The following is a 115,459-nucleotide window of genomic DNA, read 5'->3' as shown; positions in this document are numbered from 1 at the left end:
GAATTTTTCTCTATGATGAGAATTGATAATATTAAGAAGCGTAACTTAGAATGTTTGTATAAGTGAAATGTTTTATCACTTTTCTTTCATTTCCATGAAGGAAAGTATTCCCATCAGGCATGAAGTGTCTTTAACAACTATTAGTATCTTTCCCATTCAAAGTAAATACATTTTTAAAAGTTATGGCACAAGTTTTTTCTCTGAAATATCTATGCATGCCTACTTGTATTATGCAGTTTATATATTTTTTCCTAGTGTTGCTTGGCCACTTTAAATAAACTTACTCCACTTGATTGTACACCATATTTCCTTCTGTTATTAGTTGTCATGATAAGTTGTTATTCATTAATTGTTTTTTGCCAAACTTATCAAATCAAAAAAAGTTTGCATGACTACAGGAATATTAAAGTATATACCAGTATCCACTTATTAAATCCTTTTTAATTCAGCCAACTTGTGCCTTTTCCCTCCAGCTTATAATATTCTTTTTTGCCAAATGGCACATTTGAAGATCTTCTGGGACATAAAGACTGAGTTCTGTTGTTGTCAATCAGCATCTGTAGCTGTGACATCAACACTTTTTTTAATATAGGAATTCTTTTTGAAGTTTGATATATTTGAAATTAAATGCATAAGCCAGTACACCCATCTGTGTGCTCAGCTATGGCACACTTGTTCTGTCATGTTTGCTTTTTGGTCTTTATTCAGTGTTAGGTCAGTATTTCTTCTGCTTAAGTGACTTGGGCTGCAGAGTGTCCACAATCTCAACAGGACCTTAATATCCACAAAGTCAAATAATGTTGAGGGGGAAAATGTGTGGCTACACTTCCTGAAGCATTCTTTTATTCCTTGCCTCTCCTGAGCACTTCTGAAGGTGAACTCTCTGTTCAGAACTCAAACTCAGGCTCTCACTGTTTCTCAGAGTCCTGGCTTGATGTGCCATTGTCAGCCCTCCTTTGCAGACAGATTTTCCTCCCAACACTGCTGGGGTGGAAGTCCAGTCTCTAGGGTTTTATTCAGAAGAACTGTAACAGGTCTGGGTTTTAACAAAGCTTTTAAATGCATCCTCAACTTCAGTAACTGTTACTTTTATAAGATTTGTTTCCTGTATCTTCTCTGAGGTCCTCATGAATAATTTCACCCAGGAGGGCACCTGATTTCCCTGGAAGGCAGAATCTCATCACTCTTTAAGAGACAAAAGGAACGGCCAGAAATGCAGCTGCATCTGATAATAAAAAAAAACCACAAAAAAAATTATAAGTTTCAAAACACCTGAAACTGTCCTGCAGCCACACAGAGGCTCAGAGGTGTGAGAGGCATTACTGGAGAGCAGTGAATTCTGAAAGCCCAGGGTAAGTGCAGTGGTGCTCATCAGAGCCACCCTTGTTTGCACAGCCCCCATGAGCTGCAAATCTGTGGAACAGCTGGGATTATACAGTGTGATCCTGGATTTACACTCTGAAACTGCATTGATGAGCTTTTCCTGTTGGGCTTTCCCTATTGATCTGCCTCCTGGAGTATATTGAATCTTCATCATGATGGTTTGGTGGGAAAAGGCTGTTGTTTCTTCTATATTTCTTTATCATTTAAGAAACGTTCTGTAGTCAAAGGAAGTGCTGTAAATATTTTGAAACATGGATTAAGTTTATTTCCTATGTGAACCTGTGCTAATTCCACAGGATGAGACAATGATTATGATTTTTCTCCAGTTTTATTCAGCTCAATAGAAAAGAAACTTTGATTTCTATGTCACTGTAAAGAATACGTCGAATATTGTTTTTAAATGAAAATAGGCTTACTTTAAAATTACTGAAGTTTGTAATTTTTAACAAGAATCCAATCTAGACTACACTTGTGCATGGTGTTTAAAACACTTCTACATGTGAACAGCTTAACAGATATGAATATATCTCCCCTGAGTTTCTTTTTGGAATGAACAAAATTATTCGCAGAACCTCTGATTTTTATTCTTAAATCTCAAAGGTCAGAACTTTCTTTAACTGCTTGGGCTGGAGGGTAAGGAATCTTACCCTAATTGTGGCTAGGTGAACAAAAATAGCATTAAAATTCTCCTTTTCCTCCCAAGTCTGAATTGAGATGATTCAGCAACTATGGGGTTTGGTCTCTTTTAGAGAAGAAACATGAAACAGTACAAAGACATGTTAAAGTTGCTATTTATTCAGAAAACCTTAAGGTCAGTTATATTTAGGGTGCTATTCCTTTAACTGTCACGGATAAAATAAATGGTCAAATATGTTATTTCCTCTAATCTTCAGCCATTTTATCTTTATGAAATTAAGCAAACATTTACAAATATTCCTCGAGAAATCGGGGACTCGATGAAACGTGTGAATTCTCCAACAGGAGTGCATATACAAAATATACAAAATAAAGTCCAGGGCAAGCCTGGTGCAGAACTGTGTGGTGGTGATGGTCTGGTTTTCCTGGGACAACCAGCAGCCACATCTCTTTTCCCATACATAAATGGCAGTTAGCAATAGCTAGAAACAAAAGGCCCCTCTCTCACTCCCTGAATACAGTGACATTCATTCTCAGAGAAGCAGGGGCAGCTTTTTGAAAGCAGACTTCTTCAGTCCAACAATAACACACAATGAGTTATTGACTTGTTTATATATGGAGCTCTTTTCAGTAACTAACTCTGACTCCCCACAGTCTGGACAAATGATTGATTTCGTTGTTAGAAAAAGAGAAAGCTCTTGCACTAAACTCTGTAGTGCAAACTACTTTTTCCCCATTTGTTCCCCCACTGAATAGGACCTTATTAAAATGCACTTTCCAAAAAATACCTGCAGCTGGCCTTTATAAGCATGTTTTGTATATATAAATAAGTAATTTGTCCCACTCTTTTGTATGGTAACAAACCATTGGAGAATCTTGTCAACATATATATGAAGGTTGAGTGTCATAGGATTTTGATTAAACAATATTATTTATATTGATATGCATAAAAAGCGTAATTGTAAAGGTATTTACAGTAGGTGTTTGCTATTTGGTTTCAAATAATAACTTTTTAAAGTTAATAGGCTTGATGGGTTTTTATTGAAAGATCTCCTTTGGGCACCAGTTGTTAAAATAATATGCATAAACATGTTATTCTGATACTTTTATATCTATGGTCAACTAAAAAATATTTGAATAACTATTAATTGATCTTTTAACTTTTGCAAATTTTTGTAGTATATGATTTATTTTGTTTTATTTTTTATATGCTCCTTATGTTCATTCTTCATATACATATATACACAGCACTTTATTTTAAAGAAAACGAGTCTTCTTATATCCTCTTTTATTACCGTGTGTTTTCTTTAATAAATAAATAAGTACTTGCTTTCTTTTTGACAAATTTAAATGCTGAGACATATCACTTAAAAAGATGCTGCAAGTGTCCCACAGCTGCGTTGCAGGAACGATTTTTCTGTAGGAAAGAAAGGATGCAGAGTTCTCCCGAGCCCTGCAATTTGTTAATTCCACAACACTGCCGGCAGTTAAGGGCTCATTAGGATGGTGCTGAAGGTGTTTCCTACTAACACACATAGAAATGTAGTGAATTAAAGGAGCTGATGCCACCTTACTGCTCTTTCTCCAGGTTCTTACACCTGTGAGGTTGTGGAAGCCGTGGCCCACAGGATGTAAAATGTGAGCATTTTGCTGCAATTAAACATAAATACTGCAGAAAGCTACTCAAGTGAGAAGGAAATAAGGGAACATAGCCCTTGTGAATATTCTTTGTGTTTCTTACAAGGCAGGAGGGACTTTTGATTTTACTAATTTGTATTCTTTTCAACTTTTGTGTATGATTTTCTTCTATCTTCTTGCTTTTCATTCTTAATCTTTAACCTGTTTTCCAAACAAAAATATTTTTGCTTATCATGCTTAACTTCCTTTTTCTTTCTTTATTTTTCCTAAGATAATTTAGCTCCATTTTGGAGTCCTAGCACAGACAGCTCACCGATTTCCCCCTCTCGTTAGAATTGCCCAGGCAGATCTGTTTAACTAAATAAATAATATTAACATAATATATGATATTCTGATGTTCACTGATGCTTACTAGCACCTAGTTAGAATTGCCAAAGATTTAATTAAAAAAAAAAAACAAACACCACAAAACCGAGTGGGTAAGTTGTGAGGGGAAAAAATTAACTACATTTCTCTGCTCTTCTCAATTTTCATAGGAACACCAGGGACTGGCACACTTTTGAAAGAGCACATATGAGCAAAGCCAAGAGTGCTTGGAAGGAGCTTTATTTTCTGTAGGAGTTCATGTGCAGAGCAGAAACTTGCTGCAGAAATTAATGCCTGTCTTGTTATCCTTAACTTCTGTGCATCTGGCTTGGGGGTGTAGATCAGGAGCTCCCAGTATCATCATTCTTAACGGGCTGTGGAGCCTTGGGGGAGGAAAAGGAAGAGCTATTCTTCTGTGGAGCTTCTGTAGCCTTTTGTGAGGACCCAGAGATCCATCGGATTTTCCTGTGATCTCAACGTATCCCTGCTCACAATTGACTTGTCCCTCCCCCTGTGTGTCTGAATGTCCCGGGACAGACCCTCAGCTGCACTCAAGTGGTGTCAGCTGAAGTTGGTGGCTTTTTAACTCGTTTAATTGAGTGATGTGCAAACCTGGACTCACGCCTTCTCTGCCAAAGCCTTTCAGAAACTCTGTGACCAGTAGCTTTGTGGAGCTTTGGGGCTTTTTTTCTCTCCTGCAGCTTCAGGTGTTACACAAAGAACCACATAAGGACGGTCAGAAACAGATCCTGCTCTTTGAAAGATTATGCTGTGGAAGTGTTTTTGTTTTATTGCCCAAGTTACACTCATCTGACCAGAGAAACATACCTTTTCTGAAATGTAACCAATGGTTTAAATGTTTTCCACTCAGTACAGTCCCATTCAACAGTGGTAAGCGTGATGCAAGAATAAAATTGTGTATGCAGAAAAAAACAGGACACTGGATGTGTGGCTTTCATTTTCATTAAAGAGAAGTGCAGATTCAGAATGCAAATTTGCAAAGAGCTGTGACCGAAAACAACTCTTTTGGCTTAAGCTTTTTTTTGAATTTTCTTTAAAGATGTTTTACTTTATTTTTACTTATGCATGAAATTACAGATGTATGTGCTCTGAGATCCTTAATAGTGCCCTGAGTATTTCTCAAAATAAAACTCTTGGATCCTTTGCGAGCATCCAGGCATATTCTCATCTTTAGCATCAGAATTTTAACAATATTTTCTGTCAAATGAAAGGCATGTGCTGTACAGCTAACTTTGTCAGCCCTTAGCTCGTGGCAGGAAGAAAGCCTCTCTGTGCTCATTTTTAACTTTTATATTTACTTAAAAGCTTACCCATCTGCTCCCAGTTCTTGTTTCCTTTTGAGCTGTAATTGCTGAAGGCCGGTGGGTGTACTGGTGTCAATCAAATCTCCTGGTGACAGCAAGCATATACAGAGCCTTTTTTCCTTTCTGGAGATTTCATTTACCACACTCAGATGAATAGTTTCAATTGTTTCCAACTTTGGGACAGTAGATGAAACCCTGGTTTCATTGAAGTTAATGTCTGATCTCAGCTGACAGGTGTCTCAGGGAAGGCAAAGGCATCTCAGAATTCCCACTTTTCAGGGTGGGATATGTAGACATGAGGCCAATCCCTACCACAGGTAGGGTACAAGCAGAGTTTAAATAGGACCCCCTCAATGAGCTGGAAAGTGAAACTTTTAAACAGCCATAAAAAAAGCCATTGACTACTGTTAAAACCAGGATGGTCTGAGTTTCTTTTTAACCTCATCTTTACTGCACATGACTTAGGCAAATTTAAAATAGAGAAAAATGTATTTAGGATATATGAAGCTCTTAGGCTATTCATTCTGAAAAGTGTCTTTTGTTATAACTATATTACAAGCCAAGGAACTCTAATAACATTTAAAACATATGCCTTTTCAATTCGATGCAGAATAAAAAAAACAAATTCACAGAAAAATGCTTATATGAAAATGCATAAGAAAATACCATATATGTTTATATTAAAGTGTTCCATAAGGGTTTTTAATCCATGTGTCTGTACCATTTTATAATTCAGTCTTTGGCTGGAGTTTGCTTTTAGTATTCAGAAGAGAAAAATCATTAGATATTTTTTCAGTGGTAACAGAGGAATTATACTTAAAGCCAGAGGAAGTAAGTGAATTACATCAAGCAATTTCTGTTGAAAAATAAGAGAAAAAGAAGACCAAGAAGACTATATTTTGAAGGCTAGAAAAGTTAATTTTTGTAACTGACTTTGAAGCTTCACATAAAAATAGGACATTTTTTTACCACTCTGCCTCTTAGTGACCTAGTAAAGCAATGGCAAAGAGTAGTTTTGGGATACAGTTTTCTGAATCTTTAGATTTACAGCTTTTTAAGTGGAGTACTGTGATCCACAGATGCAATTTTCCTAACAGAGGTATCAAGAGCTGTGCGAGGCAAGAGCTGAGAACTTGATATTTATCTGTGCCTTGCTTAGGAACACACACAAAAAAGAACTCCAGGATGTCTGTATGTATATATATATATATATATGTGTGTGTGTGTGTATGTGTGTGATTATTTTGAATTTAAACTCTAATTGGCTTATGATCCTGTTCTATTAATCAATTTAACCCTGCTTATCAGAAACAACTAAATACCTTGTGAGGTCAGCATCAATACTGACAGGCAGAGAAAACCTCAGTCCTTATTGAAGTAAATGAACCTTATGATGGATGAGGGCTATTATGAATATTTTTTTTGTAAAACAATTATTCATATTCTGGAATATCTCTGAGATAACCCTTTTAAGTGTGAAGTCAACTATTGCATTCCCCCTTCCCCTCCCCCAATTTTGTTATCTTTATCTTCCTAATTCCATATTTAGTGGTCTGACATGAACTCTTTAACTTTCTTCTCTTTTCTAGCCCTTTCTGTGTAAAACTACACTTCAGATTAACTTCTAACTCAAGGACAAATCAAAAATTGAGAAGTGTCATTAGGATCCATCCATAACAATCAAATATTGTTTTTTACTGACATCTGACATTGATCAAAAAGAATTAAGAGCAGCTCGTTCCTGGTTTCACGTCAGGAGCAGCGCAGAGCTGCTTATTCTGCCCCCAAAACAGAATTTTGGTAAGTGCTATTTCCTTCTTCTTCCATCATTGTGCCAGAATAGAAATAAATTTCGTTGACCCTCTTGCTGGCACAGATTTGTCCCTCATGGACCTCTTCACTAACTCTGTTTCCTCTATTGCCATGATGAAAATGTGTAGCCATGATTCAGTCCTCCCTCCTTGCTGCTGCCAGCCTACTTTCTTCCAAAGTGTTTTGGAACAAAGGAAAAACACCCCATGGCTGGATGGGAAGGATGGGTAAGAAGCTTGAAATGAGGTAAAAATTCAATATATTCCAAAACATTCTGTGTAGTTGCTCTCAGCGTGTTTAATGTCATCCATGACCCCAGCACTGAGTTGGATCCCATGTAGAGGATGGATTCATCCTGCCTTTAGCAAGAACCTCCCTGCCTGCAGGGGTTATATCTCATACAGCCAATATAAGTTAGGTAGAGATCACATTTTTATCACTTCTGCAACTTCCTAAACAAACTAGGGATGGTTTTTTCAGATTTTGTTTCCCACGTTTTTAAATACAGGATTCCTTTCGCCTGCAAAGCTATTTTTAAAAGAGAGATTTCAACATAGCAAAGTGTTTTGTATTCAGTTAAGAATTCAAGTAACTCCTTTGCTTTTGTTAGAACTGTGGTGCTGCTCTAATTATAAACATTAAACTCTGTTCTGCTCTTTTAGGGGAAAAATGTAGTTTACAATGTCAAGACTCAGTAAGCTAATCACAGGATTATGCAGGGAATATTATAATGAAAAGCTATTAAATCAAGCATTTTCCTTACAATATTTCATGCAGTGAAGTTGACAGCATATTCTATAAATGAAACATTAATACAGAATTCATGGCAGTTAAAAGTCAAGAATTATTTCAGCATAAGTTTCTGGATGGCAAAAAAGTATTAGTCCTTCAGACTTAATTATTATTAAGTATTAGTATTATTAAGTATTAGTATTATTAAGTATTAGTATTATTAAGACTTAATTGTTATTAATACATGCATTTTATTGGAAAGATACTAGTAAATATGTATTAACATTTCATTTCCTGAAGTAATTAAAAATATTTTTAGAATTATATCAATGATACTTCATTTCCCTACCAATAACTTGTATTTGCCAATAACTTGTCTCAGTAACATTACTTTTCCTTGTCATCTACTAATTTCTAACACATATTTTTCTTCAATAAAACTGACTCACTAAACAACAGATCCATGTAGACCTCAGTCTTGATCTCCTTGCTTTGGCAGAAATCCTAAACTATCTGCCTGAAGTTGGCATGAATAGCTTTTCCAGTTTCATGTACTTAGTGATTTTATCTCTGCCTGCTAAAAGCAAGTACCAAAAAAAAAGAAAAAAAGCTCTTAATGACCCATCACTTACTAACAGAAATATGGAGGTAGAAGACAAATGCTATTTATTATTAACATAACAAAAATATGCCCAGAACCTCCCCACAAATGCTTAGAAGGCCATGAAAATAAAAAGGAACAATGAAATTTAGGTAGAGAAAGAACCATGTATCGTGGGCAAAATATTAAATATGTTTATGGTTCTAGATGCTTCAGATTTTCCAGTAAATGTCATTCAGTTAGTTCAGGGACACTACATTTTCTACATGGAGCTTGAAAATTAACAACCCAGCTGTACAAATCCACTTGATTTATTTTAATATTGTGAATCAAATGCAAGAACCATTCAGGGTGTTTTACCTCTCCTCCTAAAGACTTCTGGCACGCTAAAAAGTCTGGGAGTGGTGACAGGTACTGCACCACCCAGTGCTCAAACACCTCGTCTGGGAACAGGCACGCTTCTCTTGGAATTCTCTCAGGAAGAATTTCTTCCCAGAAATGGTGATTGGATCTTGGAAGGGGCTGCCCAGGGAGGTGGTGGAGTCACAGTCCCTGGAGGTGTTTAAGGAAAGGCTGGATGTGGCACTGGGTGCCATGGTCTAGTTGGCACAGTGATGTTTGGTTGGACTTGATGATCTCAGAAGTCTTTTCCAGCCTAATTGATTCTGGGATTTGTGAGTCTGAACATTTGCACCTTTGCACCTGGGAGCAGCTTTAACCTGTGGACAACCAGGAGGAAGTGAGGAGCTGAACTGAGCAGCACAGCCTGCAAAGTGAGTGCTGCCTGCAAGGTGGTCACAGTTCTTTGGTTCTCTTTGGAATCGTGACATCCATCCCCAGAGAATGTCAGCCCCTTTATCTTTGAATATTCCTTATGTTTGAAATTAATTCAGTAGTACTTCCATGTCAAGTGGCCAGCTTTATCTTTGAATATTCCTTATGTTTGAAATTAATTCAGTAGTACTTCCATGTCAAGTGGCCAGCTTTGTCTCTGAATATTCCTTATTTTTGAAATTGGTCTAACTAAACAATGTCTTATAAGTGTAATTTGAATAGAAGGTATTCAGTAAATGACTGGGCATATTAATTATCATATGTGTTATGAAAAACAATAAAATGTAGATATATTTAGTCAGCCCAAGGTTAGATTATTATTCACTAACAACTTAATTATGCATTCAAACAATTGGTTTAACACAATTGGTATCATTGGGATACATGATATGTTTCGTATTATTTAAAAGGTGCTAAATCTGAGTATTTGCACCCATAATAAAAAAAACTAATTATGGCACCATCACAGCCTTACTTTTGATGGTTTTCTGGTTTCTCATTACCTTTTGAATAGTCTTGTTTCTATTTTACAATTAGAGCAATAAAGGGCCATGAAATTCCATTTCTTTCCTTCCTTAGCATTCTTCCTATGAGATTCTCAAAGGTCAGTGCTGTTGATGCTGTATTTTGAAAGTATTTGGGCATATGCAGGTGCAGAGAAGTGCACAATGTGATTTTCAAGATTTGGGCAGTATTTCCTCTCTACTGAGGAGGAAAATGCTGGAATCTTTGGTGGGGAAGTCATCATTACTTCAGTCATTACTTACTAAGAAAAGTCTTCATGATTCCTGATGCTGTTTGTTTTGCCTTGTTTAGAAAACAATTGCAGATGCTGGGCTGAGATCCTGCTCTAAATCAATACTGCAGCTGTTGTAGCTTGGCTGATCTACACCAGCTGAGGATTTGTTTCACCAAATGTAAACTCTTATTGCTGTTGTCACAATTGTGTGTGTCCTACCCCCTGTTCAAGTTTCAATTGACAGGTTCAGTGCAAAGTGGCTCAGGGCACTCTCTGATAACATGAGTGGGCTCAGAGTAACAGAGCATTTAAGCTGCCAGCTGACTTTCCAGAGCCAAACTAAACGGGAGAGGCATGAACAGATACTGATAATAGATGGACTTTATGTATAGACATGATATAAATACCTGGTACTCTTATTTGCTGCAGGTTTGCAGTGGCATCAATAGGCTTTAAGTTCTAAAATACCTTACAGAGCTGCCTCGAAACCAATGGACTCTATAATCATTCATTAGAATCTATGACATTATAAACATTGCATGATAAATATTTATTAGTCCAGGTGCAGCTGACACAGCCCTCACCTTGGTGAACGTAGATTATGGAGGAAGGAAACAGCTTTAATACAGCAAGAAAAACGTGCTGCTCTCATCAGGTAGAGCTTTGCAAGGCTGTAACACACAGTCCTCTCCCATCCATGCCCTCACCCTGTCACATGCCAGCCAAGGAGATGACCCTCCTATATTTGTAATGGGAAAAGAAGCTTATTCTTCACATGTGCTTTTTTTTTTGGTTTTTTTTTTTGTTTGTTTGTTTGGTTTTTTGGTTTTTTTCCACGTTGTGTTCTTTTGCCATTCCCTCACCCAACTCCTGTACAAGTGTCACTTCCATGATGAGTTTTCCTGGAGAATGAGGAGTAAAATGTGTAGGCTCTCTGCAGCACAATGAGAGCACGCATTTTTTTTCAACTTATGCGTACGTAAGCCTTCTTTTGTGAATCAGACTCATAGGGTCAGATAATGTTTAAAGGGAAAGGCTTTATGTCTCTCAGGCCTGCATGTTTCCACATGGATGCTTCTACACACACACAGATTGAATTATGAACAGACCTATTAATGCTGGGATCACAAAAGGTCAAGTTTTGTCTTCTTTTACCTCTATTCAGAATTGCTTTTGAAAGGGGGGAAAAAAGGGATTTGCAGGAAAAAAAAAAAAGATTCATGATGAAGAATTTTACAGGTCTTTTTTTTTTTTTTTTTTTCTGTCCTTTAGCAACATCTGGGAGTTGGGGAAAAAAAATCTTATTATGTAAAATAGTCCAGGGGTATTGTATTACCAGATTTTAATATATCTCCTTTGGGTCACTTGGAGGGTTACCTAATGGAATGACCTGTTCCATAAGCAACTAAAACACCAAAAAGGAACTCCAGGAAAATTTTTCTGCTACTATAATGGGCATGTTTAATTGAAGAAAAATTGTAGAAATACTCCAAGAAATAACTTTCTTTTCTTTTTCTTTTTTTTTTTTTTCAATAATAATAGAGGTCCAGTTCCTAAAATATTTTCTCAGGGAAAGTTTAATGCTGAAGTTGAACTATTCCTTCAGACTGTTCATTTGAAAAGTTACATTAAACTTAAACATCCACATCCACATAAAACTGGATGTTGCAAAGTGCTCTGCCAGATCTCATCATAAGTAACATTTATATTATTTTCTCAAATACCTTTGCTAGAGGAAAATCAAATAATCTTACTGAAGAGTTCCTACTGCTGTATTTTCATGTTCAATATCCAGTGATGCAGAGTCATGAAATCAACCTAATGCCTAAATATATTTTCTCCTATATTTTCTGCAGAAGACATTGTTGAGAGAAGTGAGACAATAGTAGATGCTTTTAAGATGTCAAAAAGTTAACTAAAGCTCTACATTACTTTTGGCATCATTTTGTGGATGTATATTTGTATGTGGGCATGAGTGCAAACACTTGCATATATGGATTTATAAGTACAGCACTACTCACTTTTCTTAATGCTAAAAATGTATTGCTGTGTATTTATGCTTTGCTTATATTTGCAAAAAAATAAAAAGGTACAGAATATCCTGAAGTAGAAAAAATGCACAAGTAGAATGTAGAATTTCTGACTGTACTTAAGGCTGGACACTGATCATAGAAGTTCAGAGAAACCTAAGAAAACTAAGGAAATGGAAATGATGATTAAGAAAATGAAATGCATTAGTAGCAAATGTGATTTACATTGAAAGAATAATTGTCATTATTTTTATGTTTTAAGAGTTGTTGATTTAAAAATGGATTGTTGTTGCTCAGTAACAATAATCTAGGAATCCCTCTGAGCTGGAGTGAATGAGAGTAATGGAAGGAAGTCAACTCTGGCACTGCATAAAATTAGGACAAAAAATGATAGCAAAATACTGTAATGCTGTTATACAAATGCCATAATTTGAAATTTTGTATTTTTTTTCCACAGGCATAGGAAATAAAGGAATAGTAAAAATACAGCTGGCTTAAAGCTTTGTCTTCAAAAAGAGTAGGAGTATTTTATTTAAAGTAAAAATGAAAAGACTGTGACTCAACTAGGATGGAAATAAAAGATTGTAAACAACATTATAAAAATAACATTATAAAAAGCCCCATGCATAAAATAGATATACAAGATGAACTTCAACAAAAACAAAGCTTGTTACATTTTTTCTTCTGAGTAAATAATGAAATTCCAGAACTCACTTTTACAAGTTATCACTGTATCTTTGTTGTTTGAAAATAACCATAAATAAGCAGATTATTCTTGTTATCTACTACTTCAGGAGATCTAACTTTGTATAATGTGGGGTACAAATGTGTACTAAGTCATTAATTCAGCAGGGCCAATACTTATCTACAGGATGTTTTGCAGCAAGGAGTCACTGCCAGAGACTCAGCTGGGCTGGGCTGGGTTGAGCACCATGTGGCAACATCCATATTCTTTCTTTAATATGCAGCAAAAAGGTTTTGTGTTTTCAAAACTGATATCTTTTACTCATAATGGAATAGAATAAGAGATGTAATGTAGCAACAAAGAAGAAGAGTCTGTTCCAGCTGTTGGAAAACATTTCACTTCAATATGTGTTACAGTGTCCTTCAAACAGAAGACAGGATAAATAAAACTGAGGAGTCTCGTGCAATTCAGGACTTCACAGCTGCCTTGATGGTGTGAGTATATTTTTCTCTTGTACATAAATACTCTGCAGTAAAATCATGTGATTGCCCACACAATACAAAGCTGTGACTCTTGAGTTGCCATGCACAGTCTGCCCCAGTCATTTCTTCAAAGCCATGAAAACCAGTGGTATATGTAATCTCATTTTCTTTCAGTTAGAGGCACAATTACTTATGAAAAATGAATTTAGGAACAGAAATGGAGACAGCTGGAGGCATCAGTTCAAACAGTGTATTTTGTGTTTGTACATGTAAAGCTTACATTTCCAACTGAGAGACAAAGTTTGATGCTTCCACACTGAAAAGTAACTCCTTAATTGTGTTCCTGTGTTTGAATTATATAACTGGTGTATGACTGGTAAGACTTTGCAATTCTGACACCTGAAATTTCTGCAACTGAGAAGTTTGAGAGCATTTGGGCTGGCTCTTTGTGAGTGTCCCTGTTTTGAGCATCCTGCTGGTGTCAGCCCTTTCTGAAGGCTGATTTCGTCAGCATTTCTGAACCATTTACAAAATTTAACATTATGACAGTGATGGTTACACAGTTAACACAATCAGCTGTATTTAACAGCTCCAAAAAGGTAAATCCTAAACTGTAACTATGTGGTTACTGTGTCTGTCAAATATAAACACTGACCACTGGAAAGGCTACCTTTATTTTTTTCAAAGGACATTGTAAGGGTGATGTTGATATTTGAATGCATGGCAAAGGTGATTTTTATTTGTTTAGATGTCTTCTATACTTCCTTGATTTGAGACATTCTCTCTTCCCAAATGCATAAAGGATATGTATCTGGCTCTTATTGTAATGAAAACATGGCTTGAAAGATGTGTAAAAATATTGAAAATATTCTAATGAAAGCTGTGAGAATATGTGCTAAATATAGTTAAACAAACATACAGTTTATACATTTAACTTTGTTAGGAGTTAAAGAACTATGTTTTTCTCCTTTATTTTAATGTATGCCATTTGTCTGTGGATACAGAGACTGTAAATTGCAAATTCTGGAAATAATGAATGTGTTTTTTCCAGTTATTAAAGATCATTTTAAGTGTATAATTACTGATGATTTATGTGATATAAAGGGGGAGGAAAACTGTATTTGTTCCCTGCATTTGCCACTCTTAACTGTGGTTTTGCCTATGGTTATGCCTCTTGTTCCTCTAGAGGCATTAAAACATAACCATACATCTGTATTAGAAATTCCTTGATATGCAGAAGTTACACATTCTGTGCCCTCCCAAACTGGAACCAGTAAACCTGCCATATTTTCTGCAGGTGTGTGAGGCAGGATCTGATAGGGGTGACATGAACATTAGCTCCTCCCAGTGACCGTTGTAATTTAATTGCTCAGGTGAGGAAGCTGATTGATGAAATGCAAGCAGCTGCCCAGAAGCTCTAGAGGTTGTGTGGTTCCCTCTTCTACTGTCACAAGCTAAGCAGGAACTGGGGGTCTTTTGTAGCTCTGTGTATAAACCAGAGCTTCCTACAAACCCAGGTCTGCTACAGGATTTGTGTCCAAGGTATGTTTCATATTCAACTAATATGGTCTGATATCTTAATTAAAAATATCTTCTGTTTGGTAATGTTGTATATACCTTTAGGAATTCTGAAGTGTAGTTGTTCAGAATTAGGCTTTGTTTCTCATTATCTGGGAGGGTTTCTATTAGCTTTTAAATTGTAGTTGTTAAAATACATATTGTAAATTAATTTCACTAATTAGTTTTAAAACTCAGTGAGCAGGCCATATATATATAGTTAAACTCCTTTTATGAAAGTTAGATTCTATGGAATTAAACAGCACTGCCTTGAAGACTTTGTTGGAACATTTAAAGAACTGTTTGAACATTTATAGTATTCATAAGAGAGGATATTAATACATCTGGGAAAATACTGCCTAAGTTGTAATCAATCTTACCTTGACAGACAAATATTCTAAGAAACTCTTTGATTAGTTGCATATCCACTTTACCTGTGGGTATGTGTATCCACTTTGACTGGTGGACAGCCTATGTGAGAGCTAAAATAATTCAGGATGACTTTTACACAAAAAGATTTGCTCTTAATTGCTTAAATCAGTGTTCCCTGGATTCCTGCTATGGAGTCCAGCAGGCTGAAGTGAAGAGAACAGAAGCACTTTGCTGGGTTTGGGTCAACTTTACAAACAGCTTGGAAGCACTTTGGGAATTTGCTGTCTTAACTTTCTTCCAACTTAGCCTTTAGTGGTTTCATTGCTATAATGATAACTCTTAATCTTGTTTCTGTAACTGTGGTACATAACAGCAAACTTGTGTCTTCTTCCACTTTCTTCACTCTTCCACAGAAAGAAAGTGGATTAATATCCAAGTTTTAGATATTAATTGTTTCCAATGGCACGTTAATGCACTGAGTACTGGGCATCTGTTATATACATACAGGAATCCTTTACACTCAGGAAATCAACTTGCCATATGATCTGTCTCTTCTAGGAAAGTCTTGTTCTAAAAGCAGAATGTTTCCTTTTTGTATTACGGCATTTTGCCGTATGACAAACTCTGGTGATTTCTGGCTTTGTTTTGGAAAAGAAACCCTCATATTTTTCATTTCTTGGCTGGAGAAGACAACAAGTAGTTTCATGCAGGTCAAACTGTGCTGGTGTCATTTGGCAGCTGTTTCTGGTGAAGTCCCTGGGAAGCACTTACAGCTTAGTTGTGTGTGAGTGGGGAGATATTACAAAGCTGAATGTTTGATATTGAACCCTCAGAAAATGAAGAGAACCTCCTTAGTGCTGATCACAGTGCTCTATCTAAGCCCTGATAGGGAGTGAAATAACCCTGAGGAACACCTCATGTTATAAAATCAGTCACGGTTGTTCAGTTTGGGAATTTTTTTCATGTTGTGGAATTAAGAAACTCTTCAGTGAGAATAAAGAAAACTGTAATGGTGCCTGTCAGAATGAGCCTGGGAATAATTTGCTTTCAGGAATAGAGCTTGCAGATGTTGCAGGTTGAAAATCTTGTTATTTAGTTTGCCTTATTTCTTTGTGTTTGTGAAGTGATTGAATGTGGTACCTAGAGAGAAATACAGCCTGGAAACTAGACCTGTACTTTCGTACTTGGTTATTTCTTGCAACCAAAACCAATCCATAATCAGAGTTTAATTGGCATTCAGAATGAACTGTTGTCTGAAGCTAAAACACATTCCTATCAATACACACTTATGTTAACTCTTATGTTTTCCTGAATGATATGGTTTGAAGCTGGCTCCCTGCCAAGTCTCCAAACCTTACCACCAGAGTTCCCCCCCCCCCTCAAACCTCAGGGAGAAGAGGGAGAAAAAAACGAAAGAAAACCCGAAACGAGAGAGAGACAACCAAAGTGAGATATATAAATATATTTACACTTATATATATAATTAAAAAAAAAGGAAAGGGAAGGGGGAAGGGAAAAGGAACAAAACCAAAATATTATATATATATATATATATATAAATATCCCAATTAGCAGCCCAATATCTATCCACTAAAAGAGTTAACAAAGAAATAGCTCACTACTCTCCTGGGACAACCGAGGGTCGCTCCAGAACGATCGCCGGCAACCTCTGTCTCCCAAGGTCAACAAGGCCTAACCAGGCCTCGCTCCCCAACACGGCAGACTCAACAGCAGGGAACCTGCACCTCCAAGCCGCCGGAAGGAAAGAGAACGAAAGCCTCTCCTCCTTTCTTCTTATAGCCCAGCTTACGTAAAAATCATAGGGAATACTGGGTAAATCTGGACCCTTCCTTGGTTACATACTGGTCACCAAGGAAGGCCTAGCCCAAACCACCACACTGAATTAATCAGTAAGAAAACATGTTTTGACCTTGCATCATGGAGGGTCCTGCTGTGTAAACTGCAGCTGTTCCTGATGGCTGGTGATCTCTCGGGGCCATCATCAGGGCACCTGCTGCCTCAGGAACTGCACTTGGGAATGCTTTGTGGAACTGGGGCTCCAGGTGCTGCTGGAAACGGAAGGAAAAGTCTGAGCTTGTGTTTTGTTGGGGCTTTTTTATTGGAAATTCTGGAAGTTTTGGGCCAGCTTTAGTTATTTTGAATATTCCATCTGCTTTTAAAGCAGCGTAATTTCTTAGGTAAGCTGTAGTATGGCTGTGAATGCAAGCCCACTCCACCTCCTGGTGTGGTGGGACTCTATTCCACCTCTTCCAGGCAGGCATCTAATCATATAATTTAGGTGTATATTTCTGTAATTGTCAGGCACATCAGATTATTTTTTTGGCTTTCTCAGGCTTTGGTATTGCTTCCCAGCATTTGAAAGAAAACTTTTTTAGCACTGATTAGGTATTTTTCTTATAAGCTTTTGAGAGTTACAGAAATGTTTTTTTGAAGTACATCAATAATTCATTGAAAAAACCTTTTTTCATTTTTATTAAGAGCAATACTTACTTGTGAGCATGTGTTGGAATGTTCTCTATCACAAAGACAATTTTCATCTTTTATAAGTCTTTTTTTTAAAAAAAAAAAAGCCTTCAGTTATTTTTTAAATTTGGGATGACTCTGTTACACCTGATCTGAGTGTGGAGTCAATATTCTTCTAAAAATGTTAACACTTTTTGTCAAAAACTTTTCTTTTTTGTCAGGAGAAGACTTCTAATCTCAAAGTTACAAGAGGAGATTACCTGCCAGCAGGCAGTAAACTTTTTTTTTCCACTTTTTTGTTTCTGTGAACATTTTAGTCTTCAGAAGACTTGAAATGATTGATAAGAAAAAAATGCCATTAAGTAGCATTTCTGATTTTTTTTTTTAATTTATATTAGGGTTGGAGTCTCTTGAGGTATTTATGATGGGCATGTTGTAATATGCTGAAAAAAACTTCACACTGTGAATAAGAAGCGCAGATTGAATAAAACATATTTTACATAAACATCAGCACTACATTTGTGGACTTATTTAGAGATTACGATAGAACCTTTAGTATGAGCAGGAATAAGTTTTGATGATGAGCTTGAATAACTTTTGATTGAAACATCATGTATATGCTCATGTTCCTTCACAGCTATGCTTCAATTACATTCCATCAGACTTGTATTTTGCAACAACCAAACGTGTTTTTTTCAAAACTTGTTTCTCATGAGAATTTTTTCCATCTCCTCCATAGAAATTCAGACAAGTCCCATATAAGGATTGTTCAAGTGGTAACACCTCACAGGGTCAACTGTTTTAATTTAAAAAAGAAAACAAGGGGAGGGTGAGGAAATGTGGTTGCACACAGAGCTGAGTTGCTGAGTGAGATGCTTCTTTATTGGATTTCGGTGCAATTTTGACCTCTGATTTATGGCTGCTTTTCATGTCGCTGTTCTCTGGTTCGTGGTCATTTCTTAGTATGTTAGAAAATAGATGCAAGGCAAAAAGTTTCTTTCACTGTGCACTCCCCCCCTCCCCTCCAGTCCCCAGTGAATACCTGTCTAACCACTCCCCAGCACAGACACAGCTGGCTCTTCGTCGGGAATCGTCCCTGAATCGAGCATTGTCTGTGTGCAGACTGACTCTTAATGAAATCATATATGACCAAGCCATACTGTAGGTAGGGAAGCTTACTCTGTGGTTAAAAAAGACTGAGATAAATGAAGACTACAAGGCACAAAGCATTCCTGACATAAATGCTGTGCAGCACGCTCTGCTTTAATCCTCCTGTGCCTGCACCCGCAGGTTGGGGTGTCCTGAAGTGCCAGTGCTTACTTCTGTGGAATGCCAAGATGTGAGGTCATGTCTACAGGGAATATAGATCCTGGTCTGTAGAGTAAGGTTGTTTGGCTCTGATTTGTGCACAGAGTATTTTCTTTTGTATGACATTAAAGGGTAATTATAGTTACACACAGAGAAATGCTAAAAATTGCACCTTTCAGCAGAATCTGCTGGTTTAGGTGAATTCCAAACACCCAGGAGTCACAGAGTGTAGCACCAAGCTTTTTAGTTCTTTGTGTAGTGAGGTTTCCACTGCTTACCTGTGATTTTTTCATCAAGAAATGGCATTATTTAGTTGATGAAATCATTGCACTGACTGGTGTTTCTCACCAATGGCCTAATTCTCCTCAATAATTACAACTGAAAAGTTCAACTTAGAGCATATAGCTGAAAAAAACCAGACCTTCAGTTAAAAATAGTTCACTTTTTCTAAATTATTTTTTAGTTCAGAGATATATATACACACATATAAATGTGTGTGCAGATTTATGTGTGATGTGCACTTACTTAAAACAACAAACAAGTGACGGTCTATATCCCATTTTCCCTTTTTCCAGTTCTGAAATAAGTTGAAAGATTGTAAACTGCTCTTTAGCCTTGAATTTTCACTTTATCTCTATAGTGATGTCTAAAGAATAAGCTTTATGTGTGGTCTGTGTATCTGTTTTGACTTGTGCCTTTCATCAAATGTGAAAAATTTGTGATGCACCAGTTCTAGGTGACTTCTGCTTGTAGCACTGAGAATAGAATAAAGATGGGAACTGGAAGCTTTTGGTGGTAGGTTCCATTTTGTTCAACAACAACTTGGTGAACTGGTTAATTTGAGCTGATTGAAGTTAATATTTCTTAAAAAAACCCCAAATATAAAAGACAATTTCTAAGACTTTGGTCTTGAACTAGTTGTGTTTAATGTACAAACTTTTGTCAGAAAACTGTCTCCATCTGACCCTTGAACAAGTTTTATTTTAAATGAATTAGTTTTGTAAGAATGGGTTTAAACATACAGTTATGCTCTGGATTAGTGATATTTTAGAGACTGCATGAAATATTTAAATTTTCTTCAAGAAATACATTGAATGTATCAAAAAAGACACTGAAAACAGAGACATTTTTGGGTTTTTTGTGCCATGTGGTCCTTACTATATATAGCAAACAGTCTGGATCTTTTCTGAATAGATTAAGATCTGTCTGGCAGTAGATGGGTTCATTTTAGCTGATTTTTCTTCTACCTGGATGCTGTAATACGAAGGAAAAGTAGACATGTAGAAAGAAAAGTTAAATTGGTGAGAATGAATGTTTGTTTTCCCTCTCTTAAAAGAATCCTCACATTAACTTAAATGATAAAGGTTCTGGAGCTCTTGATATGTTGATTGTTGCAGCAATTTTAGAGTCATATCTGACTCAAGTGCTTTGCTTGAAGCACTGCTACAGTCCTCTGCATATAGTTTTTAACAGCTATAATATTTTCCCTCTGGAGATTTCCCTTGGATCATTTGGTCTTGGCTGCAGAAGATCCTGGATAAGTGTAGTCTTAAGGCTGAACACACGTTTTTCAGCCAGAGCCCTTTCCAGTTCTGAGATGTGCTGTTTTGAGGCATGGCTGTGGTTGTCTTTTGTGAGGTGATGTGCAATAAAATCACCCTTGTCCTCACAGGGAACTGAAATGTTTTATTTCCCATTTGGGTACCTTCTAAAAGTAAAAAAAACAAACAAAAAACAAACAAAAAGGGGTGCAAAGAGTGAGCATCACAGTTATGAAAGTCAGTGCTGTGCACAGGGGTAATCCTTACCTGTTGAACATCTAAAGATGTCAGCACTTATAGGCTGATATTTAGAGCTCAGTGCTAACACACAGAGAAAACTCTGAATTCTGTGTTGCCTTGCATTGCTTTGGTCGTTATGCTGAAAACCCCATTATGAAGTTTTTTTCTCATATGGGAAAAAAATGTAGTTGCTCTGAGCCTAAACTGTGAAGTACAGAAGTTAAAATTTGCAAAATATCTGATGGATTAAGGGAATGTTAGGCTCATATAACTAAGATAATTTGGAAAATTTTTATAAACAAGAAACCTCCTTATATTTGGTATTTTTTCCATAGTGTACTGTAGTATTTTGTAAGTGAACCAAATATTAAGAATATTTTCATGTCACCTTTTACTTTCAATAGCAATGTTTGCAGAGTTTTCAAATCCCTCCTTGCTTTCTTGCAAGCCAAAAAGTGCTGGAGAAATGGTGGGAATTTCCCAGACAGTCTGGCAAAGATTGGCCCAGAGACTCAAGAGGGCAAAGGAGTTAATGCTGATGGCCCACTCAGTGCAGCCTGGTGGGTTGTGTTTGGCTGGATCATGTGTGATCTGTAGACTGAATGTCTTGCTTGTGGTTGGGCAACATCAGATGTGTTGCTGCCACACAACTTTATGGGGAAGGAATCCAGTTCTGAGACTGGTGGGTGAAATGGAGCATGGAAAGTGGGGATGGGTAGGAGACCTGCCTCTAAGGGGCTTCTCTAGATCTAAATTAAAATGCTAATGTAGATGCATTGTAAATGAGTACTGAGAGTTAATTGTTTTGTTTTGCATCTTTAACTTGCATATTTTTTTTCAGGTATATGGAGATGACAAAGGCACATGGAAAGTGCTTCTCTGTCAATGAGAAAGAATCGGGAAATTATTCTGGGAGTCAATCCAGAGCTGTTATAAAAAGAGTAAGTAAATTACAACTTTTAGTTCAAGTACTAGATTGTTCAGAATTAAGCAATTTTTTTTAGGTTTTTCACTCAGAAAAATCAGGCTTTTACAGCTTTGATGGGTGCCCACCAGGATTACCATGGGGATCAATGTGATATCCCTGGTGCAGTTGGACACTTGCCAGGTAGGGATGTGCTCAGACATCTGAGGTACAGTTGTGACACTGATGTGCAGGAACAACCCTCAGAGGAGCAGTGATGACAGAAGTCAGCCCTGGTGCCAGCTTAGCCTGGCATTTCTGCTCCATAGGTTAAGGAACATCTCTGTGACTCTGAGTGAGAGAGCAGCTGATTTATCTCCTGCCATGTAATCTTAGCTCATTCCTCACATAGCCAGCATATTTTGTGGTGTACAAAAAAAAAATCTCTTTATTCTATCCCTTGTCTAACCAGATGGTCATATAATATCATGTTGTTAATTGATTTGAATTTTGTATCCAGAGACCAATGTGTTTGTTTTTGAAAAGGATTGTGTTTTCTTTTGTGCCTGTTTTGGTGACTGCTTTTACAAAAGTGACAAATTTTTATGCATTTGTGATAACCATAATACTTTCTTCTTTTATACAGTAGTTCTGATAGCACTTCCTAATCTGTAGCCCTTTCATGCTGAGAGGTCTTTGAACTGCAGATTCATTGTCAATGAATTCACAAAGTTGGTCAGAAAATGTCCATATTTTCTATAAGTAGGTGTCTTTCCTTAACCCGGGTTTCATTTTTAAATCAGTAAAATAATCTGGCTCCAGAGAAGCCTGGTAGAATCTATTAGCAATCTCATCTATGCTCAAGTATGAATACTGAAAAAATAGACTTAATGGATCCATTAAAGTATGAATATTTGGTTTAAATTGCTCTGGTATCATTGAAACACCCTAATTCATAACAGCCAGCTAGTGATTTCTAGTTATATATTAAAAATTCAACTGCTTTGAAAAGTCTTCTTAAAAACTGTCTCCGTTCCTGGAGCTCTTTATTGAAAATCTCTTTGGTGACAAATTTCACTTTTCTTTCTGAAATTGTTTTTCAGTGGTGATCACTTCTGGCAAACTGCAAAAAATTGTCCAAAATTTATTTTTAAATTGCATTCAGGGCTGTATCTAAGCTTCTAGTATAAACTAGTATAAACTAGTTATGAATGTCATTTTTTTCATCAGTAGTTCTGTTTCATGCTTCTTCAGAATCAGGTGTCTATAGGAATATTTCTTCAGGTCAAAATATTAAGTTGTTACTCTAGCTGACACAAAGCCAGGTTGGATGGGGCTTTGAGCAACTTGGTCTAGTGAAACCCAAGCATTTCTGTGAGTCTGTGAAGTAAGAACCACCTGTCTGAGGTTAAATTTTCAAATAATGACTTTTTACCTGTGAATATGCTTTCCAGGGATTATTCTGTGAAAATGCATATCTGTCAGATTCAATTAGTTTAGTCCCAAATTGTTCCTTTTTGTCAATGTTTCACCATTGTTTGGTCTCTGTCACTGTTCTTCATTTTTGCAGCTCAGTTTCCCCTATGGTGCTTTACTATGAATTTCACTAGAGAAATTTTTAAGCCTTGCCACTGTTAATATCAATTCTGCCCCATCAATACCAGGAACAGTGGAAGTCTATTTTTGCAAGCCATTAGTGTCAGGCTTCTTTTAAATAAATCTGCTCAAAATCATGTTGCATGACACACGTGCTGAATTGTTACCTCTATTGATTGCCAACAGCATGTGGGTCTTCTGGGGCTGGGGATGATGATGTTGGGGTCTGCACACTTAGACAAACCTGTTTCACACTGAACATAAACCTACCTAGAGCTCTCAAATGCTTCTCACACCTCAGTTACAGGGCAGTGACTTGGAGACAGTCAAGTCACTGTCTTGGAGACTATTAAATCTTAAACTGCTCTATATTTTTGGATAGAGAACAGGACAACTACATAGTATGCCCATGATGTGAAATTGTTAAGGTATGTTTATAACTAAAGATACCTTTCATAGGAACACATTTAGATGCTTTAAGGTACTCTTCATCATTCTGAGATGCTCAGTGCAGGGACCAGAAAACCAAGAATGGTGGCTGTGCTCAGAATTTTGCCCACTGGTTCCTATATAAACCAAAATGTCTACTTGATACACAAGCCTTCCCTAGGAAAGCTACCAGTCACTCTGCAGCTTTTGTGTATTAAAGAATCCATTATATTCGTACCTACCCACTTAAGAAAAAACAAACTTGCTGTTTTGCTTTTCAAATTATGCCTGATTTGTTCCACTTCTGTCTGCTAGATTAAACATTCCTTTATATAGGGAGTCAATGCTCCACTCAGTGTCCAGGAAGCCCATGTTATTGTAGATGAATGATCCCACATTTTACTGGAGGAGTCTCTGGGGACAGACCCCTTGTTCCTCTTGTTGAAACAACAGGGATTGCTACCTAGGAGCCCTTTTGTTCCTGGAATCTGTGAGTTTATTAAAGTTCAAAAGAAAGATTATTTATTTATTTTCTCCACACAGATAAAAGCCACATAAAACAAGTTGTAAAAATAAACAAAGACCCCTATGATCTTATTTACACTTTGATCTTTTCTTGATGGTTTCTTGAAGTTCATGTCAGCTTCTTTACTATTCCCTAGGTAGCATCCACTGTCTTTCCCTGTATGTTTCCTTGCTGCTGTATTTGCTTTTATCAACACACCCTTGATTTTCCCTCATGGTTTGCTCAAACTCTTCTTCCTTTTGTTAACATTTTAACACCTAGCATTTTCAGTTCTGCATTCAGGGTGGTAAACAAGTAAGTTTTGTCTAGCAGGGAGACAAGGAGGCATTTGGCAATCCCATACCTCCTCCCACCGGAGAGTTTTCTCCTCCCCTTTTATTGTCCCTTCTCTTCACCTGTTTTCCATCATCTTGTTCAGAATAAAATAATGAATTGGATCTGCCTCTGGAGGTTTATGTTGCCTGCTCAGCATTCTGGTCCTCTTCAGCTCAGGTCTCAGTGCCCATCTTGGTGAACTACTTGCTGGAGTTCAGAGAACAGGTTTTTGTTCCCAGTTCAAGGTATGTGAGGGTTGCAACCCTCTGCCCATAAATGCTGCCTGATACATCTTCAGTGTCCTCCTCAGCGGTTCCAAAAATCCAGAGAGGTTCCCTTAGAGTTCTGTCTCTGTTACTGCTGAAATGCAATGTTCAGGATTTCTACAGTCCCAGTCTTTGGGCCACTGTTGGAGATGTGATTGCCATTCCAAATGTTAGTGAGAGAATTTCTAATTGAAATCTTGTTGATTAGGATGGTAGGTCTTTCTTCTACATGTGGGTTGTTTTGCTATTTATCACAGGGATTTCCTGTGCTAGGCCTAGATACCTCTCTTGTTTCTTCCTGACTTTATTTTAGCACAAATGAAACTACTTCTTTTTCACCTAAGCCTTGCACCTCTAAGGATTAATCTGTCAATCTGGACAGGAAAGGGATATTTTAATGCTTTTGCTGTTGTCTCTTAAATAGTTTGTTGCTGAGACTTCTGTAGACATGACTATCTCCATGTCAGGGTGCATTGGAGCCTGTTATGAGATTCCTGAGGAGGGGATATAAAGGGTGTCTGATAAGCTCAATTGATGGAGAGATGAGGAAGGATGAGGTAGAGATGTGCCTCAAAGGAAAAATCTACTTAATCTTTGATAATGAATTGTATTGGCAGTGATAATTGTGTATTTTTTTAAATGTGCTTTATATCTCATTATTCCAATGGTTTCATTATAATAAGAACATAATAAGTGTTTTTGCATTTAAATTACTTTTGCATTGAATTTTGTGCTACAATCCTCCTTGTTTAAGAGGCTAGTTGGGTTTTAGTCTCTGTTAACAGCAATTAAGTTCCTCATATAAACTAGCTGTCTAATCTGTTTATTCTCAATAGAGAGACAATGACCCAAATGCCTTGTTTATCCTAAAACCAGTGTGAATTGCCTCAGGTAGGTGTCTATCTCAACCTACAAATTACAGAAATATCCTAAACAACTGCCTTAGACTAGATGACTTAACTTTTAAAATCTCATTTCTTCTGTACGAAGCAGGAATTCATCTTAAATTAGTGGCTGAAGTAGCTGCTGTGGTTACTGAAATGTAAATTGTCATGCCTCCATTCTGTAACTGGGTGGAGGAAAATGCACTATCTATAAGTTTTTTCCTTTATCTTCTCCTGTATGTATCTCTGATATGTAAATTAGTGACTCCATTAAACTTAGAAACATGTTTATAGAAAACCTCAGATTTCAAATTTAAAAAAAATCCATTTTTTTCATATTGCTACAGGCTGAAAAAGCATGTAAGATTAAGTGATCAATAAATGGAGCTTCAACTGCTAGGGTACTATCTTTTTCTTTCCATGAGTAATCATTAGATACTTCAAACATTGATTTGAACTGATTAATATCGACGAATTCATAGGTATTGGAATACCAAGACAATGGGCATAACAATATGGAAAACATTGTTTGGTGCCTAGCTGATCTCCAATATTTAGTTTTGCATCATCACTTAAGTACATTATTTAGAAATACAGAAGATTATGTATGTGTGTGAAAATATACCCTCCATTCTTGAGCTCAAATGAGAACTCTTATGTAAGTAATACATCGATTTTAATCTATTGTTCTACCTCACAGTCCTTCCCCTTCCTTAGCATTTGTTCCCAATGTGACTCTACTGGGTGTGGTTGGGAGGCAATTTAATGAGGTGGTAAGATGGGGTGTAAGTAGATATTATACATATATATTACATATATATAATCTGTTATATACATGTATTTTTTTCAGTGACAAATATGTTTAAGTAATCCCTGTTCTTGTCACCTCATTCCTATGTTATTGCCCCATTCTCTGTTATTTTAAGAAATAAACCCCAAAGGATCAGTTTTCTGGCCTGATTAATCACATATCTAAGAGTTATGAAGGTGAAGGTGTGAAGAACATTTTAGAACAACTATGTGAGTACATGGAGCAGAAGGGGAGATGAGACCTTGCACCAGAGCTGTGACCAAAGAAACACAGTATATAAGTAGCCGTGCTTCAAGTTAGTAGTATTTGCAGAGGAACTGCTTTTTAGTCAGAAGAGATTGGGAAAAGGAAAAGGTTTTAAGATCCATAGGATCATAACAGAATCATAACATGTTTTGGGTTAGGAGGGACCTTTAAAGATCATCTCGTTCCAATGTCCTTGCCAGGGTCAGGGACACCTTCCACCAGACCAGGTTGCTCAGAGCTCCATCCAACCTGGCCTTGAACACTTCCAGGGATGGGGCACACACAGCTTCTCTGGGCAGCCTGTGCCTGTGCCTCACCACCCTCACAGCAAAGAATTTCTTCCCAGTATCTAACCTAAACCTACTCTCAGTTTAAAGCCATGACTCCCTCCCCAGCTCTTTTGTAGCCCCTCTAAGAACAGGAAGGAGCTATAAGGTCTCCCTGGAGCCTTCTCCTCTCCAGGCTGAACAAGCCCAGCCTGTTCCCACAGCAGAGGTGCTCCAGCCCTCGGAGTATCTTCGTGGCCCTTTTCTGGGCTCGCTCCAACAGGTCCGTGTCCTTCCATTGGGGGTCCCAGAGCTGGACGCAGCGCTCCGGGTGGGATCTCACAAGGGCAGGGCAGAGGGACAGAACCCCCTCCCTCTCCCTGCTGGCCGCGCTGCTTTGGGACCTTCTTTGGAGCGCGCTGGGATGGCAAATGGGGGGTCGGTGCTGGTGCCGGAGAGCGAGGGGGGCGCCGGTGCCGGGAGGGCGAAATCCGCAGCTGGAACGCTCTTTGTCACGGCCTTACGAGCCGGGTCCCGTGGAACGAACCCCGCGGGCCCTTCGCCAGGGGTGCCGCGGGCAGGGCGCGTTCAGGGGCGCGGTCGGGGCTGGTTAAATGATGCTCGGCGGCGTTCCCGGGGGATGATCCCGGGGGATGATCCTGTGGGATCCCGGCGGTCCTGCCGCGCCCCCTGCCGGTGCCGCCCGGCAGCTCTCCCGTCCCGCTCCCTGCCCGCAGCATTCCCGGGAAGCGAAGGATCGTTTGTCCCGGCTGCGCTTACTGCGGAGCAACACCGGTTTATCCCCGGCGTTTTCCTTGTTAGTTTACTTATTATTATTATTGTTGTTGTTGTTGTTGTTGCTTTCAGTGCTTAACGAGCTGCAAACCGCCAGGCCTCGCCCTTCCCGCTCGGCTTCCTGGGGAGAAAAGGGCAGGAAATTAAAACTCCGCTTTCATTGAGCTGTGAGGGGAAAAAAAAAAACCACGTTGGAAAATCGGGTTTCTTATGGTAGAGACTACAGGTAGGAGCTAAGTGTGTCTGCGGCTGTCAGCAGCATCCTCGTTGTCAAACTAATGCAAGGGGAAGTTTGATAACCCCCAGGTAAAAGCCCTTTGATTTTGATTTTAAATTCCAATAAAATTTTAGAGGTCTTGTTTGAGGCAGGATTTGTTTGCGGGATGTGACATCTCTGTCTCTACTTTCTGTCTTAATGCCTTGTCATAGTTCTTGATGTCTGCCTGTCAGCACAGCGAGAGGGATTTTTTCATGTCTGAATAGTCACCTTAATGATAGCAGATGGAAACGCCACGGGGGGCCCGAGCCCATCACACTGTCATTGTCACAGGCTGCCCTGACCTGCTTCCACTCCTCTATTTTTTTGTCCCTTTTTAAAGGAGAAATGGATGGTAATTGAAAAGGATCTTAAGCAAGACTTAAGAAGCTGCAGACAACACGATTCCCCACTATCTCCCTCTGTTTTCACAAATAAAGTCTTAACCTCTTAAGCATCAATAAGAGTAGAAAGCAAGCTAAATTGGTAAAGCTTTATAAAGATTGGCCTACCAAAGCTTTTTCTTTTGCCTCCTCGGGATACATCCAAGCAGTGCTACACCCTCATTGTGGTTGGCATGTGATTATTTCCTTCAATATATCCTTTATTTGCATAGAATTATCAGTTTCCTAAGGAAAAAAATGTCTGTGGACTAACAATTCATTGCTGTAATTCATTGCTGTGCTATGTGTCTTGATCACGCATGAAGTTATGCATATTGACAGGAAACTTCTAAACTCGTGTCTAAAACTAGTTGGGAAGACTCATAGATTCACTGTTGTTTGCTGCAGCATTTTAGGATTATTTTTACTAGGTTTCTCTAGTCTGATTTGCAAAAACTGTGTTAACTTACAACCAGTTAGAAATTTGGTTTTGGTTTAGTAGTAATATATTGCTACAAAACCTGAAAATCAGTAGCATTTTAAGAAAATAATATGTCGATGGAATAATGAAAGGAAATTTTAGTTATATATGGACTTCTCTTTAATATCACATAATAGTAAAATATCCTTCATATCCCTAGAGAAAAATCAAAAGCTACCAGTTTTACTGGATCACAAGTGAACTTCAGAAAGCTGGGACTGTGATGTTTTGCAGTGAAGGTATGAGTTCTGAGGTGTAAGGAAAGCTTTGTACATGGATTTGAATGTCACTTCTGCCACACAGAAATAGCATCCTTTTTTCAATTTTAAGCGTTAGAATAGGTTTAAGCTATTTTTTTTTCAACCTAAATACCTTTCACTATTCTAGTTTCTTAAATGTGTGTTTTATCTGCCTCAAAACTATTTAATGACGTTCTGGCTGAAACATATAAAGTGCTTTCTTAAGTTGAAATGGAATCATATGCCGATTATCTTCATTGTTACTCAGAAGCCAAATAAAAATGAGGAATAGCATCAAAGCTTGCTTAATTCCTTAAAATCTTGGATGAAAGCAAGTTCAGGATGCAGGAGAAACAACGAAGTAAATTAAATGATTTTGTAGGGAATTCCATTTAAATGAAAATGGCACACCATGAGAGGTGAGAGGCACTTGCTGGTTTATTTTTTTATGTTGGGGGTTTTTTTTGTACTTTATTTTTAGAATGCTTACATCTGATGAAATTAAATGTGTTAAGTGATGATGCACTTTTGAAAAAAGCTATGGGATACCTGACTAAATCCTTAGGCAATGGGTTACCTTTAAAAGCCTGGTTGTGATCTGGATATTTGACTGCACCAGTGATCAACCTAATTGATTTATTTATTTTTTTAGTGCCTGTACTAAATCTGGATTCAGTAATACTCTAAGTAAATTCAGAATCAATTAGAATTGGAAAGCAAGCTAAAAATTACCCAGTGGCAAATCTTCCAGTCATTGTAGAGAAAAGATTCTAACTGAAACATATTATACCTTTTATTTTACTTTCTTACTTTATATAAGCCAATTTGACTATTTAATATATCAGGAAGAGATTGCTTTGGCTATTTTTATACCCATATTCAAATGACCAGCTTTAAACCAATAAAAGACATCAGTTCACAATTCAGTGAAAAACAAAGTGGACTATTACATGATTAATAATGAGTAGTTATAGTACTCTGATTTCAAAAACAGTTTTCCTCTCCTTCCTCTCCCCCCCATCAATCTGTGATGGATTTACTTGGAAGGAAAGTAATGTATTGAGCAAATAACATGTTTTATTTTATACAACTTATAAATTTACATTTTATGTGGTTTGCTGTGTTCCTTTTGCTGTGTTATGAAATTATATTTCAGCCCATTAAATCTTACTGTAAAATCAAACTGACAACTAATACTGGCTTATTTCACCACAGTTAATTAAAAGTGGGTTTGTTTGGTTTTTAAGTTAGGCTGCTTTCTCAATATCCCTGCAGTAAAAATCAAGCATACCAAATAATCACAGGGGAAAAAAAGAGGATTTAAAAACAAACAGAAACCCTCCTCCCCCCAAAAAAACCCAAGAAGCTCCCAAAACATTTACTTTCTGATTATCTGCCTGAAATACCCAAATCCACAACAGGAAAATAAATGCCAGTGAGGTGGAAATCATTTAAGCACAAAACACTGTGAGATGTACACAGTGGAAAATATTGAAGGGAAAGACATACAAAATCATTTTTTCAAATTTATCTGAATAATACTTATCCTAGCTATGACTTGTATCTGAAAATTATCAGTGAATCTTTAAGGCAAGTGTCTTACAATATCCTTTAATAAATTGTTCCTACTTCTCTTTTCTAACAGATTAAATATTTTCAGATATATAACTATTACAGGTCACTGATCAGTAACAGTCGCCAATGGATATTTCCTAATTTTATTCAGGTAAATAATCTTAAAATATGCATAATTTCCTAATATTTTATCCAAAGGCATTTTTAGTGCTTCTAAATCATGAATAGTCACTAACCATCACCTTTATCATCAGTGGAAAGACCATCATACAGCTCAAATCTCTCTCTTTTGAAACAGTTCTTATTTTCCCCAGTATCAATCTAGCACTAAGATATCAATCACATGGAATAACCTATAACCTATAGGTTAAAAAAGGCAAAAAGCTGGTTGCTGAGAGGGTGTCTGAGTTGGAAGTACCTGAAGATACACCAACCAGGTGGCTGTTGGGTTGTTATTTTTGTGTCCAACATGTAAAAATGCAATACAGGTGCTTGTATTTCCTTTCTTGATTCACTCTGCAGAGCACTCAGTGCCATGTGCACTGGCTCTGTGTATATAATCTCATTACTGGCTTTGCAGCTGTTTGATTTTACTCAAAGGTCAGCTTTGATGTTATTTCTATATCCAGGTCTCCCTTAAATTATGTTCTGAGGTTGACCTTTGACAGAGCAACTGCAGCTGGGAACAGTGATGTTACAGTTTATTTTTATAACTTTTCTGAATCCTAATATTTATTCACTGATTGGATGTGACAAGTGCATTAATTGCCACTCTGTCAAAGTTCTCTGGTATAATAGAATAATTTGGCTTAGAGGGAGAGGGGGGGAAAGAGACTTTTAAAAAATTGAAGCTAATTGCTGATTGGTAACTAGCACAACATAACTAATTTTTATACCTGCTGAAACAATGAAAAACTGGTGATGAAGTAAACTTGTTACAGCCTTCTTATAACAGGATGTGTCCTTCAATAAACAGGAATAACATCTCCATTCCTGTTTGCAGAAGTTTTAAGGTTATTTCAACTGTGCTAATTGAGAGAAAAAAAAAATCATACTTGTTTTGACATTTGCTAAAATGTGTCTTAAGTAAAATTTTCCAATAGGCTAAAACAGAATCTACCTGGGTTTCTTAATGCCTTATGATGTCTTATGTGCAGTTTTGTTCCTGGGATTATCTTGATCCTGTAAGTGCCTGCACATCCAAGTTCTGAGCAGTCAACATTCAGGGTCTGATCAGCTTTGTTCACTGTCAGGAGAATGCTTGTGTGGTCAGAACAAGCAGCCATAAATGTATGTGTGTTTGCAGCATTAGGGTCTATATTAAGTATTATTAAATGTACATATTGATTCTTAAGTACTAGCCAAGAAAAACAATTATGTACAACAATAATAACCTAAATTTATCTTTCTCAGGTCTCTCATTGCTATTGCTCACTGGCTGGCTTTTTGAAAGACAGTAGAGGTTTGCACAAGTAAACTCTGTTTTTAGACAGTAGTTTAACCTCATACTTGTGTGCATCTGTAACAAGTGGTCACAATGTTTGCTTAGGTACAAATTAAACTTTTTACTTTAGTCAAATAAAGAGGCAATTTATGTCTAAGAGGCAGGTACTGAACTAGAATTGATAACCATAATGGGATATTTATTGTGAGTTATCTAGACTACCTCTATCTTTAACTGAGGGGACTACACACTTGTAAAGAGCTATCAATTTTATCCTAAAGTAAATTCCTAGAGAGGTTTCCTGCATTGCTCTCCACTGATACTTATTTCTCATCACTGGCTTGAGAGCTGGGCTGGCTCAGTGTGCATATCTGAGATTAACACAGATGACCCTCACCTCTGGGGCTGTTCCTGATAACAGTGGAGAAACCAGCTGAGTTGTCTTAGAGGAATGTACATAATTTTGCTTAGAGGGTCTATACACAGCAGTTTGCCAGTATTGATCCCTGCAACACAGTCAGTTTTGGATAAATTCCTGGTCACTGGAACTGCTGGTTCCCTTTCTTGGTGGGATGCAAGGAGGGTGCATGGAGAAGATACTAGAATTGATTAGTACTTCTCTGACTTGAGGACTTAAGTGTTACCCAGCTTCCTTCTGGCAACAGAATAGTAATTTGCTCAACAATTTTTTTCTGAATAGTCAACTTCAACATTGTTTATTTGCTGTGCAGTGGTTTTGTATGTTGTCAGCTCACAGTGATGTAATGTCTCTGAGAGTGATCATTTTATGATCTAGAACATTTGAATATTCCTAGCCTAAATACATTATAAAATGAAAGGAACAGATAATACAGATGTAAACCCAGAAACTGTGCTTATAGGTTCTGGCTTTGATATTAGAAAGCAGGATGAAAGAATCCAAGAGTTATGCATCTGGAATGCACACTATACTGTAAATTGTAATGTGGTATCTTCAAGAGGGACTCTTTAAAGCTAAATTCAGGATAAAGGTGCTAGATACAGTATAATTTTATTCTCAGAGGCTTAAAGTTCAGTGAGGTACAGAAAATTCTAAGAGGATTACAGTAAGAGGGGAAAAGGCTCAGATGCACGTTCTGGATGTATATACTTTAAAAGGTCTTCAGATTTAGGTATTAGAGCCTGAGCCCCTGGCTGTTACTTTTAATCTTTTATTGCCAAATAAAACCTTTCCAGCAGAGGAGACTTCAGGATGTACAATCCTCTTGCATAAGCCTGGGATTGTAGCTAACCTTGCCAATTAGAGCCTGTTGTTCTTTTATCACCGAGAAAGATCATCTGTAAACCAGCCAGTTGGGATAGACAGTCATCAACTGATATAATCTCTCAGAATTTTGTCAACTGCTTTGGGTTTTTGTCAGAGGGCTTGTGGGAAGAGTCACTCTTGTTGGGTTTGGGGGTTTTGTTTTGAAAAGTATTACCCTTACCATAATTCAGCAGGCTGTTTCTGCTGAGATTTTAGAGGCATTATTGTGTACCTTTCTGTGTTCTTCCTCTTCTGGCAGAATGTGAAATGATTTGAATGTCTCTGTAAAGATCACTAATTTCTTTCATTCATAGAGGGGAAATTTTCAGCGTTTTGGATAATTCAAGTCTGATTTTCCACCATGCTGTTGCATTTTATGTATAACCATTCAATACTCAAGGTGCTTTGAATACAAGAAAACATATTAGATGAAAATAATTGAGACCCATTTATGAGTTAAACACATTAAGTAGAGTTTAGCCTTTTACTGTGAATACTTTGTCAAACTATTGTTATTAGAATGAATTTTTGTTAATATAAAAAACAAGATAAAAAAAACTTAGATTGCCTACAGTTTTGATTTGACTGCACTGGCATTCTTTTTGAAGTCTTTCCCCCTGAATGTTTTTTAATAATACAGGGTTTCACTTAGCTAATCAGTGAACAAACCCTTTTTATTCTCAATTTTACTTTTTTATTGATTTTTTTTTTTTGGTAGGCTTTTATTAGATACATTATATTCTTTTCCAAGTTTTACAAACTAATTTAAGAGAATTTCGTGTTTATCTTATGCTTAAGAGAACTCCAAAGTGCCATAAAGTCACCAAGTCTGTAATTTGTGATACAACAGTTTTGCATGGCACAATGTGAAGTTTGCAAACAGCAGGAAAAATTATACAGATTATTTCAAATTTTTCCAGCTTTGTTTGCAACTTTGACTGCTCTGTCTCAGCTAAACTCCTCTGTAACTCTCTCATGGGATGCTAGGCTTGAACAAGCTGTAAAATTAATTGAAAAAGTTTAAGTCCTCAAAAAGAAAGTCAACAGCCAGTCATTTCTGTAGATCCTATTTCATCTGATTCTGTGTTTTAAAACACTTGTGGGGCAAGAGTAGCATGATGTTGGCTCTTTCTGTACTGTGAAAACCATGATGCTTCTTTTTACTGCTGGGGGTTCTATTCTTGTGATCAACCACTAAAAGAAATATTGAAAGGTTAAAATTTTTAACCTAAAATTAATTAATGTCACTATAAACATTGTGTGGCAATTACCTCTTTCTGTGGGTGTTACTTCTTACAAAAGGCTTTTGTTTATGAAAAGGAGCCTGATCTTCACCATGAAACCATGGGAGCTCTACCAGCTCTGCTCCCAGCAAGGGTGGAGGAGTCTTGGATAAATTCCTGGTTGCTGGAACTGGAATGCAAGGAAGGGAAGTCCTTCTCATGTTTCTGTCAGGTGTGGGCTGTAGAAGGCTTGAAATGCCCATGGAAGGGCAACCTGGGAATCTGATTCTGCTTTCCCTGTGTTTGCACTCTCGCTGCGTTTTGAATATTCCTCTCCTGACAACAACGGTGGATTTTTGTCCTTCTTCAAAGTTGAAAAGGCTGGATTGGTTTGAATTTCAAACTTTAAATTTGGGAATTTATACTAGGCGGGAACAATAATTTCTTGGGCTAAACCAGAAACAATATATTCTGAAGTGATACCCCTTAGTTTAATTGCTGTGAGATAAACTCTAGTTTCTCTAATTTTACCAGTGTCATGATTGTAAAAGTTACCATGAAGAAAACAATCTTAAAATGCTTCTAGTGGAAATAAGCCTCTCTCTCTCTCTCTCTCTCTTTTTCTTTTTTTTTTTTTTTTTTGGTAAAATATTACTGGGAAATCTGAGCCAGTATTCAAATGGAAGGGGACAGGGGAAGTTGGCTTTTGTGTTGGGTTTTTGATTTTTTTCCCCTGTACTCTGATCAAGTGGCAGAGAAAGCTTGGAAGGAATAAGTGTCTAAGCCTTGTAGTCACAAAAGCACAAGTCAGTGACAGAAAAGAGTCATAAGAAAAATAAAGATAGAATTGAAAACTTCTAACTAATCTTTCCTTGAAAAAGACATGGTTGAAAATAACACTAGAATTTAATGAAACCCATTGTCCTTGTGTAATGTCCTCGTAATTCCATAAGGAACAGAAAAATAACTGAATATCAAATAATTCCTAAACAACAAAAGTAAGAAACTTGTTTGAAATTGCTACAACTCCTATTTTGTTTTAAACTTTATTCAAGTAAAATAGATCTTTACAACTATTCAGATGTTCTGGCAAATTATCTAGGTCAGTAAGTCTTCCTAGAGAGGGCTAAAGTTAGTACAGAGTTCACTTGACTCTAGGGTTCTATTCCAAATATCTTTTTGTTCAAAATCAAGATTTGAACATTAGATTTAATTTCTAAGGCTTTTTCTTTCCTTCTGTATTTCAGCCCAATGTTCCTCTCATATTTCACTGGAAAAAAAAAAATCACATAACTTAGTGTCTCTCATTTGCAGTCTGGAATTTTCCTAACTAGCAAAGTGATAATTTGAAACATCAATAACTTGTTTCCCTGCTGAGAACAAATTATTTTTATCTGCATAGTTTTAATCATTCCTTTTTTTATAGTATGAAGATCAGAAGCTTCTTACTACAAATTTCTTGAACTTCTATGAAGGTCATAAAAGTTTTAGAAAGCCTCCTTGGAGGTTCTGAAGACCTGAAAATACTAATCCCTGAACAACTAGGTTCAAATTCAGGGCTGTCCCAGTTCTGAACAGGATTTTGGGGTAGATGAACTCCTAAGGTCTCCTGCAACATTCTGTGACTTAATCTTTTTGTTTGCCTTACAAAAAGCATTTGCTGGATGAAACATTTTCTAGAAGCAACGGAGCTGATGTGCCCCTGACTTGCAGTGTGGGTTTTCTACTCTGCTGGAATGGAAATAGAGTAAAACAGGTCTTTGTGGCATAACTTGGACTGGGCTGCCTGCCTGTTAAAAACGGGGGTAATTGTTGGCTGTTCTCTCAAGCGACAGCAGAGGGAGCGAATTCGAATGAGAGTTCTTATTCAAATTCTAGGGAGAAGGGTCGAGGCAGGGTCTTTGATACCAAGTTATTGGCTAACATGGAGTAATAATTTTATTTCTTGGCAGAGACCCTACTGGAGATGATAGAAAATAGGGGAGAAGCTGCTACTGCTGTCCTTCTCTTGAATTCCCCTCACTGAACAATACAGCATAATCTGATACCAGAAACTGCAAGTGCAAAGAACTCCAAATGAATTCCCGAAGGAAAGGAGAAACCTGACTTATGCCACTCTATCATGCACTCGAATTGAAAACAAATATATTTAACCTTTTAGAAAGCTTGTAGAAGTCTTGGAATACGTATTTATGAATATTAATACAGCTTGGATTAAACAAAAAACTGAACTACGTTTAAAAATATTTCTACAAGAAAAAACAAAGGTGATATTGCAGAAAAAAACCCAGAATAGTTTTGTGATTTACTTTTTTAGAAGTGTATTACATGCCAGATATTATTAAAGCCTTGCTTAGCCCACAGTCAAATGCTGAAGACCTATTATTGATGTTCTGAATGCTAATTGCTTCCACCACATTATCTTTGTTGTGAAGCTTCACCTCTTGATGAATGTAACCAGCCTCTGAATGCCAAATCAGCCCCATCAAGTTCAAGTCAAAGGTCTGGCAACAACAGAACCTTTCCACACTCATCAGATGCATTATCATATTGCCAACTTTCCTGCTAAATGTGAACTCCTTGTACTGCCTGGATTTATCTGGAGGGAGGTGGTGATACTGTAAGTAGCTCATCATTCAGACAGCACAAGGAGTATTTACCCAATTAGCTGGTTTAGCCTGGGATAGTGTTACACTCGCTATTATTTAGAGTTTTGATATCTGTCAAGAATTACAGGACAGATAGCTTACTCTGTGTGTGTGGTGTGTGTACACATTAAGTCATGTGTCTATGTGATTTGCAGAATTCAGCTAAACTCCAATTTGTTTATTTCTGGTGTTAATTGATCTTTTTTTATTGATACACCTAAAAGGGAACATTCTCCTTGTTCACCTCACATAACTGACCACCACAAAGTCCATTCCTGAAATCTCGGTGTATGTGCTTTCTAAATCTATTATTTTCAATTAAAATTTTTCCTGAAGCTTAAGAGGGAGATTCACATTACTCTCAAAATATGTAACACCAAACTGGATTAGTTTTTAATTATTCTGTCAAATCTGAATGTTCCTTTTTTTTTTTTTTGGTATTTTTTTGGGGTTTGTTGTTTGTTTGCTTTTTTCTTAAAGCATTTACTGAACTGTCTAGTCCTACTGGCAAAATGACTTAAACACATTTTGATAGACCATTTACCTCCTCATAAATTTGTCTTAGAAAGAGTTTGTTTTGTGGTACAGGTCTTGTTATAGTTTCAAGACACATGATGAACAGCATAATGCCTCAGTTCCTTCTCCAGCTATGTTATCCATATCATATTTGAGCAAGGATCAATGGTCTTTTTGTAATCAAAATGCTAATATTTGTGTTTAAAGGCTTTTTTTTCTCCCCATTATTTCAGGACACACAGGTCTCCCTTTGCATCTTAATGAGGTTCACCTCATTTGTCTTTTTTGCATGAAAACACTTATTTATTGAGTTGGGAAAAGCAACCCATATCCAAAGCATGTAATCAGAAGCTAAAGATGAACCCTCAGAAGTTCAGTTCAGTCAGCACAGGGCTGCCTGAAAGCTTCTTTGAATCCACCTAAAATGCTTTTGTGTGGAAAGCTCATGAAACTGGCACTTTTATAATTTCTGGGGTTTTACATATTTTCTGTTGCAGTCAAGTCAGCAATTCAGGACAAACTTATGGTGCTTCCATTTCTGGCCTCAGGTAGCAGAAGGCAACGCAACACTCATGAAGTTCAGATACAAAACTTGTAAAATCATGTAGTCCAACTCTTGGATATGCTGCTGAAACATTGATTTTCATGCTTAATTAAGCAAAATAATGTTTTGCTGGCATTCTATAGTACACAGGTAAACTTCAATTATCATGTTTTTATCCCTTGCTCCTCTGTTAGATAATGTTATCTGAAATATTTCCAGGTGTTGAGCAAATCTTTCTTAGAAGCTACAAAATATTTTGCAGGCTGACATTTTTCTAATGTTACCACTTAATCAGAAGTTAAGAATGATTATTTTTGATTGTGTAGAAAAAATGTACAAGCAGAAAATGTTCTTAGAAATATATATAGAAAACCCACCAATATTTCACCAATAAATAGCTGTTGGGGCATTTTCTACTCCTTTTTAAGAAGGACTGAAATGTGCAATGTTGACAGTTGTCACTGAAAATGTCCTTTATAAAATAATTCCCTCTACTTCTAATCTTTTCTTACCCTTACAGTCAGTGTAGTAAAATGTTGAAAACAAAATACTTTAATGATATTATTACTGCAGCCATTCCTATTTTAAAATGGGGCTTAATCAAAAAATATTTTTGAGCCATTGATTTGTAGCAAAGGTTTAAACAATCTGCTTCTGTGGTTTGTTTTTGGAAGCAAAACCGTTCAAACTGGACTTTTGACACATTTAACCAGCATTGTTTCAGACTTGGAGTAAAACTTTATATTGGCTCGAAGACTATAGATTTGTTGCAATCTTTGCAGTTCACTGAACTTTTTTTCTTTTTTTTCCCTGTGCATACATATTTCAAGTAAACTCTGTGGTTATAACAAGTGACACGTTATGGACCCTAAATCGTTGCACTGTGAAATATGCACAGAAAAAGGACAAATGAAGATATCAAGGGTCTGTTCCATTTTTCACTGAACTGTAAAATGCCACCCTTGTTGTACAGCAGATCACTGGTTCTGAGCAGGGCTCATTGACTGCTAAGTTGTGGATAGTGTTTCACTTTCTGCAACTGTTAATATCCTGGCTTATCCAGGCATAATGACCTCTCTATTTGTGACACATTGTTGAATTTTCTGGTTCTTTTAACTTATTCAAACCTTTTTTTTTTTTTTCCCCCTTTTCTCCATTCATTGGAAGGCTGGAAGGATTCTGAATTGAGCTGTGGTGCAGACCTGCCTCGCTGTTGGTCAGCCAATTACAGTTGAAATCGGTGGTGGTGGCACATCTGTAGGTAAATATAAATTTAAAAGTGTAAAGGAGAGGTATTCTACATCTGCACTAGCTCTTCTTTTGTAGAGGGTACTGCATGTGTTTTGGATAATATTGGTATATCTGCAATATTGTTTGGCTTCATTAGTTCTGATACAGTAAGTAATCCATACTGCAATAATCTGTATTATCCTATAGCTGACATTTGATGTTTAAATGGATTGGAATTAGATTCCAACTTTACGACTAGTCACTAAATTACTATCACATCATAATACCTAAGGTATTGAGTATTTTAAATGTTGATAAAGATTTACATTTTTAAGGACTTTGACACTTCAAAATATGAAAAGAGAAAGGAGTTTCATGTAGTGTACAACGCTTGGTGTTCAGACCTGAATGCTTCCTCTGATCTTACAAGGATCTGAAGTTGGTGGAAGTGTACCATCTTAGTTCAGATTAGGACCCATACCTATATTTTTATTCTTCTACTTGTTCCCCACCAAAAGAACAGTGTTTATTAGTTTTTATTTGCATAGTATGTTCTGAATAGCTCCAAGTTTTCTCTGGCCCTGCCATGAGGAAATTGAATTTTGTAGGGCTGTTTAAGCTGCCTCCAATAATAAGTAGAGTATATTTGTGTATTCCTGGAATATGTCAGGTGTATAAATATTTTACTTATCTTCAACGTTGCTGACTGTCTTTTATGCTGTGTTTTCTATGCCTCCTTCCTTCCTAAAATCTGTAAATCTTGCCATACTTCACTGACAGAGAACTTTGAAATCCATATATTGAATAATATGGTGGCTCTAATATTCAATACGGAAGACTTTTCTCCTGGTATCAGTTTGTATTTTTGTGTCTATCGTTGAAATGTTCTCAAACTCTCTGTTGGTAAATCGAGGCCTCTATGATGTGGTGAGGTTATTAAAAAAAAAAAAGGCAAATATTGATTTAGATGTTGATGCCAGTCTTCCATAGCCTTCAAGAGCCTGAAAAGAATCCACTTACTGTCTTTTTATGTGGCTCTCTGTAAAAGCACCTGCAAATATTTACAGCACTGACCATCACTAGGCCTAGGCCGCATCAGAAGAGTCAAAGGGGAAGGAAGATCTCTTAATAAATTATACCTATGACCTAGTTGAGCATGCCATCATTTGCTAAGATGGATGTGTTCCCAGTGGCACAGCTCCAAGGGGTCACTGTGCCTTTTATGCCTGGACTTTTCAGAGAAGAAATGACTGCACGGGATAGGATGAATGTTTTACTAGACCATTGGGCACATTGATTTTGATTTTCATGGATATGTAGATCAAATTGAAATAACCTAAAGGGGCTGATGTGATACCCTGGGACTGTTAGACATGTCAAGATTTGTAGCAAGTCTGTGTGTTTCTACTTCTTGGTACTCCCTGTAGAAAAATAGCGTGGGGTGTCATTGAGATCTGTCACTCGCTGACACTTAGGGGGAAAAAAATAACCCCTACCTCTGCTAGGCATTCCCTAGACATGTCCCAGATGAATAAGACTGTGTACTGAACCCAGTTTTGATTTATTTACATTTAAAGCAAGTGTTCTGCAAGTCAGACACGCACAATCCTGGCTGGCTGATATATCCTTAAGCAACTGTCTGTATATTGGCATGTGAAGAATTCCTTCTTGCCTGATGTAGGACACTGCTTCAGAAATGTGTTTTTGTAAACACCCTGAAACTACAGAGCAAGAACAGCTTCTATTTGAAAACTTGATAACATTGCATTTATTTAAGGAACCTTTGTTCAACTGTCATGTCAAAAGGAACTATTTATACAACTATAAAATGTCAAAATTCATAGAGAATGAAGATATTCGAAGAACAGAAATTAAGAAAAACCCAAACAGCACAAACTTAATCTTATTTGAAATTCAGACTTTTGAATCTGCCTGGGACATTTAAAGATTTTTTTTTTTAACATGAATTTGTATCACCCAAGGCTCAAGAAAAAAATTATGTTGTATGGGTTATTTAGAGCTCAGACTTTATTTTAAACATCAGGGTCATAATTTTCCCTGTATGTGTGCAGTGCCTTTTGTTTTATTTGAAACTGTTTTACAGTTTAAAAAAACCTGCATCACTCTTAGGTAAAGATGAATTTATCTTTGTATCATACAAATTTAGCAGATATGCCTGTGGAATATAAATTTAAGTTTTGTGACTCTCTGATTTTTGTTCAGCTGATATAGATAACTTAAAATTATGATTTTAAATTTGTCAGATTGACAGGGAGATTGCAATTTTTGTCTTACTGTCAGGAATATCTACTTTTCCTCTTCTTCTTAGCATGTATTGTTCCCAGCTTCCATATCTGGCATAAAAGCATTGCTCAGTGTCTCTCTTTTGATATATAAAGAAAGGTTGGTTTTAGTAAAGAAGTGACCACAAGAAGCTAGTCAGGGACAACTTATTAATTTTATATAGTTTGACTTATAAACTGATTTTCACCATTTCTTTAACTTACAAAAGACTAAAAATTTGGACTGGCTTCAAGAACCTTACTATAAAGACTTTACATTCCAATATGTTCGACTTTCAAACTTATTTTTTTGTAAGTCCTCTGAAACAGATGCAATTCTGATATAGAAAATCAGGCTTAGACTATTGTTCTAGGGAAATATAATACTTTCTGATATATTTATTGAGTATTGCTTTAATGCAGACAGTGAAATAAAAAGCTACATATGGATATGTACATATATATCTTTGGAGTCACAAATAAAATAATATTTACCTATATATTTTGAGAAAATGAATGAAGCTACATGTGTAGTGATGCTCCTCAGGGTTCAATTCCAGTGCCACTTCTGTTCCATATCATTATCAATGATCTGGATGCAGGAGTTGAATGTACCAGTAGCAAGTTTGCTGATGATACCAAACTGGGATGTGCTGTTGACCCTCTTGGGGGATGAGAGACCTTGCAGAGGGATCTAAACAGGCTAGAGCTTTGGGTTGTGATTAATGGGATGGAATTTGACAAGTCCATGTGCTGGATTCTGCACCTGGGATGGAGTAGCACTGGGCTCAAGTGTAAACTGGGAGAGGAGAGGCTTGAGAGCAGCCCTGCAGACAGGGATCTGAGGGGCTGGTCAGCAGCAACTCTATAGGAGCCAGAGTGTGCCCTGGCAGCCAGGAGGGCAAACCTCATCCTGGGGGGCATCAAACACAGCTCAGCCAGCCAGGAAAAAGAGGTGATTATCCCCCTGAGTTCAGTGTTGGCATGGGCTCGAGTGCTGTGTGCAGTTCTGGGTCCCACAATCTGGATGTGAAGGTCCTTGAATGCATCCAGAGAAGGGTAACAAAGCTGGGGAAAGGGTTGGAAGGAGTCACAGAATATGCTGAATTGGAAGGGACCCACAAGGATCACTGAGTCCAACTCCTGGCCCTGCACAGGACCATCCCCAAGAGTCACACCCTGTACCTGAGAGGATCATCCAAAACCTTCTTGAACTTGGTGCTGTGACCACTGCCCTGGGGAGCCTGTTCAGTGCCCAACCACCCTCTGGGTGAAGAACCTCTTTCTAACATCCAACCTAAACCTCCCCAGACACAAATTCAGGTCATTCTGACTTTGGCCTTGTCTAGATTGGAGAAAAGGAGGCTGAGGGGTGACCTCATTGCTCTCCACAGTTTCCTGAGGAGGGTAAGAGGAGAGGGAGGTGCTGGTCTCTTCTCCCTGGGATCCAGTGATGCGTGGGAATGGTTCAAAGCTGTGGCAGGAAAACTTCAGACTTGACATTAGGAAGCATTTCTTTACCAGGAGGGTGGTCAAACGATGGAATTGGTTTCCCAGATTGGTGGGTGATGCCCCAGGCCTGGCAGTGTTTAAGAGGCATTTGGACAATGCCCTTCATAAACATGCCTTGACTTTTGGTCAGCCCTCAAGTGGTCAGGGAGTTACAATAGATAGTCATTGTAGGTCACTTCCAACAGAGCCTGTCTAGTTTAGATAGAAAAAAAATATTTTCAGAAATCTGTTTTCTTTTTCATAATGAAGGGGTTTGGGTTCAAATTCAATTCAAAAGTTTAATGGAAAATGTAATAATTATGAAACTGATTTAAAAATTCCAATGTTGCTGATATCATATGGAACTGCAAAATTGTTCTGCTTAAGGTAGGTTTTTCTGATTTATTTTGCTCTAGTATAAAAATTAATTGATTTTCACTCCAAAAAGTCTTAAGGCATGATTCATTTCCCATTCCTTTAGAATAAACTGTAGAGGACTTAATTCTTTTCCACATCTTTATTCACTGCATTACATGCTTATTCATGGTGTTAGCTTCAGAAATCAAGTGTTATTTCCTGGCAAAGTCATGCTATTTGAAGTGTAAATGCTGTTTTATCTGCTAATTTATATTTGTGTTTTAGAAAAACAAGATGTAGCTCTTTGAGTTACTCATTTTGTATCAAGAACAAAAGCAGCACCTATCAACAGTGGGTTTAGGAATCACTGACTCCATGTACTGTAAAGTATTGCATTGTATCTGTATTTGGCAAATACTAGTTTTTGGTTTGGGTTTTTTTTTTTTGTTGTTGTTTGTGTGTTCCCTTTTTCTATATGAAACCTTCAATGAATGGTGTTTACTATTTTGATGCTGTGATACCACTATGTTATTTGTTGTTCATGTTATTTTTATAAATATCTTCTATTTAATGAATAAATAGAAACTTACTATGTCCTATAAAAACTACTTTAAATTTAACACAACTTGTTCATAATTTTACTTATGAATTTTGATTTTTTTTTGGTTTTAATGTTTTGTTTCTTGAATTGCAGTTTCAATTATGCAGTAAAAATGGGCCTTATTCCTTAATCTGCATAGTAACTTGTGATAACTAAGAGTCAGTGTTTAGAAATGAGGCAACTCTAAAAATAAAATCTAAAGAGCAATTGACATCTAAAATGCCAATTTAGATTCTCTGCTCTTATACATATTTTTTAACAGAAGCTTAAAACACATTCTGGGGTAGAAATTAAGACCATTAAGCTCAAGCTTGGTTACTAACACATTTCTATTAGCAGTTAACAAGCACAAAATAGAAAGAATTCATTTATTGAACAAACATGGCAAAACTAGTAAATAGGGAAATGTTCTTTGATTAAAGAAGTTACAGGCATCCTATTTTTATTGCAAATCATACAACACCTTTGTGTAAAATTAAGGTGCTGTGGGAAGAATTTTGAGATACAATCCTTAATGTTGTTATGGATGAATCTCAGTGAGTTTTGAAAAAGTCCTCTGTCAAAGAAGGTGTCCTAAACCCAGCACTGAAAATTAATTATTTTTTTTTTAATATTCAAGTCTAAGCAGAAATGTTAAATTTAGAAACACCTGTCTCTGCTGTAAACTAGAAAATTCATTGCAATAGAGGGGTTTTTTTGAAATAGTGTTGAATTACTGTTTGCTTGTCCTTAGTCTTGCACAGTTAAAAAAAGTAATACCTTTAAAATAGATTGTTGATATAAAATACAACATATTTTCCTGGAAAAATAAATTTGAGATGTTCCTTTCCAGTAGGCTTGGTCGGATCAAGAGCTTAAATGGCAATGAAAATGTGGATGGTGTGAGGGCAATGATGTTCAGTGCACGGTGCTGAGAGAGGAGCTGCTCCTCGTTTGTGTTTGCTGTGGCCAGGCATCTCTGCCAGCAGATGGTTGGAAGTCTGATGTTTTGCAGGTCAGCTGGTTCATACAAGTTACTGCCAGGAATCCATGGACAGCAATGGAAGGCTGGTGGAGTGGGTTTTTAATCCCCAGAGCCTTGTTATCTTCAAATAAATGACTAACAAGTGGTTTTGCATTAGCAGACCAGTGGGTTATATGCAGTGATTCGTGCATTCTTTAAATTGTGCCTTTTTCTGAGCACTTGAACATTTTGAAGACATTCACAGATGTGCTGGCAGCATCTGCAGCATTTCATATTCTTGACCTTGAGCAAACTGCAGAGAACCACTGTCCAGTAGCAAGTCAATAACATTCCACTCTGGCACCAACCTTCATCCTTTCACCTGGACATTGGATTAGACTCTGTTACCCACACACTTCCAATAGTCTTATGAAGTGGTGACCACATTCCCATTGTTTTGTGTGTTATCTGGAATTATGATCCAGATCATCAGTAAATTAAAACTAAGTTGTCAGCAGTACAATTCTTTATTTCTCTATGCATACTGATTGTTATTTATACAAAAAAATATTGTAGTTTGCATTTCTAAAGTTTATGATTATAACACTATTTGGTTATAACCTGTATTTCTTTTTATCAGGAAAAAATACTAGTAGTTAGTAGCAGGTCTCTTTGGAAAATGGTGTATTTCTCCATGTATTTCACTTTCACTTTATCTGTAGTGTCATGTTATTTTAAGTTGCAGCATATGTAGGCCAACAAAAACTGACATAAGGGAAAGCAGCATAATACAGTGTAATGATATGTGACACATCCAGAATGAGGAGGAAACTTGCTTTCTTGGAACTAGTACCTATTGCTTACTGTGTTTGCCATTAACATACTCTCCTCCATGAAACACTCTCCCCTATGCAATCAAAGTACTCCTTACCTATGTCAGAAAATACCAGCTTGTCTTGAAAAAAAACCAGCAAAATCATCAGTTATTTTTTTGAGATGTTGATTCACAATTCATAATTCAACCCTGATTCACAAACTATTCTTATGCAGAAACAAGGAATTAATCTTGATATTTTTCCTTTACATTTTAGTTCATAGATTAATATTTGACATCATTCATATTTGTGAAAGGTCAAGCTATGTACTCTTATTCATGTGAACCTTATAGACAGCTTCAAAGAGAAATATAAACCAATAAAAAGTAAACTTAAAAATGTAAGTAAATAAAATAAGTCAAATATCAATTCTAGGAAGGAAGCAAGATAAACTAATCAAGCTCTTTAACATGCTCTGAGTTTTGAACATGTATTTCACAGTAGATTGCATTTCACTGCCCCACAGTGAACTGGATTTGAGTACAAATATGGGTAATAACTATCCTTTTATTGTGTTAATTTTAACATGGGTCAGTTCTCTGCTTGCACTCATTGCATGGCTGCCAAATGCTTCCTTCTGTCCCAGAAACAGCAACGGCAGGAAAGGTGAAGAGCGAGAGAGAAACGACCCAGAATCACTTTTCTTGGCAGCAAGAGTGGCAAAGTGAGTGTGAAGTTCTCACAGAGGAAGAATTTGTTATTTAAAGAAATAGCAACTTCCCTCATTATTCATGTAGTCAAGTCTGAAAAACATACGAGAAATCTAAGTGAATGTATTTTGTCAGAATTAAAATGCAGATGGAACTAGGAAGCAGGATATAAAAGTTTCATAATATATTGTCTATACAAGTTGATAAACAGCAGGAGTTACTCTTATTGATTGGTGAAGAATTTTTTTTTCCTTAAGAAATAAAAGCACCCCACTGTTTACTGTATTCTTGCTATTGAAGGGATTTATTTTAAAGTAAAATATAAGTGGTCCTAAATTGAAAATAACAGCATTCATGAGAAAACTGAGAGAAGGCTCAAAAAAAGAAATCATGCAACTGAAGCTAAAGCCAGAACTTCTCTGTTAGTGTCCAGTACAAATCAAGATCAAAGAGCCTAAATATTTACTGTTATTAAGTATTCTTAAGACACAAGCAAAAAAGTCTTCTCAGAACTCAAAGGTAGGTTTCAGTTTTGGTATTTTGTTTTCCACTTGAGCTTAGAAGTTTCACTGAATCTGTGGGATGCCCATTCAGAATTGGCTTTGGAAAATATGCCCAATTGCTTAAATACTGTAGTAGTACCTGCCTTATGAATGAAATTCCTTATGTTTATTCATTAATGAGTTATGGAACAGAAAAACATGGCTTTTTTTTGTACTTGTGGGAAACTTCATTTTGTGACCATAGGGTTTTAATAGATTATTGATTTCCATTTGTTAAAGTGTTACCTGTCAAAGTATTTTAATAACTTCTGGTTTTGGTCTAACTTAGTCTAGTTAATATTATGTGCTTCCTATTGAAAAGTAGTAGAGGTGCTCATAGAACTTTAAACTAAAATTTTCATTATAAATAAAAACTATTTTCTATAAATAAAGGTTCTGCCCAATTTCATCGTGAAGACAGCAGACTGACCACTGCTTAAATTGGAGTAGCACCTGAGAAACTGCCCTGCACTCATTTCCCAGACTGAGCTAAAGAAAACAAATTTGATCATATTGCCATGGTATGAGATCTGGATTTTGTAAGATTAGGTAGATGAGATGTCAGTGTCTCAAATTCAAGATTGTGGTATTTAAGTTGTGAGTGGTTGTTTTTTTATTTGTGGCATTTTGCCATGTAAGCAAGGATCAAAAGAGTATGAAGAAGGCAAATTGACTTCATTAATGAATTAAACCAGTAAAATTTTCTCAAGTTTCAAAACCATCAGGAAGGCCTTTTCTGTATGTGACATGTCTTGATTTCAGAATATGCTGCTTTTAACTTCTTTTAATATAATACATGGGAATGTGTGCCAAAATGTCACCTATATTTAATTAAATATTACCTCAAGACGGGGATACGGAATTTTGTTTCTTCCTATTTACAAGAATTTTCATTTTGAGAGCTGTTGGTCTTTATTCTTAAACTGATACATGTAATATTCAAATATTTTGGGGGATTTTTCTCACTTTAATGCATATAAAAAGGTCATTATCTACTGCTGACTTTGAAAACTTTGTGAAATACAAAGTTCTCTACGTGCAGGAAACTCTTGTGCCGTCGGGTACATCGACGACCGCTTTCCCCACTGTTGCCTGGTGTTTAGACTGTTGTGATTCTGCTGATGTAGCTGATGGTTTTTTTTCTTCATTATTCCTCTGCCTTTGTCCTTTCCTCCAGGCTTACCCTGAGTTTGTCCTGACCTACCTAGAGGAACTAAATGAAAGAGAGGAGGTGACCCAGACAGAAAACCGTATTCACCATGGGGCCTGGTCTGCAGCTCATCAGGAGATAGACAGCAGCTCAGCAGAAGAGGTCACAGTATTAAGCCAGAGGCAGGTCAGAGACAGTCCCTTCAAAAACACATTTTGAAAAGAGAAATATCAGTGTGGAAGTCAGCTTATTTCCTTAAAAAAAAAAAAAAAACAAAACCCACAACCCTTTGATTCCTTAATTTAATAAGATATTTATATATTAGGCAAGTAATAGTTATGTACAGGATTATAAATGGATAAAAAGCTGTGTTTATTTCTGCCTTAGAACAGTTCATGCTCACAGCGCATGTAGGACAAATTTTTGAAATTTCCTATGTGGAAAAAACTCAAGGAAGGAAGAGAAACAACAAAAAAACCCACCCAACTCACAAGATCTCCAGATTTGTGCCTCTTGATGCATCTTGACATAGCTATTTGTATTTCTGACATTTTCTGCTAATCAACAGCCTCGCTTGAAAAAGTAGACACACATTATTTTAATTAGCAATATATAAATTACCCGGTTGTACTTTCATCTCTTAGGCTCTGCAAAAAAAAAAAAATATGTCAGCAACCCCAATCAGAAACAACTTTCAGGACCTTTGGACGCCCATTTAATGCCTGCAGATCCCCTAGGGGAGACTCCACAGCTGACAGTGGCACTGGTGAGGAAACCAGAAGCGAAACATCCTAAGGCCCCAGCTCAAAGGTAAGCCACTGACAGAACTGATATTTATTGTTCAATGACATTAGATGTTTTCCTTCAGTTTCATGTAAGATTGATTTCCTGGATATTACTGAAATATCTCAGAAACCCTCTGGCTGAGAAGCAAACAGGGATTTTGACCAAAATTAATGAAAAGGGGTGACATTTATGAGCTTCTTTTTTTTTTTTTTTAATTTTTTTTTTTTAATTTTTTTTTTTTATTTTGAAGATTGATGTGGACGATGTTTGGTAGTAATTCTAAGTTTACTTTTGAATTTTTTTCTCTATGAACCTCACATCATGCAAGTTACATAAAGAAATAGGACTTGTATCTACATTGTGACATGTTTCGTGCCACAAGACTTAAATTTAAAGGGTAAAGGTGTTGTTAGAAAGCTGAAAGTCATACTGGGCCAAAATATTAAGTGAAAGTCACTTCCAATGTAGGACTGTATTTTAATTTCAATGAAAGATAACGGGTAGTGTTGTTATTGCTTCTACTTACAACAGGCAGAAGACTTTGCCTTTCTTCAGATAGCTGAAATTATCTTATAGAAATGGCATTTGGCTACTTACTTTTGAGGTTTTGGGTATTTTTAGATCCAAACATTAAAAATGGACCTCCCACTCAGATGAAAGACCACAAGACATCACTTGCTATTAGGATTAAAGTTGAACTCATTAGTGTTGCTACTACTGGCAATAAGTCAATGACAGTGATTTGCTAGACTAGAATTTCAGGTGTTTCCTTTATAATATTATTTTACAAATATTTAGTCTTTTAGTATCTGAAATATTCTCAAATGTACCTGAAGACTCTGACATGACCGAGGTACCTGAAGGTACTGGCTATCAGCAGCTTTTGGGGAACTGTGTAGTTAGGGGTAGGTTACCTGTATTTTGGATAGTTTTATTTTTTATTTGATGAAATAAAAGGTAAACTTGGGCTCTAACATTAATATTGACTATATTGGCTCTTTCAAAAGATGCCATCTGCAACGGAATGTGAGGGTTTGTCCAGCATCACTTTCTCCACAGTGCTTTGAATATGAACTATTGTGCTGTAAATGGGTAATGTGATGTCAGGGTCACCTCAAAGTATTTAACTTCATTGAAGTATGACAGAATAAGTGAAATTTCAACTAAATGTCTGTACTTCTAGCCTCAGATAACAGGATGTAAATATTAAGCTAGAAGTCTCTTCTTGCAGAACAAACACATTTGATTTAGAAAGCTGTCTGCAGTCAAGATCTTCCCACTGACAGTGGAGTTATGCAGTCTAAAGCATTTTCCTGAACTTGAATTAAATATAGAAAAATACATTTTAATACCCAAACAACATTATTTCACTGTCAGAAATATTTGGCATTAAGTAGCAATTATAACAAATTCAAAACTGCAGTTACATCTGTTATGGGAGGTACTAAGTGATTTAAATTCTCTTTTGCTGCAATTTTTCACTAGACTGTGATAAGTACTAATGTAGTCTGCTAAACAGCTGCCACATCCCACTCTGTAGTTTGTAGAATCCTTTCAGTGACTGAAAGGTGATGTAAGATTAGGGAGACAGGGTTTTATCTTCTGTGATTTGAAAAGCTGTTCCATTTCCAAGTAGCAATAAAACTTGCCTTCCTTTACAAAACAACATGAAAAACTGCCATAAGCACAAATTGTGTGTTAGAGGAAAATATATCTCTGTGTCCTAGAATTGTTTCAGTTGGTCCAGATATAGGAGATGATAAAGTGAAGATTATGATCACTGTCCCTCCAAAGTTCAACTGGATTTTATGAAACTCTTTTGGTTAATGGCCCCACTTGGCACATTGGTAGAATTTCATGAAACTTTTTGGCTCACTGAGAGGGGTGGAAGGAGATTCAACTGCCCAGACACGGGTGTTTGGGCTAATTTTTAGGTGTTAAGGGGTATATCACCAGGCTTCCAGCTGTTTTGGATGCTGCAAGTCTCCTGCCAGTGCTGTGACCTGTTTGTGAGAACTGTGCAGGTGCTTTGGGTACATTGGCAGTGTCAAATATAGCCAGTGCCTCTTTTTAAGCTTTGAGTCATGATGGAATCACAGAATATTGGAGTTGGAAGGGACCCACAAGGATCATCAAGTCCAACTCGTAGGCCTACACAGGGATCAAAGCCACCCTAAACGTTTTGTTTTCCAGCTTAGTTTTGTAGGAATATGCATTGCAGAGACATCATTCTTAGTGTTTTTCTGGTTTGGTTTCTGAGAAACATTCCCACTTTGGCCAGAACAGCATGAAGACAGCCCAAGAAAACCTTATTCTATAGGATGTGATAGGAAGAGCCTTATGAAAAGGGTTAAATTTCAAAGCATATGGTTAATTAAATTGCAAGCTTGTCTGTTTGTATAATTGTCATTCTTTCAGACTTCCTTTCCTTACTTATTTTTGCTGGTCGAAGGCTGCAGTCAGCCCCTTTCTTACCTGCACATTGTTTAGCCAGTTGCACATTATCCTATGGTATGTGTTAGTAAAGACAACAATGAAGTGAACTTCTTTGGTTTTGGGTTCTTTTTTGTGTGTCTTATCTTAGTGGTCTTGGCAGGTCCTTAGTATCTTTGAGGACATCTTATTGAGTGTTCTTTCCAATGTTGTTTTCTAATGCATCTCACACTTTTAACAATTTGCATGATACATTATGCCTGTAAGACAGAAAAACTTGAACCTCATCTCTGATTTACCTGACTGAATCCCCGAGTTTTTATGTGAAAGCTGAAAAATTTACCCATTCCAGAAAATACTATTGAGGAAAAAATGACAAGTATTGCCCCAAACAGACCAAAATCCAATCCAAGGTAGTTGCTGGACATGGAGGATTCAAGCTGCTGAGAAGGTGTGGTGGCTTTTAGGATAAGGATGAGTAGAGAAGTGAGCTGTGTGACTGTGACATGTGTACTTCCCTCAGTGCACAAGAACTAATTACTTAACTAAGTGACTAATGACCACTGATTTCCTTCCCACCCTTGTTCTCATTCTCCCTGTTCATGTATGGGAAACAGCTAATCCATTGCCTCCTTTCACTCAAAAATAGTTTTGAATGGACACTTTTATGAAGAAATGACATATTATTATCTTTGCCTGGGTCAAGATAATGACTCAATGTTTCTGGTGTTACCCTGTGGAACTGTAAGCCCTGTAAATTCTGGCAGTGTTTTTAAATTACTTCTCTCATTGTTATGATACTACAGGTTGGGCCCAGCTAGGAAAGTGCTCTTGTATCAACTGTAGCAGATTTGTGGTGTCCTGGCAATACATTCCATTTGTGAATTGTCCCTTTAAAAGGTGCTGGTCCCATATCTAAAATTAATCACCTGTTTCAATGCAGTTTTGGTTTCAGGCCTTATTGGATCACTTTGTTGCCATAAGTAAGCTTGATTTAACAAGTTTCTGAATATTTGGTCTCCAATCCAGATATGCATTTGAGTAAGCTCCAACTAAAGTACATGCTAGGTACAAGCATTCTTGGATCTGAGTCAGAATGCTTATGACCTTGTCATATTTAATACTTAGACAGATGCAGCTGGGACACTTGGTTTCATTTTAATTTTTCTGAATCACTTGGACAAATTCAGTTATCACGTTTTTGTAAGACTTAATGGTGTAGGGAAAAATGACTAAGGAATACCCCTATGGAGATGGAAATGTTTGCCCACTTCTGTTGTTGGTTACAGCTAAGCAAACACTTGACCTTGATTCTTTATACACTGTTCATTCATTTTAAATTCCATGTGGGCAAAACATAAGTGAAAGTCATAATGTACATCTGTATTGTAATTGATTACACTATGAAGACAGATGAGAGTATATTAGAAACACAAATTCATTGCTGGATTATTGTAAAGATCTATTCATAGATTGCCCATTCCACAAAAAAAAAAAAAGAAGGGTGTTTTAGACTGTATTTTCTGCATTTTACAAGTTCTTGTATTCATTTGAAGTACCCCCTCAGATTTCTATTTGTGGAAAGTCCTTTCTGGTAAAAACATCTTTTCGATGAGTTGCAATGATTTTTCATGATATATCTGCCATGCAAGTGTTATAAAGGTTAAAGCCTTGAATTGTGACAAATTAGCTTTCATTATCTGCTTTGGTCACATCTTGACAAAATTATTCCCATAGCCGTGTCTGCTACAGATACAAATCCAGTTCTGTGCTCATCACAGGGAAGAAATGTTACACATCCATCTGAAAACGAAAGGGAGGTACAATAAACATCACATTCCCCTTTTCAGAGAGCCTCTGAAGAGATTTGTTTGCATTAGTATATCCCAATTCCAGCAGGTTGCCTTTATTGCACTGGACTAGGAACTGGGGGGCTGAGGGGGTGTGGGGGAGTTTGTAGCAGCCGACAAAGCACGGTGACCCAGCTTGTCACCCAGTGACCTGTGAGAAGGAAATAATGAACTGTGAGTAGCTGTCATCTTAACTCTTTCTGACAGTTTGGCTATGGGCACATCTGTGGTAGTTGCATGGAAAGGCCTTTGTTGTTTTCCCACTAGTGACTTTGCAGACCGCTGTGGGCTTTGCTGGCTGCCCTGCTCCTACACTTCCCCTCCTTTCTTTTTTTTGGTGGTAAGAGCAGCTGCCACTGATAGAGCTGACATTTCTTTTAATGATTTACTTGGCATTTATACCCGTTAAAACCCAAGAAATTAAACTGAAATACAACGCGCGGTTCTTGTAAATGAAAATATTCTCTATGTCCATGTAAGATCTGGTGCAAGTATGCATATAATCATTGTCTGCATCACTTGCAGCAGTTTTCAGCAGCTGTGCATGCCCTTCCATCCTAATATCTTGCCATACTTAACTATTTTGAGTGAAATATTGAGTCTTATGGTAATAACATTTTAAATAATCCAGTGTACAATGAGACTAGCAGGTTTTCATGGCTAAATGATACATTACAAAATAAACAAACAACCTCCCCCACTTATTTACTATTAAAGGAAACAATTCCTTCTTTTTATCAGATTGACCAAAGGCTGCATGTCTTTTCTGGTGCAGTAGTGCTAAATCTTGGGTAACTTTGCTCACATTATTAGCATTTTCAGCTAATATTACATATAGGCATACCTGCTCTCATAAAAGGGTTCTTAGCTGATTTGTGAAAGATGATTGATACCAACAACTTGAAATCATGACTTATGAAAAATGAATGACTAAAAAATTACTTTAAAAGTGTAAAGCTATCCATTTCAAGAAAGTGTAAGTTTTTCACATGGTTGATATACCTAATTGCTTTTAAATTCTAATGTGATTGGAGTAGATTGGTACAAATTGCTTTGCAGGAGTTGAATATTCAAGGCTGCACTCACTAGACCTAAAGTACATTATGGTGAAACTGAAATCTCTTTAAGTTCTAATTGTTTTACTGCTGTAGGTTTTGGGGAACTTGTATTGCCTTCTCATATTTATGCTTCTTTTTCTCATTCTCTTTAGCTTTTTCATATTCCAAGTTCAAACTGTACTTGATAGTGTTCCCATGCAAGGGAAAAGAAACTTACATTTTAACTCTGAGGGCACAGATTTCTGAATTGGTTCCTTTGAGGGCTGTAGAACTGCCTGCATCCTGATCTAGATGGCAGGTCACAGTCCTTTGCCTAATTGTGAAGTCATGGAGCCACTAGATGCACATAAAAATGGGTCCTGTTGCTCCATGTTTGCTGTATCACTAGTGCAAAGTCCTTTTTTATTTAAAAGTAGTGTAAAGACTTGTGGGTGAGCAAGAGATGTGCAAATACAGAAAATTCCCCGTTGTGTCACATATAGTTCAGAGAAGCATTGCAGGTGCTTTCCAAATCCATATTTACACCTCTGTGTAACATGAAATCAGTAAAAAACCTCCCAAAAAACCAAAACCCAGAACCAAACCAAACATTTTCTTGAATGCCAGTTCTAATCACAGTGAGATCCTAAGGGTATAACAAAGGTTGTTTGTTCCCTGAGCAGATATGAAACCTCTTTATTTATATACTGAGAGCACACAAGGGTTGATAGAGAGGATGCTGAGAGGAGATGACCAGCCCAGCTGTGGAAGTAAATGAGAGCTGTAGCATTAAGATTTCCTTTTTCCAAACTCACTGAAATCTGTTATTTCTCTTAACAAGGTTTAATACCAGAGAGAAACTTAATATTGGAGTTGCAGAGACCCATCCATCAGATTTTAGAACTTGCTTATTCTGTGCAGAGATATTGCCCTGCTATTATATTTATGTGTATCTGTATGCATTTAAGACAACTTTGCCAGTTAAAGGCATTATTTTTCTTTCTAAACTACTGTTTAAAAAATAATAATGGTATATTAATACACACTGAAAAGTTGCAGAGATGGAGGGCCTCAACTTTTGAACATTTTGACAGTTTCATTTGGAGACCAAATCCCTTCTTTTTCAAAGCTTTTGAATATTCATTTAAGTTGAGAGTCCAATTAGAGTTATGGAAACAAAAATTCTACTTTAACAGTGTCTTAACATGGGTAATAAATTGTTATATAGATAATGCATTTGAAGGGAAAATGAATGCAACTCTTATTTGCTGGCTAGATGGGCCACACTCAGTCATAGAAACTTTGTCTTTTGCAATTGTTCTGTTATCAGAGCAATTGTAACTAACCACCAGTTATAAAATATCAGCTGTTTGAAAAGTGATAAATCAGTCTTAAATTCCCAAGGCAGTGCAACAACTACCTCTTTGAGTCAACTTTGAAGGATTGAAAGAAAATGAAAAATTTCAATGAAAAATTTATAAGACACTTTTTCACAACAGTTGGGCACATTTCTGCATTAGGTACAGAGATTTCTTTTTCAAATAAAATGCCAACTTTAAATTTTTCCTGTATTAAAAAGTATTGGGAAGGTAGGAGCTGAGATGCTATAAAAATCTCAAGAATTTCACAAGGTTAAATGTCTTTCATAGGCAGTCTTTTATGTTTTTACAGGGAAAAATTCACCCATAGGTAAGTGTGTAAGTTTACATAAACCAAAATACGACTTAAGTAGCAATAGAATTTTAACCTCCAAATATTTTTCCACCTTCAAATCATTTTTCATCAGAGTTCCTTAAGAAGTTCAGTCATGTTCACAATTACTAGTTCAGAGATAATTTCCTTCCATCACATGAAACTTTTCTTTTTAATTAGCTTAAAACAGGCAAATTCTTTTGAAAAAGTCAGATTTGATAGGTAAATTATACTTGAAAGCACACACTATCTCCATCCAGGTTCAGGTATTAATCAAGTGCTCATTATCAACTGATAACAACAACAAACTGAACGAGTTAATGAACTCGAACAAGCAGGAACTGAGTCACTGCCAGCAGAACCATGGTTAGCAAAAGTTGCTGCTTTTTTAATGCTTAACCTGTTGGAATAGGAGACAGAAGGGGGAAAAAAAAAAAGGTTTTCCCAGACAGGCAACGTGTGTCAGGTACAAATGGAGCCACTGCTGCAAATCCTCCAAGATCTGTCGGAATTGAAAGGGACGTGCTAGTTTTGCCTTGCTGATTATGGAACAGCATTATGCTCACAAGCAACACAACCTTGCTCTTGCCTTGTGTGACTGAAATCCCCTCAGCTCATGCCAGGCAGGTTTCTTCCCTCGCCCCGTTCTCGGATTTGTGATGCTTCATTAACCAATAACAGCAATATCGGGTTATTTAATTGCGTTTGAAAGGAATCCTGCTTTCAGTAACAAATAAAAATTAAAAAACCCCACCAAACCCCAACCCAACCTCACCCAAAGACATAGAGAGGGCACAGAAAATGCTGGAGGGACTTAATTATGAAGAAGAGTGGAATGTACAGAATACAAAACAGCTAAACAAGTAATATATAAACTTTAGAGCAGTGCACAAACACTCTTCTGATGCTTTTTTGGTTTTTTTTTCAAGTAGCAGTTTTTGAAAGTTTCTCTTTGTTTTGTGGGTTGTTTTTTTGGGTTTGGGTGGTTTGGGACATTTTCTGTGTGTTTGGGGGTTGTTTTTCTTCAAATTAATATTTGATTTCTGGCTAAAATGAAATAAGAATGATGAGAGAAAAAGCAGTGTGTTTCTTAGCTTATATTTTGAAGTAATCACATGTCATAATTCAAATATAATTTGATGAAGGTAAAAGATGAAAATTATCCTAAAGTACAGGAGAAAGTAGTTGATATTAGCTTGAATAATAGTTACATAATCCTTGTGTATCTGGAAGTGACAGTGAGCCTGTATCTGAGGAGCTGGGCTGGATTTCTTCTGAGATATAACTTTTAAATGCAACAGATGGGGTGATGTGGGTTTTGCTTTTTTAGTGAGTGTTTTCTTTCTTTCTTTTTTTTTTTTTTTTGGTAGTATGTGAAAATTCTGAGAGTTAAAGTTAAGAAAGGTTAGAAAATGTGTCAGGGACTCTGGGGAGAATCTGATAGATTGATAATGCAGAATGTGACAAAAGAATTTTGTAAGAAGGCTTCATGCCTGTAATCCTCACGTCAGTGAAAAGTCTTAGGATGTTCAAATTGAGAAATGTTGTTTTACTCACTTATTTCTTTATATTGAGCATACAACCTCCCCAAAAAGACAAAGCTGACAAATGCACAACCAATCTTCCCACTCCCAAAGGCAAGAAAATTAGCTCTGTGCTGTTGGAGCACAACTCCAGGCTTCTGCAACAATAATAGAGATTAATTTGTAATTGTGTGTTGCCCCCTGCTCCTCCAGCCATCTGTAGATGATGGAAGTGGTTGTGAATGGCAAGAAACAGGGAGGAAACCCAATGGCAGATTGAGATTTCCCTGCTTGATATGTGTGGTCTGTGCTCCTCCAGTCATATTCTTAAAATGACAGAAATTAGAGATGAGAAAGATGCAATAAGTCATATTAAAAACCTTTCAAAAAAGCAGAGGATTTTTTTCCTGGGGTATCTTCTTCTGCATTACCTAATTCCTTTTTAAAGGACTGGAGGAATGAGACTTCTATCACTTCCCTTGGGGGTGTCTTTTCTGCAGTATAATAGTCATCCTCTCTGTTAGGAATATTTTTTCTGACATTCGGCCAAAAAATATTGTCTGCTCAATTTACTCCCATCACTCCCTTTGTACTACATAGATTTGCACCTCTCCTGTACTTTTGATGGGAATTTATCCCACTCAGTTCAATGGTGAGCTTCGTTCAGTCCTACATGGTTACTTCACCAACCTATTTAATGAGAAAAGCCTCTTTCTAAATTCCATGTATTACCTGGACTCACCTCGGTTCCAGGGGGATCTTACACTTCACTGAAGGGTGCTTACCAGGAGAAAGTTTGATTTCTGAAACATTTTAACCACTTCTTTTTCTTCACTGCAGCTCACATGCCTTTCTTTAGGCTGTTTTACACCATAAGTTGTTTGAGAGGCAATTCTGGCATTGAAGAGCCTTGTGCTCCAGCCTCCAAACATGCTTGGAACATGTAGGATCTAAAACAGTACCCTGAAGTGGCTTCAATACTCTTATGAACAGCTTTAATGAGTTTTTTATAGGACAATACAGGTTCTTAAATATTTATATAATATTCAAAGCGAATGGTAAAGGGTCAGGAGTGGCAAATAATTGTACCACCTCTTATTAAAAGCACTGCAGGTGTTTTTAATAGTGCTGGGCCAACATTTTATTGTTCTAATGCCATTTATTGACATCTTTAGACTAACTGGATTTTTTTTTTTTTCTGTTACCATAAACTTTGCTCTAAGCACATGTGGCTTTTCTATCACTATTATTTCATGTGACAGTATTGTGCCTACTAGGACAGAATTCCTAGTGCAAATACATTTATTACAACCACACATTGGGTCCTAGTAATGCTCATAACATTTTTCACCCAAAACCACACCAAAATTATGAAGTCAGTGGGTAGATTTTTTGATAGTTTTATTTTCAGGTCTTCAAAAGTTTGCCACGACTTGTCCCTGGTAAGTGGCATGTGTCTCACTGTTTCTGTTGATCAGATTAATTTCTGTTCTGACTTTAACATTTTATCTTCTACATCCCACTGTTGAAACTCTCCCTGAGCTGTCATGTTCTGCTCCTTCTGTCTACTGCATGTCTTTCCTAAAATACACAGCAAGAATGATTACTGGTACATAACCTACTTAATTTATTTCACTCATCTTTTTTTCTTCTTTCAGCTTGATATAATGAACTTCAAAATAATAGTAGTTGTTTGCTTGCAGATAGAGTTTTGTTATTAGTTTACTGGTCACTGAATGATCTAAATTTTTTGATATCTTTCATCGCACTTTAAAAATAATTCATTCATTTTCTTACCAGTAGTAACCCTTGGTACTAATAACCCACTGCCAGCATGAAGATGATAAGCTAAAAATTATAAAATGTGACAAGTAAGCGTCCATTCTATCTGTTCCAAAAAAAAAACAAACCCAAAAGTTACTTTTTATTGATTAATAAAAATCCATCTTGATTTTTATTAATCAATACCGCATCAATTTAAACAAGATGTAGGTTTTATATTCTAATTATCCTAATATGAATTGATAACAAAACCGAAAACAAAAATATTTTTCTTTGGCCAGACCTCCATGAATCTTCAAGATGGACGTGAAAATAATCGTTGGCTGAATAAGAAACCATCAGAACTTTGGCTTTCTTTTTGAACTCTGTGGCAGTCGTTTTTGAAAATACATTTTTCACAGTGGAGCTTTTATTCCTTGTTTTCATTTGACTTTGCCAGTAGGGACCTCTGTTCAGTGTTTCATCCAAAGAAGACACCTTTGACAGTGTGGTTGCTCTTCCCCTACGAGCGCTGTGCCTCTGTGTCATCACTGAATTAGAGCCTAAGTTTTTTATGTTGGCCTTCAACCCCTGACCTCCTGGCCTGAAGGCAAGAATATTACCAGCACAGCTATGCTGTGACAGAAAGCAGAGAGCACACAAAGATGAAACAGTGTGGAACCACTAAAATCCAACCATTTCTCTATATTTTCCTCTTCTTAAAAGAAAAAGGGGGGACAAAAATTAAAAAAAAAAGGCAAAACCCTCTTTCTTTTCTCTCAAAGCTCGAGTCTGACTTTAGGCAGCTTTGGCTTGTTCGCTGACCCAGGAACAAGTTCCATCATCCTATTAGTACCCTGAGTGTGAGACAACTGTACCATGACAGTGTCTTGAACTACAGTGTATACATATGTTTTGAGGCAGATGAAGATAATGTGTTTGGATTTTTGAAGGGGTGCTGGTGGTGGTGTCTCTTTGTGGTGACAATTATGATTATTCCAGTCCATTAAAAAAACTTTTTTTTTTTTAAATTTCTTTGATACGTAATGAATCCACAGTAGAAATAATTCAAAAGAATATTGCAGTAGTGTGTGTCAGAACATACATATTTCAATTTGCTTCACGTTGTTGAAATCAAACATTACAAGGATTTACCAGCATAATGAAGGTAGCATGGACTTTTAAAAGCCCACTGTGACTTTGTTCAAAAATTATAATCCTTTAGTAGCTACAACATTATATGGGCTGTTATTCCACAGGTTAATTAGGCACTTCTTAACAGGTGTTCCTTGCTTTGTTCTGAAACTTGTAACAACTTTCTCCATCTGATGACCTGCTACTTCTTAAATTGAAATAGAAAGTGCACAGTCAGGCAATCATCCCTTAGTCCCTTCTCCCTGCTCATCTACTGGATTGCCAGCATACTCTCTATCATACTCCCTGCTCTCTCTTTCCAACCTGAGAATCATACTTCCTTCCTTAAGAAACCACTACACACCACTTCTTGTGTCTTGTTTTTTTTCTAGTTTTTCCTCTACGTTCTTCTTCATGTGGCAGGAACCAGAACTGCTTCTCTTCGTGGATTTAACAGTGGCGTAGGGATATTTATTTTCATTTTTGTTCAGTGCTCTTTTTCTAAAATATCTAAAATATGGTCTTCTGTCCTGACACTGATCTGCTGTGCAGATGAGGTTTCTATGGGGCCTTCTTTTATTGAAATATCTTGTTCTTCTACAGGCAACTGGAGTTAACTAATTACAGAAGCTGTAGAAGACACAGTAAGGTAGTATTCTGAAGAAGCACGAGCCTCAACAGAGAACTTATTTTGTTGGGGTTTTTTTTTCCCCTTTATGTATGAAGATTTGGCCTAATAAGGATAAAGTTTGGTAAACACTGCAGAAGAACCTCTGCATCATCTAGTTAAGCTAAAGCTGGTGGCTGTGATATGCAGAGGTGTGCTAATGGAAGCTGGGAGAGGGGTAGTTTGAGACAGTGCAGTAAGTAGTCCTTTCTATTTGCTGCCTCTCAAAGACACTGCTCCAATGTTATGTTTTGGAAATACATCAGTCAGATCGAGCAAAAGCAGATTTACAGGATTTATCAAGGCAATTTAGTGGAATTTGAATTCTCCGGCACATTTAAAGTGCCAGAAAAATCACAAGGTACATCAGTTAAGGAAGAAACATTTAAGTTATCAAAATATCTAGATTAAACTTATCATTGGTGTCTTTTAAATTATTGAGAAGGATTTATCTTAGGTTAAAATCAGTTATATAAAACAAAGGAGCTGAAGGTTGGAATTCAGGTTCAGCCTTAGTTTCCTAACTTTAGTTGTGTGGTTTTATTTTCTGAAATGCTAATTTTTCACAGATTGCAGGTGACAATTTACATGAACATATGAACATTGCAGGAATTCAGTGTTATAAAATTAAGCCCCCAAAAACCCCTCAGTCTTTGTACCCTAACCTGGTCTGTTAGTGCAGAACAGTTGTGAAGCTGCTGAATTTGGTTCTGGGGGGATCCCAATGTTACTGGAACACTGGGTTAAGCATCGAGACTGCTTTTGCATTTTCCCACTGCTCTGTGGCATAGCTTGACTGAATTCAAGAGACTGGGCATGGTTCTTGATGGACATGAAAATGTGGCAGTGAGGTGGAGAAGGAGGAGGCCCTTTTCATTTTCAGTTCTCTTTGTCTCACATTCAGCATGAAGTGACAGTAAAGCAACCTAATAACACCAGATGTTTAAACACTTTCTATAGCTTTAAGTTAGGGTAAATGGAATAAGGCATATTTTCTTCTTCCAAATCCTTTGGAAAGATTCAATTCCTGGGGCATTTGCTGCCTTATTTGGATATCAGTTGTACTTATTTTGGACTTTGCAATATATTTGTGATAGAACAAGTGTTTTCTTAGAATGCTTGCTTCATAATCTGCAAGAATTTTTACTCCCTCTAATCCCATCACTTTAGGGATGGGAGGTTAGGATGAAAGAGAAGCAGGGAATCCTAATGTATCAGTGTCACGAGATCCTGATTTCCAATATAGAGGAAATTTTCACGTGAAAAAATTGATTCCCTGCTAGCTTATGTAATTTTAAAGCTGAGATCTATCAGTCAGTTAACTGTTATCAAATCCTTTATTAAGCGTTGCTGATAATTAGATGCACAAGAACACCTTAACCAGAAACTAAGAAATGTTTCTCTTCGCATATATTTGTATAGTAAATATCAGAATAATTTAATTATCTAGTGGGGAAAAGCAATTTATTTAGTGCTCTTGGTAGTTTTGTACCCAGATACATAAATTTGAATTAAATAGTGAATTTTATTGTAATTCCAGATTCTTAGTAATTTCTTGCATTTACTTCCGAGAAGGTATTCTTTTCCCATTTTCTTTCTGAAGGACTCTATACATGTGTTTTTAAAAAAGTTCAAATATGTTCAAAAAACCCCAGTTTAGGGTTTGAAGAGACCTTACACTTTTTTGTGTCCTTAAAATGAAACAGGTTCTTAGAATTACTTCTAGTCAAGACCAGGAAAAAAAAGCATCTAATGCTTAAGTGTTGGGTTTGTTTTTTGTTTGTTTGTTTGTTTTATATTTAAAGAACTTCCCTATTTTCCACTGTACTGTTTTCCTCACTCAGACAGGTAATTTCCTGCAATGCCACAATACCTGGCACGGATTCTGTCCAGTTAGTTTGAATGAAAATTCCGTGTATCGTATAATCTTACTTAAAATGTTGATGGAAATTATTTGCTCAGCTGTTATGACCTTTATCCTTATGAAATGTATAGTGTCTAAATGATTAATCTGAAGCCACATCCATTCTGCATATTTTCCACTGTACATTGCAGCAATAGAAATGCCCAAAGAGACATGAGCATTCCTCTGCCAATCGTAATTTTTAATGTAAATAGATAACATGCACGCTGCAATATTACTTTTTGAAATGCATTTAGTCTTTTTTTTCTAGGAAAAGAAATAGAAAAGGTTAGTTCCTTACTGCATTTTCCTTATGAACTCAGTAGCACTTTGTTAGTTTCAAGCTTAGTTGCAAATAACGTGTAGCAAACATACACAGACATTATTCTTGTGCACAACAGAAGAATTAAATATATATGAGGAGGGAAATTACCTAGGAAATACTCCATGTTCATTTTGTTCCAGTATGGTTGAATATTTAGATTACAATGACAGTTCAGGATTTAATGACAACTTCATAAAAATAATTGTATAAATAGATTGGATTCTATGAAAACCCTTTTTTTTTTTTTTCTATGAGCAAGGTAATCTTGCATGTGAAAAATCTTGCTAACCCCACTATTGATCTGTGGGCTTTACCTTGCGAGATTCTCAGTATAATTTTTTTTTCAAATATAATAAAACCTTTGTGCATCTGGTTAACAGAACTGCAGTGTGGAAGGAGACTCAAAATACAGGGAACTTCTAATTGCAGAGAACTGCCTAGGTGTGATTCCTCTCTCCTGCCTTTGCCTGTGCACCTTTATCTGCCTAATTTATAAGGCAGAGCCAGCCCCAGGTTACTACTTTTGTTGTATTAATGTGGCTTTCCATTATGAAACATCAGAAGTCTTGGATCACCCTTTTGCATATTAAATATTTGTGTCTTTTGGTAATTAAGTAAGTTTTCACACATTTATTGGGCGTTTGGTGGATTTAACTCTTCACTCATAGCACTGTCAGCAGAATGCCTGCTGTAGGATTGAGATTATCACAATTTTGGATTTGTACGAGCAAGCTGAAAACCTAGTACTGGTTGAACTAAATAGCTTTTGATACGAGAAGCATAGCAAAAACTTCCTATGAGAAGCATAGCAAAAACTTCCCATGAGAAGCATAGCAAAAACTTCCTATGAGAAGCATAGCAAAAACTTCCTATGAGAGTTTTTGATATGATAGAGAAGCAAACTAGAGCTTTTCTGTTAACCAACACAGGGCAAATATGATCAGTAATGCTTCTGTAAGAGAAACGGCATCCCAGTATTTTCCTTGTTCATAATGGGCTCATTGATATGTCAAGTGAGTAGGGAAGTAGGAAGGAGGGCACTGCATTTTACACTTTTTAATACATAATGCACCGTCACACTGTGTTATAATTCTGTTTTGCTTAAGCTCATAAGAACCCAGGTAAAAATAACCGCGTTCAGAAGTAGCTTCCTCTGCTTAACAGACTCCAAGGGGGGAATCTCTAAATTAATTCCTTCCCCCCCCCTCCCCAAGCAAACACGCAGCCCTTCGCGTTAGTCCCATTAGCGCCGGGTAATAAGTTAGTCCTCCACCACCCTCTCAATGAGATGCTGCGGTCCTGATGGAAGTTAAATGTCCCTAAATCCTCTGAATTGATCGGCGGGAGCTGTTTTTCCGCATGAGCGGTGCCCGCAGCCAGGCGTACATCCGCGGAGCGGCGGAGGTCAGGGGGAGGCCGGGAGGAGCGGGCCGGGCGGCGGGCACAACACGCACTCCTCTTCCCGGCAGTGGCTCTGCTTCAGCAGAGGCAAGTGAAGCGCGCACGCCATGCTCAGTGGCATTTCCAAATGCAGCTCAGCTGGGGGCCTCTGCTTATTGCATCAGCGGCACACGCTGAGGGGGGGATGAGAAAAAAAAAAAAAAAGGAAAAAAAAAAAAAAGGAAATACATAATTTTGTCGAAGTAGTAGATCACAGTCTCTCCCCCCCCCCACCCACCACCCTCCGCCTTCAAAATCATCACCGGCACACACTAATAGCTCTAATAGATACAGATTTTATGCATATTTCAGTCACAGCAGTATTTCTAATGCATATGTGAAAGGGTCCTTAATTTATGTCTACCAACTGTGTGGTGCCCTTCTTTTGGGTAATGTCATCATCCTAATGGTGTTTCTATTATACTCAAAGGTAGCAAATGAGGCTTATTGCAGGAAGGTAATTGATTTTCACTGAGTGAAAATGTAAATAGCCATAAGAAATCCTATGAAAGACAAGCAGTTCAGAATTGCCAGCAAATTCATATACATTACTTATTGATGTTAGTACCTGTAAAATGTGTCTTATTATAAGAAACCTACGATGACTGTATTTCACATTATTTTATTTCAAATTGAAGTAAAAATTGGAGAATTTAGATGATTTTGTCTTTACCAGTTTGACTGTGCATTTTATGAAAATTACCATCCCTGTTCAGTAAGGTTGCTTCATTTTGTCAGGTTTCTCTCAAGTGGAAGTGAATAAAATTCCTGATATAGACGTGTAAAGAGAAATGGTTCTTTGGGATTTCAGTAGTAAAGAGGCAGTCATTTCATGCACCCTCTTTGTGGATTGTCAGTGTGAGCTTTCCTTTCCATCTTGAAGGGTTATTTGGGATGGTGCAGTTTCCTCAGACCTCAGGATTCCAGAAGAATGCATAAGTTGAAATGAAAACATGCCCTTCATGTTCCGACTGCATCACAGCCGCCGTTTTAGGGAATTGTTTTAGGTCAGCAAAAATAGCCACCTGTGGTTACCGTCTCTCTGTGTATTTTGCAAAGTGTGTATGGTTTTTTTCCCACTCAGAATATTGTCTTCCCATTATTTTTGCTATCCACAGTGTGCTCCTGATTGCCAAAGTGATACCTGCTATGAAGGGCAAAGCTGATTAGATGCACATTTATTTTCTTTCAATATTGCACTGAGGGTTTAAAGTTCTGTGTGTTTTATGATCAAGGACTGGTGGCAATAGGTTATTTTTCTCCCATGAATAAACTGATTTTTCAAATCTTCCAGTGAGTAAATGACCAGGAAATGCTGCACATTTTAATCCCTGCTGGCTCTATCCATTATCTCCTAAGTCCTAGTTTTGTCCCAGTGTAATTGTTTGGATGTTTTTGCCAGGTAATTATTATTTTCATAACAAAAACTTTATGTCTACAAATAATTAATTTTATTTAGAATTCCAACACTTTTGACTGTCTAACCAACGCATATTTATCCATCTGCAGTTTGCTTGGAGGAAAATAGAAAGCCCAAGAGAGGTTTCACTTAAACCATGGAGTTGAGAATGCTCTGAGTTTTACTGTAATAACAATTGTAATGTAATAACAATACTGGTGTTACAGGTGAGTGTAGAGCGTCTTATATTCAGATGGCCTTAGAAAGTTAAAGATTAAAATGTTGTTAGTTCCTTTAACTTTAATTTGCCTCTGTGTTTAGCATGTTTTCTGTACATCTGTCTTATGTACTCTGGCTGGTGTGTATAAACACAGGTCAGGCTTTGGAATGTGAGTAAGTGCAAAGGAAAACAGAAAGCTCTCTAATTTCACAAGAGCAGAAAGCAAAACTTGTTTTTTTTTTTTTTGTGATGTCCAGTACCTGCCTCTAGTTTTATGCTTGACTCTTACTAGTACCTACAGGTTTTATAAAAATAAACCCCTTATTCTTACAAAAAACTGTTCACCTTTTAATTAAAAAAAAAACATTAAAAAATCACATCTTGACTTTGGGAAACCCTGTAGAATTAACAAGACTGCAGTCTTAACTTTATACAGGTACAAACTCTGGTTTAACATCTTAGGTGCACAGAGCACATCTGTTATTACCCGTTTCAATTTGTTATTAGTCCATGAAGTTTGAAAACAAAATAAAGATATAACCCAGGAATGTTGCTTAAATCTTCATATGTGGTCTTACCAAAGCAGTAGGTCTGGTGTTTTTGAGAAGTATTTTTGCAGGAAATAACTTTGTTGTTTTTTTTTTGGTCTCCAAGATAAATCTGCAGATTGTCTGATATACTCGTTTATGGTGCAATTTTTAGGTCTTCAGATGAAAAAGTAAAAAAAAATAAAAAATGCTTTTTACAAAAATAAGCAAATGGACACTGGGAAACAAATCTGAATTACATATCCTGTCTCCATAGTTTTAGTAGCATGGACTGTTCCAACAGGTCTCTGCTAATAAATTTGTGGAGGGATCAAATACAAAATAAAAGGAAAACCTCTGTGCAGAAACATTCCACTGTTCAGCAGAGAAAAAAATCTCAGGTGAGCAAACATTTAGCAAAATGCTAGATCTGTCCAGTCATTACATATATATATGGCTGTATTATATAGCCATATGTTTCATTGCTCTAATTATTGCAATCTAACAGTAAAGTTCACTATCCTATGTATTTTTTTCTTAAAACCGAAAGAGGAGTTGGTGGTGTGTAATTCTATAGGACAGATTTGAATCTGGAAACTTGGATACTGGTTAATTGAGAGCATTTGAAACTTGAATCTAAATGCTTTTAAAAAAAAAATCATGCCATTTTTTTTGTTTGACACTAATTTTCTACCCAGCACGTATTAGCAATGACTGAAATTAGCTCCCAGTGAATTGTAGTTAAGCTGTTTTATGCCATCTGCAAGGAGTTTCTGATGCAGGCTCTATCTGTTGTGTTGTTTCTTTTTGTTTTTTTTTTTTTTTCTTTTTAAATTTAATTCTCTGAGAGTTTAGAGCTCACAGAAGGTGGAGTTGACTGCCTGGTAGACCTCCAGCTTCACAGTACAAATACAGCATCACTGGTGGAGTTTCCACCGTGACAGGTCTTTGCCCTGACCTAGAGATACAGATTTAAATTCTAACCTGGTATTAATTCCTACAGTCTCACTGCATTCAACTAATCCAAGGAACTGGCAGTTTACACCAGGGGAGGGCTTGGCCACCACTCCAAAGTGGAAGTGGGCAATATGGGTTCATCCATGAAAGCCTGATCAGACCAAGATCCATGTGGGTTAGCCAGCCATGGTGCTTTTGTGGGACCAGGATCTCACTCCTCACAACCCAGACCAGGCTCCCCAGGGCAGTGGTCACGGCCCCAAGGCTGCCAGAGCTCAGGAAGCCTTTGGACAATGCTCTCAGGCACATGGTGTGATTCTCGGAGTTGTCTTGTGCTTGACTTGATGATCCCTGTGGGTCCCTTCCAACTCAGGATATTCTATTATTCCATGGTTCTAACCTTCCCACTGAACTGCTATCAGTAACCAGGATTGCCATAGTGTCAGGTCTGATGGCTGGATTCCCATTACAGGCCTTCACTAGAATCTCTTCATCTTGCCAAATCCATGCTTTGTACTTTACTGGCTTTTCTCAGATCATATCCAAGTATTTCTAAAAGTATTAAAGAGTATATGAAAAAAAATAATCAGAACTAGGTTGCTGCTAGGTTGGTAGTTGTGTACTTACCTTCTGTAATATATATTTTTTTTAACCTTGGACTTCAGAAGTTTAAAATTTCTATGAAATCTGCATGTGCTAAATTATCGTGTGTTAGATAATACTGTGCACACATTTTGAACCATATTGCATACTGTGATCTAATAATTCTCTAAAGGATATGGAAAATATCCATATTTCCTGGAGAAGCGGGGTGATACTTTGAGCTTTGGACATGCTAGGGTTTCTCTCAGAAATCTGAATCAGAAAGATTAAAGTACAAAATTACAAGAGCTCTGTGTTTTCAGATCAGGACCTTTACCAAGCAAGCAGATTTGCAGTGGTAACATAAAGGCAGCATTCGACCTTCTCCACCATTCTCCACCCCTTATAAAGGAAATACATTATGGTGGCTAGTTAGTATTCATAAGAAGTCACTAAAGAGATGATTTGCCTTGGAATAAATATGATTGAATTAGAAATGCATAGTACTGATACCCTGACCTCAAGTAAATGGGTTCCTTATTTATAAAAATGTACCTAGATATACTTCTCTGTTAGGCTGTTAATTGTGTTCGTATATTAAGTAAATATGTAACTCAATTCCAAGAGTAATTGAAAGGTTTTATATAGGAAGATGAAAGGGGAATGGCACTTCATTCAGACTTTTGAATAAACTAATCAGACTACTCTGAAAATTGATATATATTCGCATTTTAAAATATGAAATACAAAATATGTCTGCTTTCTTATAAACTAGATATTATGCAGTAGAACTCTTATAGAGTAGATCTATTATTTTTAGGGGTTTAATTAAAGATGATTGTAGATTGTCTTCTGTAAGGAATTAATATTCAGCTTTGGCAACGCTGTTTCTTTAACACTGTTCTGCAAGTTAATGTTTCTAAGCTCTGAAACAACTGCTAAAGTAGTTGAAGTAAGTAAATAAGTAATAAAAAGCACATCAAAGTAGTTATGATGAGACAGCCAGATGGCAGAGAATTGCAGTTCTTGCTGTAATTTTATCAAAATTACTATTGTCATGGCATGTTAGTTTTCATAAGAATTTGTACAGTCAGTGATCTTATACAGACAAATTAATTTCAGGTTCTCTCATGTGTAGTCGCATATCAGCTATACTTGAGCACGCACAAAGGAAAATTAAATAATCATAGTCACATAAACTTGAGAAGCGGCACAATTTAAGTTTACTATTCCATAACGTCTTGGGATCAGCGATCATTTTTCTTATGGTAGACTCAATTTGATCTACAGCAGTTCTGCCATTATATGGTTTCTGCTGCATTTAATCTTCATTATGAAAAGATATAGTATCACCTAATAGGGTGGAATTAGTAGTAATGCACAAGCATTGTAATAATTCCTCTGAGTTATATCATTTGGTGGAGTTTCGTACTTTTACCTCTCTCATAAAGCTACTGGGACGAAAATAATTGAACCATTTAAGTTTCATAAATATGTTATCATTACATGTTCTCTTCTTTGGTAAAGGATACCCTTTCTGTGTCTTATAAACGCTTGCAGGGGAGAAAAGATTGAGCCTTGCATACAGTGAGCGTGTAATCTGAATTTGATTTGAGTCCCAGGCAGGATAATGGCAGTTTGTTTCCCCAGAGGAGGAAGCCCTGTGGCAGACCACGAGGGGATTCCTCTACTGGAGCTGGGCTTTTTAGGCAAACGGCTTTTCCTACTGTTTCTATCACTGCATGATTACATGTGGAGCCCTCCCCATTAAGAAATGGTGGGTAGGACAGGTGTGTAAGCATATAGAATTTAAAGTACTTTTAAAATTCACGTGGTCTGGCTGCAGCAGATATCTGTTGTGTCCTTAGTCAATTTAAGGCAGCGTAGCTAAAGACTACTGTTTGGTTTTTGGTTTTTTTTGAGTTACTGGCCCGGTGACTTGAGGACTAACTTTTCACAGATTCTTGTTTCGCTGTGTTGGCACATGAGCTCCTCAATAAAAAGAGCTGAAAAAGCTTATGGAGAAATAATCAGACTGATGGTGCTGGAAGCTCATCAGTTTTCTTTGTAATGCCAAGGAAAACAACAGATGTAGAGGAAACTTAAATCTCGGCTACTTTGGCGAAATTTTATGTACTGGAATACAAAATCAGTGTAAGGAGGCAATTTTAATGATTCTGTTCGATCAGATTTCTTTCTCCACCCTTGTGTAGCTCTCCAATCTATCTATACAGTCAAATTAGGTTCAGAGGTTTGTGCCTGTTGTTCTCATTGATGTCAAAATACCCTAAGATGATGTTTGATTCACTGAAATAAGTTAAATTCTAGTGGTTGTGTAGCAAATGTGTCATCACAAGAATGTGGCAAAATACAATGGAGGCATAACAGAAAATGAGATTATTTCTACATAAACAGTGTGTCATTGATACATCTGAGAGAGTTCATTTGGCAGGGGAGGTAGTTATTCCCGTGATTCTAAGAGCAATTGCATTTTAGTGGGCAGGTTGTTTCATTTTATCCCACGTCTGACTTTACTTGTGGATCTGTCCAAGTTCTGCTGGACTGCTAGAGTTTGTTGCTGAATGGATTTTCCTGCTGCTACAGGATGAAATATGTTTTATACACAGAAGCTTTGTCAGCTACCGTGTGCAGTTTTTATTCTGCTCCTTCACTTACGTGTGGTTTCCAGCCTGCAGATCATCTGCAACTTGCATGGACAGAGAGGAAAAAAAATTCCAACAATATATTGATTTTTTGATGAGCTGATAGTATGTTTTCTTGAGGTGGTAATCAATAAATAGAAAACTGATATTATACTGTAAAACGAAGCTGTGTTCAACCCCGCTTTAATCTCATGTATATTTATGCAAAAAAAACCCAACCAAAAATCACTCTAAGGAATGACAATGATTTGATGAGATTATTTTAGTTTAAAACAGCAACAATAAATACACAAAACCTAGTGAAACGATTGAAACAAATCCCTGTGAGGGAAAACTACCAGAAATAGAATAGTTGAAAACTAGCATTGAAACACCTGAAGGGAGGGAAGATCGAAAGAGAAAAAGGAAAAATTAAGCAAGTAATAACATGAGCAACTGGAGAGAAAAAGAGAAACAAAATAGCACTTGATGAGAGAAAGAAAAGGAAAAAAAAACCCACATTTTGTTCAAAACCTGTTATTACCAAGAAACAGTTTTCAATGTGGCTAAAAATCATGTTTAACAACACATCCAAGGCTTAATTCATTAAACACCCAAAAGCCATGAACTTCTCTTCTTGGAGGTTAGTGAAAATAGTTTTAATCCTGTAGTTTTTTCCTATTAAGCTGTGTAAAATTTAAATAGTATTTATTTCAAACAAATGCTTATATTTATCTGTTGTTTAGTGGATAAATTATTGGTAGCAATTGAAAATAAACAACAGGGAACAAATAATCTTAGTACAGGGGACAAAGTGTCACCAGCATGTTCCTGGATACTGATTCAGTGAACATGTATTTTAATATGTTTAGGGTTTTTTTAAAGAATTAATAATTGATCTTGGGAAATATTATCTAAAAAAAATTGTACATAGGATCTATACCATGAATGACTTTTAATTTGTCCCAAAGAATCCTGAAGAAGTCAAGGTGGATCCATGTTTGAATCTACAGGATTGAGGTTTATCTGTCTTCTTCATACCAGTGTGTATATCTAGTAGTTTGACTACTTCTAAAACCTGGTAAAATTACTCTTATATTCCACTTGTCTCTTCTATTCTCTGCATCACCTGCTGTTGTTCTGAGGCTGAGAATAGGTATGGATTTGCCTTCTTTAAAGACAAGATTGTAAAATAGTGCCATTCCATTTGAAATCAGTTGAAACAAATTTAGCAACAGGGTGGAGCACATCTGATCTACTCTAGGAGATCTGAAGCACATATTTCCAGCTATTGAGTGACTCCTCCTGGAGAATCCATGTCCAGTTTAGAAGACTTCTCAGGGAAGCCTCCTGGTGATTCTTCTTATTTGATCTGAATAACCCCAAACAAACCCACAACAAAACTAAACCAAACTTTCCTGTCCTTTTTCTTTCTTTATGAATAATTGTGAGGTCTAAGTATGGCTTAGAGGGAGTGGAATGTGTCTTGTATAATTGAAACACCTTTATGCAGTTCTATTCATTAGCTTAGTTGTGTTGGATTTGACTTTCAGAAGGTTTCCTGAAGAAACAGGGGGAACTGGGTCATTGCAAATACTTGACTAGGTGCTGTTTGATTAGCTGGAAAATTTCTCCTAGAAAACATTTAGTTTAAATAGGGAGAACTCTTCCAAAATGCGTGTTAAGGAAAAAAAAAAAAAAGAAGAAGAAAAAATTACAATACAAACAAGCAAAACCAAAAATGCCCAACCAAAACCAATCACAAGATAAATCTAATTTCTAGCACAAACAACTGATGTGCAAAACTGATGATAAACAAGCACATTTTGGCTTCCTCACACAAAAGCTGTGTTAGTCCTGTAAATGTTGGGCTGCCTGTGTGTTTCTGGAGAAGGCAGGATTTGTGTCCGTCGCTTATGGAAATGGCTTTGCCCCTCAGCTCTTCCTCCTGGCATTTTTGAGAGCAACTGTCAATGATGATCAAACTTTCTTCAGGAGAGGCCACACAGAAGATCTCGGGCTCACAAAAGGAACAGCCGCCTTCTGCCAATGGATGGTGCCCCGGAGGAGAACAGGGGAAGCAGCAGCAAATAATGTCAGTGGTAAGGAAGCTGTGGAAGGTATGTTTTAAAAATACTGCTTTTTTCAGCATGTTCAGTGTCAGAAAAGTATATAAGCACTTACCTCTATACACAACACACACTTCTATATATTTTTTTTTTACCTTTTATACACAAATATGTGGGTTTTTTTAGGTTGAGGGCTAAAAACTAATTTTTGGTTTGTTTTGTTTTAGCAGAGGACCTCATTTAGGAAAAAAACCAAATCCAATAGCAATTTGCTTTCAAAATGATTACTGCTTTGTCAAGATGTATATAGTGAGAGTACCTAACACTGATTATTAATTACTGGAATAACCAGTTCCTGATGTGGTAGAGCTTTAAGCAGGAACCAGAGATCACAGCAATGGACAGTGAGATACAGGGAGACAACCCTAAATGTCTCTGTGCATTACACTTTATTGGCCTTGTGGCCAGTTGCAGAGTTGCCTTCTTGCTGTTCCTGAGGGAAAAATATTTTTAGACATGTTAAATGAAGCATACTCGTGTTGTTTATTTTTTTTTTTAAGGTCCAGAAGTACACATAGCACTTTACAAATGTGTACCAAATCATAGTTCCTGCCCTTGTAAGCACCTGATGCACAAAAAAATCCTTTAACTGTATGGACTATCTAGCAACAGCTACTTGATAACAGTATGGACTATCTAGCAACAGCTACTTGATAACAGCAGAGAGGGACAAAAAAACCACCCTCCTTACTTTCTTTCATTAGCTACACTAACACAACACATAATTTCATTGTGTTGGATTTATCATGCCAGTTATTTGTAGCAGGACAAAAAGACACTCTTGGTCATTGTGGTGGTTTGGTTGTTTTTTTCCACAATTTATTCTAATTTTTAAAAATTACATATGTAGGCTACACATTAAATTGACCATTATATTCCTTGCAACAAAGCTTTATCACCCAACTAAGAGACAACTCGTGTACATTTTCATCTGCAGAGACAACACCCTGAGTGAATCATTTATGAGAGGGCACATGCCATCCTTAAATAAGTTCTCAATGCACAGATATGCACTTGGGGTACATGTACACACTTTTAAATTTTATTTTAGACTCTCATGAGTACCTGTGCTGCTTGTGTTGCTTTGTAGCTTGTGTGACAACATGACTTCTGGGCCCTTAGGCAACGCAGAGAGAGAATTCAGGCAACTGCTGATTCTTCCTTCACTGTCAAGAGGGTCTTTTTCCTAAGAATTCCCCAATCAGTTGTTTAGGGACTCAGATCCTTAAGTTTAGTGTTTCTAACTTCAAGAGTACAGTGTGGGGTTTTTTTCAAGGCACCAGGGGCACATTAACTTCTGAGTAAAACACCCAGGGATGTGCAATGCCCTGTTCATCAGGAGGGAGGAGGTAGCTCCAGCAAAGCACTCCTGCTTGATGGTGTGCAGCAAGGACAGTTTTGGAGTCCTTCTGAAACATTTAGTTCATACTCCAAAATCTATACCATATCTTTTTCTGCATGCTTGCAAATGGCTTTGAAATGACTTCCTTTATGGTTTTAATGAAGTAGTCATAATTTGTTAACAGAGGGTATCTACTGTCCTGTTCAACGTTTTCTTATTGATTTTGCAATGAACACAAATTGTTTCATTGGATATTTTAATTAAGAAAAGAATGTATTTGACTACTTTTAGAAAAATGTACATAATTTAGTATGAAGAGATTCCAAAAAGTTTCTCTTAGGCTTTATAGCCCTTTTGAGTGAATAAAACAGAAAAAAAAAAATCAAGGACATGAAGGAACGTTACTGACAGAATATCCTTGAAGTAGCTAGAATTTCATGGAGGTGCAGAACAGAAATTGTGGTGAGGAGGCTAGAATTTCTGAAGTATTTTAGAAACAATTAAGCATCAGGACTACATGCATGTTCATAGTGTAAATGGGAAATTTCTTCCAAGCCTAACCTACTTGTTATATTACTTTAATATAAGAAAGTGATATAAGTAATGACTTTTATAGAGCCATTACATTATTTTTTTTGAACTTTTCTGTTTTGCAAGAAAACGCCTAGATGCTTACTAAAGTATACAACTCAGTCTTTGTGGTTTCTATTGAAATTCCCAATAGAATTAATGTATATCTATCCTTTGTAGTATATTTGTGTGTTGAAAGTAAACATACTTTTTTAAAGAATTAGAAATATATACTTTAAAATGAAAATTCTTTTGAAGCTTCTTAACAACCTTTGTCTGTTGCACATGAGAACAGAGAGGGCTCTTCTTGGGGAAGTGTAAACCCTGACCTGTACCTCTCTTTCTGCAACCAAAGCAAAGAAACCATCAGATGGAAACACTTTTCCTCCTGTTTTTATCACAAGAGCATACCTATTGTTATAAACTAGTTAAGCTTTTGCCATGTTTGAGAAAGGACACATGCCTACTTCTTGTCCCAAGTATGTGTCATCTCTGCTCAGTTCCCAGGCTTGTAGAGACTCTCTCAAACACCTCAGGACTTGCCTGGATGCAGCTCCCCAACGCTTCTCAAAGCAACTGTGTCTGAGGAGGTGTGAACCGACAGGAAGGAGCAGGATGAAAAAGTGGAAAAAGAGATGGTGTTTGAAGCAAATTTCTTCCATCCTACTGTAAGTCTGGAGCAACCTCTGAGCTACTGAGTCACTGAGTTTTATATTAAACATTTTCTTTTGTAACCTCTTTGTAATTTTCACTTCTTGTGATTTTTATCCTTCTGTAAACATCACCTTCCTGGCTGGTCACATTAATCAAGAGGAACTCATAATGTTCAGATGCTCGTGATATAATGGTTTCACAGAGACCAGGCAGCTAATTTGATTATAAAAAGAGCTTATTATTATTATTGTTGTTGTTTAAGTCATCCAACCATTCATTTAATCTGAAAGATCCAAAGCCTAAGTGTTTTCAAGTTCAGGGTCTGCCTGAATGAATTAAACTGTATACCAAGTTTGAGGTACCAGAGTTCTGGAGTTGTCAGGGTTTTGGTTAATTATTTTAGGTCTGATTTTTCTTGGTCATGTTCTACTATTAGAAAGGCTGTGAAATTTTTATTCTGCCCAGCCCCCTGCCTTTCAGGTTGCTTTTTGATTTCCCTAGCAGAGATCTAAAGAATTTGTCAGAAGAAATGGGGAAATAACTCGGTAGAACATGCTGCTGTTGCAAATGATGCTTTTTCTCTTTTTTTGGTGCTTCAGACTTCTTTTAAAGAAAGAGAAGTGGACTGTAGGTCTTTCATAACCTCAGGCAGGACACTCAAATCCACACATGATGTGCATGACTGGCCCCAAAGTCTAACTGCTTTTAAATTGTTCATAAACTGTATGACACTACTGTTACTGTACCAGTGAGCAGACACTTTAGCTTTGAAGGAACTGACTAAAGCAGCTGCAGTATGACAAACCTCCATAGAGTAAGCACAACCTTGCTAACTAGGCTTTTAAGGACAGATTATTACTGCTAACAAAGAATTTGATTTTCTATAAATACTTTCTCTTAGGACAGAAAGACATTCCGACAATGAAAATTCTCTGATGGGGTGCGAAGACTTAATAAAGCAAATTTAATGCAGTGCTATGTAATTGGGAACTACTGCCGGTACTATGGTTCCCTTAGCTCTAATCCCTAGAAATATCTGTCAGACACTACTTAATTTTAAGCAATTTAGAAAATTATGTAAGTTATACATTGTCCCATTCTGGAAGGCACTGCATCCCAAACCATGTAAATTTAATTATGACTAAAGCCAATATGTTACACAGAAATCAGTGTGCTGCACAGTAGGCAATGTTATAAAATGAGAAGACACTCAAATATATTTTCTATATTCCATGCCTCTAGTTTTGTAGTATAATCTCAAGTGAAATTTGCTGCACTAGTCTTTTCAGAAACGGTAAAGTGGTGCAACTCCATAGTATTAAACAGTCCTTAATGTCTTTCCTAAAAATGTTGGAGGAAGGAAAGAAAATGTAAAACAAATCTGGAGTCCAAAAATAACTTTAACACGGGGTGACCATGCTCTGTCTATAATGTTTGGTACTTCTTTACTTGTTTCTGCTTACAGTCCTCTGTCTTTCACCTGTGGTAGTTAGCAGTGTGCATATCCCATTCTGCTGAAATAAATGCCTCATTCACCTTCTGTGTCTTAATGATACCACGGGGTGAGCAAGTGCACTTCACGTTCTCTGTTTAATTTTTAAGGTTGGAAAATGCTCTTCTTCAGCAAAAGAAGTATTTGTAATGTTAGTTGGTAAAGCCTAAAAACTTCCCTAGGGGTTTTCACGGGCCATTGGGAGCAAATGCCCAGCTTGCAGGTCAAAATCCACAGCACTGCTAGAACCTATGTACGTAAAATCTGTTGTGCTCCATTGAACACTGTATTTTCTCCTGTCTCGTTTTGACATTACTCACAGCGAAACAGCCAAATCAATCTAGATGAATTCAATCCTTCCTGGGTGGAAAGCAGGAAAACTGCTAAAAATCCGTTACTTTGCAGAGATTTGTAACGCTCAAAAATGTGTGGCCATCGTGTTTATTGTGGAGGGAGGGCAAAAATTCTGTTTGAAAGCTAAGAACCAACTCTCTGCTTAGGATTCGGTGCTTTCAGGGGAAACAGTATTGTCAATAATAGACAGGTTTTATCTTTTTGCTAACTTTCCTTTTTAGGGTGGTGCAGCTTCTTTAAAACTTCCGGATAGTCACGTGAAGTTTTTTCGTGTCACAGTTTTACATTGTGAAACTAGCACTTGGCATCTGTGAGCAAGCTTGGAAGTGTTCAGGAAACCAAGAATGGGTTGGGAAAAGTGGGACACTCTTGTGCTCCCCCCACAGATACGCTTCCTAATACTTCCAAAGAGAAAACAAGCAACAGAAGCACTTGCTAACCACTGTGCATTGAGCTGTCACCTTCGATGTACCTTGGAAATCCTGGCTGTTTCTTAAAGGGGAAGATGGAAAACAGAAAGTGTAGAGTTTCAGTCGCGTAGACTTTGTCAGGAAGCGCGGCTGTGATATGATTTCTGTCAGAAACAATCTGCTTGAAATTTTTCTGTCTTTACTTTTGAACACGGAGTTGCTTGTCTGTATTCTAACCCTAGGTGATGGGATCTGCTGCCTTGTCAGATAACATTTGAGTTCACTCACTACCTGCTTGTTGACTAGTGCACAGACTCACTGTGGTGGCAGGGAAAGCCTTAAGGCTACTCAGCATCTGTCTCTTCTTGTAATTAGTTGCAGCCTTGTGTACAGAGCAAAACAGAGATTTTTTTTTTTATATATATATATTTTATTATTATTTTTTTCTGTGAAAGAGTAATGTGCACAGACAGGAGCTTTTAAACCGCAAAACAGTTTGCTAGTATTTGTCATTCTTCTTTTTCAAGAGGAAATAGCTTTTTACCTACTGAGAATAAAGTGTTGACATCTTTTTTTTTCAAGTTACACCAAGGACATAGATTTTTGGGAAAGCTAATCTTGATTGTAAGTCTGAATAGGCAATATTTCTGCCCTTACATCTGACACACCTCATATTCAGGGGAGATAATTGGTGATCATGCTTCCTTAGACTCCTGCTCAGGTGATTTGTTGCCCCATGTAAGAGTGTGCTCTGTCAGCTATCTGATGATTTCTATACTTTAGATATCCACCACGTGCTCTCATCACTGAAGGCTACTCAGAGAGGCCTCCTTGAAACAAACTTCAAGAAAAAAACTTAGAAGAAGAAAGGATGGCTTTGAATATCCGAATGCCCGTTTGACACAACAACCATTGCAAAAAGTTAAGAAGTCTGTGTGTGTGTGTGTATTCCTGGGATTAAGTTTTGTTTTTCATACAGTGTCACAATTAATTTCTCATGGAGCTGTTGCTTGTGGTAGTTTGGTGTGAGAGCAGGAGACACACCCTGGGAATGTTAGAAGGATTTGATCTGGTGCTGTAGATTTGAGTCTCTTGCAGCACCATATTTTTTTTTTTTTGAAGTGTAAAAATTTGTCAAGAAAAAGAGCTGTGTGTTGTGATAATTCTTAAAATTTATAAAAAATGTGGGCGGTAGGTTGGTGTAATACACATAAATCATCATCCAAGATGTAAACCACCCCTAACTAATAAAGATGGAAGCAAACTTTCTGCAGGGGAAAATCGTTCTCTAATTGCCTGTAGCCGAATTTCTTCTGCAGCAGCTGCCATCAGCAGTGGGACCTGATGGATGTAAGTGTTGCTATGGTAGTCTCTAAATATCAGAATTTCAAAGACCTTATCCTCATCATTAACAGCAATGAGGTTTATGACATGAAAAAGAAAACCACATTTCTTCCATTTCTTACCCTTTTTAAGAGTAATCCTACATGAGATATAATTTGGGTAATGTAACTGCATTATTTTAAAAATCAATTCCCCGGATTAAAATATGTCATAAAGATATCTCTAAATTTGTTTAGAGATTATTATTTAGTATTAATTTTATATGAGAGCTGAGCTAGATTTTTTCACTTAAAATTTTGAGGTGAGATAAGCTACATTTTTGATGTGCCTCAGCAAAGACAAACAGATTTCTAGATGGCCCTACATAGGTATCAAATTAATCACATAAGAATAATAAAATGAAAAAGTTTGATGTCCTTTTAGGATATTTAAAGTGACTTTTGCTAAGTTCCTTAGAACTTAATTAATGTTTTCAAAGGTGGCTTATGCACATGGGAGCCAAGATTCAAATCTCAAGTCAGTGGGAAACTTGGGAGAGTTTTAGTCTGTACTGCTTTCTTGCTGTGTGGCACTTCTTACCATGCTCTGTGGCACTGGCAGCAGACTGGTTAAACAAATGTGCCTTTGTGATTAGAGAAATAAGATTCCAAGTAACCAGGTGTGATCCCTTGCCTCTCCTGTACTGCTAAATGGACAGGAGACTCCCATTAGGTGTTCTGGAGAAGTGGTTCCCAGTGTGTGGAACCCTGAGGGTTACTAAAGTAGTGCTATGTTTTTCTTTCTTTTGATTGTGTTACTAGATAAAAGCAAATTTTTTAAAAACCCAGTAGTTTAATCCTGCTTATTTTGGTAATGATTCAATGTTTATTCTATTAACTCATCTCATTTAATTCTATGAAATTGGCTTGGTGTTCTTGATGGCTTGCACTGGACAAGTAGAAGAGACAGAGCTCTCAGCAATGTACCAAGAATAGTGCTGACTGACACATCTGATCACTCATTTCAGAGAAGGAATGGTATTGTTTGTTCATCCCCCTGTCCAACACCTGTATTCTCATTTAGTTTCTGTGGTCTTATTCTGTGAAGCTCACACGCTTCACTTGGGAGTTTCCTACACAGACTTATTAGATTTCATTACCAGGCCTTTTTTTTTTTTTCCCTTTTAAATATCTGTATTGAAATTTTAAATTCTTTGTTTCAAGTTGCTGTTGTTCATCCTATCTCACACAGCACTCTGATAATCCTTTCTGTTGGTTACAGTCTTGGTCTGATAGATTTCTGGCCCCTTCTGTCATCCCTGCTAAGGAGGATGAAGATGATTGAATATGCAGAGAAAATTAATTTTGATCTACTGTCTGCTGACCTAAAGAGACACACAGGCAAATCTTCTGTTGTACAGAACTGCCCACCCTGTGCCATTTTCTGCAGCTGCAGTCAAGAGGCTGTAATGTTTGTGTCTTTGGATTTTGCTTTTAGTGTACCTTTCCTTAGTAGTTGTTTCTACGAAGCTCAGCCATGATGGGTCCAGAAGTTTCAGAAGTCCATCCTGAGCTTAAAATCAGTTAGCAAGAAATGAGTAGAGGAAGGATAGAGAGAGCAGAATTAAAAACTCAGAGAGCAAAAAGTGTATCCAAGACCAAACAAAGCAGAAAATGAATGCAGGGAAACAATATTTTAAAAAAACCCAAACGTAAACCAACAAAAAAAGCTCCAAAGAAAACAAACAGTCATCATTAAATAAAAACAATTTATATATAATTCTTGTAGCGCTCTGTCCTGTTCATCATGGCAGCCCAGCTCTTTAGTGGTGCTGTGTCAGTGCAGGGACATCCCTCTGGCTCACTACATGGAAAAGGAGGAAATATTAAAACCCACTTTGGTGTGGTTTACTCTGGACTGATTAAATGATTCTCTTCTTTTTTTTTTTAATGTGACTTTCTTTTGTGATCTATTACATCAATATTTTATGATATGTGATTTCTGGGCAAAATTATTATATGTGATATATAGTTAGAAGTAAATATGGAGAGGAATATCAGTGTCTACTTTCTCTGACATTGTTTCTCAATATCACTCCACTTTTAAATATATCCACAGAGCTCTCTGCTACCTATTAGCATCTGTCTCCTGCATTGCAAAGAAAATATTTCTGTCATATTATGAATATTAATTTTATCTTCCTGATATTTTGACAGTAATACTTAGCTTTCAATAGAACTTTTTCTCTCTACAATTACAAAGGTCTTTCTAATCAAGTTAGTACTTTGTTTTTGGAGAGGGAAAACCTGAAGCAAAGATGCATTAAATGATTTGTCAAAGGATAGCAAGAAATAAAACCCATATTTCTTAATTTGGAGCCTAATAATCTATACAGATGTCTGCCTAGAGGTCTGCATTTAAATTAGGCTGAACTTCTCTCCAATATATCCAATCATCTGTATTTTGCATTTACTTTCCCAAGACTATTTTGATTATAACATGGAGTTCAAGAGCCTACATTTCATCACTGCAGTTGCTAAGATGGTTTTGGGACTGGAGCTGCCCTTCTACGAGGAGAGACTGAGAGGGCTGGGGCTGTGCAGCCTGGAAAAAAGGCTGAGGAGGAGATCCCATGGGTGTGTCCAACTATTTGAAGGGAGGGTGTAAAGGAGATGGAGCCAGTCTCTCTTCAGTGGTACCCAGTGGTGGGGCAAGAGGCAACAGGCACAAACTGAAACTCAGGTTTAAGGAAACTCTCTTTTACTGTGAGGATGACTGAGCACTGACACAGGTTGCCCAGGGAGGTTGTAGAGGTTGTATCCATTCTTGGATATATTCTGAAGCCACCTGGACACAGTCCTGAGCAGCTGGTTCTAGGTGGCCCTGCTTGAGCAGGGGAGTTGAACAAGATGATCTCCAGTGGTCCCTTCCAACCTCAGATATTTTGTCATTCTGTGATGTCTTTAAAGAAAACTGTAAAGAAATGAAGAATGAGAGATTTCTTCTCAGTTATCAATGCTTTCATCAGAAAACACTCTTTTTTTTTTTTTAATGTTATCTTCCCCTCTCCTTTTTATTCTTGAATCTATTCCCTTTTGGTGTAGTATCTTTCATAGAACCATAAGGTTGGAAGAGATGTTTTAGATCATCCAGTCCAGCCCTCCATGCAGCACTGCCACTGTAACCTGAACCACTAAACCCCATCAGCCAGTACCAGATCAAGATACCCCTTAAACACCTCCAGGGATGGAGATTCCACATCACTGAGCAACCCATTCCAATGCCTGACCACCCCAACAGTGGAAAATTCTTTTCTGATATCTAATCTGAGTCTCCCTTGTCTCAGCCAGACCTTTCACGAGCCTTGTTTCCCTTCTCTGGATACACCTTTGGTGGTATAAGAATACTTTATTGTCCTTTAAATACTCCTATCCTAGTAGGAGGTTAAATAACTTCACTTTGAGCTTGAACTGGCAGTATGCATTTGGTGAATCCAGAGAACTTGACAAAACACCATCATGAAGGGGATGGTGGAAGCACTCTTATCAGGAGTACAAAGGTCAGTTCAGGTCAAGTCACTAACTGAAGAATCTGAATTGTATTTGGGTTCTAGATACATCTAAGCAATCATTTTTTAGCTAACTGTAGGTTGTGTACTAGTCTTTGCAACATGCTTGTTGCATCCATTTGGGTATCCTTCAATAAGAGATCTTTATTAAAGTTCAGGGAGTTCAGGATATGTTACCATCATAACCATGATAATAGAGACATGTAAATTATCTTGTTACACAAACAGTGGCTACCAGTGTAAATTTTACTTTCAATATTCATATTCTCTTTGCTTTGCTCCCCAGTAGTGTTGATGCTACTATCCTTACACAGAAGGTGCAGAGTGCAAGCTAAGCAAGGATTCATGTTGGAATAGATTTGTCATGTCTCTCTGTCTCAGCTTGGCCCTGCAGAAATCATAACAATGCCCACAGGTAGGAATCCAGTGTTCCAGACAGGCTTAAGGTATCCTGCGGACTTCTGGCTACAGAGCCAGAGTGGCACTGGGTCTCTCACAGATCAGCTCACTCAGATGTCTTGGAACAGCATACTCCTGCTTATGCTCCTTTCTCTGTGCTGTTCCTGAGCACAGTAAAACTTTAATAGCAGCATGTCAGTTTGTATCTCCTGCTGCAAGAATCTCTGTGCACGTAATTACTGAAAGAGCTAAGCCATCTAAAGCAATCTTTGAGCTCTTCTGTATTTTCCATAGACTGCAACCTAATAGAGAAGGATAAGCTTAAGTTACTAGATGTGAAAAGTAATCCTAGTAGTTATTCTTTAAATAACCCATGAAATACAGCTTCTTGTATGGTCTGTGACAAAGCAGATGAGTCCTGGTTAATTGTCTAAATTGATCTGTATGCAAAATCTAATCTGTAATTACTTGCAGGTTCTGGTAATCTAGAAAATATATTCCTGTCTAAATCAGTATTCACAGGATATTTGAAGAGACCCTTTCTCATAGAACCATGTAAAGCTGCCAAGCAGACTCTGAATCCTTGCCCAGCACTCCGGCCTTTAATATTTCTCATTTGTGACATCCAAACCAGCTGAGACCTGAGTCTTCAAGCTTTGCTTGACTAATGGATGTTTGGAGTAGACTTTGACTGACTCCTGTTCAGTGAGTGGATGACTTTGGGTCCTTGGGGCTGTAGCTCCTGGGTCAGATGTTGCAGTACCAGAGTGTATCTGGTATCAGTTCTGTGTTGCAAGTTCTGGCCCCATTCTGGAGTGCACGTTGGTCTCGACGGGGTGCTGCAGCATGGGAACATTTTGATGGGTATGTAGATCAAATGTGAGTTGATTAGAATATAATTGGAATATAGGAGGTTTTTTTACAACTTAGAAAAAAATTAAAATTATATTTTTATTAGAATTTACCTGATTCTCTTTTTCAAGGGTCAAAAATGGGGAGGTTGAAGGGGTAGGAATTAAGCAATCTGAAAATATAACTAAGTATTTACTTTATGGACATAGAGTTTCAAAGTCAAGTTTTCTCCAGTTAATTGGAAAATTGTGAATGAAAGCACGATGATTTTCTTCATAATTTTACAATGTGAGTACCAAACAAAAAAAAGTTGGTTGCACAGTACAAAAGAACTTCAATACATTTGTTTTGCTAGCAGCAGCAGCCATCCCTCATTATTTTCATGTCATTTTCTTGGTTGAGCTCATGGTAATATCTGTATATACAATATCTGACAAATATTAGTAACTCCATGAAAATAAACAGTTAAAATTCCAGGTAACAGGACTGGGGTTCAGGAAAATATGTGAAAGGAGAAATCACGTTGCCAAATATTTATCTCAGTAAGAATTACATGCAAATATAGTTTTTTTGGTCCTGGTTCATAACATTCCATTTCCAAATTGTTTCTGTTTTTCTCCAACAAATATTGTACCTCAGTTTCAAAATCTTTCTGTGGTACCCTTTTTTTTATTTTTTCCTGCACATAAAACCTCAGAAAAATACACTTTTCTGAGCATCCACCACAGTAAAAGATATTTTAAGGACATTTAAGTTCAGTTCTCTGCTTCTGGGTCACTAGACTCATACCCAGAAAGCAAAGTCTGTTGTTGCCTTCCATGCAGTGTTTCCCTCTGAGCATTGTGGTTTCTGTACATGGGCCTAATGCCAAAGGTTGGTACCTCAGCAGCAAAACCGGAGCAACTTGCCACCTGACTTTTGGGAGGAGAGATGTGTCACAGCATCAGTATGGCTTTGATAATTTCCTTTCATTTTGCTCTTTTTAGTTACTTCTGATAATATCTCTGTGTTCTTCAAAGCTCTGTGTGCTTGGAGCCCAGTGATCCCCTCGTGCCTGTTGTGCAGCTGAGAGCGTTGCTCTGAGCCACAGGATGCCAGTGGGCTCTGGGAGGGACACGGAACCTGAGAGGGGAAATTTGCTTTAACCTGTAGCTGAACACTCTGAAATCACCTCAGCTGGCAGCCCTGGGGGTGCCAACAGTGTGCCTTTTAGCAGTTCCTTGACCACTTCCTAGATTGCCATAAAAGGGACCTCGTAATCCACATGTATAGGAAATTTGTGTGTGTGTGTATATATATATATATGTGTGTATATATACACACACATATACATGTAATATCCCTTTTCCATATGTTTCTTGCTTGGTTTAAATTGAAGGATGCATACGGGCTTCTCTTTTAGGCTAAAATTATTAGGTCGACAAGATTTTTACTTCTTTCTCTTCTCCACATTTTGTTGTAACTGGGAATACAGGAATTTATGTTATATAAATGCTGTTTGTTTGTTTTGTTTTAATATGGATTACGTTCACGTAGCAAGGGAAGTACCAGCTGACAGTCCTTGAGGAGGGGAGGTACACATACCTTGTGTTTTCTAATCCTTTCACTCCTTGCCCTAAAATGTGTGTTGCATGATCACGTGCTATTAAACAACTGGTATTTTCCATCCTCAAATGTGTACCCACGGCTAGTAAAATAATCTCTTTATGCCTCTCATATCCCATAATATTACTGTGGTAAGTATTTGGAATTAAACACCAGGATATCACTTGGAACATTTTCAGTTGATTCAGAATCCTCATTGTAAGCTGTTATATTGTAGTTTTTTATATATTACCTATTATAATAGCGGAACTATTCCAGTAGGACATCAAGCCTACAGCTTATAAGAAATTATATGGATACCTGTGACAGAGTAATATATAGAAACCTGTCATATAGAGAGGCAGGATTTGATACATCTCTTACTGTATTTCTGTGTTAATGAAATCATACAGGATATTTTCTACAGAAGATGCTAAAGTTTGTTGAAAGACAGTGAATGGTAACTATTTTAACCTTGGTTCCACTTACAAGGGTTTTAAATATGACAATTATCTTGTGATATTTTAAACAGATTTTGCTGTCATTATAAGTTGATATTCTTCAGCATTGTTTTTTCAGGGAAACACTTTTTTTTTTTTTTTTTTTTAATAATTAAATGTTTTCACTCCTCATGCCTTAGGTTTCATGATTTTTTTTTCCCTGAATAGCTGAATTGTATCATTTCTGTAGTCAAGCTGTTAGATATGATCCAACTTGTCACAGTGCAGTCTTTCTCAAAACTCATAACCGGGGGAGATGGGGAATGGGTATATATATAAACATCAAAACCAATGAGTCACATTTTGTCTGAGGTATTTAGGAGCAGCAGCTCTTGGCTGGAGACTGGACAGGGGTGTGGATTTATTGACTGCAGAAGGGGATTCTTATTGGCTTTGCTACAGTTGTGGTCTCACCTCTTATGTCAGTGGTTTAATAAGTGATATGAGACTCACAGGATTTAAGGAGAAGGTCTGAGCATAAAATCGATCATGTGTGCAAACATATATTCTGTTTGGATATGCACTAATATACATTCAGCTGTACAGCTTAATGAAAAGTAACTCATTAAATTGTGGGTTAATCAAACCTGTAAAATTACAGCTTTCATATTTCTAATACATAAGGGGACATCTTTGCTCTAATGCCATAAGATCATCTGGTACATGTGCCTCTCTTTTTTCAAACCCTGACTGATAAAGACTGTCTTTTCTCTGTTACACATCACATTTACTCCTCTGAGATTAGCTTTAGGGATATGGATTTGTGGAAAGACTTGTAAAATGAGTCTCTGAACTGACACTATGTATTACAATTTTCAGAACACAGTTCTGAAGAGAAAACTGCCTTTTCAAAATTCAGCTTCTTTATAATAGAATGCTTTTCATGAGGACACGTTCTTACACCTGGATACAAATTTCAAGTGCAAATTAGAGGGGCAAGTGTTCATATTTCTGAGTGCTATTTATCTTACAGCTGTAGAAATTACAGTTGTGGCTGATAATATTGCCTTATTCCTTAATACCATAAAGAAACAGTTTTGTTGCTTTCCCAAAGCAAAAGACATATTTTTTAAAGTAAATAAGATTAGTTCTTCACATGTATGCTCTTCAGTATTACTATCAATAATTATAAGATGTCCATCAATGCAAACTGCTCATCCAAAATTTCTTTTCAAAGCTTGTTGTTTAACAAAGTCTAAATGTCCAGTTTTGTGCTAGGCAGACACATGAATATGGCTACATATAAGTAGATATATACAATAAGGCAGAATGTGTCCATTTGTAAACAGAACTTACCTATTTGTATGTCTTAGCAGCTTTTACTCTAACATTAAAAGATTGTTTATGTAAGGCCTTTATCGCTGTATTATACCAGTGAGTGATTTCTTGAATTCCATCTAAAAATGTAAATAAACTCTGTACTTTAACTATGCTAACCAATACAATATTTTTTTCATCCCCAAGCAATGTATTTTTCCAAGTCCATTTGTTTGTATTCTGAAATTGGAAAAATCCCCTTATGCAGCATTCCCATAGTCAAATGTTTACAAGGGCATAAGGAATATAAAACAAAGACAATTTTTAGGATTTTGTTAAGATTCATGTTTATCACAGTGTGGACAAAAAATGCAAAAAGAAGCATTTTCTTATCTATTCCTGTTACATTAGAAAAGTTCATGCCCTGCTCTTAGCATTTTCCAACACAGCTGTAGAGTAGTTTAAAGCCTATTTTTTAAATAAGTGATGCTCAATTTGTCTTTGATGATCCGCATGATTCAGGTGAGATGGGAGCACGGTCGGGCCCTGATTTGCATAAAAATTAATCACAGAAAAATGTAAATTGATAAAATTTTGCCTGGCTTTTCCCCCCTATTCGGGAACCCATGGATGGCTCCCAGAAGCAATCATCTCAGTATGGTGCCGCGTTGGATGCTACACAAACGATCACATTTGTGTTGAATACTCACTCATTTAAATGTCAGCACTGATGGGGCGGTACATCACCAGGGGAAAAAAAAAAAAAAGAAAAAAAAAGAAAAATAAATACACAGCAGCTGAAGACCATCAAATCTGTGGGCACTCTTTAGAGATATATGATCTAATGTGAAAAAATTGTGGATTAATTATCCTTTTTTTTCAAAACGGTAATTGTTTTACTGTCGCAGCGGAAAAAAAATGTGCAATTTATTTGGAATCAAACAAAAACTCAGTAATGTTAAATACATCATTACATCATTGTGTATATTAGAAGGCTACAATTAATTCCTGAGGCTCCTTTGGTCTCTAGAACTGCATAAAATGAAACAAAAGAACATTGCTATTAATTTTCGAGCGCACTCTGAACCTGCAAAGAATCTACCCAGCGAAAATAAAATAACAAATCAAAATAAAAACTTTGTAGTTTTATCTGCAAAGTATTTTTTTTTTTATTTTTCTAAACTGCGTGTTTGCATGACATTGCTGTCATATCATTTTATCTCACAATCCTTAATGAATTTGTCATCCTTTTAAAGGCAGGAAATAATTTTCCTCATTTCTTATATATGTAACTGGAGCAGAGGTACTGTAGTAAAATTGCCAAAGAATGCACAGCACAGAATCCACCCCCTCTTGGTAACTTTTATATCAGAGAACTAAACTTGCTTCTGCAAGTTTTCTCCAAATTTTTATTTCTAACTGAGCTAAATCCGGCATAGAGAGAAGAAATAGTTTACACTTTTTTCACCCTTTTTTTTTTTTTTTTTTTGCACCTTCTGGCTTTAAGAAGCAATGTCTAGAAAATTATAGCAACACAAGGACTTCTCTAATTTATAATCATCTGTAATAGGTCGGCCACAGTGCATTAGATCAGTGCATTAGATCTTCAGGGGCTTGAATGCAGGGTTTCAGCACTGCAGTCTGAGCTTGAACTGAGAGGATATATTTTAAAAGCCGTTTGTTATGCCTGAATTGGAGAGCTTTGAATATTAGTATAATAAATGGTGTAGGTTAAATTTTTTTTTCTCCTTAAATTTGTTTTATTTAGAGGGGTCTGGCAGTAGTTGTGTATGAGATTTATTAGGGACGTGGCCTGACTTTAATTCACATGCCTTACCTTTCATACCACCCACTGTGCCAGTATATTAAAAAAATTTATATAATGCACGTTAAAAGAACCACCTTATCATCATTTCACAGAACCACATCTGACTTTGTGCAACTGTATGAAATGCAGAGCAATGGTTCTACTTATAGGTGGAATAATATATTTTATGTTTTTTGACTTTTGTTGTGGAAGCCCATGGTTCAAATCCTGGCTGCACTGAAATCAAGGAGAGTTTTGTCGGTGGTTTCAGCTCAGCAAGAATTTCGGTAAGGGTATATATTATTTATTTTCTGAAAATGTAAGGTGTAGTTGTAGTTTTGTGTGTGACTGATTGTATTTATCTACTGTAAAGGATATTGTGTGGGAAGAGAATATATGGTTGATGAAGGAAGCTTGTAGAGTGTCTGAGAGCACAGGTGAGAATGTGGACTTGGTACCTTCTGCTGTTGTTTGAGGGGGTTGTAGGGACTGTATGGATGGGAATTTAACCCCTTGCTGGAGGACTGGGTTATTTTTGAGATTACAATCCTTTACTTTGTGTATGTTTATAGCTGTCAGTGTTGGCACTGTTGCTGTATTCTTATTTCTCATACATTTCACTTGAGCCTTCAGACTGTTTTTCTCCCTACTGGTCTATCGGACACGCAGATCCTTCTCTTTGATCTCATTCCTACACATTGCCCAGTCATGTTTCTGTCCCATATTAAATTGCCTGCTCTTATTTAACTCTTAAATATCGATTGATATCAACAAGTGGTTACATATATCAACTGGAAATGATCTGCAAGAAGGAACATTTGACACTGTATGCAGCATGAAGGAATAGGTGTGTGTGGAGGAAACTGTGACTGGGTGCAGGAAGGTGGCTGTGTGAGAAGCATGGGATTAGCACATCAAGTGATGCATGGATAGCACATGTGCTACACAGAGATCTGTACCCCAACTACCCACTTGGGATTCTGTGTGCTGGGATTGTTTTCCAAACTCTGTCAGCTCTCACTGATACCTCCTTTCAGCCTTGCAGAAGCAGGTTCATCATCGGCACTCTGAGTAGCCTCCCCACCCCAACCTTACAAAAGGAAAACAGAAGCCATGCACAAGGCTTTTCTGCCTTCCACAGGAAACTAGGAATGCCCTGGATCCCCAGTAGATACTTCAAGAACTTCAGTACCATTCAGGGCACTGTTCTGGATGCCACATGTCACCTAATGCAATGTCTCTCCTTCAGCTCTCTCGACATCTCCGGTGGAGGTTGACTGCTAGCTATGGAAGAAGTAAAAGGAAAATCTCAAATGACCTTCCCTAAAGATTTTCTTTTTGGGTAAGGGGTAAAGGATTCTTTTTGCTTTCCTTCTTCCTCAATCCCTGCATGTAGAGTCCAGAATACTTCACTTGCAGAGATGTTTATAAACAGCATAATACCAGATATGTGGAAAGTACTATGTCCTGATACTGGAAGGGAAGTATTATTTTTCATCAGGTTTCATGAAATAACTATTTTTATCAATATTAAACATAACATATGTAATTTCAACAAATGGGTTTAATTTAGCTTGGATTTCTTAAGAAAAAGTCTGTCTTTTCAAGCCTAATACTAAAAGAGACTGGATTTTCCAGAGCACCTGCAGTTCCTGCTGACTTCTAGGCTCCTCACTAAAGAGTCTTTGAAAATTTGATTATTCTTCTCTTGCAGAATATCAGCAACCTTAGATACCAAAGTCTGAAAACTTTAGTCTGTATTAAACAAAAGAAACTAAAGATAAAAAAAGAAAAAAAAATGGATATTGCCATGTGCAAGCTGAAAAACTGCAAAAAAGCATTTGTCCTTGGCAATAACAAAGTCCTAATCTGCTAAATCTTTCATATGTGTTTATTAAAGACATGTTCTTTGGGCTGCTTTGGGTTCACCAAAGCAATTATTATATACAGTGTCATATTCAAATTATACACTGCATTGCAACTTGATTCATTGCAGTGCTAGAAAGAATATAATTGTTTCTCTATAGAAGATGGAAGGGTTCCTTTTTGTACCTTAAAAGCTTCTATTTTTTAAACCTTTATTTCATGTCTGACTTTCCACACATGAAGAAATTCTTTTTACTGTCCCTATGGAAGTGAAGCCTTCTTAGAAAATACGGAAGAGAAGCTGTTGGGGTTTTTTTAAAGTAGTTATTTCATAGCTGGCTTTAAGAGTTCATCCTTTCAAAGAGTCGTATCTTTGTCTTATTCAGAGTGATTAAGCTCAAATTACCAAGGGGGAAAATGATGCTCTGAAATTCATTCTGCTGTCAGCAAAATGAGGTCCAAAGCACCCTGATACTCTTCATATCCCATCATGGACCCTTTGATGGTCTTTCATCCCCCTTTTCCTCTGGTTGGTGTGAATATACATACCTGGTGTGATCTGGAGAAGTTTATTATTCCCAGGAAGACAGAATGCATGTAATTACCTTCTCCTCTTGGGAAAGGAAGTAAAGGAAGGTACTGTGAGTGCATCAGGCACAGCCATAATTCAGAAACAAGCTGAAAAAAAGACAAACACAAGCTACAAGTTCCAACAGGGACTCTGGCAATGCAAAATCACTGAGAATTATAAATACACTGTAGTTGCTTGAATATAAGAAACTACTCAGTGTAGGTGGGTAGCTGAATAGAGGTATCCATCTATTTCTCCCAAACTCCTCAGTCTGTAACACTGTATTCAAGTTTTTTTAGTGATAAGTCTAGTTATACGAAATGTGAAATACATGAATGAGCCAATGAAAAAAAATGGAAGTAAGATAAAAGCTAGATTGTATTTTGTTGTTATTCTTGTTCATTTACCAGGTGCTGAAGACTGAAATAAACTGGTGGTAAAATACTCTGGAAGGACATGTGGGATTTTTTAGGGTATGAATCATGAACTATCAACACAAATTCTCCATGCCCTGACTGGAACCTTCAGAAGTCCTCTTTGGTCCATTTCATATAATCAGGTATGCTTGGGTATTTGTTTTTCAGGTTAAATGTCAGTAGTGATAATATGTCTTAAAGACAACAATAGCAACAAAAATACATTCCAACTTATAGGAGCCTGCTCATTTCCAAAATAGCCAGAAAAACTCATAATCCCGATTAAACCATGAGCACTTAGATGGATTCAGATGGAAGACCATATAAATTGCAGAAGTTCCTTACTTCCAGCTGTAAATTATATTAATTTTGGTGAATGATTACGAGGGAGGTCAAGGTGTATTGATTAACCTCAGTCACTGACTTTCTGACCCTCAGGCAGCCTGCCCAACTCTTGTACCCCTCACACTAGGCAAGAGAGCTGTAGGACAACTGCACACCACAGCCTCATGTTCTCTGAGAACTGCTGTCTTGGTTGCTTGAAAAACAACCCTGTGTTTTCTTAGTTTGGATGTGCTCTGTGTCATATAAATCAGCAAATTTTAGTACATTTACTTCTTAGAGATAACTGGGCACTTGGCCTCAGACAGGTGAAGGCAATTCAGCTTTGTCCTGTTAAATAGAAGTCAGGAACAGCTTCTCCCAGCTCTGTAGAAGCGCAGTATTCTGCAGTACTAATACTTCTCTTCTCTTTGCCTTTGAAAGAGGCAATAGTGCAAACAAACCCAAATAAATCCCCCCAGGCTGTATTAATTCCAGCCATTTTGTGATCCACATCAGCAGCCTGCTGGTGAAATTTGCCAAGTGCCTACCAGGGCTCTGCTAACTGGAGCAGATGTTTGCAGGAGGATCGTTTTGGATGTGTCGTTCCAACGTGGCTGCGTAGGCTGCATAGCTGGGTTCAGCCAAAATCAGAATTGGAAGTTTGATTGCCATTGGGAAATCAGCTCACACTCCAGTTCAGTGTGTTTAAATGATTTTTAAGTCAAAACAACGTCTCTGCCAGGAGGTCCAATCTTTCAGACAATTGGGAGACAGTGCACCAGCACAAGGACTCCAGCTGCTTTTGTCTTAAACAGCAGCCTAAATAAAAGGACTTACTGCATGCCTGATTTTTAACTTTTTTATAATTCAAACATGTCAGATTTGCAGACTGTACTGTGTAGTTACTTACTGCTAATTATGTTGTCTCACACTGATGCCATATACCTTCTTAAATCACCAGCCACTTCTTAAAATTTAACCTGAAGTATGTTCACAGTGCTCTCTTGGCAGTAGTTTAGTTGCACGAAATTATCTCTCCCTGTTGGCTTTTCTCTTTTAGCATCCCTTAACTGTCCAAAACTAGTTCATAAGAAGTCAAAAAAAGGGATGGGATGTGTGATATCCATCACTGTTCCTGACTGGTGTGTGAGAAGTCTCTCTAGCTGCTAATTGGGAAACAGTTCTGTGGTAAGGACAATTAAATACACCATGGTAGGATCAATATATTGACTTCATGTGGGGAAAGTAAACTAACACATATGGATTTTTTTTTTTTTTATTTCCAGGAATTTCAAAAGATCTCTCAATTTCAAAGCATAGGTAAGGATTTTTCTAGTGTCTCAAATAAAAATATGATCAGAGTTACTGTTGCTAAATGAATTTCACATATAATAAGCCTGGAAAGAAAATTCTGATACTTTGTTTATAGTTTGCCTTGAGTTTTGTGATTTACCTACACATACATGTGTGTGAAAGAGATTCAGGGAGACTTGCCAGCTATTCAAAGCATTAGTAATTTTATTTCACTTTCTTTGAGATGGATCCTAAAAAAAAAAAAACCACAAAAAACCAACCAAACAAACCAAGACACAAACAATTGTAACCCTTCAATCTGTAATAAACTGAATACACCAAATGAAATCTTGTTTGCTGGCAGTAACTGGTTCAGCAGAGAGAAAAGTGTCTGTCAGGAAGCTTTGTGTGAATCACTGTCTCCATCTAGTGCTGCCTGCAAGGAATTGGACTGCTAAACCCTCGGTGTCAGGGGACACTGCAAACGTAAGAGATTCTGCAGTACAAAATTCTGTGACACCAAATTGTTTTGCATATATTCAGTCACTATGTCAGTCATTAATTCGTTATAGCTTAAAATATGTCAGCATTTCATTTGTAAGACACAAGGCTCATGAATTGGCTCTGAAAGTTCACCAGGTGTGGAAATTTGCCACCCTCCTGGGGTTTTCTGCAAAGACTTTTTGGTGTATGTTCATTAATATGTTCATTAGTATTAGTTAATATGTTCGTTAAAACAAAAAGAAAACTTGGCAGGAACTTCCCTGAACCAAGAAGTACAGTCATTGCTAGTGAACGTTTGGTTTGAGGGTCTCTTTTTAGTGCTGTTGGGAACAGAAGAGACATAAAGACAAGGACTAATTTCCAACTGACAAAGTTTGTGTAAATCAGTGATACATTACAGGCAGTGCTCTGAGTCAGAGGGGCAATGCATAACTTAGTTCAGGGAATTAAAACTCCCAGGATTACACTACAACAGCTTCCTAACAGAAACAAAGCTTGTCTCTTTTTTCACAACACCTTTTACTCCGAGACCAGGTTAACAAACAATTGCAAATTCAGTGTTGTGTACATGAACTCCTCAGACACGACAGAAAATGACTGTGAAATAGTGTTGAGTCCTGTGAATAAAGCATTTACAAAGCATAACTTCTTCTTATCTTGGGAGACATTATTTTGCAGTGATTCCAGATCCAACAGAAATATGAAGACAAGCAGTGACTCCAAACTAAGACAAGCAGTGACTCCAAACTGTGACATTTTACCCTTTTAAACCCTTGCTATGGATTCTTACTACGAATTTCAGTCTTGGTTTCATGTACTGAACACAGCACAGGTAATTAGTTTGTCCCTTTTTAAGGAATTAGAGGTGAATATAAGTGTGACTGATGGACTTGTGTGAATTTCTGTGCCTTGATACCCACCCCAACAGACTATTTTTTAGCATAAGAGAGGAGTGGGAGCTGTTATATGATGTTATAGTGCTTTAAAAGGCTCAAAACCAGATTAAACTTTTCATGATTTTTTGGTGGGTATATTGTAATTTTTTTTTAATTGTGCAAGTTATAACAATCATCATAACTAATTTTAATCTAACTTGCTGTTATCTCTTTGGATAATTTTAAACCCATGTTGTTTTCTGATTATGAACTGTAACTGATTTACCTAATCTTGCTCAAATAAGATAGTTACATCTCATCAGTTTTGTAGGACACCATATAAACTCATGTATCAAAAACTTAAATCAAGATTAAGATTATAGATTTTTTCTATTAGCTATAATAGATTAAGTCAAGAAAAGAATAGTAATTAACTGGTTTTTTCTCATTTAATTCAGATTTGAGCATTGTTTAGGTCTAATGTTACTGGTTATGATATAAAATACATGTGTGAAGGATTGTATTAGGTATTTTCCTACATCTTCCACACAAAGATAAATATATAAAAACAATTAGCTATCAAGATGAGCATCAACTAATAACTGATGTAATAGCTTCAGATAATTCAAGTAACTTGCAAGGTTCATTTAAATCTCTGAGTTTCACTGTACTGTCATGTGGACCCTTGGATTTCTCCAAGACTGTCAGGATCATGGATCAGTCTTCATTTTGTCTGGGCTGAGGATGCAGCTGTTTAACCCTATTGCAACTCTTGCTGGTCTCCTGCAATGAAACAACTAGGTCAGAGGCTCTCATATTCCCCTTTCAGGGATGTGATGATAAATGCCACTTATTTTCCACAGTATGTTTGGGATAACAACCACAGGACTGTTCTCTAACCGTGTTTGTGACCACTGCTTCCTATAGTAAATGTCTACACCATCACAGTTTGGCAGTCTCCAGCACCCCCACTCTTTAAAGCCCCTCTCTGCCTTTCTGTACATTGGAACCTAAGGCATATATGTTAAAATCTCCTCACAGAAGTTGGGGACTTCTGTTCCTTCCTGTGCACTTTGTCACTAAAATTCTCCAATGTTCCTAAACCAAAAGTTGTAGCCTACAGGTACTGTAGTAAAGGTGTGTAAGGGAATAGGAATGAGTTAGGTGTAGTTAAGTGTCACCAGTCTGGCATACCAGGGACTCCTTAACTCATGACAACAGCATAGGCAAGAACAGTTTCTAAGAAAACTCCAAGGGGTGTTTCAAATGGCTTTCCAAATCACATCTTCATGAGTAGACTCTTCTCTAGAGAGAAAGAAAAAAGAATTTAATACTGCAGTTGGTGACCTGGGTCCTCACCTTGGCCACCTGCACCAAAACGATGATGCTCAGCTGAGTGCTGCATGGACTGTTTTAGTTTTTAAAGATGATTCTATGTCAGTTCTCATTGATTTCAGTGGGTTGTTCTTTAAAAGTCAAGCTATGAATCAATCAGCTGAAGCACTTAATCCACATGATAAAGGTCAGTGCAGCATTCATAACCTCACGTGGATCACTTTCTTGTCCATCAGACCAGAGCCTGCAGTATGATAATGTGCACTTTATATATTGCTATCAAGAACCACCAGAAATCGAATATGTTTGAATATAATAAGCTTGAATATACCCACTGTATAAGAAAAAAATTGAAGGGTTTTATTTCAGTTGTCCTTCCACAGACAGATACTTTTTTGTTTCTGTAAAAATTTTATTTTTATGTAGAGTCAATTTATGCTTGTTTGGCTCAAATGTTAGCAATGTTCAAACTGCTGAGGAGAATTGGACTACAGTCACTTTCAAATTCATTTACTTCAAGTGTTTTTTTCTGAGGATTAGGTTTTATGTTCATTTCAAATGTTGACTTTCATTTCTTGCCAAAGTAGCAAATCTTTTCTGAATTTTGAAAGATATTTGTTCAAATGCAATTAAAAATGAATAGGATAACTACATTCACACTTTTTCAATTATTTCTTTCTGCATCCAGAAAAGATTTCTTTTACTCCTCCAGTTCCAATTATTCTGACCTATAGCTAAGTGGGAATTAAAAAACAGAAAATGGAACAGAATGAAATCTCATTCTGTTTTGTTAAGTAAAAACTCAAGAAATAAAAATATAACCACAAAAGTTCACTTCTTTTTTTATACCTAAGTTGCACAAAAGCTGTGGCTGCTTCTTAGTAGAGTGCAGCATCTGTCAGCTGTTTGATCTGCACTGCTGCAATGTTCTTTTAGGGGGTTCTGGGAACATCCCTTGACTCCTTCATCCCATGTAAATGCCATGGCAAGTGTACGGGATCTTCTTGAGTTTTAATTTCATATTCACTAGCAGAAAGTATTTTCATTGATGTTTTCTCAAGATCCCTTAGTCCAGTTTGTCTTTTGTTTTAAATATGAGATGTTAAACTAACATGATAATTTGACTGTCAATCTGTTTATTCCTCTACCTCTTTCTAAGACTTGATTTAAAAAGTTCGAATGTCTGGTGTTACACATAAATTATATTCTCATTTGAAGATCTTATAATTTCTAAGGATTTAACTGAAACTCTTCTATATCTAAGTTATATTTCAGCGAAGAAAAGTTGGACTCTTCAAACCTGTAGAATTTCAGGAAAACTTATGGAAGACAAGGAACCCTCTCTATTAATAAGAAATACATATCTCAAAGAAAAATCTGCTTCAACCTCAGCTTTGATTCCAGGGCTTTCAAAGTGATCCAGGATGAGCAACTGAGGTACATCTAACATTCAATGAACTTTCATCAACCTGAGATCTATATAGCAAAGAATCTGAAGCAAAAGTTTAATCTCCTGAATCTGCCTGTAGATGGTCAGTATGGCTGACATGATAAGACAACACTGGCAGAACAATCTGTTAAATCATATAAGTAACAAATCAAATATAAATCTAGGCACATACATGGAATTGGGTATACTTGCATGAAGGTATCATTTCTATATTTGTGTATCTAAGAAGGAGGGGGCTTTTTTAAATAGGTACTGTAGTTCAGGTACCTTGTGGTATTTTTAAGTTGTGGTTGGTGGTACTTGTAGCTGATAACACGTACCAGTTATCATTTTACCTACCATACATTTTAATATTTACTGTTTCACACTTACTTTCACATTTCCTCTGCAACACAAGAACATTTATTTTAATGTGTTGTGTGTTTTCCCATCTCAGTGGGCTGTGAAGTCGAGTAGCTGTTTAAAGTGCAGCTCAAAGATCAAAGCTTGAAGGGTAGACCTAGGTCAAAATGTGACACATGTTTTTGCAAGTAAGTTCATGTTCATGTGATCAGCTGCAGAATCAGGGTGTTATTACACCTGATTGTTGTTCAGGTTGTGTTCTTATCTACTTAATAATCATCTTCCACTGTAATTTTCTAACACTTAACTATATTTTCAGATGGGTGTGAGGGGAGAAGCATGAAGGGACAATGAGCCTGGCCAAAGGACACATTCCAAAGCAGAGAATCCCTTGTGGAACAAAGTAACATGCATGTTGTGTCCATACTTCCAAATGGAGAACTTAATGAGGTAAATGCATCACAAGAAATAGAATTTATGGTAATTTGTTTCATTTATGCTAAATCTAACAAAGCAGAGTAGGTTTAATTTGCTGTGCAGACATTTTGTGTGAAGGTTGCCATTTGAAAAGGAATAAATCAAGGTATTCTTTGATAATGAAAAATCACAGGAAATAAAATTAAGCTTTAGAATTTGCTCTGTTGACCTCTAATGCTGAAACACCAAGTCTTCAGAGACTTATTTCCATGACATCATGGTACTGAGTATTTAGCTTTCTAGAGAATCTTTTTTCCATTGTTTATTTCATCAATGTTCACCTGTAAATCAGGTAAAGTCAACAAAAAGAGGCATTTTTTGGGCAGAGTATGAACTTTCATACTGATATCCTTTCATACCCCAACTTTATATGGGTTTTTTTTGCAATACACCCAGTAATCTTAAATTACAGCAACAGTGGTTTTATTGCTTGAAGAATATAGCTCCATTCTTAGTCCCATTGACATTCTTGTTGCAACTGGCAATCAGTAATTACAACTTGAAGTGTTTTAGGGTGACAAAACTGGACTTTAAATGGCAAAATTTTACAACTGTATTAGATCCAAATGTGATAGATTAACCTTGCTCAACAAAGTAATTAATCAGGAATTGAATCAAAAGTTGTCTGCTTCAGTAAGTGACTGTTAACGTCAGGCTGTGTAGTTTTGGTAGCCTTCACATCTATTGAAATAGAGATAAAAAAAAAAATCACATGAGAGAAAGGAAAGGGGACAGCAATAATTTATGTATGCTCAACAATCAATGAAGAAGGGGAAAAATGCCAGTCACATCAAAAACTGCTTAAAATAGCCTGATGCATTTCTAATAGTACTTTCCAGCAGGGATGTTGTACAGTCACCTCCGCTCATAAAATTAGAAGGCAAAGTGTTCTGCAAGCCAGTAAAATCCTAATCCTGAAAAGACTTAGTTATGCTTGATTTCTGCAAGCCAAGGGAACCATCACAATGGTAGTGATGTTCAAAAGGCGTTTGCTGTGCTTGCAGAACGAAGGTCACACGTAAGATGCAACAGATCCCGTGGAATACTTGTTTTGAAGCTTCAGATGGTCTTGCATGTTCATTGCTTCCAAGGTCGAGAAACTTGAAATGTTTTCCTTTGTCAGCCTGTGTGTTTTTGTATATGGGATGTCACTGCTCTCTATAAACATTTACAATATACTTGTGTGAGGTTAATTTTAAATATACGCATCTCTGCAAGATGCTAATAAGCCAAAGCAGAAATTGAGAAGGTTTGTTGAAGCAAATCTATCAAATTAAAGTAATGTTTTGCTCTCTCACTGAAAGCATTTTCACAAGCCACTTGAAGAACTGCTCATTCTTAATAGCCCATTCCCTACAGAAGTCCCCAGTCAAGAAGTCTTATTGCCTTATGCCTGTGAAAATGCAAGTTTGATGTAATGGAGGGAGAGACAAAAGCAAAGCTATCAGCTGTTACTGGAAGAGATATCCCAAATGTGGTAAAAAGACAATAAGGAGTCAGTAATTCATTTTAGTAGTGGTATAAAATTAATTTCTTTGAACACAGTTAACTTTGAGTACATCTTAAACTAGAAAAAAATCAGTTATCCATAATTTAATCAGTAGCTTACTCCAAAAGCCACCAGTGCAAAAGTCACCACTTTTTTAGTATTTGATGAATTCCTTTCTTGATTCAAACAGACATTGAAAATTGCCCTTTGAGCATATCTTACCTTGTCACTGGCTTGCATTCACATAATCTCTTCCTTCAAATCCCTTCTGCTCATTTCAGAAGTAACTTCTGGATTTCTGAACTGGACTTGATGCCTTCCTTGACGTAGAAAGTGCAAGTATTTTTTATTATTTTTTAAATGTGTCTTACTCTATTATTGTTTATATGATCCATGAGTTTGAGGGAGTGAGTATGGAAAATAAGTATTTCCAGCCCAAGTTTGTTACAGAAGTGTTGCCTGTTGTCGTAGCTCTGGTTCCTTTGGGCAGCAACTTTTCCCTCTTTGGGCAGCTGGTCCAGTGTGCCTTCCACACTAACCTAACCCACTGAGGGTAAGTCTGCAGTGTTGGTGGCCCTGAAAAGATTAAAAATTATAAGTTAGGGGCTCGCGGGTTGGTTTTATTAAGGATTTTATTATTGAATCTTAATGAAGAGGTGTTTGCAATACTTGCAGAAACATGGGAATTATTGAAATAACTGTCCTTATTGGCAATTACCTTATTCTGTAGTAAATACCACAGTGACAAGTGATTTAATGATGAGCACAAGAACTTTCTGTCAAAGGTTTTTACAGCAAACCCTTTAAAACACACATCAACTCTAAAATATTTAAGTATCTTTTACTAAACATTGAAAACTTATTTGATCCACTCTGCATATGGTATTTTTAATCAAGGGGATAACCCCCCACATTTTACACTTCATTTTATGTGCAAAAAGGATAATGTATATACCATGAAAAACTTGTATGCATTGAATAAGTTAAATATATTGTTTCTCATATTGTTAGCAGAGATGTTACCTTTTGACCTTCCTTTTGAGATTTTTTGGAACATTTGATGCTTCTGATAATAGTTTAATATTACTTCCTTCACATTGATTAAATACACTTCATACATCACTGAACAATGAGTAACATTCAAATAAGGCTGTCCATTGAACTGCCTGCAAAAATGATAAAGTAAAAAATTAATCTCCAAAGTAAAGTCAAGCCTGAAATTGAAATCTTTGATGCATACATTTCATAATTAGTTCATTCTGCTATATCTAAAATGCAAATACAGTACTCTTAAAATAATTCAGATCTTCCTGCATGGAGCATTAATGAATTGTTCTAGCTTCTGCACCTCTGGCTTCGAAGGATTCTGGAGTCATTTGACTTTGTTGTCATTTTCTTTGTTAAGCTGATGAATTTTCTTTTTTAGAAGGTTATTTAAAATAGTCCTCCATATCTCTTGTGTTACCTTAGCATTTGCTTCAGGCACAGGATCCACCTACATGTCAAGGGAAAAAAAATTTTCACAGAATATGAGCAGGATCAAGGCATAAGGATATAGTTGGACTCACTCCCCTGTTGCTCTGGTGTCACCCACTTCCAATTATTTTTTAGTGGTCCAACTGTTGTAGGTCTATTCTCTAAACTAGAATAGTGAAATTTTCCTACCATGGGAGTTTTTTTAATTTTTTTTTTTTAATTTCTTTCTTTTTTTAATTATTTTTTTTTTGTTGCCTGTGTGCATGGGGTTTTTTTTGGTTTGCATTTACATGTTTTAGCTTGGGTCATTTTCCTCAAACAATTTATTTGGTGTCCACAGCAGCACTTGGATGAGTTCCCACTTGATGTGACATTATTGACTAGTTACCAAGCTAAAACCTTGCAAGAACTGAAAGGTTAAGTCATAAACAGTATCCATATTAAATTAATAAGCAGATAGTGATATTCTTTGTGCCTTGCTTTTGAGACAATAAATCATTACATTTAAGGGTGACAAAACTGCAAATAAATGACGCAACTTTACTGATGAGCTGAAGAAAAATGTATCTTATGTTTTAGCCCAAATGGCTAAATTGGGCTAAATTGGCCCTTCTTCACTGTAGAAAAATAAGTTTTCTGAATAAGGAAATGAATAAGGAAAGTCTGCATTTTGTAACATCTAAGCAAGAAAAATAATTAGTAATAGCGAGTTTTAATGCTTTTGAAACATCAACACTCCCATATATTCTGAGAAAACCCATTCATATACTGATAAAAGCAGAAAACCAGAAGACTGACTTCTACTCAGCTATGGTACAAATCATAGAATCACAGAATCATAGAATGGCCTGGGTTGGAAGGGACCTTAAGGATCATCTAGTTCCAAACCCTACTATGGACAGAGATACCTTTCACTAGGCCAGGTTGTTCAGGGCTTCATCCAACCTGGTCCTGAACACTTCCAGGGATGGGCCATCCATAATTTTGCTGGGCAACCTGTGCTGGTGCCTCACCACCCACCCAGTCAAGAATTTCTTCATAATACCTAATCTTAATGTAGCCTCTTTTAGTTTGAATCCATTCCCCCTTGTCCTGTCACTTCATGCCCTCATAAAAAGTCCCCCTCCATCTTTCTCGTAGGGTCCCTTCAGCTACTGGAAGGCCACAGTTAATCACTCCACAGCCTTCTCTTCTTCAGGCTGAATAATCCCAATTCTCTCAGTGTTTCCTCATAGGTTCTCCATCCCTCTAATCATCTTGGTGGCCTCCTCTGGACTCTCTCCAATGGATCAGTGTCCTTCCTGTGCTGGGGACCCCAAGGCTGGAGGCAGCACTGCAGGTGGGGTCTCACCAGAGCAGAGCAGAGGGGCAGAATCCCCTCCCTCACCTGCTGCCCACCCTGCTTTGGATGCAGCCCAGGACAGGATTGGCTTTCTGGGCTGTGAATGCCCATGGCTGGGTCATGTCCAGCCTCTCATCCAACAGCACCCCAAGTCCCTCTCCCCAGAACTGCTCCCCATCTTCATCCCCCAGCCAGGCTGGATGCTGGGGGTTGCCCTGACCCAGGTGCAGCACCTTGCACTTGGTCTTATTAAACCTCATGAGATTCCCATGGGCCAATTATCAAGCTTGTCCAGGTCCCTCTGGATGGGATCCTGTCCTTCAGGAGTGTCAACAGCACCACTTAGCTTGGTGTCACCTCCTAATTTACTGAGCGTGCACTAGATCCCTCTGTGTCATTAATGCAGATATTAAATAATTGTCCCAAAGCAGATCCCTGAAGGGCAGCACTTGTCACTGATCGGGACTCTGATGTGCTATCTTATGTTACATGTCTGCTTCTCCTTTACACTGATGGTAAAATGAGCATTTGTTTCAGAAATGTTCCTCTGCAAGTTGAAAAACAGCGTTCAGACCACGGTGGAAAGCTGTGCATAGCATAAAAGTCACCTTCTTTGAAACATATGTGTAACTCCCATAACATAAATAAGAGAGAAGGTAGGGATGTCAACAGAGTAGAGGCACAGCAAAAACTTAGGATGAAAGTACTTCAGAGGGGTGGGTCAAACAGATACAGATTTCACAATGTACACCTGGAATAATCCTGTCATATTACTGGAGTATCTATGTCAGAGTCGGTCTTCAGGTCTGAGGTGTAGCATAGAGGCAAAGTAAAAAAGGTACAGTCATAACCACACCTTAAAAGTCCAGAAAGCATTCTGGAGAATATAAAGTTGGAATAAATGCTCAAAAGTATCCGAGTGCCTTCAACAAGTAAGACTCATACTGATTTTTACACTATAATCCAAGTTCTTTTTTGCCAAATACTATTTGTAAGTAGTCTGTAATTCCATACTAGCAGCTGTGACCCACGAATTTTAGCATAAGAAGAAAAGATAGATAAAATACTTTAAGGTTAGATACAAATTGGTTACATCTTATCATGGTATTCTACAGTGGCTATACTATACACAAAAACTGGCTTTATGCTACTGAGGCCAGTCTCCCTGTTGTTACTGCAGAAATTCAGAGCCCAGTGGACAAAGCATAACAGGAAGCCCATTTTTGCTGTTTGAACATGAGCATCCATAAATTCAGCCTTTGGGAGTCAAAGCCTTGTGGACACAGTGATGAGACTGTGCTGCCCATATTTATAAACAAGGAATTTTGCTCGTGCCTTTTGGAAATGGCACATTATGGACAAAAACTAACGAGACCAAGCTGGCATCACTGTTGGACTATTTGTAATTTCCAGAAGTTTTTTTTTCAAGTAGTTATAGATAAAAATTAGAGAGAATGAAATAAGGTATGATTTGGAATTGGGAACTATCAGAAGACTGAGAAAGAACAGGAAGGGTAAGGATAAGGATGGGGAAGTTAAAGCAGGAGATGTTTATTCAGAAAGTCAGAACTGAAAGAAAAGTAAGAAGTGCTTTTGAGAGAACAGGGTAAATTTGCACTGACCACAGATTTTTGCTTTCTTCTTCTAGTGAATATTAGTTTACTCCATCTCGTTCCCATCAGATGCCTGTCTGTAAGAATTCAAATTCAAAGTTTCAAATGCAGATGGTTAAGTCTGAAAGACCCACAGTCTTCCTAAATGCAACCAAATTTATTTAGCCTTCTGTACCACTACTTGTGTGTGACTTTTTTTGGTAAAACAAGAACACTACCTGAGAAATTAGAAATATGCAAGCTAATAGGAATAAATTAGGTGTAGGCACCATCCATCTTATTTGGAGTTAAAGGATTTTTGTTTTGCATGAAATTTTTTGTTTTGTTAATGTTTTTTTGGTTGCTAAAAGATTAAATTGTGACCCTAAGTATCTGTGTGGGGAAAAAAAAAATAGAAGCATAAAAATATAATAGCCTTTCTTAGATAGTATGTATTAGAAATTTAGAAGGAGACTAAGACTGCAATCCTTTCCATGTTCTTCTGTATTGCAAATTCTAAGCTATTTCCACAGCAGTCACATCAGGCCATTGCATCAAGGTAAGTCAAGGATTTTTTGTTTCTCAGCAGCCACCCTAACTTAATCTCTAACAATTTTAGAGATCATCCTTTGTTCAATGATATAATTCCACAAATCGTTAACAAACCCCATTATTGCAAAGTAAAAGCTTTACTCTTGTTTCAACGTTTTACCAGGCAAGTTCATTGAAATTAAGCTTCTCTAGTGTGAGTCCAGCTTTTTCTGAAAAACGTTGGAATTCTTGTAACAGCAGAGGTGTGCAGAGGGGGATGGAAATCAGCTGAACAGGGACTGCAGAAAGCAGCTGCACTTTCTGCAAGGAGCAAGAGATGGCGATATTTTCTTATGTGTTAGGAGAGTTAGACACTGGATCTCTCTCTAAAAGAATTTTAAATCATATATTGACAGTTATTGAAACCCAGCATAGAAATAGTTTTTCAGAAACTCAGTGCTTGTATTGCTTATGGATAAGTGTTAGTTTTAGGAGCAGATTACACCGTAAAAAACCCCTCTTTTACCCAACCAGAATTTAAATATGAAAACATCCTAAAGCCTGTCCCTGCTAAGGTCACGATCTGAGTTTAATTACTGTGTGGCCTTTCAGCCCAGAAGATGATATGATGTGAAAGAGTACGAGGGAAAAGATGCTCCCCAAGGAACATTGTTAACATAAGGGATTTTACCTGCTTAAAAAGATGCAGCACACAGGTCTGGGAAGGTGAAGAGGCTAATTTAGCTACTTGCTGAAATAGAGGCTTGGGCTCTAGTTCCTAGGAAAGAATATTCATGTGTTAATGTACTACTACTAGAGGGGAAAAAATGTATACACACACACATATACCTATAAATATATATATTTAAATTAATCCTTAGATTAAGAACTGACTGCAGAACATATATTTCACCACTTTGCAAAAGATATAGTTATAACTTTTCTGTTTTATCTTTTAAGCAATTCACATGCCAAGTCAAAACATAAAGCAAATTCTTGCTTTTTAATACAGAAGTACTCTTGGCCAGAAAATGTTGATGACATTGATGATAGCATGGATTCCCAAAGGACAAGAATGAAGAATCATTTGAGATTATGAACTGCTAAAAATCCCAAGACAACAATATCTTTATGCTTTCTTTGGAATATTTTTCTATCTAGTTTCCCTTCCTTTGTTGTTTTCTGTTTTTCTTTTTAAATACAACTTGTCCTTGTCCACAAATATACATTATACCTACTTTTCTAATTTAGTTCTCATAGGAAGTTTGGGTAAAAAGCAGAAACTCTGAAGACTCATGTTTGTATGCAGCAATCAATATTTTAAGTCCACAGAACATTTTATCAGCCTGAAATTCAGCTGCTTGTTCAGACCTCAAAGCTCCCTGCAAGATTTAAAAAAAGTGCAACCCGGTGGTTTGAGTTCAGAGAGAGCAGCACAAGCCAGGCTCTGTTTTTGGGAGTGTGGGATTCTGACCTGGATGTTATGTTAGTGGAAAAGTCACCAGGCTGTAGCAACCACACCAGCTGTGCAAGGGGAATGACAATCCAAAGTGTTACTTTGCCTTGTGTTTTAAAGCCCCAGTGTTATGAACACAGACTCTTTCTAATATTGCTTAGAAAATTAATGTGACATTACAGATGGCTGTCCTTTGCTGTGTTTGGGAAAGAATTGGTTTTAATGCTTTAATAGGTCCTCAATATTCTTCTGTCATTTCCTTACTTTATTAGCCACTATTTCCTGTGAGGAATCTCACAAATGAATTTGAAGAAAGCTAATGTGCTGCTCTGATGACAGATTGCTTTCAAGACTGATCTCAAGGAACTTTCTTCCCTTCTTGCAAATGAATCATCGTCATTCGATAGTGGACTGTTGGACAGATATGGGAAGTGCTCTTTGCTTTAAAGCTTTCCCAACATGAGGAATGCTCTTAGGGTCACAGTATCATCAAATAAAAGTAGCATGCTGCCATAGAGGCTCAGATTAGCATTATTATAATGAACCCAGACATTAAGTCCTTCAAAAACAGAGGGAAAACATCAGCTTGTGTGCACCATTTGCCTTTAATCAGATACACACTGAACTCACTCAAAATGCCAATAGTTTTATAGATTGCTGTTCAGTTTAGTAGGTTTTTTTCTCTACTTTTTTCCCTTAAGAGATGAAATCCACAGCAGCAGCGTGACAGAAGATACATTAAATTAGTCAGTGAACCCATGAAGAGAAAAACTCCATCTTTCTGCAGTAACAAGAGAAATTCAAAGTAGTTTTTGTGAAGCAGAAAGGTGTCCTACTCTAACAGCAGCATTCCCTTTGCATCTCCTGTAAATCAAAACTAATCCACAATATTGAAGATTTATATACCCAGGACTATGTTTTCAAGTTCTTTTATATATTTCTGATGCACCAACTTTTCGTTATATCTCAACTTGTTTAACCACTTGGCAAAAACTAAAATTGAAAGAAAACTTGAGTTCACCTTTTTAATACTCATTAATTAATTAACTAAAATAATTAAAATGTTTTTACTTTCTTAAACCCCTTTTGATTCTTATTCTCTCAAAAGCAGAGCCACATGCTCTTTCTTTTTTCTTCTGTGGGATTCAACATCCTTTTTTTTTTCATATCAAATCTTTTGTTTTTCAGAGACAATGCTCTTATGGCTGTTATTACCAAAACACTTAATTTTGAGCTGGTCACAACTGTGTGTGTTGCATGAACTGCATCACTGCAGAATTGCTGCTGCAATTGCACTGTGGAGACAGTTTGTGTTTAGCAAGGCAAGCTTCCATCATGTTATGGGATCATAGAATCATTTAGGCTGGAAAAGATCATCAAGTCCAACCCCTATACTCACAGTTTTTCTGGAGGCCTCTTTTTGAGAAACAGATTGCTCTTACAGGTAATGTGGGTAAAAATGTGTGTTAAAAGAAATACTGGAACGTATGAACAACATTAATAAAAATGTAAAAATACTTTCTTGTTCTCAATAGGCAGAAGAGGATGTAATTGGTATGTTAAAAGGGTTTAAGGAATAAGAACTAAGGTGGTAAAAGTAGTCTTTCTCATGGAAGTGACTCAGGCTGTGAAAGAACAATTGTTCAGGGGACAAGTGTGAAGGAGGAGCTAAAACCTGCGATGCTGCTGAAGGAGTGACTACAGTGGACACTGCAGGTAAAAAAGACAATCTCACAGTTTCAGTTAACTCCCTTTTTTTGTGTATTTATTTATGTATTTTAATAGGCTCTTTTTGGACCAGAATCAGATGCACTATACAAAAATATTGTTTTGAAATGTTTGTGAAAAGGTGAAGGGAATACACTTACAAGGCCAGAATTCTACATCATCCAGAGCAATGATGTGCCTAATTTGAAAGCATGATTAAGGTAATTGTATGTACAAATTTTACTAGTTGCTGCCTAACTGACCATTACTTTTACAAATTTTTAATCTATGTACACAACGGCCATCATTGCACAGGTTAATTAAATGCCATTGAAAATCAGATTTGGTGTAAAGGTTATATTAAATAAATATCAGACTACTTAAAAATTATTAATTGATCAGTATTGAATGCCAGATGATATACATTGCAGAATAGGCTTCTGAAGAATTTTTATGATATTACTGTTAATCATTTTTATTGCTTATTTGATACAACTGTGAGTATGTAAAGATTGATTGCTCCTAATGCCTTTAAAATAATTGGAATAAAAAGAAGGCTGTTGGAATCGTGAATCCATTTTATATGTTAGTCAATCGAAAGAGTGAGAAAAAAGAAATAAATCTTTGAGATCAGTTAAAAGATACAACAAATATAAAAATCTAATGGAATTTCACATTATATTCACAGTTGTATTTTTAGATCATTAATTATTAGATGGATGTCAGTCCTGCAACTCAGGACCAGAAACGAAGTTTTTCCATCATTGCTAAATACACAACTGCTATGCACAGGAAGAACAGTTCCTTTTGGGGGCTCATCTCTTCCTCCTCACTAGTTTTGAATGTATAATGACCTGTTTTCATAGAGACTGATGATATTTCTGCCCAGCTGTGCTGTAGTTTGTATTATAACAGGCTCCCGAGAGTGGGACAACAATAATCAGGCCCCTGTGACTTCGTCAGTGACTTTGAACGGTTAAATGTGAAAACAGGGGATGAAAACCACCTACCTTGTTTTTGGAACAAAAGGAGCATGGCTGATTTCTCCTGTGCTCCTGTTTCTCTGCTGCCTGTCCATGAAAAGCCTGCTCAGATGCACACAGCTAGGACCTGGAGATTGGATGCTACCTCAGGACTGAGGAAAGCTGAAGGGTAAGTTACTTCCATGCACGTGTTGAAGCCTAATTATACAGACTTAGGAAATAAAACATCGCCTTAAAAGATACAAACTGTATTATATCAAGGGCCTGAAGAGTGAATCAGTGAGAAGGATATCACTTTCTTGTTTTATTGGTGACCTCCTTGGTTTTCAGTGCCTTCCGTCTTCAGTCCTTTTTTTATGCCTCAAAACAAGTATCTCGCGTTGTCTGTGATTTTTGTTGAAGTGCACACCTGAATTCCTCCTGAACTTCTGAAAAATCTCCACCAAAAGTTACATTTTTAACCCTATTTCTGCTTCATAGTGATTGGATCCACGCCTGTCTTGTTGGTACTTTCTTTCCCTTCCCTGGTTTCTTCTTCCAGTTCATAACCAGTGCTCATTCCTGCTTTGTCCACCCCTGGGTGGCTGTTACCTTGTTGCAGCTGGATTCTCACCCTCCAAACATCAACACCATTTACCTCACTCATAAAAACGCTGAAGTTCAATAGAAGGTGATAATAAAGGGGTGGTAGTTATCACTCTGTGGCTATAACCAGTAACAGCAGGGATTCCTGACATATCATCCTTCCTTCAAAAACTACCAGTGTCACTTCTTTTTTATGCTTTTGCTAGGAAAACTGAATCGATGGGCTAAGAATGTATACACTTCAGCTGACTTTAATGAGTGGCACAAATGCTGGAGAATTAATAGATGGGGGAAAAGAAGTGAGGCAGATGTATCTCTTGCAAAGCTGTGATGTTGGAAAGAATTGTGATCCACTGTATCAAAAATAAATTCAAAAAAGAGAGAAAACTAGAAAAGGAAAACAAACAAAAAAAAAAGAGAGAAATAGAAACACTTGAAAAACTGGTGGGGAAATATATCTCTTTTTAATTTGAGAACATTGAATGGTTTGTCTGGCATTGATGTGCTATAGAAGAGGAATGTAAACCCTATTTGGGATTACTTCAAACAAAACCAGCACTGCAATTTTCAAACTCTGAATTTAACATCCTGTGTGCTCTGAGTGTTATTCTCTGTCTTAATGACAGACTGATAGTGCAGATAATAGAAGCACATGTGCAGTGTATTATTCCACCCCTTTGGTAGCAGAGAAGATGTTTTTGCTTGTGTTTCAAATGCAAATTTTCTCACTCCCCCAAAGAAGTTTTGAGACTCCTTAATATTGTGCAGTATGAAATTATGAATTATAAATAATTCTAAAATTAATTACTCAATTAGACACAAATCCCTATATTGATGTTGTTTACAGTTTCAGATTCTATTCTTTGTATTAACACTAATAGAGTGAGACTTGGTTACTTGAAGGACTGTTTTGTGTATCTTGTTATAGAAGAAGGACTGTAGGTTCAAGATAAGGACTTGTTGACTTATCTAGGATTTTCTCTGAAAACGTCCTACCTGATCTAACTAAGTTATGGTTTAAGAATACAAATTCCAGGATTAACCAGATCCTGGGATTTGTGTGCTAAAGAAAAGATCCAAAATTTTTCTTTTAACTGTATGTAATGCAAATTTGGATGATAATGGTGGTTACATCTTAGAATCTACCAATTTGTGTAGTTAAATATTTTATATTTCCTTCATGAAAAGCATAATGATAAAAAAGCAGACTTAGGGAAAATTAATTCCGAGTCTCTCCAACATATTTTAAATCTTCTGTTTTATTGTTTTTATAACATTATCACTACATGAATTTTTAAAGTAAAAGTATTGTGATTCAGTACGAAATATCAAAAAAGTAGTTTGGGTCAAATGACAGAGAAACTACAGAAAGGTCTTGCTGCCCATGAGTGCCCAGGCTGGCCCACCAACTGCCCCTGAAAGCTAAAGGTTCCAGACTTTGTTTCCCTGGGATAAGGACTATTGTTTGATTTATTTTTTTTCAGCCCTGCACTGACACTGCCAGTCCCGCTCCCAAAATTCCGTAAGGACAAAAATTCCTCCCAGACCAAAGGTGCCACACCAGAAAGCTCTTGCTGCCCATGGAGTGCCAAGGCTGCCCCACCAACTGCCCCTCAAACCAAAAGATTCCAGACTTTATTTCCCTGGGATAGAGGCTGTTGTTTGCTTTTTTCAGCCCTGCGCTGACACTGCCGGTCCCACTCCCAGGATTCCATATGGATGAAGATGCCTTCAAAACCAAAGGTGGCAGGAGAGAAAGGTCTTGCTGCCCATGGAGTGCCCAGGCTGGCCCACCAACTGCCCCTGAAAACCAAAGGTTCCACACTTTGTTTCCCTGGGGTAAGGGCTGTCCTTTGCTTTTCAGAACCCTTTGCTTTTTCTCTGATTTTTTATGTTGTTATTGACAAAGTAATTATGAGATATTATGAATGTTTTGTTTTTTTTCATTTGGACATGCCATTCAGTTTCACACAGTTGTAACCATAACTCGTTTATAGCACTAGAAAAGTTTGTACATTTATAAGCTGCCATCTTAGTACTGCAGATAACTTACTGCTGTCACTGAAAGGAGTAGATTGGTAAATGTGGGTCTTTTAACCTCCTCTCTGATAAAGCCAAGGTTTTAAAGCAATGTTTACTTTGCATTATAATATCAAATATTCTGTTAAGAAAAATCCATTGTTAATTACTGCCCAGTATGTTTCCATCTTATGTGTGTTTAACAGCATGGTAAGATGTCAGTCTTAGGAGTTTGTTTTTGCTGTTAACACCCCAAATCCCTGCTGTGTACATCACAAATGAAATTTGATCCCATTGAAATACAAGGTATCTTCAAAACCTAAAGAACACAGAAATTAAAGGATTGGTTGCAGTATAGTTTTCCTGTGCAGTAAGACAGGCACAAATAGCAATATGGAACTCAAACAGGTGGCAGAATATACACTACATTCTCCAGTTTCCATTTGCTGGCTCTTCTTGCCTTTGTGCTGTATATGGTATAACCAGAAAAACCAAAATGGACAGACAAGAAAGTGGTTTGGGGGAGGTAAATGCATAGGTTCTCTTTATAAAAACAGTTTGGGTTCCTGTATATCAGAAAAAGATCCGATCACCCTTACGCCCTCCAGACAGGTGAAGACCAAAATGGCTGAACAGTTTTATGGAGAGTACAAAAGAAAAGGTAACATTTTCTCCTTTGTTAAAAATCCTCACTATTGTCCCCTCTTCAGCAGCTTCCTAGGCAGGTTTCATAATTTCCGGGGTTTCCTGGTCCTTCACAAAGTAATTTCTGATTCGTCAAAGATCATCTTCATCTAGAAAACTAAGATTCATGACCTAAACAAAATCCATTTTTGAGGCCCCTCAGTTGTTTCAGAAAACATTACTGAAGGCATATATCAAAAGGCAGTCTTATGTTCTAGTCCTAATCTTAAAAAAAAAATATATATTTTTCTAACTATAAAGTTTTTTCTACACAAAGAATTACAGTAATTTTTTTTCTTTCTGTAATTAACAAAACGACTATAAAACCCTAGTGAGGAAATGAGATTTTCACTATACTAGATAGAAACATTCAGTTTTCTGGAATTTGAGTTGAATAGTTGAATTTAAATGGGTTTCAGTAAAAATCTCACAAGGGTTATTTACCCAGATTTTCTTCTATAATTCTGTAAGATGTCAATGGTGCACCTCCTTTATCTTACAACAGTAATGGTTCAGACTTGACAATATTTGCATCCCCAAATACAGCTCAGTTTTAGTACAAAGGCTTTTTTTAAACATCCAGAGAGAAAGTAATTTTGCACATCTTACTGCTTTTTCATCACAGACCATTCAGCAAGGTGACCTCCTACTGCTTTGGTATTACTGGTGATTATGATTATTACTTTATTGTAATTATTTATTATAATTAATAATTATTATAATTTTCTTCATTGTCATCTTATTCTGTGATATAACTGTCATAACTCAACCTTTTATTTACATTTAGGCAGTGGTGTACTTGTTAATAAGGTGGTGTAATGTCATCTTCACTGCCTGATGGAAGTGTGTCATAGTAGAAAAGTAAATGTAATACAAGTATTTAAAATAGATATTTTTTTTCACTTTAAAATATTTTTTAATTGATGTTATTTCTGGAACTTCTGAGGACACTTGATTATTTTTCCACTCTTTGTCTTTTTAAAAGGTATTTTCCATAATGGCTCCGGTTATACTAACTGATTACAAATCCATATGAATCTTTAATGCAATCATTATATGAAATGGGAGCTATAGATGTACTGTATGGGTTTTATGACACATATGGGAAAAAAGGTGAAGATATTAATTTAGAAAATAACACTTTTTTGACGGATCTAAATGCCACAAAATTCAGAAGGAGGAAGCTACAAGGTTGATGTCATTAAGCATTCTGCCATGCACTCTTCTGAGGGTAGTGAGGAATTTCTGTTGCAAGGTTTTATGAGGTGTAAATACTTTTGCAATTCCAAATTTGTTTGCATAGTTTAGCACTCGGGCACGTGTATTTTTTTTACCTAGAAAAGCTTTTGTGCCATATGAAGCTCTGCCTGCACAGATTTTTGGCAAAAAGGGATCTCTTTTGAGGGATTGGAAGCTATTCCTCTCTTTTGAGGGAATAGCATTGCCTACTTTGAAGAAACAAACTATCAGAAGGCAAGTTAAATTACATATTTTCACAAATGGGGCATGATGTTTGAGTTTTGTAAAAACAAGGGTAGAATTCATTGCAGTCCTTATAAACACAGAAACATAACTCAAGGCAACTGGAAGGCACTTCAATAACGAAGTGTAGTAGATAAATCTCAGTGTGGAAAACCCCAGGAGTTCAAAAAATAGAGTTAAATAAAACTGTGTCTATTACTGCACACCAGAACAGTCATCATGAAATAGGTGCTCTCCTAGGATAGTATTAGAAAACACAGGCAACATAAAGAAAATAAATTGGGGTTATTTTCAAGCAATCCCTTATCCAAAAATATGTCTTTGAATAGTGGGAAAAGGCTTGTTAAACAGAATATGGAAAGACAATGACATAGGCTGTGTTTGCTTGAACGTCTAACAATTTTTTTGTACATATGAACCCTTGGACTGATTCAGATACAAGTTGGATTAGTAGATTATTTGTTCCTTTTACTTGTTCTGAAGAGAATGGTATCTCAGCATTTGCTAGAGCTTTATATTCCTGAATACCTCTCTTTAGTTTTGCCTTACAAATCACTTTTTTAGTATTTCAGGCTCAGTAACCTGAAATACATTATTTCCATCCCAGAGAGGCGAATAAAAGCCTTTAAGTGAGTCACACTGGCTCACACAAGAAGCCCTATCCAGTGGTAGTGAAAGCCCATGGCAGATGGACTAAGAAACTCAGGAACAAATCAAACTCATTGCAAATATACAGAAGTATTTCAATACACATTTTACATCATTGAAGATTCACACAGTGTTTTTCATGTTATTCGAGAGCTTTTCAAAGACTGATTTTTAAAGACCCCAGTGAGGTACTGATCAGGTGCATTCAACAGCTGCTGGATTGCATTGTGAAGGCCTTAACAAGAGACTTGAATAGGTGATTTAGGTGTAAATATATTTGGACTGATCAGAAGTCAGGAACTATGATCTTTACAGAGATTAAAAACCAGTCACATGGACACGTGAATGAATATTCATTCATACAGGACAGTAAAA

The 115,459-nt window shown here is 37.0% G+C and overlaps 1 protein-coding gene and 5 long non-coding RNA genes across 7 annotated transcripts in view; all 6 read left to right on the top strand.

Annotated features, from left to right (window-relative positions):
• Positions 1 to 7,568, top strand: part of LOC127466249 (uncharacterized) — a 78,455-nt gene extending 70,887 nt beyond the window's left edge. Inside the window, exons 6-7 of the long non-coding RNA XR_007902664.1 lie at positions 6,938 to 7,148; positions 7,289 to 7,568. This is a non-coding gene — a long non-coding RNA (uncharacterized LOC127466249). The remainder of the gene's footprint in view (positions 1 to 6,937; positions 7,149 to 7,288) is intronic.
• Positions 7,569 to 9,442: 1,874 nt separating this feature from the next.
• DCDC1 (doublecortin domain containing 1) lies at positions 9,443 to 48,737 on the top strand. Its single transcript, XM_051776406.1, has 4 exons — positions 9,443 to 9,552; positions 13,198 to 13,275; positions 21,607 to 21,706; positions 48,546 to 48,737. Exons 1-4 carry the CDS (start codon positions 9,524 to 9,526, stop codon positions 48,735 to 48,737), a joined length of 399 nt encoding a protein of 132 aa, XP_051632366.1. The 5' UTR covers positions 9,443 to 9,523.
• Positions 48,738 to 75,893: 27,156 nt separating this feature from the next.
• On the top strand, positions 75,894 to 90,984 carry LOC127466257 (uncharacterized). Its single transcript, XR_007902674.1, has 3 exons — positions 75,894 to 76,105; positions 89,851 to 89,924; positions 90,887 to 90,984. It is a non-coding gene; the product is annotated as an uncharacterized LOC127466257 (long non-coding RNA).
• A 1,520-nt stretch (positions 90,985 to 92,504) lies between these two features.
• On the top strand, positions 92,505 to 95,337 carry LOC127466254 (uncharacterized). The gene is made up of 4 exons (XR_007902671.1): positions 92,505 to 92,633; positions 93,875 to 94,002; positions 94,101 to 94,134; positions 95,290 to 95,337. It is a non-coding gene; the product is annotated as an uncharacterized LOC127466254 (long non-coding RNA).
• LOC127466255 (uncharacterized) lies at positions 95,335 to 99,015 on the top strand. The gene is made up of 3 exons (XR_007902672.1): positions 95,335 to 95,443; positions 98,086 to 98,258; positions 98,933 to 99,015. It is a non-coding gene; the product is annotated as an uncharacterized LOC127466255 (long non-coding RNA).
• A 9,167-nt stretch (positions 99,016 to 108,182) lies between these two features.
• LOC127466253 (uncharacterized) lies at positions 108,183 to 109,783 on the top strand. Of its 2 annotated transcripts, none has more exons than XR_007902670.1 (3): positions 108,183 to 108,420; positions 108,512 to 108,692; positions 109,599 to 109,783. It is a non-coding gene; the product is annotated as an uncharacterized LOC127466253 (long non-coding RNA). The 2 variants fall into 2 exon arrangements; XR_007902669.1 differs by having other exon boundaries at positions 109,584 to 109,783.
• Positions 109,784 to 115,459: the final 5,676 nt, after the last annotated feature.

The sequence above is a fragment of the Manacus candei genome, unplaced genomic scaffold (assembly GCF_025592945.1).
Source record: "Manacus candei isolate 608988 ecotype Guabito, Panama unplaced genomic scaffold, ASM2559294v1 h1tg000009l, whole genome shotgun sequence".
Lineage (NCBI taxonomy): Eukaryota > Metazoa > Chordata > Aves > Passeriformes > Pipridae > Manacus > Manacus candei.
The sequence above is the reverse complement of the archived record's forward strand: the minus strand, read 5'-3'. Positions and strand labels throughout refer to the sequence as shown.

Bases quoted from the DNA above. Each gene is read 5' to 3' on its own strand.
- DCDC1 (XM_051776406.1), top strand. From the start codon at position 9,524: ATGTCTTATAAGTGTAATTTGAATAGAAG. The intron at 9,553-13,197 runs GTATTCAGTAAA...TATGTGTTACAG, and splicing joins AAGTGTAATTTGAATAGAAG to TGTCCTTCAAACAGAAGACA. The intron at 13,276-21,606 runs GTGAGTATATTT...ATTTTTTTTCAG, and splicing joins TTCACAGCTGCCTTGATGGT to GTATATGGAGATGACAAAGG.